Source organism: Panthera uncia, chromosome B4 (genome assembly GCF_023721935.1).
Source record: "Panthera uncia isolate 11264 chromosome B4, Puncia_PCG_1.0, whole genome shotgun sequence".
Lineage (NCBI taxonomy): Eukaryota > Metazoa > Chordata > Mammalia > Carnivora > Felidae > Panthera > Panthera uncia.
The window spans coordinates 115,678,961-115,823,139 of record NC_064809.1 but is presented as its reverse complement, the minus strand read 5'-3'; the positions used below and the strand labels follow the sequence as shown (position 1 = coordinate 115,823,139).

At 39.3% G+C, this 144,179-nt stretch overlaps 2 long non-coding RNA genes across 2 annotated transcripts; both read right to left on the bottom strand.

Annotated features, from left to right (window-relative positions):
- Window positions 1-74,519: 74,519 nt before the first annotated feature.
- On the bottom strand, window positions 74,520-76,141 carry LOC125920448 (uncharacterized). The gene is made up of 3 exons (XR_007457054.1): window positions 76,064-76,141; window positions 75,562-75,724; window positions 74,520-75,462 (listed from the first exon to the last, which is right to left on the bottom strand). It is a non-coding gene; the product is annotated as an uncharacterized LOC125920448 (long non-coding RNA).
- A 7,982-nt stretch (window positions 76,142-84,123) lies between these two features.
- Window positions 84,124-138,359, bottom strand: LOC125919445 (uncharacterized). Its single transcript, XR_007456782.1, has 3 exons — window positions 138,250-138,359; window positions 103,161-103,365; window positions 84,124-84,223 (listed from the first exon to the last, which is right to left on the bottom strand). It is a non-coding gene; the product is annotated as an uncharacterized LOC125919445 (long non-coding RNA).
- Between the last annotated feature and the right edge of the window lie 5,820 nt (window positions 138,360-144,179).

Sequence of the window (144,179 nt, the reverse complement as noted above, 5' to 3'; positions counted from 1 at the left end):
TTATATGCTCTTTTTCCTATAAGCCACGTTAGTTCCTTCTCCTCCCAGCTCCTTAAGTATTCATCTTGAGATTTCCCCTGGTCACCATTCTCATCCATTTGTCTTGGCATGTCTCAATTCTGAACAAGAAGTCCTACCAAAGTCAGACACAGCAGCTCTTCTAGGCCATCCTGCCTGATTCTGATACCTACATCCTGATTCTAGACTCTTCACCTTACCTATATCTACTTGTTTTCTGGGATGTGCTGAACCTGGCCTTGCTTGGTTACTTTGATCTATCATCTATCTATCATCTATCTATCTTTAAATTTTATACATACATACATACATAGCAATAGGATACTTTGTTCTATGCCAAGTTGGCAAACTATGGCCTATAGGCCAAATCTGGCTTATAGACTATTTTTGTAAGTTGCATCTTATTAGATTACAAACATCCTAATCCATTTTTGTGCTGTCTGCAGCTGCTTTTGCACTATAATAAGAAAAGAGGTTTTTTATTTGCAACTCAGACCATATGGCCCACAAAACTTAAAATATTTAATATGTAGACCTTTAAAGAAAAATTTTGCTGACCACTCTACTATTCTAATAGAAACCCCAGATGTGGTATTTTGTTCATATTGCCTCTCTCTCTCTTGACATTCCAGCCATGCCCAATACCATCCGTAGCTCTCCTGGCCTGCCCTATCCTGAGATGACAACCCATTAGTTGGCTATCACTGATGACCATGTAGGAGAGGCCCATTAGCAACATCTGTGTTGACTTTTCTTTCAGGATAATGATTCCAAGAGGAGAAGTATCTTGGTGGGTGTTTTTTCTGTGTTCCTCCAACAGAAATTTTTCTGTAAACTTTGGTTTATCTCTCACTTCCATTTTTCTTTAACTTTCTAATCCACCTCTGCTCAGTCTTATCAGTCTGTTCTCTCTTTATGGAATAGGCCCTCCTGAGGTACCCAACTCAGGATATCTCTCTTGGGCAATAGCCACAACTGTTCTCCCTCTCTCTCTCTCTCTCCACTCTCTTTATCTCTTTCAGTCATCTCCTGGTTTCTGAAAACTCTTTACCTTGGAGAAATTCATATTGGAAAAAGCATTATAGTATCTCAAGTGCCAGTATAGGTGTGAATGATTGAAGGCCAGTTTAATATATTAGCTTTTCTAAGGTAGTTGTGCTATAAGAGAGTTTATTGCTATGAAAAGTAATGGTCCATTTCAAAGAGGATGTCCTTAGTTCAAGAGGGAATCTTCTTAGCACCCTTCAGATTTTATTAAAAAGCAACCACTCATTACTCTATGTGTAATGACCTGCCTATCACCAAGACTTCTACCAAAATCCTCAGTTTGGCCCTTAAATCTGCTAAAATCTGGCCTCTACCTACTCACCAAACTTCATCTCTTACCAACGGTATCTACTCAGTCACTTCTACATCCTTTCCACTTAACAATCCTCTTTTCCTGGCGGGAACAAGCAACCCATTTCTTTCCATGAACCGATGATGCACCTTATCTCCTTCAAGTTGTTCAGAGCTTACTTCTTCCAGATGACATAGACTAGATGTAAGGTTGTTGTGGGTAGGAACTCTTTATTATTCAGCTTTGAATCTTCGTAGGCAAATACAATGCCCAGGAATGAAAATAAATACTCCTCACCAATTGAATGTACTCTTCCATGTCCTTGAACATGCTTGAGCATATCAGTACATTCATCCTCAGCAACCCCTGCTTCACCATCTTCATTCAGTGCTGTTCTTTACAATTCAACATTGGCAATGGAAGAACCACATCTCTTGTACTTATAAGGTGAAATATTTCAGAAGTGCTTTGCATTCATTTTGAACATCTTGGTATTTTCTGAATGAATAGGTTATGTGTAAGTCTCCTCGAATGAGGTTTCCGAGCATTCTGTTTCCTTTTTATTGTACTTCTTTGCCTGATACAATGCTTTAAACACAGTTCATGTTCTTCTAGCCTAAGATCTATCTTAAAATCACAAGTTTGAGATGTTTTAAAGCTGTCTTTTCTATCAAAAAATTACCCATTTCATGCCACTTCTGATGACACCACACACTCTTTGTATAGCATTACTCTTTGTATCTTGTAAGGTTCATCTCAGAACTATGACAACTGCTTCCTAATACCTGTAGTTGCTTCCGGCTTTAATACGGTCTCCACATGGCCACTAGAGCTATCCTGCCAAACTTGAAACACGTTGGAATGCCTTGACACTTCATATCCACTTAACCAAATCTTACCATTTCTTCAAGAATCACCTCATATCTCCATGAAGTCTTCCTAAATTTCCTTATCAAAATTAATGTCCTTTCTCCCTAAAACTCCACAGCACTATATACCTTCATGACAGCAGATCTGAAGTTCTGAAGGAATATACATACGTACATACATACATTCATACATAAGGACCAATAGCCAAATAAGAAAGGCGTCAATCATCAATGGGGACAAAGCATTGTGTGTCAGTTCAGAACTATGGCAATACTTGGTTGGAGCTTATAGATTAGTCCCTGGGCCTATGGAGGGCCTCTCTCAACTAAGTCTCAATAGAACTTCCAAAAAGGCTATAAGGAGAAAGAGTACCAGCAAGATAGTTGGGGTCCTTGTGGCAGGTCTTGGCTCAAAGCCCTCCTCGGGGCGCCTGGGTGGCTCAGTCAGTTGAGCACCTGACTCTTGATTTCAGCTCAGGTCATGATGTCAGAGTCGTAAGACTGAGCCTTCCATCAGGCTTAATGTGGGTTCCATGCTGAGTGTGGAATCTGCTTAAGATTCTCTGTCTCCCTCTCCCTCTGCCCCTCTCCCTCTCTTTCTCTCTCTCTAAAACACAAAAACAAACAAATAAAACTCTCCTCAGCCTAACCCCAAGTCACACAGAGAAATGAGATAGAAGAAAAGGGTCTGAGGTATATGAATAACAATCTAACACAAAACAAACCTACCATCTAGCACATAGGATCTAATCAGCATCCAGTGATCCTACCAATATGATCAGTATTTTCTATCTTAGAGTAGATTAAAGAAGGAGTGGGCACATGACCTTGGAAAGGGGCAGAAACATAACCCTTGCTTTTCTATCTTCCATCTTTTTGTCCTGTTAGCATGTGGAAATTTATAGCCAAAGCCCATTTTCCATGAGAGGCCTGACTGCCTCCTGGGAGAAGGATTACTTGTTGCTCTCACAAGCTGCTAAAAGTGGGAGAAACAGGACATTAATTAAGTTAGCTCTAAGATCACACTATATCCTGGGCAATATTTAACTACCATTCTATTTCCCACCTCAAACTATACTCATTATATATTGGGATAATGTCTTTTAAAGTTTATGAATCTTTCCTTCTCTAATATTTATTGAACTTAATCCCAATTTATACTCAGAAGCCATCCTGAGCTTTGGCATTTAATCAAATTTTCTGGAGGTTACACAATGATCATCACATGACAGCATGGCTCAAGCCACACCTTGTCAGAAGTATACCAATATCTTACATTTGAGTCTCCTCTTACTCAATTTCCTCCAGAAAAATTAAATCCTATTAATAAAAAAAACACCTCTCCTGATTGTCCCAAAGTTATCAGAGTCTCATAGAAAATAATTTCCCCAAACTTTTCTTTCCCCTAGTCGTTTAATCAGAAGCAGCCAGAGATTACTTCGCTCAGATGTTTGTGCCACATTCATATTAGAGTTGTTTATGGGTACGTCTACCTCCCTGATTACACTGGACATCCATAAAGGACCGGGACTATTTTATTTATTTTGGTGTTCCTCAGAGATCTGGCATGGTGCCTTCCATTTGGTGGGCACAAGATACACAGCTGTCAAGGAGATAATGCAGGAGGTTTTCAATTGTTGAGTTGAACTCCCTGGACTTGGTCTAATGCTTTTACCACTCTGGAACTGAAATCAAATTCTTGAGAACTTTGGGAATGAGATGCTTTTCCATCTGTGGTAACTTTTCTTCATCATCCTGCCCCATGTGATCATTGGCTCTAACAGCAATCCAAAAGATCCAGAAGATTCAAGGGATCAAACACAGCACCACAATGATCAGAGCCAGACCCTAACCAAGTGGAATGCCTGAGAGTGGCTAGAAAAAGAGGAAAAGGTGGTGACCAGCCATAAATGAGATTGTTATTGTATGTTTTTATGCTTTGATAGAATAGCAAGGCTTGAGTCATTCCAGAAATGATATCTAATTTGATAGAACTTTCAGCTCTCCGCTATATTCATTATAGATGGCTGTGTAAAAAATTACCCCAAAACTTAGTGGCTTAGGACAACATGTATTATGTCACAGTGTCTGTGACTCAGAAATCCAGGTGCAGCTGAGCTGGGTCCACTGGCTCAGAATGTCTCACAGGCAGGAATCAAAGTGTCAGTCTGAGTTGTAGTCATCTCAAGGCTCTACTGGGGAATGAGCTGCTTCCAACCTCAGTCACATGGTTGTTGGCAAGACTCAGTTCCTTGCTGGTTGTTGGACTGAGGGCTGCTGTTGTTGGCTGGAGGCCACCTTCAGATCCTTGCCACTTGAGTCTCTCCATAGATTAGCTCCCAAGATGGCAGCTGGCTTCATCAGAGCAAACAAGCAGGCAGTACCAGAGAGAGCACAGTGGGACAGAAGTCACCATCTCTTTGTAAATTAATCTTGGAAGCAACATTCTGTCTTTCCTGCCATATACTATTCATTAGAATTGAGTCACTGCACTCAGGGGAGGAGATTACACAAGGGCATGAAAACCAGGAGACAGAAATAATTAGGGGCCATTTCAGAAGCTGCCTACCGTATCCACATCCAAGTATAAATATGTGCCTACAGCATTTAGCCTTCTTCCAGTGTCCTATCCCTTTCTTGCTCTTCTTCTGCTATTCAGGACCAAGATCAAATACCTGGCACTCTTAATACCCATGCCAGAGCCTCTTCTGCTTCCATGGCTACAGTAAGGCTAACATTTCATTCCACCAGCCGAACCATCATGCCAAGGAACTGTCATACATTATTTCCTTTTAGACTTTGGAGAACTTTAAATGTTTAGATGTTTTAGTCTCCAGCTAACAGCATACTCTTTGTTCCCATTGGAGAACAGAGTTACAAATACTGCTAAAATATAGGATTGAATATTAATATCATTTTTCATTAAGTTTTTCTTCACAAGCAAGAGTAGGTAGTAATGGCGTTCTATGAGTATCTTTTTGCATTTTTTGATTACATATATTGTATTGCTTCTTACTCGGGGCAGAAACTCAAAAATCTCCAAATACAGAAATCCGTCTCCACCAAAATGAAGATTTTATTCCAAAGTGTTATCGTATAGAAACGCATGCTTCTGATAGAGGCCTTTGTGTTTGCCTGCTCTCTTCAGCACAATGAAAAATGAAGATTAATTTTACTGCAACCTGAGCCAAAAATAATACTAATGTTCCTTCCATTGCATTGCTTCCCACAGAGCCACGCAATAAAAGCCTCTAGTCCTCACATCCTCTGTGCTATCTCACAACTGACTTTAAGGGACAGTCTGAGCTCATATTAATGCCAGCTTCCAATTCCTAAGCCACCCTAATAATCTTCTTATGATATATTAGTCCTTCAGCCACAGCCCAAAAAGTAGAGAAGTAGAGGGAGGTCAGCTCTGGGGCATAAAAAAATGTCTTGACTCACCTCATGAAAGATTATTTTGAGAGGATAAATAATGATCACAATAAGCCAGTTCACTTCTTCAGAGATCAGTCCCTCTGTTGTCCCAACCTAATCAGTGTAATTTGTATTTAAGGAGATACTGATTTTGCATAATGGTTTTCCCTTGTATTACACACATGTCATTCTCTTTCCTTAACCTGAACAACAATCTTGTCGACTGATCTGCAGAAACTCCTGCTCAGAAGTCTACTCCTGGCATTGAAGTCTCAGGGAGAGAAGACTTCAAGTTGCTGTTCATGGCGTTATTGAATAGATAAATAAACCAAGGAAAAAGCAGAGGGCCAAGAAAGGAAAGGCTGCATTTGTCTGACCTCGTTGGCACTGTTGTGCTGTGGGACTCCACTGCTCAATTAAAATAAGTTTTGTTGGTTTTCCTTTTGGCCGGGGCCTCCTGTGCTCACTGAATGGTAACTCTGGCCCATCCCAGGGACAGGTAGAAGTGAAAAGTCTTTTTATTTCCATAGGCTTAAGCCAAACCCCTCAAAACAAGCTATTCCAGAACTGAGCTGGAGCAGGGCTAATGCCGCGGTTGGCAGCTCATGCGTGGCCCCTCCCTGACGAGCCGGCCGCCGCTCTTATCCACTTCAGCTGTCTTTTAAAAGCCTCCTTCTCACAAAAGACAGAGCTGATCTCAAGGGCCTGGGAAAATAGAAAATTCTCACACTGTGATGGGAAACGCTGTCAAGACCCGAAACTCCATAGTGAAGCATCAGACACCAGCGTGTGCTCACAGATAAAGTGAGGGGATGGGTCTGTGTAGGAGCAACAAGAACAACAAAATTAAAAGGGACCAGGAAGCTGGAATTTAAAACGTGGGAGAAGGAACCAGGACCAATTCACTCTCTGCAGAGAGTGTTCAGCCAATGTTCCAGTCATTTATTAAGTGGGGTATATTCTTTCTTCTCTTCTACTTGGCCTCAAATAGAGTCTTAGGTAGGATGTGTGTCTGATCTCTTAGCCTGACACCCTCGACCTCTTTGCTAGGGGTCAGAAAGTAGATGACATCCTTTACCGGGGAAATTAATACGAAATGTGAAATGTTATAGTTCTTACATCGCTTGTTTAGGTTTTCGGTGTTGGGTTTTCTGGTTTGGGTGGGTGCTTTGTCCTATCAAAGCCATAGCTCTAAGAAAGGGTACCACTCGAAACAGCTGCATCAGGTATTCCTATTCATATTTCCCTCTCGAGACACGGACAGTTTGCATCTATCCAACTGTGTATTTATGTAGTTCTTATCACCAAAGTACTTTGAAACTCAAAGGATAAAGACGATGTATTCTACCCTCACCAGGAGATTAGGATGAGTTGTCCCCGCTGATGGAAAGGCGAGAAACATCATAGGCAATGCCTTGCTTTCGGACAAATGCCCTTTAAATAGATTTCAAATGATATAAAAAGCAGGTTTCAAAAGCATATTAATATACATGACAATGCATCACACAGCAAAGAGAGTGTTTGAGCTTTCAAATGTTCTGGGACTGCATCTTCCAACAGAAATGGTGATTTCATTAGCATTTACAACTAGCCTTCCAGAGATGTTTGCCAAAGGGAGGAAAGTGGTAAAAAAACAAAAAAAAAAAAAAAAAACAAAAAAAAACCACAGCAGCCCTTCCACAGGCCAGCACAAAGGTGCTAATTAGTGATAGTTTTCCTCTACGGGCAGTGGCCCAGGATGCAGGACTCGTGACCATAGACCTATTTCCATTATGCCTAGGAAAACAACAAACACGTTGAATGAAATGAAAATTTTACTTTGTGGAGCTTCCTGTCAACTAATGGCCTCCAAACCTACGAGGAGCTATTCAGCCCAGGATTATGAGAAGCCTTTGTCTACGGAGGAAATTAGCCCCTGCCTGAGTAAGGTGAGCCTGAATTTTCCAGCAGCGAGACTGTTTCAAAACAGAATTGATGAGGTGCAGAGGGAGGCAGGAGCAACAGTTTTGTGATAAAAATAAAAACAAAGTTTTTTTTCTCCTTAAAACGAATCTGTGCTAACTTATCTACTCAAAACTCCTACTTTTCCAAAACAGATTCTTCAGCGAATCAATCAATACCAGCAGGGACCATTTATTCAAAACTCACCATGTGCCATGCTTACTTATCTCATTCCCTTCTCATTGTAACACTATGAGGGAAAGCATTATTATCCCCACTTTTCGGATGGACAAGATAAGAGTCTGTGAGCATGGATCATTTCCCTAAAGTCACACAAGTATATTGTGATAGAGCCAGATGTAAACCAAAGTCTTTGACTTACCCAAATGCAAGTTCTTTATCCATCTGAAAGAAGAATGAAGATAAGACCGTGGGTCCCAGATGTTGCCTAGAGCCCAGGAAGATCGTATTGTTTGAATGAATAAAACCCTATGCAACACTGCTGAGGAATTTAGAAGTAGGTTAATTAAATAACTTATCTCTTCATTCCACCTGATACTGTGAGAGACACAGTCCCAAGGAATCTTCGAAGCAGAACTGTTCATTCGATAATAGCATACTGGACACCTACTGTGTGTCAAATACTGTGCCAATTGCTAAACCTTGGAAAGAGAAGCTTCTTAGCTGGTTTGCTGTCCTCCTTTGGCCTGCAGCAGTGCTTCTGAGAAGGAGGTTGAACGGTAGAATCCATGTTTATAGGTGAAAAGGGAAGAGAGAAATGAACAGACTTGGGAGAAGGAGGAAGAGTTGGGCTTTTGAAGAAGAAAGGAGTGGGGCTGGCTAAACCTTTGAAAAATACAGGTGTGACACTATCCTTTGAATTTTGAAAAGGGCAAATTTAGAAAAGGGCACAAAGCATGTTGTGCACTGGGAATACACTTCTTTCTAAGTGATGATTTAGGATGGAGTAGTAAACCATAGTTCCAGAAGTTTAGATTATGTTCAGAAGGGCAACACTGGAAAGGGTTATTGAGGCAAACCCAATGAGGTTCATTTGAAGCGGCCATCAACTATGAGATCCATGTACTTTTTCAACCCAACTCCAAGGGCCAGCTCAGATACAGATCTCTTGGCCAGTCAGCAACAGTCTGATCCTGAGTGACAAGCCTTGGCTTCATGTTATTAGTTATACTCATAAGGAGAGGTAAGAGAGGATTCACAGATGGGATATTCATCACCATTGGAGATTCCACAGTCAAATTCACTTAAGGGGCAAATCCCCAAGGTTGGTTCAAGTGCGAGGAGCTGGAAGGAGGGATATGGATTGGAGGGTTTTGAAATATGGGAAAGAATATTCAAGAATGGCCTGAAACAAGGCATGGAAGAAGCCCATTTATTTTGGTGACATATGTGGGAAACTGAACAAATGCTTTGGGCCCAGTCTATATGTTTGGGTCCTGACCTACTTGTAGAGCTCCAGACTAAGAAGGGTGGTCTGAATAGAATTTCCAATCATCTTCATGTCTCTTGAAAATCATAAAGCATACCGCTGTACATAATTCACGGAAGCTGTTATTAGTCCTCACTTTTCCAATATCTTGCAAATTCTGGAAATTTCTAAGTCATTCCTCATCACATCATTTCCTCTCTTTTTGCACCTCCATCCCATGCTACAAGGCATGTGTGAATGCACAAATGTGCTCCCGACTGCTCATACTCTTTCCGCTTCCCTCCACTCATAGCTTCTGAGGAGAGCACTTTGATCAAGGCCTATTTTGCTACCATAAACCACCTCCTAGATTAGGTGTTTTCTACTCCACCCTACCTTTCATATTCTACAACATAGAAGCCCAAAGAATCACTCTGGGAATTTTTAGAATAGTGGAAAGAATAAAACTGATTCACAAAACCAGAATTTATTTTGGGGAAAAGAATGGTTAGGCAACAGGCAGGAAACATCCATAAGTTAACAACTTCATCCCTTTATGCGAGATATGCAAGTATGCAAGATAAATCCCAAAAAGGAAAATGCAACATTTGAGACTACCCTTCTAGGTACCACAGACCCCATTGAATTCCTAGACAATGTAACTTATTAACTACTTCCTGTGGAGCCACAGGCACTTCCTGTGGAGCCAACAGAACCAAATGATTTCCACCTACTGGCCCTGTGGTTGTATAAGTGAAATCATGGAGTGCCCAAACCTAGGAGCACCACCATCAGAACAGTCAGCTTTAGCACTTTGGGATGACCAGCACTGACATCCACACACATAGGTCTTCTTCAACTGCTTTAAAATAAAGCCCAGTGCACATGGGTTCCCAGGGATAAGCAGTCCTGGAGTCAACATGGAGGCTTCCTTATGGTTAAATACTTGGTGATGTCATTGCAGAAAAATGTGGTGAATTACCAAGGAACTATGTTCTGTTTTCACAGAGAAATGCTTTCAGTGAAGTGTTCACTTCTCCCTATTGATAATCTATAAGCATATTAAGGGAAATGCAGCTTGCTTTCCTCCCGAATAAAATGGGAAAGAATCAGTGTTCAGAACTGTGATATAACAACATTCCATGCCAACCTCATGACTTCCTCTTATTCTTTAGCAATAACCTAACCAAATAAGATGTACTCATAGTATAGTTTGCCCACAGTTCTATGGGCTCCCCAAAACTTGTGTCTATATAATAAGAGTCTGCTTCTTCACCCACGGTGCCAGAAAGTGGTTGGATAATATCAACCAGGGCATATGTCCTCAAAAACATGGCTCTGTGCTACAGGCATGTCAAAAGGCAGGCATCGAAATTCATTCCCTTTTCTGGCAAATATTTGGTAATGCCTTCTGTAATCTTATGCCCTATTCTTAACACATGAGATGCGATGATGAGCAGATCCCATGCCACTTAGCCTCATCAGACTTAGAGTCCAACTAGGAAGACAACTACTGAGTAATTTTAAGTGCTCTGATTACCATCATGTAAAGGCTAAAGGTCAGGGTATACATAATTAGTCTGAAAGCTTAGGAAGCCTCCTGCTCCCCAAAGGAAGGTCCACATAACTGAATTTAAATGGAGACCATGAAGTGTGGACAAGAGGGCTCTAGGGCAGACAGTCTAGCATGTTGCCCGTCTGTGAGGATTTCACTCCTCTGCAATGCTTCCTTTTGAGCAATGCAGGTTCATCAGCAAGAGGTTGGGGACAAGGGAGTTGGAGTACTCTATCTCGAGGCAACTGGGATGTATATGTCAAATGAAATCTTTGTCAATAACTTTCCCTTTGTACTTTAATTAATGTGTGTCGAGAATTTTTCTCTCTTCTTCTCAGATCTTTGTTCATGTCCAACATTTCTGGGCAGCTTCCAAAATGGGGATAGGCAGACTTCTGACAAAAATAGTTGGCTGTTGTTTTTTTTTTCTTTCCTCTTCCATTAGCCATGGCCTCTTGCCATGTTGAGTCTCACAAATGGACACAAACCAATCAATCACCCTTATAAAAATGTCAAAATTCATCCTTCCCTACTGTGAAATGAATACACTGACCTTAACACAAATGTAGAAATAAATTAAAAAAAAAAATCTATCCCCACAATGGGCCCCAGGCTGCCACACACAGATTTCCACACATTTCAGTTTGACAAGGCTGACATTGCTGAGAAGAATTTCTTGCTTCCCCCTCCCCCCTTTTTTTTTTTAAATCTGGAAGCAGATAAATATGCCCCCAAATTTACTAATAAGAACTTACATAGAGGCTGTGTCTGTCAAGAAGTATAGATAGGAAGAGCCAGTATCTGTCCAGAAGAAGGAAGTGAGAAATGGTGAATCTAACATAGTGAAGGGGAAGGAATGCTCATTTCATATTGTCTTTAAAACCAACAAAACAAAGAATTTTCTCATTCTAGAGACCATCCAGTATTTAACTGCTTCACTCAGTGTCAAACTCCATTTTACTCAGCAAACTCTGGATAAAAGTAGAAGCCTTGAAATTGGCAGATATCAGTTCAAGTCCTGGCTCTGTCATTGGCTACCTCTGTGACCTTCAGCAGGCCACTTAATCTCTTTAACTCTCAATTTCTTCATCTGTAAAACAATCCTACCTTGCACAGTGCTGCAGTGAACAAACATCTTCACCAGCCAGGGCATCCATTCCTACTCTTTTGGTAACAGACCTTTCCTTATTTTTGAAGGAGCATTCTTTCCACCCTCAAGACGTGTGGTTTTAGGGGATATCCCCCACCTCAGGCCCTGGGGAGGGGATATGGGATCTGCACCTGGACTTGCAGAGCACTGAAGCCCTTGGCCATGGGAGCTGTTTCAAGGTCATGCATGTGACACAGACTGGGACAATGAAACTCCTACTAAAAATATTTTAGGGAATTATTGGGTGGAATGATCTCTGGGTGCTAGAGTAACTGAGCTGATAGGAATTATACTGGAAGGTGCTGAAGTCTTGGAGAAAGCCTGCCTAAGCATGAACCTGACAGAGACAATTAGTGAAAGGAGATGGAGAAAGACAGGTTTAAATCCCTGGATCTTTTTGGTTCTATAAGTCAATAATTTTTTTTTTTTTCGAATTGAGCTGTTTGAATTGGATTTCTGAAAATTTTCATTGAAATAAGCCTAATTTGATTTTTGAGAATTAAATAATGTGCATAAGTACCTGCTATATAGTAAGAGCTCAATAAATGGTTTCATACACGGTATTGTATGCACACACATACACATGTGTATGTGCATGTGTGTGTGTTTGTATGTTTTTCTCTGTAGCACCTGAAAGTTGACCAAAGAGATAAGAATCAGAAAAACAGCCAAGACTTCAAGCCATGGCTCTGCTCACAGCTACTGTATCTAGTCACCCCAGGACACTTTCAATTCTGTATTTAGAGAACAGATCACTTTTCTAAACGTCTCACTCACTTCTTTGTACAATTGAACCACCGTGATTTACAATACTGAAATTTAAAAAGTGAGAGAAAGAAAAAAAAAGAGGGAAGGAGGAAGAGAAGGAGGGAGGACAGGAAGGAAGGAGACAGGAAGGAAATACCAGGCATTGTTAAGTTTTTAAAGGAAGTATGATTGTCTTGGGGCTTCTGGTCTCATGACTCTAATTCTTACAGAGTTGTATTCTCCTCAGGATTCCATGGTTACTCTGGACCCAGCACATTCTATTTGTTCTCTATTTCCTCTATAAAAGCCTGTTTTAAGAAAAAAAAAAGTGACCTAAAACCAATTCAGGAGCAAATAACTGGTAATTGCTTGCAGAATTATCCTTTTCATGGGGATTTACATTTTATGTTATTTTGCAAGTTTATTTATTTGTTTTGAGCGAGAGAGTGTTAGCAAGCGAGTCGGAAGGGGCAGAGAGAGAGGGAAAGAGAGAATCCCAAGCAGGCTCCACATGATCAGTGTGGAGTCCGATGAGAGGCTTGACCTCACCAACTGTGAGATCATGACACATGAGATCCTGACCTGACCTAAATCAGGAGTAAGACACTTAGCTGACAGCCACCCAGGCACCTCCATGGGGCTTTGCATTTTAAAGGAGCTTAAACCAAAAACAAAATTAATATCTTCAGGTGTCAAGGAGAAAGGAACTGTGGATTGTGGAGCCCCAACTGTGTGCTAAGCAATTTACAGATCTTATGCAATCCTCATAAACTACATTGTGAATTAGGTGTTCAACCCATTTTACAGATGAGGAAATACACTCAGAGAAGTTCCAATACTTGCCCAAAGCCACATAACTCGAAAGGGATGAATCTGGAATGGAATCTACATTTAACTGCCCCCAAGCCCATGTTTTTGGTTACGATTCTTCCTGGTGAGCCTGGGATGGTGACTGTCACTAAATGAACATCGCAGTCATTCTGGCCATGGAGGTAGGAGACATGATTCCGAGACTATTGAGTCAGCATCAAAATGACTTGGAGGCAGGACAGAGGGCAACAGAGTGACAAAGTGGGTTTTATCGGAGAAGATGAATTTTTAAATCCAATCACAGGAACCACCACAGCACTTTTTTTTATTTTTTAACCTCAGTTAAACTGATTTTCTAAACTGCATACCAGCACCTAATCAGTTTGGTTCCTTTCTTTCCCTCTCCCTTTAATTTTATTTTCGCTTCACGAAACCACAAGTGTGGTTGGCTATGGGGGTGGGGGGGGGATTCTCTGTACTCTGTAGTTTCCTCTCTGCCATTCTCTGCTTTCTCACAGTATAGTCTTAATTTGATCAGCAGTTATGAAAAGGGAACATTAATCCTGGGGAAAGGTACATTGTTCGTGGCCAGACAGTTTCGGTATTGCTTCCTCAGTGAAGTGTTTTGTGCTCGGATCTGAGTTGCGCCCCTTGGGATGCTGTAACTCCTTCATGTGAGAACAGAAAGAGGGACAAAGTTGCTAAGAAGCGGGCAGATGGCACCTGGTACCGGGAAGGCCTGTCAGAGATGGTGGCAAAGTTTGTATTCCAGCCGAGCCCCTGGGCGAGGGGGACCAAGAAAATGCTACTGTACGTGTATGTGGTCATGGGGGCCCTAGTGGGGAGGGATGTACGGAGAAAGATGAAAGAAAGGAGGGCAAGGAAGCATGAGCTCCCCTTACCCACTGTGACAGGCCAGTCTCCCGTGCCTGAGAGTGTAAGCCTAAGGAATTTATTATGATTGTAGCTATCATTTACGTAGCACTTACTAGATCCTAGGTATCTTTCTAAGTGTTTTAGGTGAATGCATCATGTTTATCCTTACAGGAGACATGGAGGTAGGTGTTATTACAACAGATGAGGAAAATGAGGCTCGAGGGTTAAGCAACATGTGCAGGACTTGCCATGCTCTTAATGACCACACTGTACCATCTCCTGAGTGTCTATTATGTACCAGGCCTTGGGCTAAGCTCCAAGGATATAGGCATGAGTAAAAAAAAGGTCAGAGAAGTCTCAGCCTAGTGGAGGAAATAGGAGAATGAGCTAACTGTATAAAGACAGTATATAGCACAGTGCCCAGCCCAGAAAAGACGTGAAGTAGATGTTTATTGAATGACAGAAGGATGGCTGGATGGATGGTGGATGGATGGAGAATATGTAGTATGATAGCTGCATGGACGGAGATCAGCATGGGGTGCTGTGGGAACATAGAAAAGAAGAAACTGGACCCATATAAAATAGGTGATGCTTTAGCTGAGTTTTGAGTCCGGGTAGAAGTTCACCAGATATTGAGCACTACCATGCAACAGTGCTGCTGTATTGGGATTTCACTAACACCTTGCTCCAGCAAAGCAGCTGCGAGCTTTTCCCATTATCTGAGAACCAGAGTCGATAGAACAAAGACAAAGTCCCAGCCTCGAAAGTCTTTATTTGCTCTCCTTCCCAGGGCACTGCTAAGCCATTCTCTGACTCTGGTTTTCTTCTTTCTCCTCAATGTGAGTGGGCTAGCTCCCAGAAGTGACACGTATTGCCTATGAACCAGCTAGCTAGGAGCATTAGCAGTTTAAAAGCAGAATATTAAGTTTCAGGTCACCACAAATAAGTATTTCAAGAATCATGACAACAAGTAACAAAGCAACAACAGCGACATAAAACCTTGCTTATGTTATACAGTACTTTATAATGTACAGTGGTCTTTCAATTGTGCATCATTCAATTATGGATCTTACCCCAGGAGAGACAAAATAAGACATCCTTCTACCATTTGACATGGATGGGATTCATGCTCAGAAGAGATGAGATAAAGTATCTGTTGATCACTTCTATGTGCTGGTTCAATACTGGCTATTGAATATCCTTATCTCATTGAGACTCATGGTAGCCTGGTAAGTAGGTGTTTGTGCTCCCATGTTTCCCACTAAGTAAATTGAGGCTCAAGAAGGTTAAGCAACTTATCTGTGGGCACCGAGGTGGTAAATGGGAAAGCTGGGACTGAAAGCCATTTTTCTCATCCTCAGTGCAGTGCTTTTTGCATTTTAATATTTTGCTTCCTCATTTCTTAAGAGATTCAGAGAGACACGACTAGAGATCAAGCATCCTAACTCCTTAGAGAGTGTTTGCATAGGCAACTACAAATATTAGGCATCTTTTAAGTCATTGATCCACAGGCCGCCCAAACTAAAGTGACTCTGGCTGTAGAACAGTTATGCCTGGGCCAGGGGCAGCTTTTGATAAAACTATGACATATTCAAAATTTCAGTGTTGGTGTTGGTCTCTTTAATTACCTTTCAGGACTTCCATCTTTGTCTCTTGACACTCCCTCATCCCATTTAATATTTTCTTGTTCTCTATTCCTATCCTAGGTGTTTTAAATAATGGTTTTGTTCTTAGGAATCGTGTGTGTGTGTGTGTGTGTGTGTGTGCGCGCGCGTGCGCGCGCGTTGGGTCCACCCAACAGAAGAGGAATTATTAATGAACGTGTTAATTCTTCTTAGAATCATACCACATGTCAAAGTAGCACCAACTGTCACTTGCTAGTTATATCATCAGAATCCACAGCCAATCTGACGTGTCATCCTGAGAGCAGAAGCAACCCTGAATGGTGAGACCCCAATTACAAGTATGCAAGCAACAACTGGACTCTGGCTGCATCTACTAAGCAGAAATGCTGCTCCCCCAAAGCTGGGGAAAATGGAAGCAGAGAGGGAACTCTGGGCTCAGAAATGCCCTGCGGGGTTGGAGTGTCTCTCCCTCTGTCCCTGTAATAAAAATGGTGTCACCCACTCTCAAAGGCAGAGGAAGCTGTGCACCTGCCAATCTAGGGGAAGAAGAAAGAGGAATAAGACAAGGGAGCTATAGTAAATTAGCAGATCTGGTCTGGGCAAGAGAAGGCATGGGAGGGCTAGAGCAGGAGAGAAGCACCATGAAGTGTGTGCTCTTAAAGGGTCTGTGGTTATGGTATGACAGAGTGGAGGGGACCTAGAGAGGGTGAAAGACCAGTTAGGAGCCAGTGCTGCAGTAGCTCAGGTAAAAGATTATTTCAGAGGAGACTGAAATATTAGGAGCCTCAGAGATGATAAGGAGAGGATCTTTACCCCAGATGTAGTCTTAGGGGCAAGACTGAATAATAAGGGCACTCAGCCCCAGAGAAATGAAAGTGAAACCCACCATCCATTGGGAAGACAGGCTCCACAGCACACGTGAGTGACTTCACCAATTGCCTGGGGTTTGCCAGCAGGTCTGTGAAGCAGGAGGGAGGTCTCTGGACCTCAAACCAGTTTTCTTTGCTACCCTGTCCTGACCATGTTAACACCTCTGGTCTCATAAGACAACCTAGGGCATTTTCATTGCCGTGTCTGGTCAAAGATTCTGATTTATGCCCTGTCAGGAAGATCTATTTCCCCAGTAATAGTCAGGTTTCCACTGGTGATTTCCTTCCCCTTGGGACCTGAGATTGCAGCTAGCTTTGCAGCCTCCTGAGGCACATCACCTAAATGTTCCCTTGGAAATTGCTCCCGCAAATATTCTCAATCAAAACCCAATAAAGTGTCTGAGAGCTTGTACTACCCTGAAGGCTGGGAATTGTACACTAAAACCATATTCCAGAATATCAAGCAAAAGACCAATTCCAGCCCCACTCCAGCAATAGAGATCTTGGGAATTACATCTGGGCCTTAATCAACTAAAGACAGACATGGTTGTAGAAGAATATTTCTCTGTAATGTTTAGAAAACACAGCACATGTTAGATACACTCAAACGGTATTGAGAATAAGGGGGTGGTTTGTGAAAAATTATCATTCAGAGAATTTCTTCCTTTACTAGGATGTGGTAAAAATCCCATCTTATACTTTCTACAACAGAACTTCCCCAAAGCAGGGGTTTATAAAAAGCCAACGCCTCCAAAAGCAATGATTTTTTTTTTCACTTTCTAGTGGTGTATTAATTACAGAACAGTCTACACTGCTCCAACAAAGACTATCAAACCATCGCTCAAGCAAAAGAAAGCTTTTTTTCTTTCTTGGGGTATAATAAGCGCGAGCTGGTGGGTGCTCCAGGTATCAGTCAGAGAACAGATTTCTTCTGCTTTGCTGATTTCTCATTCCCTCAGATACCATTGACCAATGTGGCTGAAGCATTCGTTTTGTGTTTCACTTCACGGAAAGGAAGAAAGAAGCGGAGTCAAGCAGACTCCTTCCCGAGGAGGGACCTAGAAGTCGTCCCCGTCACTTCTATTCACACCCTTGTCGGGCAGAACTTAGTTATGTGGCAGTACCTAGTTGCCAGGAAGCTGGGGGATGCGGCTGCTAACTGGACAGCCGAGTGCCCCCACTAAAAGTAAGGGATGTTGGGAAACTTTGGTCGCAGTTCTCTTGAAGTGCTTAATTCCTAAATTTGACCCGGTGAGCCTTTTCCCCGATACTGTGGCCACACTGAATTTGTTGAGATTCTGGGACCATCTGTCTGCTGTCTCCTATCTCTGCACCAGTGTGTGCGGCTCTTGCTCCTGGGAATACACCTGCTTCCCCTCTCAGCCAGCTTTACTCTTGCTCATCCTCCCAAATTGATGTCAGTCGTTCCTTCCTGCCGGAGAACTTCTGTATGCTGTTAGTTCTCTAGTAGAAGTGAGCAGAAGGCGTTTCTTTAAGAGATACCACACTTACCAGTGCAAGAATGTGCAGTATAATATACTGTAATTTCTGCCTCCGTCTCTGGACCAGGAATCTCTCAAGCAAGGACACACTTCACGAAGGAGCCCAATGCAAACCGATTTAATTAGAACCTCTAGGGCCGAGGCCCAGGCATAAGGGTTTTCAAATATTTCCCTGGTTGATCGGATGTGCAGTTAAGAGTTGAAACCACAGAACTTAAAGACAGAAATTTTCTCTCTGGACTATTCATACTTGAAGCAGCAGCCGGCATTCTACTGACATTCAGTAAATGTCTAGTGAACAAGCGAATGAATGAATGAAGAATGACTTTCCACAAATCGGTTAAACTAGACCCCAAACAAGAATTAACAATTCATATCATTTTCTTGAACACAGAATATTAGCACCAGAGGGGACCTTTGTGATGACAGAGATTCATCATGTCTGACGGATGAGGAAACTATAATCCTGAGAGATCTCTTGGTAAGCTCACAGCAGAGACAGGCCTCTGGGCTGCTGGAAGCCAAGTTCTATGGATGTCACACTATAAGACAACTTGGTCTTACGGATCTACCCACAATTTGAAACACACAACAATTCCTCTTGCTTTATTTCTCAAAGCCCAGCAGCTAGGGCTGGGCTCTAGCTACAAGACCCCCCTGAATCGAAATAGAAACATTTACCATTCTCCAGGCTTGTGATCATTTTAGGACAGCTATTCATTGTTTGGAACCTGCTCATTATACCATTTTACTACATAATGAAGACAAATGTCCACAGTTTAGCTACAGATTTGGTTAATGACAAGATGTATAATAATACAAGATAATAGGGCCAGGCCATTGCATTCTAATTAAATATTTTTGTCAGATTCTTTCCCTCATTAATCTTCTTTTATTCGCTATGCTTTATGGCTATTTTGCCTTCCACCTTGAGTATATGTACACATGTAATTTTAAGAACAGAAACAGTCTCCAGGTTTTTATGGGAATTGGGCTTTCTCCTCTCTGCATCTGTTTATGTGCAGACGTGCCATTGAGTTTAGGAGGGAAGACATCACATGTAACCCAGACAAGGCCTCTAATTGGTATGCTAGCCCACGCAAAGCTATCTGATTGCATTCAGTAACTGGCAGGGACAGAAAGCATTTCCAAGGGAAATAATATCTCACTGTGAATCTGGGAATATCTGTGTAAGAACTGAACAGTAAACACCAGGCTTCATTTTAATGTCTCACATTATGCAAAATTTTCAAAAGATGAGGTCTCTGACACTCAAGTCCACCCCCCAGGACAGTGAGGTTACATAAGACTGCTACGGGAGTCAGTGTCAAATTTCCAAGACTTTTAGAGCATGGACATTTCCAGATCATCATTTTCTCTCATAAGCAAAAGTATTTACCTATTAAGAACTGTTGAAGGCTGAGAGATTCCACTGGCTATCTGGCTGCCGGCAACAACCCCTTTTAGGTCGAGCTTTGATGGGGCAGTATTTAGGTTCTAATGGCCCTTAAAAGCTGCAAGGTGCAAATGTGAAACGATGAAATCCAGACCGCAATGGCTATTTGCAGAATGATCCTTGCAAAGCCGCCGAGAGATTTGGCGGTTGATGAGGCATCTCCATCAAAATGTGCTCCCAGAAATGCGTTCTCTGTGATACCTGTTTCATTTAATGGTGATCATTCTCGCCCTCCGCCTCCCTTCCCACAACTAAAGATGATTACTCTGACAGCAAGCTGTGTCTCACCCATCATTTTCTGTCAATTTTCTTGCCTCTGGAAAGGATTCTGTTTGGGTTCTTAGATTAATTCTCTAGGCAAAACACTCGCCTCCTATTCTTGCTATTTCTGTTCAAAATAGGTATCCTGGGAGAGTTAACTGAGCCAACAAAACTTAGGCTATGATTTAAACACAATACACCAATTACAAGTTTTGGGGGGGAGTAGAAAAGGATTCAAGGGTAACTTTCCTACTGAAGCCCATGCTAGACATGGGGCACTGCATGGCTTCAGTGATACTCATCTGGTGGCTGAGCAAGAGAACTGCCGTCGACCTCCCATGCAATAATCTAAATTGATCGCCTATCAGCATCTGAGACACTGGATGTGCATGTCTGATGGACACTTATGCCTAAGAGTAAAAAGAAAATACTAATCACACAGCAGGCACACAACCATTAGCAGGTGGGTTTTATGAACCAATTAGTGGTCAGCCTTCTCTGATGCCCCTGAAGGAGCCCCAGTATACCATTCAAAATATTTCTTAGGACTGAATTCCTGGGACTAGAGGATTTCACATTCTGTTCTTTGTGGCTTTTCTTCCTAACACTGCATGCACTCAACATCTATAAAGATGATGAATCCTCAGTGCCCAAGATTTCATCCCTCTTCAGCTGAGCTGGGGAAACATCTTGACCTATGCAAAGCATATTGAGTGATGAGGGCAGATGTGACATTTAAAGGGACGATGGAGAGGGCCAAAGGCAATGGAGGCAGAATTCAGCCTTATTTGAAAAAGGAGACTGGTTTCATCGCAAAGCCCTCATCTTCTAATCGGTGGAGCTCCTAGGAAGGTGCCCTGCTTTCATTCCCTCTCCCCAAAAGGCAATACATTGCTTGGGAAGACTTAGCTCTGAGAAACTAGGTGGAAAATGTTTGTTGGTGGTGGTGTTAGATCATAGGTTGAGGTCCGGATGTAGACACATTAGTCAAATTTATGAATACATTAAGTGCTTGTTAGGGTACATGCTGTGATGTAGAGGGCTATAAATGAAAATAGAAGAGTATTGGCAGGGGAAAGACTCAGTGTGGATGGTGTATAGAAATGACAATGCTTTACATGCCAAAGTGGGAAGCTGGAGGTATACTGGGCATTAAGAGCCACTTTCAATCTTGTCCCAGTGACCACGGTATTCCTGAATCTGGTCTAGGAGTTTCAGAAGGATGAAATGAGAATGCTATGACCAATGGTGGGACATTTTTCCAAGGGCCAAGAAGTAGGGAGGGCAAAATTTCATCTCAATAGTGTGTTTGATTCCTGAGTGTTCATGAAACGGGAGGAACTCTGATTAAAAAAGAAAAAGGTTATGAGTTCCTCTCCTTCCTCCTTTCATCTCCACACCATTCCCTGGGAAATTACTCTGGTAAAAGGCAATGTTGCTTATTCTTTTATTCCTCTTTTAAATATTCACTCAACAACCATAAAAAGCCTCCGAGAAAACCCTTAATGAAGAAACCTACACCACTTGCATTAACTTAATCTGATCGTAGACCCTTCTTTTCTGCAGAACACCAACAACTAACTACCTGATGATCTGGTGTCCTGCTGAAAAGAATCTGCGGGAAATGCTGGACTAACTCAGAGATGATTTCGCCTGTCCTTATACCACTGCCTGTGAAAATTTCAGTTCTGCCCCACTCTTTCCCATCTTATTAGTTGCTGCCTCATTGCCCTTGTTTGGATTCTCTCCACTTTTTACTCCATTGACTCATTTGACTCCATACTTTACCTTGTGGTCTTAATGCCCTTATTTATGCGGCTCCTTTTATGTTCTCATTATGACTTTATTAACTTTCAAACCTGGGTTTCTTTTTTCATTCCATTTGACCTCTTCTCTAAGTCAGAGACTTTCCTCTCAAGCAAGTTCAAGGGTCCCAGTAAGGCAACTTGGTGTTTAGTTACATAATTACATTTTACTGTCTCTGCCAACCACACTTTATTTTATTTTTTCTCTAAGGACCTTTGTGTCTTTAGAAATATTGCTTTCTTAGTATATCATCTTGTATTCATTGCTTTTTTTAATTGAAGTATAGTTGACATACAGTATGCTTTTTAACACATTTTATCTTTATTTTTTTCGTTCAAAAAATTGCACAGTGACTATTTTTGTCTCCTTCTACATTATATGTCTGCTTTTAAAAAATTTTATAGTACAATGTCACATACTTGTAAATAAGTTATTGTAATAAAGCCCTCAACATATTTGTTTACTTGTGATATTTGATTTAGCTGGTATTATATCAAGAAGTCCTACTCATATTTCTCCAATCCTTTTAAATGAAGCCTAAAATGGCTTCCCATATTTCTTGGTATTCATGTAAATTATTTGATGCCTTATAAATTGTAAAATCTTTATTGTTCTGCCCAAGTGCTCTCAATTAAAAAAAAAAACCCTCAGGGTGTTTTGTTTTCTTTCTGAAGTACACATTACACAACAATATATGCCAGATCACCTCCAGTTTCTGAAGTTCTTAGTAATCACGCAATCTGTCGTAAGGGTCATTCTTTATGAAAGTGTTTTCTTTCCATGTGCAATTGGTATCAGTTTTTTTGCACAACAGTCAGTATACAGCTTTGATAGATTGGCTTTAAGACTTTAAAAAGAAAATAATGTAATAGCTACCATTTATGGAGTATTTGCTATGTATTGCCAAACTCTCCATGCTTTACATATCTCATCTAATTCCTTGCAGTGTGGTCATTTTTATCCCCGCTTGTAGTCAAGAGGCAGAGTTTCATGGAGAAAAAGCAATTTGCCTAAGGTTATATAGCTTCTGAATAGTCAAAATGGGATTTGAACCCAGTTTTACCTGAGTCTGAAGGCTCTTACCTATTAAGCAATACTACTGTATCTTTCACTGAAAACCTCGAGTTTTCCACTAACGTGTGTCAAAACAGCAACCTCAGGATTCTGTTAGTGATGGAATAGTCCCACGTGTGGGGAACAAAGACCCAGAGACTACATACAGCCACCACTATGAGGGAGACACTGGTCTATGAAGAGCAGAGGGAAGAGCTGTCTATGTCCTGTAGTGGGAGCAAATTAGGTTAGATTCCTAAAGCATAGGACCAAAAAACCGTGGGGATGGACTACATGGCAGTGCAAGCTGGTGGTCAAATCACACACACACACACACACACACACACACAGGAAGGGCTGGGTTTATTGGATTACATAAGTGAAAGTCAGTAACAGACTTGGCTCCAAAGATGAATGCAATCTTTCATAGTATGTAAATTGTGTTGTTAAGAATGCCTCTTTCTTTTCATCTCTTGACACAATTCTTCCTAATTTGGCTTCATGCTCAGACAGGTTTATTCTCTTGCAGTAGCAAGGTGGCCACTAGCGGCCATAGGCTTACATTGAACTAGGTTGGCATCCTTAGTGGAAAAGAACTTCTTTTTCCTTACTGACTCAAAAAAATCCCATGATTCACTGGGGGAGTGTGAGTGATGTGTTCTATTAACTAAGCAACTATTCTGGCCAGAGGATGGACTATACTGACTGTTCATACCTAGACCCTGGGTTCACTTCTAGGGCTGGAAGGAAGAAAGGAGTATTAATCCAACCAGTATCACATGAACTGAGAGTAGGGAGCAGATATTTCTGAAAGAAAGTAAAATGGGTTCTGGGTCCTCATGAACAACAAATGCCCACTGCTGTCATAAGACAGCAGAGATCTACAACAGCTGAGAAACATGAGTGCCAAGGTTGACTCAATACCTGAGCTGTGGGACTAGGTTTCTTAGACTCCAAGTGGCTAAGAACAGGATTGGTCATTTAGTTCTACCCGAGTCGTTCATCTCTACTTGGAAAGAACAAAGAATTATAAAGGCAAGGAGCCAGACATTCATTCACTTGTACATTCATTTATCCTGCAAACATATGTCCATTCATTCTACCATTGAACATTGATGTGACAAGCTCAGTGATAGGTGCTGGGGATGTAGATGAGCTCCAGTACTTTCCATAAAGAATTCACAGTTTAGAAGGAGCAAGACAGAAGGGTCAATCAATACCTGCAACACAAGGAGTTAAGTACAATATTCCATTTTCTCCCAAGATAACCTCTTCTGGTAGCAATGCCCTTAGTCTGAAAAGCATTTCTAAAGAGAAGGCAAGCATAGCTCATGTATTAGAAAAACATCATAATCAATCATGTGTCTGCTTTCCTTATTAGGAGTCTATCTGTTCTCTCTGGGATTCTAAGAAGATTCTTCCTTCTTCTTTAGGAATTGTAAATTCAACCGTAGCTAATTTTCCTATAAGTGAAATAGGAACAGGGCACAAATAGCCCCCAAACCACTCCTACTTGAATTTTAACGAATAGCTTGACTTAGATCCAAATATTGGCTTCCTTACTTATTTGATAAGAAGCCAGGGGTAAGGCACCTAACATCTCCGGGCCTCTGTTTGTGCACCTGTAAAATGGGGATGTTGCTAGCACAGAGGACTATTGTGAGAAGTAAATGAGCTATTGTATGTAAAGCTCTTAGTAAAGCGCATGGCTTGGAGTGAGTGTACATTAACTGATAGTAGCTGCAAACATACTTCATACATTATTATTAGTAGTAGTATTAGTCTTAATATTAGTATTAGTATTAAATTATTACTAAACTGCAAATCAGAGAAGGCTCGTGGCTTGCCAAAGTTCCCCCAGCTTGTTAATGGCGGGGTCAGGGCTCAGACCCAGTTTTTCTATTGGATGAAGGATCTTATCCTGACATCACTGGGCTTCACCATCACACAGTCTACAATGCCAATTATGCTTGGCTCAGACTAGTCCTGCAATCATTTATATTCCCTCAGCACACACCTGCTGGGAGGGCAAATATGGCATTGACAAGAATAATCATATTTGACATTTGTAGAATATTTTATACTTTTCAAAGCCCTTTTGCATATGTTATCTCATGTGGGATTAAACATTTGCCATGGGTACTCCATTCATGGATAATCAGAGTTGTAGTTTTGTGCTGGTTATTAGATTTGACTTCAGCTTGCTTCCTGGGAGACCCACAAATCGGTTTACTTAGTGTAAGATGCATTCATCTGCACCAGTTTTCAGGGAACTTAGGTCAGCCAAAATTGAGAGTTTGGTTTGTGTGTCTTAGGGAAAAGTGGGTTTTGCAGGGATTTGCTTTAGAGGTGGGAGGGACGGAGAAGAGAATAGGGAGGTGATGTAGCATTTAAGCCGCTGCCAGTGTCCTGACAGGCACTTCCAGGAGGTAGGGATGCCTCCTCAGCATTCTGAAATCTCAGACTGAGTGAGGTGCATACATGGACCATCTCAGAAGGATGGGTGCCTGGCACAGCACCTACCATCCGTGCTCATTATATGAGGCAACGTATACGAGGCTCTCAGAACTGTACCTATCACTTAACAAAACGGCATTTTGATGAGAAAAGCAAGGGCTTCTGAATCAGACAAACCTTAATGCCAATGCCTATCTGCTACCTACCAGCCAGTTACCTTAGCAAGTCACTTAGCTTCTCTGGTCCTTGATTTCCTTGTGTCTTAAACGGGTGTTGGGGTATTGACCTCATACTATTGTGATGGAACTAAAATGTATTAATGTCACTCCTGCATGTAGGAAGTGCATACAAGTGGCAGCTACTATTAATATTAATTTACAATCAATAGTCATGGTAGCCATGGTAGTAGTAAGTATTTAAGCAGTTCTGAAGGCTGCGTCGGTGCTCTTAAGAGAGCGTGTGTCCCCACTGCTAGGGGAGGCCGTGTTGGAAGCTGCCTTCGGGGAGGATGCTCAGGCTGGGCTCCAAGACCCAATAAAACCTAAGAGGTTTGGAGATGAGTGCAGTTGCCAGGAGAATGGTTCCTGCCCACTAGCACCTGCCATCGCTGAAGGAGGCTCCCTTCGGCAGTCGCACCCTTCATGGCAGCTCCCCAAGGACGGACGTGGTGTCGTGTCTGGGATGTCCCATGCACGGTAGATCCACGGACAAAGAGTAGCTCTCTTGACTTTGATGTCGGGAGCTGCCCCCCATCATCACTGGGAGACTGACCTGGAGCTGGGCCTCTTTGGAATCCCCTGAGAAGCCACTGTGGAAAATCCCAATGTCATTGAGGCCAGGAGTGACCAAATTCCAGATTTGAGTACTATAGGAAATATTGCTCAGGAGCTCCAGCCCACTCCACCCTGCCAAAGACACTCTTGGCCCCTCGAGGCGCACAGTGGTAAGTTTGTGCATGTGTCTCTGCGTGTATGGACTGTGGCCGGCAGGAAGCTGAGCAGAGACATTTAGTATTTTTTGGTTTCAGCGCCCCATTACGAGACCCAAATTCGGATGGGACCTGGGACAGCTAAAGAGATCCTAAATTAGAACCTGACTGCGGCCTGACTAGTGGCCTGAAAAAGGGAACTGTTCCAGTTACAAAGAAACTGAGGGACTTGGATTCTATTTGATGGGAAATAACATTAGCATTCTGTAAAGAGATTTCAGAGAAAACTTAGCTCTGAACTGAATTATCCTGCTTCAAGGGCAGCCAGACTTATTGACCAGCTGAGTTGTATAGAATAACCTTTGCCAGTTTTGAAATAATGAGCCTCCCACAAACTTTACAGAGTGTTCAAAAAAAAAAAATTTAAGTTCATAGGAGACTTCACTTCTTACATCTCCACCTTCTGTGGCGGCTGGGGATTGAGGGAAGAGATTTCAAAGTCAGTCCTTTCTATAAGCTTGGATAAGTTTATTATCTCTCTGAGTCTTGATTTTGCATCAGGGAATTAAATAAGTAAATATATATATAAATACCTATTTCAAAGCGCATATTGTGAACATCAGTGAAAAACTGCAGATAAGGCACTTTGTATAATGTTTGGCAATGATAACCATAACAGTCATAATAATAATATTTCTTAAATGCTTAATATGCCCTACATACTGAGGTTACTGCTTAAACCTCATAACTAGGCATTATTATTTAATAATAATAGTTTAGGCATTATTATTATTATTATTACCCTAATTTGACAGATGAAGACACTGAGACTTTGAGGTCAAGACACTCGCCCATAGTGTCATTGCAAGTGACAGGGCCACATGTTAAACTCAGGCATCCTGATATTAAAAAAAAAACACGCACTTCACTTGGTTATCTTTCTTCGGTATATTAAATAATTCTTCCTCTCAGTATTTCCCGTACACCTATTAAGTGCAAGTCACTGCCAGTGTCCCATCCTGAACCTCCAGTAACAGCTTTTTTCAAATGATAGGTTATTAGTTCAGAGCAAAGCACAGATTCAAGGAGATGTCAAAGAAACATGGCTTGGCTATTGTCTCTGCTGTTTTTAGAACTGACAATGAGAAAGCGGAATCATGAAAGAGGAAGCAGATGAAACCTGATGGAGTAAAAGCCTGGCAAACACAATGCGAAGCAGGTTGTACTACAAGCTCTGTTTGTTTTTTTCTCTCTAATGTAGCGTATTTATATCGTATCCTTGAAGATATTTGGGGGAATAAAAATCAAGTCTAATTCCCCTCTGGGCCCAGCACACTGTCAGGTCTTCAGGGTGCCTGCAGATATTTGCTGTATCAAATTAAACCATGAACGTGCTTGGCATAAGCCAGCTGCAAATGCACTGGGGTAGAGACTTTCAAGAAGCCGGAGAGGGAACTTGGCAGGGATCACCATTTCCCAGATTGGGTACTGTGCTTGGATGATAACAAAATCCACATACAACCCAGAGCCTTCCTCGGTGGGTAGCTATTTCTTTAGGTGAAACGGAGTCCACTGTGGTCCTCAAGGCACATGTTCTGTGTTCTGAGGCAGGCATGCTCAAGGTTCTGGCCAGCAGGGAGGGCTGGTTGAGACAGAGCCCAGGAAACTCCTCAGTGAGACACGGGTTCAGTCGGGAAGCCTGCCTCCTATAGAACCCAGGTTCAAGGACAAACTTCTCCTGTTGCAAGACCTCACATGTGAACTTTGCCTGTCAAGCAGACACCACCTCCTGACTAAACAAAAGGTTAGCAGCAGGGTCACTGTGCCTGAGACTGTGGCCTAGCAGCCTGCGGAACTATGAAGTCAGCCTTGTTTTTTCCTGCCATTCAAAACTGGCCCTGAGCCTGGGTGGCTCAGTGGGTGGTTGAGTGTCCAACTCAATTTCAGCTCAGGTAACGATCTCATGTTCCAAGTTCATGGAATCGAGCCCTGTGTCAGGCTCTGTGCTGAAAGCATGGGGCCTGCTTGGGATTCTCTCTCTCCCTCTCTCTTTACCCCTCCCTCATGCACACACACACTCTCTGTCTCTCTCTCTCTCTCCTCAAAATAAATAAACTTAAAAAAATTAGAATCCAGATGCTTGTCACCAAGAACACTTTTTCATAACACCAAAACATGTCTTTTGAGTTCCTCTCTCTTTTGCTATTTTAAGAAGGAAATCACTCACAACTATGGGAAATTTTCCTACTTTCCTGATACGTGTGACAGAATAACCCATGGCTTTCTGGGCAAACAAACTAGGCCCTGGTAAAAGTTTAGGTAAAAGGAGAGAGGCTTCCCTGCACTTCCCAAGTGGCAAAGCCAAACTTTCCCTCTCTTACTTTGGATCTCCGTTGCCAACTTACTCCACGGTACCTGGGTAGAATGGCAACTGCCATATTGAAATCTGATCAATCAAGGACAGCCTCTTGGGTGTCACAATGTCAAATCTTACAGACAAGCTAGACTACACAAACAGAAATCTCTTATGACTGGAAGGGGGAGAAAGTTATTAGTTTCCAATTAGCAGCAAACAGCAAGAAGCTTATCAACTGTTTATAGTGGTGAACCACTGTCTGGCATTAAAAGCTCATAAAATATTTCAGAACATTCTAGATTAGGCAATGGAAATTGAAGAAAACTAGTCCTTATATAGCCAAGTAACCCAGTACGGAGGTTCCCTTGGGCCAGTATGTGTGGTCAGATCTCTCTCACTATGCTCTCTCTAAGACATTGCTTTGGCAACTGCCGTGTGTCCCCGGCATAAGGAGTTGTGAAGGAGATCTAAGAGACAAAGTGAAAGCCCAGGTTTACTACTACACCTGCCACCCAGAAGGTATAGGACCTTAGAACATTACTTAGGTCATTGAGCCTCACTTGTATCACCTATGAATTGCAAGTTATAACATTTACCAAATAGGGTAATTAAGAGGACTAAATGAGCTAATTTGCGATGGTCTGGTCTATGATGAGCATGCCATAGATTCTACGATGACAATGGTAGAGGTGATGTCCTATACCAGGGAATCACAGGGTTCAAAGCAATGAGAACCCAAGACCCTCTGGTGATGTCTGAAGGCTAGAAGTCAAGGACATTCAGCATTCCAAGGAAGGAAGAAATCATCCATTCTAATCAGGATGTTTTGGGAAAGCATCACGAAAGAGACAACATTCAAAATAGACTTTGTCAGGGGAAGACCCGGAAGACTTGGATTTTCCCTGTCAGGTGGGGGCCTGCCCGCCAGACTGGAAAGCCCGCCAAAAGCAGCACAGGGGAATCTCAAGTTCTGGAGAAGGCAGGGAACACGTGGCGCAGCCTGTCTACAGAGTACAGAGTAGAGGAGTTGGACTGCTCGGAAAAGACATGGCTTTGAGGGCTGCAGGAATGGCTTTCACTAAGAGACACCAGGGAGCCTTAATTACTGGCAGAGCATGGGAATCTGGAAGCCTCACAAGGGTTGATTCCAGCTTGCTGACCGTGATATCCTCAGTGAGAAATACCTAGGAGTTCTGCTTTCTGCAGAAGCTCAGGACTTCAGAAAACAAAGTACATGCATGAAGGAGCAGGAGGCCCAGTTTTAGGACAGCCCCAGCAGCAGGATGGACAGAGCTGGGACACCTCTACAGCGACATCCCTTGCCAACACCTGGGACACGTAGCTTCTGCGTCTTCTCTGCCTAAGGAGCATCAGGGTACGGAGCCCACTTTACCTGGTACACAGATGCCTCGCACAAATGTGCCGTGCATCCCTCTTCCAGGTCCAGAGACCACCGCCCCCTCCCAGCTGCTGAGGTCCATGTCAACCTGCCCTCTGACTTCGCAGTGCCCTGGCAGGTCCTTGGATAGTCAGGCGCTAGGCCTGTTATCAACGCCTCGTGTCCTTCGCTGTCACTGTGTGCTCAGTCACCGGCGTGGGCCGGCCCTTCCCACCCGCCTCCCTGGCGCCCGGCTTCCCTGGGCGCCCAGTGTGCAGGCGCCGACCAAAACTGATCCCCCAGGACTGACTGGCTGACTGGCGAGCCTGCATGCAGTGACGCCCTGCACCTGCTGATCCTTTAACTCCAAAGGATATCTGTGTTGAGGAAGGAATCTCCCGTACTGTGTCCACATGATGAAATTGAAGACACACTGGAATCCTTTTATGGTTATATTTGAGGAAAACTTCATGATTACCCAAGGAGTTGAATGATGTACATTCTGAGTATAGATTTCAAAAGGAAAATAATTAAATGTGTTATTTACTGACCCTCGAAAAAACATGAACTTTGACAGATATGTAGGATTTTACCGTGCAGAGATGAGGGAAAAAGTGTTCCAAGTAGTGAAGTACTGTACAAAGAAAGGCAAGGAGGGGGGAAGTGTCACAATTTGAGAAAAATCGAGTGATCCAGATAGTCCCAAAAGACAGTGTTTTTGGGGGCGCCTGGGTGGCTCAGTCGGTTGAGCGTCCGACTTCGGCTCAGGTCACGATCTCGCGGTCCGTGAGTTCGAGCCCCGCGTCGGGCTCTGGGCTGATGGCTCAGAGCCTGGAGCCTGCTTCCGATTCTGTGTCTCCCTCTCTGCCCCTCCCCCGTTCATGCTGTGTCTCTCTCTGTCTCAAAAATAAATAAATGTAAAAAAAAAAAAAAAAAGACAGTGTTTTTGAATAAAAGACGGTAGCTCTAAAGCTGACAGGGTAGGCCAAATGCAAATTGTGGAGGGGCCTTGAATGTTGGATTGATAAGCTCAAGCACTATTCAGAAGGCAATAAGGAGCTGTTCATCTTGTTTTAACAGAGGACCGATACTATCATAGACATAAATGTTTGGTAATAGAGCCTCATCTTCATCAATTTCCTAGCTAGGCATACCGAAAAGATTTCTTACTTTGGGGTAGAAGCTGGAAGGTGGTGTTTATCGGGTAAGAATGTCAAGGGCTACTGACACCAATAAGATGAGGATTTTATCAATTAATATTTGTAGCATAATAAAGCACCCTAAAAACTCAATGCTTTAAAACAATACCCATTTATTTAGCTCTGTGGCTAGTAATTTGGGCTGGACTTAGCTGTGTCTGGAATCAGCTGCCAGGTCAGCTGGGAACTGGTTTATTATAAGTCAGGGCACTGTGACTCTCCTCGAAGGCTTCTCATCTTCCAGCAAGCTAGTCTGGGCTTGCTCACCTGGGGGAAGCAGGCTTCAGAGGAAACGAGCGGAAGCTTGCACAGCCTCTTGAAGCCCAGGCTTGGGGCTGGCACACCATGACTTCTGCCACATGCCGTCGATCAAAGCAAGTCACGGGACCAGCTCACATTTAAGACATGAGGAAAGAGACCCTCTTCTTGGCAAAAGGAGCTGCAAAGTCACACTGCCAAGCAGTCTGGATAAAGTGAGAAACCTAATTTGTGGCCATTTTTGCCAACTACAAGACTGTTGCGATGTAGCCAATATAACTACATCCCGTAGACTTACACCCCTTCCAGATTGCATATTCAAGCAAATAACATTGAATCCCAACAGACCTTTCCATAATAGCAGGATATGGTACTGAATATGGAAAAGCCCCACAAATATGGGGCATTCAGAAATCCTAATGTGAGTCTGTTGCAATAGGTTCTAAAGAATAGTAGTAGTAAAGGGCTTATGGCCCACTGACCATTTGTAACCAAATGTGTTTGTGACTTCTCACTCAGTACAAAAAAGCAAAATTTAATGGGCTATGAGGGAAGAATTGATCCATGAAGCAATTTGATAGCAATTGCCAACAGCTTACTGAGAATTAAAGTAATAACAGAAAACTGTCTGAAAGGGTTCAAGAGAATAACCTCCAACACTGACAGTGAGATCATTTAGCAAAGGAATAAAGAGAGAGCCGGCATGACAGTGCTGAGATGGAAACTTTTAAAGGAGATTTCAGGGTGTCTTGATTCCCATCCTTTTTCTTTCTATATCTTCTTTTATTTTTTGAATGCATGGGGCAAATCAGACACTTCATCACCAAACTCAGCATGCAATTAAGAGGGCAGACAGGATCAGCCATAATTTTGTTAAATAAATTGCTTCTCAATGATATGTGCAACCCCTCTGAGGTTTGGAAGTGAAGTCTGCTTTTAGCATATCCATTTCTTTTTTCTCACAGGCATATGCACATTGAGAATGGTATTATCAGACTAGTCATGAGTGCCAAGTGCCAAACATTGATTTCCATTTTGGGAAGGGAGTGAGAGGCAGCATTCAGTCAATGAGTTGGTGGTCTTTATCCAGTTCCTAGCATCCTGGTGCCCATAGCCCCACTGTGCCATGACAATGGGACCCTTTGTTGACAGTCTTGGCATGAGCGCTGAGGATTAACTGGGCACGGTGCCTCAATGACTCTCAGCTGTGGCTCTGCTCAGTTCAGAACACAACTAAGGTACAGGGGACAGCCTGAGAAGGCTTCATTTGTCACTGCTTATGGGCTCACCACTGCTGGGGACAATCTGTTGTTTGAAAGTTGTACACTGGGTCTTTTATTTCATGCATAAGCTACACATGGCTCTTCTCCCTTATGATGAAGGCAGCTAGCTCCATTATTTTCTTGCCAAGAGGTATTTCCAGTCCAGAACATATACAGGAACACATTTTATTGGGTGACCCACAGCCAAAAAGTTAGTTTCTTTATGCCTTGGCTTTCATTGTAAAGTGTGCAGGATGGAAACAAAACAAGTTTTTGGAGGATGACAGCAAAAGCGTAAATAATCACAGAGTAAAATTTAGTAAATCTAGGAATGTTCTTGGCTGGGTTCATCTTAAGATATCAGACTCATTAAAAATAGGCTTCAAAGAGACTTTAAAAGGTGGAGCATCTGTGTGTGGGGGGGAGGTGGGGGAGCTGTGTTTTCATTGTTTGTTTGTCTTGCCTGCCTAACATGTCTCTCTTCTTTGTTACTAAAAAAAACTCCAGTGTAATTTTGTGAATCACTTACCAGCAGCACTCATCATACTCAGACCCTTAATGTAGGTGAGGCTGACACTATCCCCCTGGCTCCAAGGTTGAGCATATGACTCAAGAATGATGTTAGACTATTCAAACTTCTTACTCTCAGTAACTGGTTCATGGGTAAGCCCTTGACTCAAACCAAGATAATCAGAGTCAATTTTAGAATTTTGCTAGGACTCTTGGGAAAAGGTCATTATCATTTCGCTGAGGCTATTAAAAAAAGGTAGGATTAAATATGAAACTGCTGCATGGGCAACATGATCAACAAAAAAGAAAGCAGAGGGAAGGGATGGGGGAAAATAGATCCCAGGGGACATTTTGAACCTCTGGATCCAGCCATGCCTAAAGCTAGTTCAATTCCTTGACTTCTTAATTGTGTAAATCAATAAATTCTCCCCTCATTTAAATGAGTTGGAGATGCATCCCTGCCATTTGAAACTGAAAAGCTCCCTGCAATTCCTAAGTTTCTTTATTTTGTCATCATATTTGGGGCAAAGAGAAGATAGAAGCCACAGGAGGTGATATGGTTTCTTGTAAGTTTCCAGGTATAGACCAGCCACACATTAAGCAGATTATTCTTGTAGGAGATAACGTCTTTTTAACGGTCAGACAATTTTTCTTCTGATATAAGTTAAGTTCATTTCCTCTCAGAAAGCCATAGAGAAATTCCATGTCCTTCTCTCCCACCCCAAACTGTCATATAGGGGAAGATAAAACTTAAGTTACCTCTCTAATATCTCCATTAAGGACTACTACTTTCTTGGGTCATTTTTGTTCCTCTTGGCTCTACAGACATAGGTACTGTCTTTGTCAGTTTTTTGGAGTAGAGTGACGGTGATCTGACCCAATAACTTCCTTTTTTAAGCCCCTGCCACTGGGAAACAAGGCACCTTATTTTTAAGCATCAAAATTACTTGCCCTAGTCCCATTGTGCTTTCTTGCACCCAGACTCTGAACATTTGGTTCCACTAGCAGAAAGTATGTTCCTTATCCCAGATTTGCCTTAAAGTAGGCAGGGTCCTGGGCAAATACCCAAGGATTTCTGTCTACATAAACAATACAAACCAGCATCATGCCAGAAGCTCATTGGATCCTGAAAGGAATATCACACTGGTCAGCAAGAGAGATTTGCTTCCCAGGCCTCCCTCGTGCAATCGGGTGGCAGCTCTGAGGCCCAGGGTGACCTCACAGGCCTAAGGCCCAGAACTCCCAGGGGCATCTGAGCATGTCAGCTATTGGTTTGGACAGCACCCTTGAAGCAGAGAAATGGGTACATGGGAAATTTTGAGCAAGGTATTTCTAGTGGGAATCACACAGATCATAGAGGGAAGCTTGGCGCTTCAAAGTATGGGGATAAAATTTTTCCTCATTATATCTTCAATGCCCAGCATAAAGCCTGGGATAGATAGAAGATGCAGAGTAAAAATTTATGAATGAAACTACATACTTTTTTAAATAAAGGTCTAAGTTTGCTAGAAGTATACATTCTAATTTCCTCTGCCTCATTCTCACTTAATATGACCTAGAATAATGGTAGCTTTTTCACAATAGCAAATATGGCTGATACCAAGTTTGTGGCCAGTCGCAATCCTTAATAAACTTATGACTAACAAAACAGTTCAAGTTTTTGAACGTTTGTCTTCAGGGCAGAAAAAAATGTCCAGATTTCAAAAATATTAAGATGCTAGTTACTTTATTTTCAATTACATGCGAAGGATATGTTTTTGTCTCAGCTGTTTTGCAGTATTACGTATATGCTGTCGAATGGATCTAGGTTATTTTTTCATAATAATTCCAATGCAGTAGGCCTTGTACGAATCACACCAATTTCTCAAGGCATAAGTGTTTCTTACAAATACACCTTCCAGAAAAAAATTTAAAGATGGCGAGTGTATGTGGTGTATGATTATTCTACTGTACTTTCTCTCTTGAGCTTCATTAAAATCAACAAAAACAACAACAAAGTAATAGCTTTCTATGGGTGTGCATACCCATGAACCACAACAATCAAGACCATAAACAGACCCATCACCTTTAATGTTTCCTTGTGGTCCTGTGTCATCCTCTCCTCCCATCCCTCCCCCACATCTAATTTCCAAGCATATATTGATTTGCTTTCTATCACTCTATATTAGGTTATGATTTCTAGAATTCTAGGTTATAACTGGAATCATGCAATATGTAGTCATTTGGGTCTGGCTTCTTTCACTCCACATAATTATTTTGAGAGTCATGTAATTTATTGTGTGTATCCGTAGTTTGTTCCTTATTATTACTCCATGTTTGGATATGCTACAATTAGCATATCTATTCACCTATTAATGGACTTTCAGATTGTTTCCAAATCCTGATGTTACCAAAAAAACTGCTATAAACATTTGAACATAAATTTGAATTTCAACATATGACTTCATCTCCCTCAGCTTAGGTCATAGGAGTTAAAGAGCTGAATCATATGGTAGGTGTATGTTCATCTTTTTAAGAAACTTTTGAAAAACTCCTTAAACTGTTTCTCAAAATGGTTACATTATTTTAGATTTCCATCAACACTGTAGAAGAATTCCAGTTGGTCCACATCCTTGCTAACATTTGGTAGGGTTAGTCCTTCGAATTTTAGCCATTGCAATGGGTACGCGGTGGTATCACACTGTGTTTTTACTTTGCATTTCCCTAACGACTACTTATGTTGAACATATTTTCAGGTAGTTATTTCTCATCCATATACCTTCCTAGGTGAAGTATCTGTTCAAGTCTTTGGCCCATTTTTAAATTGAGTCGTTGAGCTGCTTATCATTGAGTTTTGAATATTCTTTATGTATTCTGGATACAAACCTTCCATCAGGTATGTAACTTGCAAATATATTTTCCTAGTCAGTGGTTTGTCTTTCCAAGCTTTTATGAATGCCTTATGAAAAGAAGTTCTCGATTTTGATGTTATTTTACTTATCAGTTTTTCTCTTTTTTGGAAAATGTTTTTAGTGTCATATCTAAGAAAACTTTGTCTAACACAAGGTCATGAAGATTTGCTTCTATATTTTACTCTAGGAGTTTTATAATCTTTGTTTTTAATTTAGGTCTATAATTTATTTTGAGTTAGTTTTTACATTTGGTGTGAAGAATGGATTGAAGTTCAAATTTTATATATGTATATCTAACTTTTCCAGAATCATTTGTTGAAAAGATTATTCTTTCTCCACTGAATTATCTTTAGCTCTTCTTTTCATACATCTGTTTCTTTTTCTGGACTCTCTAATCTGTTCAAATTATATACTTCAATATATTTATGCCAATACCACATTGTCTTGATTTCTTGATTTCTATAGATTTGTAATAATTTTGAAATAAGGAAATAAAGCTCTCAATAATTTTATTCTACTTTTCAAACTTGTTTTAGCATCTCTTTTCAAACTTGTTTAGCTTTTTCATTTTCATACGTATTTTAGAATTAACTTACCAATTTTTAGGCTATAGAAAGGCCTGCTGAGATTTTTATTAGTATTGTGCCAAATCTATAGTACAACTTGGGAAGAATTGTCAACATGTTAATTTTCCCAATCTATGAATACAGTATATTTCTCAATTTATGTAGGTATTTTTTACTTTCTCTTAACAATATGTCTAGTTTTTATTGCATAGGCCTTGTGTATCTTTTTAACACTTTTTCCCTAAGTATTTCAGGTTTTTGACATTATGAAAACAGTATATTTTAAAATTTTTAATTTCTTATTGTAAATATTATATGAGGATACAACTGATTTGGTGTATTGATCTCATATCCTGTAACTTGTTATACTTACTTATTAGTTTTAGTAGCTTTTTTTTTGCAGATTACACAGGATTATAGGATTTTGTAGAATGATCATATTGTCTGAAAATAAAGGATATTTTAGTCTTTATTTCCAAACTGGAAGTATTTTATCTCTTTGCTTGCACTGGTTAAACCTCAAGTACAATGTGGAATAGACGTGGCAAGAATAGGGGTGCCTGGTTGGCTCAGTGAGTAGAGCATGTGACCCTGGATCTCGGGGTTGTGAGTTTGAGCCCCACATTGGGTGCAGAGATTACTTAAAAATAAAATCTTAAAAAAAAGAGAGAGAGAAGTGTGAGAACAGACATCCTTGTCTTCTTTCTGATCTTAAGGGGAAAGCATGTGGTCTTTCACTGTAAAGTCTGGTGTTGGCTATAGATTTTTATTAGATGCTCTTTACCAGATTGAACAAGTTTCTTTCTAGTCCTACTTTGCTGGTTTGACATTTGTACTAGAAATGGACTTGGGATTTTATGTAATGCTTTTCCTGTATCGATTGATATGACTTGAATTTTTGGCTATTAAAAATTAATATACTACATAATTTAGTACATTAATAATATTAAAAAATATTTTAATGTTTTTTTATTATTTTGAGAGAGAGGCAAAGCGTGAGCAGGGGAGGGGCAGAGAGCAAGGAAGACACAGAATCTGAAGCAGGCTCCAGGCTCTGAGCTCTCAGCACAGGGCCTGATGTGGGGCTCGAACCCATGAACCGTGAGATCATGACCTGAGCCAAAGTTAGCTGCTTAACCAACTGAGTCACCCAGGCAGCCCAGTAAATTAATAATGCTAATAAGTTGTACTTATTAATTGTTGTTTGTTAAACCAATCTTGCATTCCTGGAATGTACCCCGTTGTTTGGAATTGTTAAGAATTTTTGTATCTGTCTTCATCAGTGATGTTGGCCTTTGGTTTTCTTTTCTTATAATGTGTCTGGTTGGGTGTCAAAGTAATGGTAAAAATCTCATAAAAATCTCATAAAATGGATTTGGAAATACACTCTTCTCATCAATTTCTGGAAGAGTTAATGTAGTATTAGTATTATTTATTCCTTAAATGTTTGGTAGAAATCACTAGTTAAACCCTCTAGACTTGGAATTTTCTTCATGATAAGTTTTTTTTTTTCCTTCCAATTCAATTGCTTTGAATTGAGTAGGGCTCCTGAGGTGACCTATTGTTTTAAAGTCTACTTTCAAATGATATACCACCTCATATGTATTACAGAAGCTTTACTATAGTATACTTGCATTTCCCCACTGCTAGTCTTTGTGTTATTGCTATCAATATTCTCTCTCTACATATATGGTAAACCCCATAATAGCCAGTTATTTTTGTGTTAAGTAGTCAATTAATTTTTGATTTAAATAACAAAGAGAGAGTCTGTTTACTTTCTTTTTTAAAAAAATTGTTTTTAAGTTTATTTATTTTTGAGAGAGATACAGACAGTGCAAGTGGGGGAGCGACAGAGAGAGAGAGAGAGAGAGAGACAGAGAATCTCAAGCAGACTCTGCCCTGTAAGCATGGAGCCTGATGTGGGGATTGACTCATGAAACTGTGAGATCATGACCTGAGCTGAAACCAAGAGCCAGCTGCCTAACTGGCTGAGCCACCCAGGCTCCCCTGAGTCTGTTTACTTTCTTTAAGTGTTTTTTCTGTGTGCTTAGTTTTGAGTAGTTTCTATTGCTTTGTTTTCAAGTTCTCTCACTTTTTCTTCTGCAGTGCCTAGTATGCCATTAATTATATTCAGTGTATTTTTCATCTCAGATAATGCAGTTTTCATTTCTAGAATGTTGATTTGGGTCTTTTAAAAATGCCTTTCATACTTCTATATAACATAGTAAATCACTCCTCTATCTTCTTGAATAAATAGAATACTGTTAGCTGTTGTAATGTTCTTTTTCTTAATTCTATTATCTGTGTCATTTCTGGGTGTGTTTCAGTCAATTGATTTTTTTTCCCAGCCTGAAGTGAGAGAATAATATACTCCAAAAAATATGATACCAATGGAAATAACCATATCTAGGAAACAGAAAAAAATCAAAAGAAGAAAGCAAAAGAGAGAGGAGAAAAGAGAGAGGAAAGGAAGGAAGGAAGGAAGGAAGGGAAAAAATAAAGAAAGGATATTTTAATAATTTTCAGAGAAAGTTGAAAAGATGTTTTATCAATAATAAAAATACAGGATAATGTGATAAGCTTCTACTTTTCCTCCCTAAATCCATTCTGTCCTTCTTCCTGATGCCATCCACCTCAGAGTTGTACTTTGCATCTTCCCTTACAACTGGTTGTGATATGTGATGAAGTTCTAGTCCACTTAATGCAAGAGGAAGTCATGTGTGCAGCCATGTCCTATAGTTTCTTTTTTCCCTGTCTATGTGGATGTGGCCATGACCCAGCTTTGACTGACCATGCAGATAAGAACAACACCCTAAAAGATGGCACAGTGCCAAGATGGCAGTTCCTGAATGTCTTCAGGTGGCACAGTCACATCATTCACCTCACATCAGTTACATGAGAATGAAATCAAGCTCTGTGTTATTCAAGTCACTATATTTGGGGGCCTATTATGACAGCAACTTGGATTTTCATCAATAGCTTACATAATATGAAAAAGTAACAGACCACCAAAAAAATGCCCCCAAAATAAAATATTAGAAGAACAGTTAAAAATATGTCCTGGTACAAAAAATGAGGATGGTAATATAAGAGAACAGATAATAGCTACAAAGTACAAAATCCAGAAGGCCCAACATTTGACTACTAAATGTTCCAGAGAAAGGATGAAAACAAATGTGCAGAGAAGGAAATTGGTAAAGAAATAATATATTGACTCCACTTACATAAAAAACAAAAATGGACAAAATGAATCTTCCTGTTAGGCATCAGGATAGTGGTTATATTGGCAGCAGTGTTGGAAGAGCACATGAGAAAGTCTTCTGGGATGATGGAGTCATTCCATTTTTCTTCGTTTTGGTGCTAGTTACAAGGATATTTGCAGTTTGTGAAAAAGTAGTAAGTGTACATTTTTACCTAAGTAGATTATACATAAATAAAAATTTTAAAATAAAGATAATTAATAATATGGAAAAAAATTCCCAGCACTGAAGGGAGATAAAGCTTTACTTTAAAGGAATTTTTCAGGTGTCAAACACTGTATAATTTTTAAAATTTCCTAACACCAAAGATAGACATCTCAAAAGTTCCCAAAGAGAAAAAAACAAGGATAGTTTACAAAATAAGAAGCAGGTAATTATCAAACATCTCACCATCAGTAATCAATGCTAGAAAATAATAAAATAAAGCCTTCAAAATTCTTAGAGAAAATTATTTTGATTGTAGAGTTCTATAAATAATCAAATTAATATAATGCAAGCAAAGTCAAGTTATTTTCAGAAGTGTGGGACTCTGAAAGTTTATCTCTTTATTTCAAAGTTGTTATTTAAGGATACCTCCAGCAAAATAGAGGTTAAGAACAAGAAAATTAAGACATAAGATATAAGATATGGGCGAACGAAACCAAGAAAACAATGATAAAAATGATTGGGATGATCACTGAAAAACTGTAAAAAAAAAAAATTTTTGACTAACTACAGAACAAAAAGTGACTGTGGTCCACTGTGGTCCAATGAGCATTCTTTAGGAAGAAGGGAATGGATTCCAAAAAGGAGTTGCAGTGATTCAGAGCTGAACTATATCAATAACATTTTTCTCTCAAGGCAAGAGACAATAAAAATCCTAGAAAACAAACAAGAACATTGTGTCCCAAATAAAGTACTGAGTGTGGAGTCCCACAACCCTGGGATCCTGACCTGAGACAAAATCAAGAATCTAATGCTCAACCAACTGAGCCACCCAGGTGCTCCTGGAAACATTCTATTTTTGAGTGGCAGAAAAAAAATGGAAAGAAAGAGTTGGAACCCAAGGACACATTGACTCTGAAGTGAGACATATTTATATGATCATAATAATGTAAATGGTTTTACATGCTTTCAACATTTAGGTAAAGAAATACGAATTTCATTATAATCAGAGGACAAAATACAAATGCTATCAGCTTTGATAATATGAAAGCAAAACACTTTTGTACCTTCCATCTGAAAAAAATTGGAGAAGGGGAAAGGAACGAGAAGTGACAAACAGGTAATATATCTTTATTTAAAATTTTTACAGCTGTGAGATATTTTTAAAATTGTGCTAAGAGATACATAGGTTTTTCTACAGTGACTGGATGATCAGAAATTAGAACTGAGACAAAGTATATTAGTTTTCTTTTTATTAATCAAATACGTGACTTCCAATAAGTTATGAATGAAAATTTGTTAGATGATGGTCATTCAACACAATATTCAGAGGAAACTTTTGAAAACTCAGAGATCTATATTTTCATATATAGCCATGTCTGGCATAAGGAAACCCCAAAATAATTTTAAGAGAATTAATAACTTCTCTCTTTTCATTCTCTTATTTCCATCTATGGTTGCTTTTTTTGACAGAGCCGGCACCAATACTGTTAAATGTTTACTTAGATTTTTGGATTCATCTTTATGAATTTATATTATAAAAAATATTATATATTTATAAAATATGAATTTATATTATAAATATATATAAAAATATATTTAAAAATATAAAATATGAATTTATATTATAAAAAATATTATATATTTATAAAAAAATAAAATAAAATAAAAAGCCCTGGGGCACTCAGTTGGTTAAGCTTCTAACTCTTGATTTTGGCTCAGGTCATGACCTTACAATGCTGACAGCATGAAGCCTGTTTGGGATTCTCTCTCTCCCTCATTCTCTGCCCCTCCTCTGCTCTCTATCTCTGTCTCTCTTTCAAAATAAGTAACTAAGCATTAAAAAAAAAATCCTTTATTATGGAATCAAACAGAAATCTTCTCAATTAAAATAAATGGAAATCTCTAAAGAATGGTTACCATAAAAATAAAAGCATCAGTTATGAGATGGTTAATTCTCTGATTTGAATTGGGAATTCCTCTTGAGAAAAAAATAATCAGTGAAATAAGATGGTGCCTCCTATGTTTTTCTTCAGTCTGATCACTGAGTTCAAGTCACACACTGTCGTACTTCCGGGCAGGTAGACATTCAGTGTTTACCTGGTTCTTCCTTCCAGACAAATCCATTTCCCTTGACATCAGGTTTGCTCCTCCTATCATTTGTGAGTAGGAGCTCTGATTATCTAATAATAAATCCTAGTTTGGTTTCCCCATGTTTACCAAATATCCCAAAGCTGGTTGTTAATTTAGCTTTTACAATTTAATTCTTCTCAAACCTCGGAGAATGCTCTATAAACAATCCACAGAACATTTCTGAAAATATTACAACAATATTCTCTACATAACATTGTATCTTTTGGAGGACACTTCCATCTTCATATATGACAAGAGCTATTTTTTTCAGACTCTCATCATTGACCCCCTTTTTCCCATATAATGGGCTATTATCAACCTGATTCTGAAGGATAAATTCTGCTAAGAGACAGACATTTCTTTGAAATGACATCTTTAAAAATGTAAAGTAAGAGAGCAACTGGTTTGAAATAATTAAGGAGTTAGGTTTTCTTCACAATGACAATGTTATCAGTGACAGAATTAGACGACTATTACTTCTTTGCCTTCAATTAGATACTGAACTATTTTAGCCAGAACCCCAGGGATTCTTTCTCTATTGGCCGGGTTGGGGTTGGGAAAACTGGTGTAGAGTCTCTTGCTATGTAAATTCTTTGTATTTTATGGCTATTACTTTGGATAATATTCATTAATCGAAGACAGTAGAGTTAAGTGGACATTTGTGTGCTCCTGTCTTTTCCCCATTTGGATCCCATGGTCCAGCCTCTGGCCGGCTTCTACAGTTGCCATTTTTCAGGGATTTGTTTGTGGCGTGGCCAATTTACCTCAGGGCACGTGTGGCCAACATTGAGGGAAATAAATGACAGGCATGTCATAGCCTGTCAGCTGCTGCAATTAAGTCATGTTAACTGCCACAACTGCAGAAAAGGGTGGTTCAGGATCCTAAAATGTTAGGGGTGCGTGGGACCATCCGATGCCGTCATTTTATACGTGAGAAAATTGAGTGCAGAGATTAACAGGTTTGTTCAAGGTCACACAGGTACTTTATCAGGGCTTTGCGGTGTTGCGATTTCTTTATCCTCCACCTGCTCACTTCACTCAGCTGCTAGAATGATCCCTGCCAACCCAGTTTCGTTACATTACTCCCCTGCTCACAAACCTTTTGTAGCTCCCTACTGTTTCTAATGTCAGAGCTGTGAGGGGACAGCAGCTGGCTGAAGCCCAGTGCTCTATCAGTGACCAGGCGCCTGCAATGAGAAACAAATGGCCAGCTCTAGCAGCAGCGGTAAAAGGCACATGGCAGAGAAGCAGAAAATTTGGGTTTAATTCCCAAATTGTGTAGTTACATCGCTATAACAACCCATCTCCACTTTGGAATGAGCCCCTCCAATAACCTGGACCTGGATTTTCTCATCTGCAAAATGAGCAAATCAGGCCAGATAGATGCCAAGGGCCCCCTCCAACTTGAAGATCCCATCCACATGGCTTCCTTCAAAGCTTCAAAGTTGAGACTTAACATGCACACATGTCCTCTCCTCTGAGCACTTTCGGGTCTTCCCTTGCTTCTAGACACAGAATGAAGTGGTTATATTTTTCAAATCAGAACCTTGTAATTTTCCATTTGTGAAGGACAGAAGGTGTACAGGAATGATTCAAATGCAACATTATCTGCTTCTGAATGAACTTGTCTCCCACAACCCTTGTCTGCTCTAGCTTGTACCAACTTAACTTTCCCGTTTGGTTTCTCCCAGTTTCTTCTCCATTTGACAATCTCCCTCCTCCTCATAGACTGGGGCATTACTGCTTCCATCTTGAGATTTCGCTCTCCAGTTTTTTCTTCTTCTTTCATCTTCTTACTGTGTCTCTCATTTTTCCTTCAGTTTTCCAATTCTGGTGACGAACATCACCTGCGTCCCCATCGAAGACAGAGGTTATTTTGCATTCTGGGAAAGTAGTCAATCAGAAGAGTTTTCTTCCAAGTTTAACCAAATCTAGATTGTTGTGAAGCCGAAGAGGGACTCTTGAAGGAAGAGAGAGAAAGGTAATTTCTCCCCACGGTGGAGAAATAAGATTACTGGCAGGAAATGACCCTGGCTTCTCTCTAATTTAACAGAATCCTTAAACCAAACTGGCTTATTCAACCAGAGGGAATGACCGGTGTAACTTTGCAGCAAAATATCCGACCGAAATATTCTGCAAACTTGTAGGAAATCCTATTTCTCTGGTTCCTTATGAGTCGGTGCCTAACAAAGGAAGGAAAAAAATCAGTCTTGCTCCATATTAAGAAAAGTTATCAACCGAAACTTCAGGCAGGTCCGAAGGCTCTCAACTCTGTGTAGATTATCAATCGCTGGAAGGCTACAGCTTCCTGTTCTCCAAGCCTCTTCTGCTTCCTTTTGACCCCTAGCAAGTAGCTTTTCTCTTCAGTGAGATGAAAAAGAAAAGGGGGTGGAGGAACGGAATACAAAGGCATAGAGGGGGAAAAAATGCCAACAGAGTGGGAGATAATGGAAGGTGGCAAAAAAAATGAAGGACTTTCAAAAAGGGAGATATTATTCTACTGGGTTTACAAAAGGTTTTTTCAACGTCTGCGTGCTGCAAACACAGGACAGGTTGCATGCCAGTCAGGGCAATTCCCAAGGCCCTGCTTTCATTGAATGCAATTTCTTTTCCCCGGGCCCTGTATTTGCAGTGGCACTGGTTATGGTTTAGGGTATTTCATCCATTTGTGACCTTTCTTTCCTGACACCGTGCTTACAGGCAAGTGTTCATGCCAGTTAACCTTCTCTGTTTTCCCCGGCTGACCTTATGAATTTCCAACAGGAAAAATACAAAATCGCCAATTTGTTTTTTCATTACCCAGAGGATAAACACAAAGTGGGGAAGCCTTTTATCTTGCTGCACCGGCAAACCTCCTCATTACTCAGCATCGAACAAACATTTGCTAAGAGTTAATAAATCCAGCGTGTGGCTTTCTTTGTGCAGGGAATGGCCTACCATCCAAGGCAATCTCTCATTAAGGAAAAAGAAATAGAACATACTCATATTTTATTCATGGCCTCAGAATCCCAGGGAAAAAAAATCCAAAAATTTATAGACACGGAGAAATCCAAAACAAAAAGACTCACACATTCTTATTTCAAACGATACCTTCTGACTCTCAGCCCCTCTGAGGAGACGCTGCTGATCCACGTACATGATGGTCCCAACGCCATTGCCATTCCAGCCTGCCAGTGTGAGTGCTACAATTGAGTCCAGTGACTTTTACCACATCCTACAGTTAAAAGGGGCCAGGGTTTATGAAAGCATAGCCCCGAAGAAGTCCAATGGGTAATACGTTTTATAGTCGTCAATCATGAAGATCCTCTCAAGACTATTTAGACTTCCTTTTCCAGCTTTCCTCTGCAGAGGTGTCCAGGCGGAATCTACACTAAAGGCATCAGCATGGCCATTGCAGCAAATTTTAATTTACCGATGATTCCTATTCCTGCTAGCTTAGAAAGGCTCTGGTGATTTATTGGACTTGAGCAGAACTCTCATCCATTATAGTTTGTCTTAACTTAATCAAAGGTATCTTCTCCCTTCGGAGCGGCTAACCTACAAACTCCGCGGTCACCATGATAAATGTGCCCGCTTGACTTCTTTTTCTGATTACTGTGAATGAAGCATCACAAACAACTTGATACATTCTGTTAATGCTGTTGTGGCTTCAGTGCAGAGATGGCTGCACTTGTGTTATGTAGAACCGGCTATGTGGGGAGCTGCAAGATGATTGCGCTAGGGTTTTGATTGAGCCATGTAATTAATGATTGGGAGAACACAATTCACAGGGATTTCTCAGTTGTTTAAAAGATCAAGAAAACAAAGCAGTTCCTTCTTTGCTAAGGGAGACCTTCCCATCCCTATGCATTCCCCCGCCCTCTACCAAACACACACACACACACACACACACACACACCACATACTAAGAAAACCACACTTTCTGCAGAAAGCATGACTGATTTAGAACAGTCTTTAATCTAAGTGTTGCCTAATCTTGGTGGCTGACGCAAAGAGATCAAGGATTGTATCTGAACAAATAGAACCTGAGGAAATAGCAGATAGATGTTAAATGTTTGTGTAAGTAATAAATTAGAGTCAAAACAGAATCATGGAATAACCAGGCATTTTTCTGTATGACAGAAGCATCTCGTTTTTGCTTTTTAAGTAACTGTTGGCAAGTGTTCAGGATTTCTCTCTAGACTTTGCCTGCCACGTCCTCTTGGCAGACAATAGTTAGAAACCGATGATCATGAACTTAAAATGTTATTCTTTGATGAATTCACCTAAATTCTCTTCTTCAGGGATGCTGAGGCCTTCTGAGGAAGTGACTGTTATATTCATCTTTGCAGCCCCAGCAATTAAGCCAGTGCTTGATCTGCTCCGGGTATTCATAAAATGCAAATGTTAAACTGAATTGTTCACGTTTAGGATGAGAATCCTATTAATTTTTGCAGCCTAGTATATATGAACATAATTTCAAGGATAACTACAAGCTGATAAAGCCTCCCATTGACCACCTGGCTTTTAAATCACAACCTTGTTAAAGAGGAAACTCTTCTGAATCCCAGTGACCGATAGCCGCCCCCAGGCCCATCGACCTATAGCATTCGAGAGGGTCAAGAAAGGCAATGTATATTCCTCTACTATTGTTTGTGGTAAACATATTTCATTCTGTTAAATACATCAGAGTAGAAGGTCTCTGCAGTACAGGATTAAGATGAGAGCCTGCAAAAAGAATAGAGCGCTTTGAATGACAACTTCAGAGTTTAGATCAGGGCTCGGACATAGGACCCAGGTAAATCTGCCTAGAGCTGGATTTTGTACAACACAAGAGCTAAGAATGGTTTTGATATTTTAAAAGGAATTTTAGGGACAGCTGGGTAGCTCAGTCAGTTAAGTGTACAACTTCTGCTCAGGTCATGATCTTGAGGTTCTTGAGTTCAAGCCCTGTGTCGGGCTCTGTGCTGATAGCTCAGAGCTTGGAGCTTACTTCGGATTCGGTGTCTCCCTCTCTTTCTGCCCTTTCCCTGCTCGCGCTCTCTCTCTCTCTCAAAGGTAAACAGTAAAAAAATTAATAAAAATTTAAAAAAATATATAAATAAAAAGAATTTTAAAAAATAGTAAGAATATGCAACAGAGATTGCATGCTGTCCTCAAAGCCTAAAATATTTACAGAATATTTAAAATATTTACAGGGGCGCCTGGGTGGTTCAGTTAGTTAAGCGTCCAACTCTTAATTTCAGCTCAGGTCATAATCTCACAGTTCATGAGTTCGAACCCCACATTGGGCTCAACACTGACAGTGCAGAACCTGCTTGGGATTCTCTCCCTTTCTCTCTGCCCCTCCCACACACTTTCTGTATCAAAATAAATAAATAAACTTTAAAAGTATTTGCAGAAAATGTTTCCTGATCCCCTGATTTAGATGCCATTAGCCAATATTTGAGAATTTTGGAGTAAGAGCAGTACGATCTAGGTTGATTTTTAAGTATGTTGATCAGACAACAATGTGGACAAAGAACTGTAGCAATAGAGGTAGTATAAAATGGTAATTAATGAAAAGAAGTGAGAAAATACATGCACTACTTTCTCTGGCAGGGTACAACTTCCTTACAGGTAAGGAATACATTTACAGATTCTTGAATTTGGGGGGAACCATGATGTCACGTAATTTTATTGTTTCCCAAGTAGTTATTTAATTCACTCTAATTCTTGGAGGAGAATTTATCAGGACATGGAATTTTAGGTTGTCAGTGTCAAGATGTTATGGAGGCAATCTGTATTTCTGTCTCGTTCCATATCATATTTCCTGTCTGTCTCTCATGTTGTGCAGCGATTTCACTAGGATCTACAGAGGAGTAGATTTATTTCTATTTTCTGCAATTGCTTTCTAATCAGTGTTTCGTTAGTCTGCGCATTTACGTGTTCTTTAATTAAGAAACATTGTCAGCTGTTATTTGTTTGAAATTAACTTCTCACCTCTCTCACTCTGCAAAACTCTTCTGAGAGATATTATTGGAATTTATCATTCTGGCTTTCACATCTTTAAATGCTCTTTCAAAACTTCTACATCTTCATCTCTCTACTTTGCATGCTGGATGATTTCTCCAAATCCATCTTCTAGTTCATCGATTCTCTTTTCGGCATTTAATTTATGCTTTTGCCTGTCCATTTAGTTTTTCATTATAGAAACCCTGTTTGGTTCTGTTTCAAATCTTCTTCTGATCATATTTCATAAGGTCCTATTTTTCCATTATTGATTCTGTTCCTTCTTTTATCTCTTCAAATATTTTAAGCATGTTTATTTTATTGTCTCCGAGTGTTCTTTTCTGTTTGTAGTGGTCTCCTGGTGCTCTCTGTGGGGAAGGTTATAAGGTTTAATGAGAAAAATTATGAGTGGGAAGAACACGCCGTGCAGCCCGCAACCGACTTGACATTCATGGAGTAGATCGTGATCAAAACAAAGAGATGGGAGACTCGAAAGACAAGTTGAGACGTAATTTAAAAAGAATATTTCCTGAAGTTTAAAAATACTGGAGCTTAAAATGTAGGTAACGGGAGCCATGGAATGTTAAGCAGGGAGGTGATCTGGTAAGAAGAGTGTTTTGAGAATCAGTGAATATCAGAATTTTAAGAAACTTTGGCACTCTTTTCTGCTAACACAAATACTTGGATTACAGGGAGGGGAGAAAGAATTTTTGAAATAAGCTACTTTTCTCAAAAGCAAACAGTTAACAGAAAGCACTGTAAAGAAGAAAGATAATAAAAAGTGGAGCAGGCAAAAGGGTTTGGAAGACCCCAAATGGCCAACACAGTATTGATGGAGAAGAACAAAGTTGGACAACTGACACTACCCAACTTTAAGAGTTACTGTAAAGCCATAGTAATCAAGACAGTGTGGCGTTGGTGACAGAATAGACAAATAGATCGATGCAATGGAATAGAGTGCCCAGAAATGAACTTCCATAAATTTATTCAACTGGTATTTGACAAAGGAACAAAAGCAATGCAATGAAGCAAAAACAGTCCTTGACAAATGATGCTGGGACAGGTGGATATTCACGTGCGAAAAAGTGAATCCAGACCTTACACCCTTCACAAAAATGGACTCAAAGTGGATCCTGGACCTAAAGGTAAAAGGCAAAACTATAAAACTTCTAGAAGACAGTGTAGGAGAAAACCTAGATGACCTTGGGTGCGGTGCTGCCTTGTTAGATACAACACCAAAGACATCATCCATGAGTGAAGTCATTGATAAGCCAAACTTCATAAAATTAAAACCTTTTACTCTGTGAAGGGCAGTGTCAGGGGAATGAGAATACAAGCCACAGACTCGTAGAAAATACTTGCGAAAGATACATCTGATATATAACTGTTATCCAAAATATACAAAGAGCTTTTTAAAACTCAACACTAACAAAGAACCCTATTTAAAAATGGTCCAAAAACCCGACAGACACCTCACCAAAGCTGTACAGATAGAAAATAAGTATATGAAAAGATGCTCTCCATTATATGTTACTAGAGAAATGTAAATTAAAATAATATACCACCGCATACATATTAGGATGGCCAAAATCTGGAATATCGATAGCACCAACTGCTGAAGAGAATGTGGGGCAAAAGGAGCTCTTACACATTGCTGGTGGCAATGAAACATGGCGCAGCCACTTTGGAAGACAGTTTGGTGGCCTCTGACCAAACTAAACATACGCTTGCCATATGATCCAGCAATCATGTTCCTTGGTATTTAACCAAAGGAATTGAAAACTTATGTCCACAAAAGATTCTGCACAGGGATGTGTACAGCAGCTTCATTCATAACTGCCAAACCTGGAAGCAACCAAGATATCCTTCAGTAGGCGAAAGAATAAACTGTGGTGAATCCAGACAATGGCATATTATTCAGAGCTGAAATGAAATGAGCTATCAAGTCACAAAAAGACACGAAGGGACTTCAAATGTATATTACCAAGTGAAAGAACTCAATCTGAAAAGTCTAGATATTGTATAAGTCCAACCAAATGATGTTTTGGAAAAGGCAAAAGTATGGAGACAATAAAATTATCAGTTTGCTAGGTGAGAGAGGATAGGAGAGATGAATAGGCAAAGCACAGAGGATTATAAGGCAGTGAAAATATTCTGTATGACGTTATAATGATGGAAACATGTCATTATACATTTGCCCAAACCCACAGAATATATGATACCAAGAGTGAACCTTTGGGTAAACTATAGACTTCGGGTGATTATGATGTGTCAATTAGAGTTTGTTCTTTGTAAAAAAAAAAAAAAAAAAAAAAAGTACCACTTTGCTGAACGGTGTTGGTAATGGGAAAGACTTTACATATATAAGAGCAAGGATTTTGTGGTAAATATCTGTACAGTCACCTCAATTTTGTTGTAAACCTAACCCTGCTTTTAAAAAAATTAAGTCTTAAAAAAAAGATGGATTAGAAAACTGTAGTAACTCCAGTGAGAAATGAAGAGATCCTATATTAAGTTAGTACTGTTGGGAATAGCCAGAAAACTGTAAAAGAATGATCTACATGGCTCCTGAATGAACATGTGTAGATGTCTGGAACAGTGCATAATGGAAAAGTAATTCCAGAGTGAAAGCTGAGACAATTATGGGCCCATTGACTACTGTAGACAGAAAAATGTTATGAAATGTTAAGATTTTCAAACAGAATGATAGCAGAAGGGAGAAAAGCGTCTTGGCATCTGAGAGGCATTCAACACATGTTTACATTATTTTATTAATTATTATTATGTAACTTACTGCATGGGGCGAAGTTCTGGTTATTGGAAAGAAGTTGGGTTTTGCAGGAACGTATAGGATATTGAGTATATCACATCCTTTTTATGTCCTAGATTCCTTATCTTCCCACTCCTTATCTTCCCACACGTTAGAGAGCTTTTTGGATCTCATATGACAAAGTGATAAAGCACTTTGTAAATACAAAGTATTATTATTCAAATGAGACAGTATTTTTCCTGGCCATAGGATTGCAAGCAGAGTTAAATATCATAGTCTTTCAGGCATGCATTTTGGAGTAAGAAGCAGAGTTCAAGGTCCAGCTTAACCCCTATGAGCTCTGTGACATTGGACAGTTTCTTTTCTTTTTTTTTTTCCTGAACCTAAGTTTCTTAATCTATAAAACACGTATTATTAAAGTACTTATGGGGCTGTAGGATAGATGATATTGGGATAATAGGTATAAACCATGTGACTGGGCATGCTGTTGAGTTGGTACTCATTGTTAACCATTATCACTGCCCTGATATTAAAGAACATGGGGGCGCCTGGGTGGCTCAGTCGGTCGGGCGGCCGACTTTGGCCCAGGTCATGATCTCGCGGTCCATGAGTTCGAGCCCCGCATCAGGCTCTGTGCTGACAGCTCAGAGCCTGGAGCCTGTTTCAGATTCTGTGTCTCCCTCTCTCTGACCCTCCCCCGTTCATGCTTTGTCTCTCTCTGTCTCAAAAATAAATAAACGTTAAAAAAAATATTTAAAGAACATGGATGCATCATATACTGTAATTACCTTCTTAAAGTTATGTACCACTTGTGGCTCATGAAGGCAAAATTCGGCCTGAATGCTAAGAACTAGAATATATGGAGGCTTTCTGGTTAAAGTTGCAGGATAATTCGATTAAGGAAGAAAATGAACATAAATATATGTCTTAGCCTATCAGACACATATGAAGTGGTAAAAAAAAGTACATTACTATTCACTCAACTTTTGTAGTTGGAAGTGAAAGAGTTACATAGGGAGTGCCATTTTTTTTCTCTTCTATAATTTGGCACTGAGAACATATTTTTCTTCTCTTAAAAAATGCATTTTCAGAAGATGCAGAATCAAGGAATCAGTTTCTACCTATTCTACATGTAATACTCAATATGTGTATCTCAACCATTGAAAGTTATGAAATGTAAGCACATAGGCATAAAATATTAAAATAAATCAAACTGCAAACAGCACAGTTGGGTAGAGATTTCAGGAGTTAACTGTGGCTTAAAAGCAGGGAAACTATTAATTTCTAATAGTCCATATTAACCTGGCAATTGCATATACCTAGCAGGTGTTACCCAGGAAGCTGTGTTTCCTTAGAATTAATGACATGCCATAATTGTAGCCATTTTTCTAAGTCTCTAGAGTATCTGTAATTAAGAAATTTAACTGTACTTAAAATGATATAAAGTGTCATTAGTCCCATGCTAAATCATTTCAGATTACTGATTTATTTGCCAGTAAAATTATCCAAGTAATTTCCTCAACCTGACTAATGTAAAGTTTCACACATGAGCACTTCTACTGGAAAAAGCTTGGGTTTCTTTTCTTTTCTTTCTTTCTTTCTTTCTTTCTTTCTTTCTTTCTTTTCCAGGAAAAAAGTTTACTTTGAAGCTCTACAAAATTGCTTTGTTGTTCTCTTCTCTGAGGCAGTTTCCTCGCTGAGTGGGTTGGATGACACCAGTGACTGCCATTTAATTGGGAAAAATTAAAGAAAAAAAAGGAAAAGCAGTTTTTCTTAATGTAATCAATAGAAAAATTCCTTCAAATAAAATCATAATTGAAAAACTGGGATAGCTCTGGCTAAAGGAGGAAATCTAAAGAGCCCCGTGGGTTTCTTGCCCACCTGTACCTAGCCCCATCACTCTTCCAAACCTCCAGAATGCCCTGGACTAAATAACTTTTAGATCCTTTCTAGTTCCATTATTTTACATCTATATAAGGCTTCCATTTCAAGTGTCTGGTCCATTGGCAGTATTTTCATTCTCTACATCCTCCTTCTAAAGTAAAAGTTCAATGAAGGGAGGTAGTTTTCCTTCTTTCCATTCTTTCTTCTTTCTTTCTTTCTTTCTTTCTTTCTTTCTTTCTTCTTTCTTTTTTGAAGGGAGGTACTTCTGATTAATGTGTGAAAGGGAAGTAGGATGCAGGTTTCTCAAGTTAAGTATATGATCCAGTCCTTTGTCTTAAAACAAATTGGAGGTGAATAAAATACTTAGAATTACCACATTCTTTTTATGCCAGCAGTTTCTGGTGTGGTAAGCTGTTCAACACAAAATAATTATTCGTCTTCACTTATATTCTCTCAATGCATTTAATTTTCTAACTGTGGCCGTCCTAAGAAGGTACTTAAGTTGACAGGGGTAACCTGATAACCAATCTCGCATTGTGCACAGATTTATGCCAGCTTCTGCTAGTAGAGTAAGAGAGACAGTGTTTTGATTCATTTAGGCCAGGAACTGATACAAGATATATGAAATGGAATTGTCTATGGTTGGTTTGAATCCAGGACCCTTAAATTTGTATTATCATAGCTCACTGCTCCTTGACAATAAGACATTAAATAGTTCTATGTGGATTTTCCACATTTTACCCTTCCAAAGGATTTTTGTTCCTTTTGTCACTTTTATCTGGAATCCTTTTCCTTTTGCCTAAAACTCTTCCTTTAGTATTTCTTCTTTGTTTGTGAATCTGTTCTCTTCATTTTTGTGTGAAAATGTCATTTTGCCTACATTTAAATGGATATCTTCATTGAAGTATAGAATGCTAGATGGGCATGGTTTTGTGTTTTGTTTTTTGTTTTCTTTTTTCAGGTCTTTAAAGATGCTTCATTGTTGTCCTGTTTCCATGATTTACAGCTAGAAGGCAGTTTAAGTCTTACTGTGGCTCCCTCAAAGGTAATGACACTTTTCCGTGCTCTGTTTTAAAGATCTTTTGTCTTTTAGTTTTCGGTAGTGTGCCCGGGCATATTTTACTTGCATTTATCTTCCCTAGAATGTGTAGAGTTTCTTGAATCTAGTTTGAGGACTTTCATCAGTTCTGAAAATTCTTATGTCTTGAATGATTATTTATATTCGTATGCTTTGTAAGATTGTTCCTGCCCCATTCTCTCTCCTCTCCTGGTACTTCAATTGCATGAATGATAGACCTGTTCACTGTGCTCATATCTTACAGAGACTTTTCTATTTTTCCACTCTTTTTTCCCTGCACTTCAATACAGACATTTTCTAATGACCCAATCTTCCAGTTTACTAATCTTCTCATCAGCTGTTTCTAATCTATAACCAAATCCATCTACTGAATTTTAAAATTCTCTGTTCTCAAATTTCCATTTATCTCTATTTTTCTAGTACCAGTTTTGTGCTGAAATTCTCTTTTCATTAAGTTTTAAAAATATATTAATCATAGTTAATACATTTCGATCATCTATGGTTCTCTTTCTTAATTTTTTCTCTTGTCTTTTAGTCATTTGTGCTTATATTCTGATATGCCTGCTAATTTTTGGAAGGAGACATGATATATGAAAAATTATAGAGATAATTTGAGGCTCTGTATGATGTCATCTTCCTCCAGAGCTACACTGTCTAATATGATAGCAACTAAGTACAAGTGGTTATTTAAATTTAAATTAATTAAAATTTTTAACAATTGAAAATGATTTCCTCGGTCATATCAGTCACATTGCAAATGCTCAAGAGTCCCATGTGACTAGTGGCTACCTCATTATACAGAACAGATATAACACATTTCCATCACCGCACAAAGTTCTCTTGGACAGCGCTGCTCCAGAGAATTTATTTTTGCTTCTGGAAGACAGTTACTCTAGTGTGTGATTGAGGGGAGTAGAAGCTGGGTTTTACTCTCTGGGAAGGTTGGTCTATTTCTGGTTGCTCTTGCTTAAGATAAAGCCCATCAGCGGTCCCAAATGAAATCCTGACTTATTTGCCAGCCCTGCCCCCTCTAATTTTTGTCTCAACAGCTCCATTATACTGTCCATGGGTCTGGTAAGCTTCTTAGATTCCTTGGCTATCACTTCCTGCTTGTTCTCCCAGCTTCTATTTCTGGGACCATTTATGAATAGGCAAATTCCTTAAGTAGACAAAAACAGACAACTAGTATCAAATATTGAGTTTACCTCAATGTATTTCCTTTCTGCATCTTGGCTTCTCAAATACTTTTAGTCTTAGTATATCTCAAATATCTTCAAATAGATTTTTTAAATCCAGTTTTTCTAGTTATTTTAGCAGGAGTTTGGTTTGACACAAGCTCAACCATCATAGCCAGAAGCAAAATCATCTTTCTCTATCTCTCTATCTGCTCTCTACCTGCTGTCAGGCATTCATCTTCCTGCTGAAATATGGAAATATTAAAATATTGAAATATTCCTGTCCGAGTCACTAATGACCTCTCTGTTATCAAATTCAAGGGTCAATTCTCAGTTCTCATCTCACATGGCCTCATGGCAGCATTTGAACTCCAAATGTATATATTAAAACTTTGTACTTGACTTTTCCATTAAAAATTTAATAGTCATCTCAAATTTAATATGTCTGGTTATAAACTTTTGATATCCCCATTCTGTTTCTTCCTCAATCTTCCCTCACCTCAGTAAATGACAGCTTTATACAGAATTCTAATTGCACTGGCAAAACACTTTGCAGTCATTTCTAACTCTTCTCCGATGGCTTTCCATTTCACTCAGAATACCACCCACCCTCTTACCATGGCCTACAGGCTATAAATGATCTGCCTTCTACGTTCTGACTTCATCTCCTGGCACCCTTTTATTCCCCTCACTCTAGCCCAGTGATGCTGGTCTCCTTGCTCTTCCTTGAGAACTCAAAGAAGCTTCCCTCACCACGGCCTCACACCTGCTATTTCCTCAGTTTGGATATGCTTTGCCCAAATATGTACAAGGTTTTTGCTGAAACATCACTCTTCACAAAGGCTTTATCTGATTGTTCCATAAAAATTGTACCCTTCCATCACTCTCTATCCTTTTACCTTGTATTGGTTTTCTTCTTTGCTCTTATCACCACTCAATAAATCCTATATTTGTTTTCTGTCTTCTTTGCTAGAATATAAGCTCTATCAGAACAGAGATGTTATCTGTTTTGTTACTGTTCCATACTCAGTGCCAGCCACATAACTACAGAAATAATGCATCCTTACTTTATAGGCTGGGATGGAAGAAACATACAGGTGAAACAATCTGACCCAAGGCACACAGCTAGTTAGTAGTAGAGCTAGGATTGAACCTGGCAGCTTGACTCCAGAGTCTATACTCTTACTACTACACTGGACTCTCCCTAACGGATGGGGTTTTAGTTAACAGCCTGGGCCATGAGTATCCACAATACTTCTTTTGCTTCCAGGATTTGGGCCTAAAGCCAAAAGAGAAAATACAGTGGCATCATCTGGCATGTCTCAAATCCTCCCAGAGTCCTGCTTGTTTTCTAAAAAGATGAAGGTTGAAGAAAAATAATCCTCCTGTCTTTTGGGAAAAAGGATGAGGCCCCTTTATAACCACCAATACTTCCAATGTCAAGCCAAAATAAGCAAAAATATTCAAGGGAAGAGGAGGAAGAAAGAAATGAGGGAGAGGGAGAAGGGAGAAAAGAGAGAGAGAGAGAGGTCAATGCATCCTCATGCAGGTTCAGGTTTTACTTCTTTTCACATCATACAAAAATCATACCACAACTTAACCCTATAATTGATTAAATGTTCTTTTTATTGATTCCAATTAAATCTAAGAAGAGGTAGAAGGAGTAAAGGGAATAGGCTCTCTCTAGAAACCAAAACACACATGCCCTCTTAATAGTTACCATTGGTAGGATGGAGAGAAGAAAGCCCAAAGAAGATCAATCCCTGGCTGGAGAACTGAGTAACCATGTGTTGAGAGAATACTCTCTGTCAGAAAGACTCAGGAACAAGCAGAAGAAAGATGAGTCCAGGGAGGCTAATAAAACCTGCCTGCTGATGGTTAAACTACGAATGGTATAGCAGAAGCCCAGAAACCTATGAGTAAGGGAGTTTAACAGAGGCTAACAGTCTGCTCAGGTTGTGTGTTTAAGACAGGGGTTTAAATAAGCTCTTACAGAAATGATGTAAAGTCTAGTTAGAAAGGAAAAAAAGGCATGTGATTTGAGTTTACATGTGCTTGGATTTCTAACTGTTTAAAAAAGGCCCAAGGAATTTACTACCTCTTGAGGCCACCTATTCTATGTATGGACAATTGTCTAAGTATTAGATAATTTATTTACATGTGAAGCTAAACTCTGCCTCTGTATAACATTCCTGACTAATGCTGCTTTTGCTTTTCAGAGCCACACTGGTGCTCATTTCCCCAGATATCAGTTCCTTAGGTATTTAAAGACAGCTTTCATATTGCCCTACAGAACTCTTCTGTTATGTTGTCCCCTCTCTTCTTTGGTTTCACCCCTTGCTCTTGGTTAACTCCAAGCCCACATTCCAATCATTGCCAGCTAGATGTCTCGATCAGGAAGTCATCTCAAACTCAACATGACTAAAATTGAACAAAATCATTTCTGTACCCCCTTGACAGACTCTTTCCTTGGGCTTTCCCATCTGCCAAGGAGTCATCTTTGACTCTAATCCCAAATGAAATCAATCACCATGTCTTTGTGAATATTACCTATTAATTCTTTTCTTTCTATTTCCCCTGCATTGGCTGGAATCCATGCCATAATTAGCTCTCCCTTGGACTTCTAATTGGCCTTCTCACCTCCAACTGGCCTTTCTTCCAATTCATCTAACACATTCCAGCTAAATTAATATTCTTATTCAAAATAAGTTCTTTCTCATAACCATGAAATAAAATTAAAATACCTTAACCCAGTATTGAGGTAATTCCCAATGTGGTCTGACTCTATAAGATTTGTCTTATATCAGATTGTTATATCAGCAATAACTACGAAAAAAATAATAGTTAAAAAATATTTACTACTTCTGAATCCCTTCCATGTCTTATATAAATCGTGCTTTCTAGAACTGTGCTGTCCAACATGGTAGCCACCAGGTACATATTGCTATTGAGCTCTTGAAATGAGTCTGAATTAAGATTTGCATTAAGTTAAAATATGCACTGGGATTTTGAATATTTGGTATGCAAAAGAACGAATTCTATCTCATTAATTTTATATTGATTACATGTTGGAATGATAATATTTGCATTATTACATTAAATAAAATATATTATTAACATTATTTTTACCTGAATCTTTAAAATTTTTATAACGTAGATCTTGGGAAATTTAAAATTATATGTATGGCTTGAATTTGAGGCTCACATTATATATCTATTGAATAGTTCTGCTGTAGTATGACAAATATATACGCATATGGACAAAAGAAGGGAGAAAACTATACAAAATAAAAGAATTATGGGGTACAGGGTGGGGTTTTTGTTTATTTTTTTTTTCAAAATAGGCTTCACCATTTAAAAATTTTATAATAAAAAAGTATGATTCTTAATTAAGCTTAATAATTATCATATCATGCTCTCAAAATACCTCTTTCTACATAAAGTTTTCTTTAGGAATCTCAACCAGAAGTGATTTCTTCTCATGAGATTTCTTATGTCTGTGGTCTGGAACCTGCTGCACATAGAACCACCCAAAAAATACCAGATGCAAAATAGGTTAATTAAATCAAAGTTTCTAGGGAAGGGTCTGGCATCAGTATTTTATAAAAGCCACATTGAGGACCACTGACTTATAGCAACATATCATACATGTGGCACTTAGTAGGTGCTCTCTTTCAGTACAATAATTTGTCTACTTGTTATTTTATCTCCTTCACTGGCCTTATGGTGTAGATCTTTGCATTATCCATGCTATAAGGCTTTACACATTATAGATCTTTACTGTTATTAAATAGCTACTGAAAAGTTGAAAGGATTTCCATGAGAGGAATCATTGCATTTACATGTAATGAGTTCTGTGTGTCAATTACTGAGTCAGATACTTTAATACCTCATTTATTCCTCACCATGATCCTTTGATGTGGATACTAGTAGTTATCCCCATTTTAATAATGAGAAAATGGGTCCACTAATCAGTGACAGACTCTGGATTTAAACACATACTGAATTAGTTGCAGAGTACTAATGGATAACCACTATTATCCTGGAAAAACAGCAGACATTATTACTCTCTATATTGGGCATTACCACAAAGCAGTCTGACCAGATGGGTAAGAGATTGATAAAACAAGATAGGAGAAAAAGTTGCTTCCTTGTAATTAGAGTTTGGTGGTGGCTGAGTAAAGAAGAAAGTTTAGCTTGGACTAAATGTAGGAGCACACTAAGGCATAATCAGGGAGTATCGGGGTGGTATCATTTGCACGCCACTCACCTGAGGACTAAAGCAATTCATACTGATTTTCCCAGAGGCAGGCTTCTCAAACTTTACTATGTACCCAGATTTCCTGGGGCTCTTATTACAACATAGATTATGATTCAGTAAATGTGTGTGTTGTGAGGGGTGTGGGGGCACTGAGATTCTGTATTTCTTTTTTTTTTAATTTTTTAATGTTTTATTTATTTTTGAGAGAGACAGAGAGTGGGGGAGGGGCAGAGAGACAGAGAGACACAGAGCAAGGTCCAGGCTCTGAGCTGTCAGCACAGAGCCCAACCTGGGGCTGGAACCCACGAACCACGAGATCATGACCTGAGCCGAAGTAGGACGCTTAACTGACTGGGCCACCCAGGTGCCTCTGAGACTCTGTGTTTCTAACAAGCTCCCAGGTCATGCCAATGCTATTGGTCCTCAGACTACATGAACAGAAAGGCTTGACTCCACAACCTGTCTGCACAGAACTTACACTCTGAGATTTCCTCACATTAGTGTAAAAATATTTGAAACGCTAACCAACTAAACCTTATGTTGGGCTGAATTCAATTCATCAAGTATTCATTAAAGATCCCGTATGTGCCAGGCACAATGCAAGGTCCTAGCATACAGTGAATTGGTGCCTGACACATAGTAGACACTATGAAACTTTTTGAGTTCGTGAATGTCTGAGTAATGATTCATAAGACACAGTCCCTGCTCAAAAGGTGCTCGCAGTCTGGTAAGGAAAAGAGTTAAGTAAAGAAACAATTACAGCACAGTCTGCTATGTATTATAAAAGAGATAAGTCCAGGGAGGAGGGTAGCACGAGGACATAAAAGGCCACCTAACAGAAGACTCCTGTGGTGGAAAAGGCCACAGTCACAAACCTCTTGCACAAAGAGGAAAGTTTCCAGCTAGGGAATGCTACAGATCCCTTCTGCTTAAAATTTCCAGAATCCAGGCGTGTGTCCAGCTATTTTTAATTAGCACTACCAATAGGAAGCATGTGTTATCTCACGGAATGTCATGCCATCCATGCAGGAGCCCAAGAAAGCCTAAACATTGTCCTCCACTCCATTCCTCCTTCCCTACCTGTGTTCAATGGTTGCAGACTCCTGCCTAATATTGCTTCTACGCAGCTTTCTAATCTGTCCCCTGTTGTTGCCTTCTCCTTTGCCACCATATACTTCAGGTCTTGATAAATTCTCTCCTGGATTATTGCTTCAGCCTCCTAATGAGTTTCCCTGCCACCATCTTATCTTTTCCTTCCACCCTTGCTCTAGAGACATCTTCTGGAGAAGCAAAGCTGATCATAGTTCTCGCTGTCTCTAAATCTCAAGTGGCTCCCGATTGCATACAGAGATAACACAGAGTTCCATATCTGACACACCCATCATGTCTCTACATGAGTCACTTCTAAGCTACCTCTTTTATAGTCTGTGCTTGGGACGTACTGAGTTGGAATTGACTGCTGATCTAGAATCTTGTCATGGTGGATGATGCTTCCGCACTTAACATATGTGGCTGCTTCATTCTAAATGCTGTACATTTCCCCTGCACCCCTCTTCACTAGGCTTCCTCCTACTTATCCTTCAAATCTCAGCTGACATGTTTCTTTCTTGACAAGTCTTCCCTGCTTGCCAAGACTGGGAAGGGGATGGTTAAATCCTCCAATATAGCAGTTATTATACTACATGGTAATTGCTTTCCCCACTTGAGTATGAGTATCTTGTGCTAAAGAGAATTCGGTGTCTTTTCAGTGTCTATTTCTAACACTAGTGCATCTCCTATAGCTTAGTAGAGACTCAGTGAATGCTTGTTCGGGATAGTCTTTCTAGGCCATCAGCCCCATAACAAATAAGCTCTCTCCTGGAGAAGAAGGCATGATAATCTAATTAGAGAGGCTACCTTAGGGAAACTTGCCCAAGTCAGAAGTTGGATGTAAGTTGCAAACGAAGGTCTGTGGTTATCCCAGTGAATGAGGGACAATAATGCAATATTTATGTAACCAGTACTAACTGAATAGACTAGAACAAATGAACTTGGAACAAAAAAGCCCTTCTCTGGCCAGTCTAGTCAATGTAAACACTGTCCAAACCATCATTTAACTGGCCACCTGGAAATACCTAGCTTCCCACAGGATTCATTGGCAGCCAAAACTGAAGAAATTTTCCATCACCAGTGTTTTTTTTAACTCCCCTGTACAATGACAAGAATAAAAAAGTCTGAATGTGATATGAAGTTCATATCTCATTATGCATTACATTTTAATTACAGAGAATGCTAAGTTAATGATGTGAAATTGTTGTGTAGGAACTGTTACTATTATCAGTAAAACTACAACACTGAAATAGAATTATAGAAAAGGAAATATCACACCATTGTTTCTAAAGAATTTGCATTAGGCTCAGAGAGAGCAAATAATGAGGAATGAAAGGAGTCTTTGTTATTCAGCAATTTCTATGATCTGCCAAAATGTCAAATAATCCATTTAATCAATCAGAAAATTAAAGAATGTGGCAAACCTCAAGGTGGTTTGAGATTACAGCTGTGCAAAGTATTTCAACTATAGCATGAATCTATGTCACAATAGCAATTACTTAATGACTCATTTTTCTATAACTTTGTTGATGTAAAAATGCATTTTAGGTTTCCAATTCATTGCAGCTGCGATCCTATTTGAATCTTGTATACTTGATTTGAGGATGTTTACACAAATTCTTTCAACTTCTGCTTTAATGAACCTCACTTTTATAGGAAAATCACATCTATTAAAAAGGAACTCTTGCTACGTTTTAGCCAAAAATTGAATTATAATCTTCAAGTCTTTCCTGGAATGTGGTAAGATCAAGCTTTGGAGAGGATCTGAGGGTTTTGAAAAGAAACATGAAATGGTTTGATAGGCCAGGATGTGGAAATCATTCATTCAATTATTCAACAAATGCTAAGTTCCTTCTGTGTGATAGGCCCTCTGGTAAGTACTGGGGAAAACAGGGGCAAGACCAGAAACAGTCCTTTCTATCATGGAACCTAAATTATCTTTGGGAATAAGAGCATTTAATTAATGCACCTAATAAATAATTACAAGCTGAATCAAATCGTCTTAAAAAAAGAAACACACTTTGTTGGGAACATGTAACAGATGAAACTGATCTAGACTGGGAAGCTAGGGGGTGTGGGTGGCACACAGGAGGAGGAGAATCTGAAGGTGGCATAGAAGTCCCTCCCTAGAAACAGGGAGGTGGAGTAGCGAGCTTGAAGAAACTTCCAGATGGAAACAGGCATGAGTATAAAGAGGTGGGAAAGTACTAACACGTTTGAAAGACCAATGGATACTAAAATGAACACTGTGCACAGGGCAATGGGGAGAGAGAGGTGGGAGAGGAAGACAGGGTCCAGATCCCACAGTACCTTAGAAGGTATGGTGATGACTTTGGCCTTTATTCTAACAGCAAGTAGCAAACCCTTAAAAGGTTTTCAGAAGGAGACGAAGCTGACATGTCAGACTTGAATTTGAAGGACTATGGGTTGGCTGCCCTGAGGCTGGAGACCCAGAGAGAGTGCAGAATAGATTGGAAATGCCAAGCTGCAGGCTGCTGTAGTTATTCTGCATATTGACCTTGAGTAATGGCAGTGGGACAAAAACAAGTGGATGGATTCAAGAAATACATATGAGAGATAACTTGAAATTAGATAAAAAATGGGAAAAGAACTGAATCAAGGAGTATTCCTTGATTTCTACTTTGTGCAATGGATACAATTTGCTGAGATAGGAATTTAGAGGAGTCCCAGGTTTGCAGCAGAAGATAATTAATTGTTTTGAACATATTGCCAGTGGTGTACCTTTGTAACATCCTAGTGGGGATATCTAGAAGGTAGTTACATATATGAATTGGAACTCAGAAAAGAGATCGGGGAAGAAGTTATTGAAGCCACAAGCTTGAAAAGACTTACCTAAGGCAGGGAGGAGGAAAGACCCAAGCCCAAATTTTGAGTAATTTCATATTAAGTGTCTAGGCAGAGATGGAAAAGTCAGCAAAGCAAATTGAACCATAACCAGAGACATCTAAGGAAAAACAGGAAATTGTTGTGTCATCACATCAATAGAAGAGAATATACATTTTCAAAAGGCACTGATCAACAGGGTAGATTGCTATGGAGAAGTCAGTAAAATGAGAACTGAAATAGTTCCTCAGATTCAGCTACATAGAAGCTATTGGTGGCCTTAACAAGAGCTGTTTATGGCTATGAGTCATGGGGTATAAGCAAATTGGAGTAAACCGGGAGTAAGTAGGAGGTAACACAAAGGAAACAGTGATTGTAATCATAGTAACATTAGCATCCACTTGTATAACATTTACTATGTATGTTTCAGGCTCTATTTTAAGTCATAACTCATTTAGCCCTTACAACAACCCTCCAAGAAATACCCTGTGGTTTTACTCTTCCTCTATAGAGAGGTTCAATACCTTGTCTGAGGTCATGCACAATAACACCTCTCTGAAAAAGTTTTGTGCATAGAGAGGAGAGATTTATTTAGGAAAGTAGCTGGATGGGAAGCCCTTGATTTGCTTATGCAGTGATAGGAAAATGTATTTTTATCCTCCAGAGAAGTGGAGACATGGCCCCTGTTTATATCCACCATGAGAAATGGAGTTGCATCTCGTAATCATGGTTCCAGAGGTGCTGAATCCCTGTTCAGCTGGCCAAAGAGGGTCCGAAAGGGATATGCATTGTGTAAACATCTATCTTTAGCCTAAGAATTCCTTTTAATTTGTATGTGTATGTGAGAGTAAAAGGAATGACTTTGACTCTTTAGGTAAGATGTGGCAATCGAAGGATAGGAGAGTATCAGGTTTGTGCACTCTAGTTTTATGATATTCAGGAACTTGTGGCCTCCCACCTCTGAAACCAGGATTAAATGTCACTTCTCTCGGAGGCCTTCTCTGATTCCCCCAAGGAAACTTCCATGTATCCATTGAGTCATGGTCACCCCCTTTCATGACGCTCATCCTACTGTGACCACCTGTTCAGTCCGTGTCTTCCCCCCATGCCATTAGGCCCCACTGAGGACTGTGACTGCCTTGTTCTTGGCACTATCCCCAGCCCCTGACACAGGGCTCAGCGTGTGAACCAGTGAATGAACTTAAAATCTCCACATTAAGTTTCAAGTGAAATTATATTTTTGCCATTTTGTGTCAGTTTCCAACCTAACAACCCTGGAGATGCTACGTTTCCAAAGTGGTAGTTTACCAAAATATTTCTGCTTATGAAGAGCTTGAGCTGGGCTTCAAAGCAACCTGAAATGGGAAGGATGAATTCCTCAGGTGAGGAATTTCAGCTTCAGGAGAGGAAGTGAACGTCTCATGGTCATGCATCTAGCCAGGGGCAGCATTGGGCACTCTGACTGTAATTCTACCGTCACGTTCACCAGCCATCATTGGACGATGTGCTCTGTATTCTAGTATCGAAAGCTTGTGTGGATTGCAAAAGGATGGCTCAGTCACTTTGAAATACCTACTCCTTCATTCTCCTTTATTCTAGATGCCATCTGCCCTAGGATACAGACCTCCCACAACTGCAGTATTTACACAAGGAAGTGGGTATGGTCTAGAAAGTGTCCCCACAGGGGCTCAGTAATCCTTGATACTTTGTTTCCCTCATGGGAAGCAGGAAGCTTGCCACTCAGGTACTCAGAGGATATTTTGTCTTGATAGGACCATCCCTGCTTTTTTCTAGCATCATTCTGAACTTTAGCAAGAATTATGGGGAAATGCTGGCAACAATGAACAGAAAGAAACAGCTGTGGGGGCAGTGATTGGGAGTCCCAAGTCCTCCCTTTCCTGAGCAGGTTAGCCATTACAGGAAACAAGGAAAGGTGTGTGTGTGTGTGTGTGTGTGCACGCGCGTGTGTAGGGGTGGTGTGGTGGTGGTGTTGGGCACTCCCTCTGATCTCAAACCTCTGAAGAGAAGTAGGAAAGACTCATATTGTATCACTGTATACAAAGCACTGAAGGTAGATTTGGAGCTGAGAGACAATATCTTAATAACTGGCACACCTACTATGAGTCATGCCCTGGGTCTGAGGACGGACATTGGGGGTATAACGAGAATCTTGTGAAAAGCAGCCTAGTGACTCACAATTTCTCACTCAGTTCCCAAACCTGGAAAAAAATGAGGATAAAATCCTCCTGGTAAGGTTGTTGAGAGGATGAACCAAGATGAAGTATGTAAAAGATATGGTCTGAGACAGGTTGTTAGTGGATTATTGTTTTCTTAGCTCCTCTGCACCTTGTCGGGGGAGAGAGTATGGAAATGAAATGAGAAGGGAAGAGGCCATGAATGTCTTAAGAGAAGGTTATTTCTAGATGTGAGAGGGTATAGCTTCTGACAGATGTTGGGGGTCCAGCTGGCTTTAAGGATCTGGATTTGATAAAAATGAGGAAAGTATTTACTGAAATTATTTTCTATAATCTAGGAATATGGATCAAGAAATACATATTTAAAATAAAAAAAATTGCAAAACCATATGTATTATGTGTGTATAGTCTGGTTTCTTTCAGCCGAGCCTACTCTCTGCCCTTTAATCTAAAATAAATTTGTTCTCCTGAACAATGGGAGGGGATTCACCCACATGTATACATCTACACCATGCAACTATGATGAACAACTATTAAATTCATTCATTCTAGTTCCCTTGAGAGGTCTCCTGTCAATTGAGTTATTTATTTCACCTGGGCTCTTACATTTTCTATAGAGCCATTAATGCCTATCAGTAAATAATAGTGTATTCTCCATAAATAGTTTGGAATTTCAGACTTCTTGAATTTAGAGTAGGCACCAGGATAAGACATATATTTGTATACTAATGCTTTTTATGAGGACACAGTGTCCTATTTAAGTTGTCAATTGATTCATCCCTCAAGATGTGTCTGGAATTAAAGAGGGCTCTGTTAATTGTTCTTGTTTACCATGGATGTTAGCCACGGTTTGATCTTTAGCTATGGTATTCTCATAACAATTCAATTCATGAATAAAGTATGAACACCTTGTCTGAAAGGAGATCTTATGAAGGCATATACACATGAGAAAAAAAAATGTATAGGGCCAGTTTTGAGGATCTCAAAGGAAAGGCAACGTATACTTCCAAATTTTTCATTAGTGTACATTTTTCTACAAAGAAATGGGGGATTACGTGTGTTTGTCTGTGTAGATAGATGTCTCCAGAGCTTTTTATAAATGTATATGCTGATTTGAATAGTCATTCCCACGAAGTCTCTAAGTGACAGTTTTGTGTCAGTTCCAGAGAAGCACAAGGTCTTATTTTATGGTAAACAGACCAGCAATCTAATTGTTTTACCTGTATTCAAAGAAATGCAATGAATGCTGCTGGTTTCTTGGTTGCCTTGTAATTTTATGAAATTCAGAAAGAAGATAAATGTGAAGGAGCCAGATTGTGCAAGAGAGACTAAAATAAAAGATTCTAGAACAAGTTAACACAGCCAAGTAGAACAGGTAGTTCAACTTAAAAGTTATATCCTACACATCGTAAATATAGCTAATCTCTCAACATCAAGAGCTACTCTTGTGGACATTCTGACATTCATTTTAATAAGGAACAGGTAGCTCTGATGGTTAAGAGTTAGCATGGAGTACTCTGATGCCTATTAGTCGACTCATGGTTTTTAAATATTTTCAGGTGCTGACTCGAGAGCAGTCCTGGGTCCCTCACTCATAGCCTTGCTTACAGCCACTGGAATGATCTTGGGACTTCATTTCCTCATATGCAGAATAGGGGAATTGAAAAGGATGATTTTTTTACTTCTCTTTCTAAAATAATTTATTTCAGGGGCACCTGGGCGGCTTGGTCAGTTAAGTGTCCAACTCCTGATTTCTGCTCAGGTCATGATTTTAGGGTCATGAGATCAAGCCCCATGGCAGGGTCCATGCTGACAGTGCAAAGACTGCTTAGAAGTCTCTCTCTCCCTTTTTCTCTGCCCCTCCCTCTCTCTCTTTCAAAATAAATAAATACAATTTAAAATAATTTATTTCATCCTAGAAATCCAGAACCAAAATTGAAAAAGTAAATATAGTACAATTTGAGACTCTCAGGAAGAATAAGGCAAAAGACCCAAGGGAGCAAGGGAATATGTCTAACCTGATAGAAATGGCATAATAGTGATTTTTAAGAAGTCCAACAAAAATTTTCTGACATCTACGTTCTGCCAGGAGTGTGGACTGGCACAGCATGCCTGGAAAGGAATTTGGTAATGTATGTGATGAACAATAAAAATGTCCATAAACTTCTGATACTGTCATTCCATGATTAGGAATTTATCCTAGGGCACCTGGGTGGCTCAGTCGGTTGAAAATTGACTCGATTTTGGCTCAGGTCCTAGGGTCATGGGATTGAGCCCCATGTCGGGCTCCATGGTGAATGTGGAGCCTGCTTAAGATTCTCTCTTTCTCTCTCTCCACCTCTCTCTCCTGCTTGTGCTCTCTCTCTCTCTCTCTCAAAACAAACAAAAAAATTATTCTAACCAAGAACTGGCATAAAAGTCAAGGGCAGAGATGCACATAACATTATTATAAGGGGGGAAACTGGAAAAACAAAGCTACACATCTTATGAGAATACAATGCTTAAAGCATGGTTAATTCAGATGGTGAGAAATAGAAGTGATTCTTTGTTATTATGATACATAATGCCTGTCTCTTAACACATAGATGCCTGGGGATGCCAGATAAGTCTTACCTCACTCAAACATTTGAGTGTCTACTATGCGCAGATACAATTCTAGGCTTTGGGGATAAGGCAGTCAACAAGAGACACAAATCGATCCCCTGGCCTCTTGGAGCTTCTGTTCTAGTGAGGAAAGATGATCAATCACTATTTTAAAAGCAGGGAAATATGTTGTATATCAGATGATGAAAAGTGCCTTCTGTGGAGAAAGATGGATAAGAGTAGAATGGTCAGTGTCTGGAGGAGGAGGGAACTTATTTTATAGAGGACGGTCCTTGCAGGTCTCACTGATAAGGAGACTTTAAAGCAGAGACCTGAGGCGGTGAGAAGTGAGATATGTAAATATCCAAGAGTGTTCTGAATAAAGGGAACAGCAATTCCAAAGGCTCTGAAGTAGGAGCACATTTGGTACATTCATGAAATGCCACAAGTCAGTGGGGCTAGACTGGATGAATGACGGACAGGTGATGAGGTTGGAGAGGGGGAGGGAATACAGGCATGTGGGGCCCTGTGGTTGATTGCAGGCCTTGAATTTAATTAAGCAAGCCATTAAGTCATCAGTGTATTTTGAGCCTTTATTTTGTAACCTAATTTGGGGTGATGAATAAGTTGCTTATATATTCTCTACTCCAACATACTCCCAGAATATTTGCGTATCTCTTTCATGTGTTTAATGTTTCTTGGTTAGAAACGTGGCTAATGTTATTAACTTAAACCAAGTAATTTATTTTATATTCTTGACAAGGACTGATGGTGGAAAGAAAGGTAAGGAGGCCTAGCATCAGTGGCCTGAATCTCTGGATCATATGTCTTGGTGCCTGCTTTATGAAAGGCTGTGTGGGGAGAGCCATTCAGTAAAATCATGAGAGATCCTCTTAGACCCCATTCCACTCCACCCTTTTACCATCCTTGCTTCAAACCCAAGGACAGTCTAATCTAGGAGAACAGGGTCTGGGGCATCCCTTTCTGGAGATCTGATTCCGAGAATGGGTTTGGAAATGGGACACCTGAAGGCCATGACCAAGAGGGTCATGTTATGTGGTGCTCGCTGAATTCTGGGCTCTGCTCTCCTGTGCAGACACCACTGTGATCAAGAGCTGCTGGGTGGACCTCCCCCTTAGTCATGCCTTGCACATAGATGGGGGTGACTCTGGTGACAAAGGCAGGTGAGCGAGTGTGTGGGCCAGGGCCAGCCCGAGCCCATCCCCACTCTGGCAAAAACACCTCAGAAGACATGCCTACTTGGTGAGGTTCGAATTGTGACTAGAAAGATTGGGCTTTGCTATTTGAACCACAGATTCAGAGTACCAGGGAGCATCGGAAAAATGAGAGCATCATTCTGAGCTCTCTATCTCACCTTCTAAGGAGGCCTCACAATTCCAATAATTGCAACATTTTGTGATTCGAATGTGTAAGATGATCTGGTTTGTCTTAAACTGCCCAAACCCAGATCCCACGAATGGTATCTTCTGTTGATTAGGGTGATGTTGGTGAAGGCTCTGACCAGGTGGAACTTCAGATGAGAACATGGAGGGAGAGGAAAGGAGAAGGACTGTTTGTCCCCTAATCACAATCTCACTCTTTGCTGGTGCTCCTGTCTCCTGCTTATCCATGACCACTGGCAAGACAGAGATGGGCTCGTTCACTTGCTGAGTGAGTGCAGCAACATCCTGTTCCACTGGCCAACACATTTATATGCACTTTACACAGGCATCACTGTGAGATTTATTGCCAACCAATAACCCTGAAAAGGCCCATGTCTAGTGGCAGACTCAATATCCAGAGCTGTTGGGGGAGGCTGAGTCCTTCTCGAAGGCTACTACTACTGCCCAAGTGGCCTCGAGGTTCCATCAAGTGCCAGAGTTTAAATACAACCATACAAGGAAAGGAGGGGAGAAACTGAGGCAATACATGTCCACCCTTGAAATCATGGGCATGCTGGCAACTTAGACTTATGGCAACTTAGACTACCCCACATGGATAATAGCTAATTGCAGCCCACGGAGACTCTGCAGTAATTAACTAATCTAAGCAAGTGGGTCCATTAAAATCCACTATCTGCTTTTAATGGTACTTGTGAAGATATTTAGAAGTAAATATGTTCTCCAGGATAGAATACTTTGTACGTTGGAAATTTTTCCAAGAACCACTCACTTGAGCTTTTCATAAATTCCTGGATAAATTAATGTTTAAATCCCTGACTCTTGCCTATGGAAATCTGGCTGATGTTTTAAATCCTAACATGGATCTTACCCTGAATCTAGGGAACTTTCCTGCTCTGGATCCCTATGGTAATTCTGTTCATTACATTTTGTTCATTACATTTTATCTTGAATGACTTAGGAATATTTACTCTGCTACAGAATTAAACTCTCCTTCTTGCAGTTCACCCTTAACTATGTATGTGTGTTTACTCTATTTCCCTAACCATACAATATATTTCTTAGGGTGATGTGACCGTCTATTTCTTTATTTCCTTCCATCTTTCTCCTTCCCTCTTTCCGCATTCATTTATTCACAAATATTTGAATACCTACCTAATGTCCTTAAGCATCAGAGACATTACTAAGTTCTGGATAGATATATAGAGGTAAGCATGGGGTTTAAAGAACAAATTTTGGCGCACCTGAGTGGCTCAGCCAGTTAAGCATCTAACTCTTGGTTTAGGCTCAGGTCATGATCTTACGGTTCATGGGTTTGAGCACCGTGTCAGGCTCTGTGTTGACAGTGGGGAACCTGCTTGGGATTCTCTCTTTCCCTCCCTCTCTGCCCTTCCCCTCCCCTGCTTGCATCCTCAATCTCTCTCTCTCTCAAAAATAAATAAACTTAAGAGAATAAAGAAATATTCGGTCATAATAAAATAATTCTAGATACACATATGGTGTCACTGATTTGCACTATATTCTATTTTTTACAGCATGTAATACACTTACATCATTCTACAACTTTTTTTTTTTTTTTAAGTCTTGGCATTTGTGTACTTGTGAAGTCCTTTTCTTTATTCACAAGTATTCTACAGACTTTCATGATAAAGTCAAATGATAACTTCTACACGTTTAAAAGTTAAACCAGCACCAAAGTTACAACTAAACTGACAAATTTCCCCAAGTCCATTGATATGCAAATGCAGGGAGAATAAGGTTCTCTCTGCCTTGCCCTGGGCAGTTTCCAAGGAAAAGGCAGCATTTATCTTACTGGGGCAGCCCAGACATTTTCAGAGCACAAGCTAAAATCCCATTGTGTGGAGGAAATGGAGAGGCAAAAGATAACACAAATAATCTTTATTAGAATTCTCATCGAAAAAAATACAGAAAACCAGTAAAAAAGAGTATAGGTCAATAGTCAATATTAAAACAGATCAAGGAAAAATGTATGTACAGAAAAAAAGAAAAGTGAAATAGGTCAATCATCAACATTAACATAGTTCATTTAGAAAAAAATGAAACTATGAACCCAACCAAGGCATTTAAGCCACATATGGAAAGGAGGTGCAACTTGATATTCTAGAAGAACTCTTTGCTCTCTCAAAGGTTCTGTTTTTGGACCAATGTCCAAAGGGAGGGGTGGGGAGGGGAGGGCAGGGAAAGGGGAGCGGGGGAGAGTGGGAAGAAAGGGAAGAAAATAGAAAAACAAATCTCATGGGCTTTTTTTGTTGTTGTTGTTCGGACACGCTCAATAATTTGCCAGGTCCTGTATACATTTCTTCATTTAATCCTTACAACAACCTTGCCAGCTGTGTTACTTCTCCCAATCTTAAAGACAAAGAGTGAAAAGACTTGCCCCAGGGCTCCAAGTGGCAGAGAGGAGAACCTGACTCCACCCTGAAGCCCTCCTCCTTCTCCCACAGTGGGTGTTTCCCTACCGGAGCTACACATGTACATGGAACTGGCCTGGTGGATTTATGGATCTGAGGAGGCGTTGATCTAGCCCATGCAATGTACACCTTTTTGGAGCTTGGGAGTAGAGCAATCTGGACCACATTTCCAAGAGGTCAAGTCTGACTTGACAATTCCTTCTTTGTGTCAGAATAAAGACTGCCACAGGAGAAAGAAGCCATGGGAGGACTGATCACTGCCTACCAGACTGGTGGGCTATTAACAGTTCTCCTAGAACGCATTGGATAATAGGACACGGAGAAAAATGTATGATAAACAGAAATGTGCAAACCCGAATGTGCATGTAAATCGATGATTACAAAGATGAATCAACTCTTGTAACCTAGATTCCTTAGCTGTCAAAAACCTAAGGATAAAGAAACTCAAAGAGACACCAAACATGTAGCAGAGCTATGCACTAAGTCATTTCTCCATCATGTTCACAGCTGCACAGGCTACCGTTTTCTATACTGATGGCCCCTTCTTAGTTGATGATTTTTCACAATGTATTTCATGGCTTCCATCCCTACATGAGACTTTATTACTATCACATAGGAATAAAAAGCCATAAAGCACTAGAGTGAATTTATCTTGGTCGGATGCAAAACTTATTTTCTTCACATGACTTCACAACCATTTCAAAGCTAACCAATCATTTCATGCTACATTAAGGAACATTTTAAACTACACATAAGTGACGGGAAGCACACTTAAATTGTGACATCACAAATTAACAAGAGTTTATCCTTCAACGACATTCTTAGCTACAAGGACCAGGAAACAAGACCAGAGACACTCAGCGACACTCAGCCATTGAATTCACCAAAAACAAAGGACACTGGGAAGAATTCCTGGAGAAAAGCTCATTACTTTGACATCGGACTTGGAAACACATGAGGAAAGACAGAAGACAGACAAATCACTGATACGAACTGAAACCAGGGGATTTATTTTAAGCCGCTTGCTTCACCTTCTTCCCCAGGAAGCTCTCTTCCATGCCCACTGCCAGCTTTCAGACTTTTCATTCTGGGGCAGGTGGAGAGGGGGAAACTTAGCACCTGCTCACACTAAGTCAGCATTAAGCCTTCTACACCTAAATAACAAAACAGAAAGAAAAAAAAAGAGAAAAAAACCCTACAACATACTAAGAGACCACAAGTGCTAACTGCCCATCTACAGACCTTCATGGAGGCTGACACCATCCCCCCACCCACATCTATAGAAGCCAGGGTCTATGCCAGAAACAATCCGGTGCACTAAATCTCCCAGGGATCTAAATACCTCAGGCCCAGAGCCCAAGAACGTTCTTTATGCTGCATTAAAGTGACATTGCTCTCAGAGTTATTAATATATTGATAAGTGACCACACTGAAACCCAATTCTCTGTGACCACTGATAAGTCAATGCCATAAGTTCGCATGGATTTTCCGGCCTTCCAAAAATAAACTCAGAATGCCTATTTACCAACTCCTAAAAGACTGTCCCAGACTAATAAGAACTTCCCTCTGCTTTTTAAAAAAATATCGTATGATTCAAATTCAAATAAAAGAAACAAGAACTTGAGTTCCTCATTAGGAGTAAGGTCTAGGCAAGTTATTTCCACCTGGAGGTTACTGTAATGAAATCTTGGTTTGTGTGAATCACAGGGAGGAGACTGGAAATAGTTAAATGATAGGAAGTGCATACATAAATTCAATTATCATGCATGAAACATGCAAATGATTTAAGCACTGCATCTGAAACTCTGCTTTATATTCATTAATCTCAGGTTGCACTTTTGAAGGAGAAAGACATGCTAATTGGGTCCAGATTAATGCACTCCCAAACCTCTCCAATTTGTTTTTAGGTGAGGGTTAAATGATATGTATTAAAATAAACACAGCTGCTCATCTGCCTCCACCTTCCACCTCTCCCACTCCACCTCTACCTCTGCCCCCAGCTGCCTCCCCTCCCCTACCTCACCCACCCAGCTGCTTCCCCTCCCCCACCACACCTCTCTTCCTGTAGGAAAGGGATTACAAAGCCCTAGCATCTTCTTTTTGAAAAGACATGGAAGAACGAGCCTGTCTCTTGGCCTTTTCTATACTTGTCCTTTCTCTACAAGCCACCAAATTCCAGAAAGAGCATCAATGGAACATCAAATCCTGATGACGCCTAACTGTGGCATCCAAAATGTGCACAGATGGGCAAGCGGCCCAGCGTTTCCATGGACAGTGGGTTCTTTCTACAAGCTTGGGCCTGAGTCTCTGGTAGGTACTGAAGGGTAGTTTCAGACTGTCCCGGCATATGCTTGCTTGAAGCCAGAGCTGCTGCAGGTTGACATGGCGATCCTGTGACTCGGTTACGTGGGGAACTAGAGAACTGAGAGAAAGCTTGGGGTTTGGGGCTGCTGTTCTCCAATATGGCTAACTCGGCTAGCAGAAACTGGCATAAAACAGAGGGCACTCAAAGGTCTTTGGAAAGGATCCCTCGCTTTCCCTTTTCCTCCTCCCTGGCAAAATTATCCTCAAAAGAAGAACATTATTTACATGTTTACTTATTTGTTTGTTTATTTATTTTTCTTTTTTGGAAACATAAGTGGGACACAAAGAAATAACATGTTTTGGGGAAAATTTTATCTTGTGAATAATGATGCTTTTATAGTAAAATATTCTTTTTTTTTTTTTTTTTTTTTTTGGTTTCTTGGACCTGGTCTTTAGAAAAATAAAACAAAAGAAGAGGAACTATGGCCTACTGGGAACAGATTCGGGCACAGAGGCCGGATGGAAGGGTCCTCTCTGCAGGAGCAGCCACCATGGAGTTAAACCAGGCACGGGGGGAGAAAAAAAAAGAAGCCTTCAAACTAATTTCACACTGAAAGTGATGTTTAATTTGAATCATGCTCTTCCCAAAGGGAAAAGGTTCGTCTCATCACTGGGCTCATATCCTCCTCCCCCTTCTCCTTTCATATGAATTGAAAATTCAGATTGACCATTAATCATGATGTGACACATTCTTTTTTTCCTGGTCCAAAAATCAAATGAAAGCCTCAGACCACATCTGAGCAGGCATTGGCTGGCCAAACCTCCCAACCTATGGCACAACGGAGAGAAGACAAGAACAAGGGCACGTACACACACAGAGACAGAAATTACTGGACATCCACTCGCAAGCGAGACACACACACATACAGCGGTTAACAGTTGTTGGCTCCGGAGCGCCTCTCCGCCTAAATTGATTTTTGCATATCTGCACATGTAAAATTAGTCATAGTAAATAACAACAAGGACGAGACTGATATTAAATCTGTCAACATCCTGACGAATGCTCTGAGCACTCTTTAGTGAGGAAAGACACTGAGGATAGTCAACGCTCCTAAAAGAGAAAATGATTATACGCTAACCAAACCCTAAGTACAAGCTAAAGATATTCACTTCATGAAGCCATTCCTCAACTAGCCCCTTGGCACTTGCTGGAATTATTCGCAGCACGAGCTCTACTTTCTCATTTTCTGCTGACTCCATGTGGGTAATTTCTTTCTCATGATTAAAAGTGAGCTTGGCAGATCCTTCAAAGCGTGGCTCTAGGTGTGGTGGGGCTCCCGTGCGTCCTTTGTCTAAGGCACGTTGCTAATAATTCATCAGTGGATGGGCAGGCCAGGGGAACAGTCACGCACCTAAAATGATTTTTTTTAAAGGCAAACTTTATAGATATCTTTACATAAACATATTTTTACATCGAAACGTGCAGCTGACGGATGAAATGAACTGTTTACCTTGGAAAAGAATAGGCAGGCTTTTCTCTCCCAAATAATCACTCCGGCCTTTCTGAATGTCATCCAAAAGCGATTCTGCTTCCTTCGACTTATCCAGCATCTGAGGCAGTGAGATAACCCTCCTAGCACTGGCCTCCTTCCCCGGCCCTTCATTATTAGCCTCCTGGTGGGTGAGATAGAATACAGTGAATGTAATAACCGTACTTCACACAACAGGCTCGCTCTCTCTTTTAAATTGAAAATCCCCTTATTACAAAACAAGGGGTGTTCTTTTTCTCCTACCTTTAAGTAGGACTGCCACATTCATTGCTTTTTACAAAAACGCAGCTGCTTTTTAAGCTACAGATAAATAGAATCTGCTAGGCGGTAATTCGACTCAGTCTGAATGCATTATTTTCTAAGACACTTTGGCGAGGGGCTTTTTATTATAAACTGGAAGGAACAAGGAAAGTCCTTTTCTCTTCTAATTATGAATGTGTTTTGTTCCCTACTATTAACCTACAAGGTCAGATTGATCTTCTTCATCTTCGTCTTCCTCTTCTTTTTCGGCAGTCAGTTCAATAAATCAACATTTTTTTTTTTTCTGGAAAATTAGAGGGCTGATGATTAAGTCTTCATGAACTCCAATGACAAAAATAAAAATAGCACAAGGGATAAGCAAATGCAAATGCTGGAAGCACAAATAAAGACAATGAAGGGGCCCTCTGATGTCCAAGGTGATGAATCCTGTTTTGACACTAAGTTAACATAAAGGGGATTTACTTGTTAATTTCACTGTAATTAATGTAATTTTAAGAAAATTGAGCTTTCAAAGCATTTGTGTAAAGCTGATCTTAACATATTCATTCACTTAAAAAGGAAGAAGATATAATAAAAGGGTAACGTTTTCACATAGTGTGCCCAAACCTCTCGTGTTTCTTGTTTACTTGTCCATTACGTGGGGTACTTGGTAATTTTATCAGTCATCCCTCACCCCTGGAAGCAACCCGATGAAGAATTAAACAGAAGAGGAAACATCGTGATAAAGCGTATTCAATTTGAATTTCTGCCGACATTGCTTTAACTCCAAAGATAAACACTGAGAAAAATGGTGTCTTCTTAATAATATCAAAAGCCAGTCTAGAAACTCCATTAGCCCAGGTGTTGGTTTAATTTTGATCCCCATGTTGATATTTCTGACTATACTATTACAGTAGACCATGGTGGCTATGCTCTATGTCTATATGGATATACTGTCTAGCCAAAGGGAGGAAATCCCACGGGGTATCCGTGGGGTTCCAATTAAGGAAAAATAAATACTGCCGCAACCCCAACAATAAGTGGAGATCGCCAGTATATCACAGAGGCACAGGCAGGTGCCCGCTACTAAATCTATAGATTTAAAGCTGATGCCATCATTTCCCTTCCCTCAGCAGTAATGGAAAGCAAAGTGTGGGAGATGAACTGTGTGTGGCAGAGAGTTTCGGAACAATTTATCCTTGTTTAGATTATTTTGATTTATTTAGATTTATTTCCAATAAGGATGATAGTGGGAATCGAAGGAGACCTGTGCAAACATAAAGATTTTCCTGGAAGAACTCTGGGCTGGGATCACATGCATATTCAAGAGACCTCAGAGAAAGAGAGAGAGAGAGAGAGAGCTTGAAATCATCTTTCCATCTAAAGCCATGCTGCTTTTCCTGTGGGGTTCTGTTTGAAATTTCAAAGGGGGCTATTTATTGCAAGTGAGATGCAGTCTGAATTTCCAGAACACCCACTCTAGGAAGAGATATATTTGCAGTGAACGGTGGTGACTGAGCTTTTGAGATTCTACCAGCCTGGTGAAGATTTGAGTCCTTTCTGTCTTCTGATATGCCTGGGAACAAAGGAGGCCCCATCAGGTGGCCAGCCTCAGTTTCAGGGACTACTCGATGCTGTGGCAACAGAAGCAGCCCAGTTTACCTGGAATAAATAACCAAGCTCCTTCCCCAAGAAACAAATTGGAGCGTATTAGTTATCACTGTAAGAGTGAAATTGAATCCTCGGGCATCGACATCTCCATCGAGCCAAGGCCACAATAACAAGCCTGCTTCGGCAATCATACATGTTTATTTTTGTAATATTGATATGTGAGGCAAATAGAAGAAGAAAAGAGACCTTAATTGAAGGAGTTCAATCCTGATTTAGAAACATAATATTTGGAGAAACAGGTTTTGCTGGGCTACTCACAAAAATACCTTTGCGTCTCTGCCTCCCTCAATCCATTCTTTCACCCCGATAAATCATTAACTCGGACGAACGAACGGCAGATTAGGCGGGACAGCCTGTAATCGCCATCTTCTGCCGTCTGTAGTACTCTTTTAAGGTAATAAAAATTACCTTATGTGAAAATGATAGAAGCCACTAGAGGCAGAACTCGGCGCCCTTTATCAAACTTTCAAAACAAGTAAGTAGCTGAACAGCAAGCACGAAAAGAAGAATGCGCTGTCGCAGGAGGCACAGTGGGATGGCGTTTCAGCAGCTGGGTCTCCTTTGATTCTCTCTTTGAGAAAAGAAAAAGGAGGAGAAGCCCTGCAAGAGGAGGAAGGAGGTGACAGAGGAGTGGGAAAGAGGAAGAGGAAAGGTCAAAGCCCACTGGGTACGAGTTATTTCCTTCCTTTCCGTGTAAAAACAACTCTCTTCACACAATGGCCCTGCCGCTCAGAAACAAACTCCGTTTCAACGGTCTCACGCCTCACTTTGCCCCCCCGTAAACCGAGTAGTTAGCCCGTCTTCCCGGGGGGCCTCGGAAGAGCAAGGGTGGTTTTGAGCGATGCAGGCCACACCCAGGAAATAGCAGTTACCCGATAAGGAAGGACTAGTAATTAGTCTCCACCGCACTGCTAATCAGGCCTCTCATCCCCCTTACCCTCTCCACCTGGCAATTCCCCCTTCGTTCCCCAATCGCGCTCCAACTCTAAGACTACCCAGCAAAACAAAACAAGCCATGGCAAATGGAGCCCCGCACTGCCTCATGCCTTTGTCCCACCACATTCAAGTCACTTTACACTTGCAGTGGAAGGGCTGGACACCGATTTTGTTCTACCTCCAGGTCCCGACGGTAGGAAAGATCTTAGAAACGGGTAACAGGAGGTGCCCACTGTACAATAATCTGAGCCCGCAGGCCGAGCCCCCTCTCTGTTCTGGGAGGGTTCCTGGGCAGAGCAAAGTCTGCAATCCACTGAGACCCTGAGGTCCCCAGGCAGAGCTGAGAAGCCACTTGGTTTTGGAGCTGCTTGGTGTCTTCCAATGCCACACTCAAGTTCGTGTGCACACCTTGGGCACCTCACACGCGCTTGCACGTGTGCACACAGGCATATGCGCACCTACATGAACCACGGTCAGGAGCACCACACAGTTCCATTCAAGCGACTGTCACCCTGGGAAGCCCTCACTCTGCCCCGGCTGGTGGTAAAAACACTGCCCTGCACGGCAAACAGTGGGTAAGTCTGACTTTGCAAAACTGCCCGAATACCTCGTCTTTACTGAACAAAATACCAGCTACCCACACCCAGGCTGTAAAGGGATAACATGAGGACTGTTGTCCCTTTCCAGGTCAACATCTAGTAGCAAGATGGATTGAGTTTCATATGACGAAATAGCAACTTCAAAAAACACCCATTCTTAAACATACTTTGTATCTTTTCTTTCAACTGTCACCAACTCCATTATTTTTGTTTTGTCAAATGAAAAAAAAAAAAGGCTATATTATGAAGATGAGCTTTTGCATAAGTCTACTCACTTTCTTTTAAGAAAAAAAAAAAAAACACATTGCTGCACGTGAGTGAAAAAAACCAGCCTGTTCTTCATCCTCTTCCCTCTAAACTTATTTTTTTTTAAACTTTTTTTCTGAATAGAGTTGTTTGAAATGATCTCATTTCTATAAAGCCAATTATCTTATGATGATCAAACTTGACAATTAGTGTACAAGCAAACACAGACTCTTAGAAGGGCAACTTCAAAAAGATTTCTTCCTCCTGGTGGCTATTTGCCCATGAACAGAGAGAGGCTCCAGAAAGAGGCTCCAAGCCCCACTGACCACAGGAACTTCAGCCAAGATTCTAATCACCGCTGCAGAAGGCAGGGCGCAGGCGATGGGTGGGAACAACAGTGTGTGTTGAATTTGGAGGAACAAGGAAACGCTGGTAGCTCCCCAGAATCACAGCACGGAGATGCTCTAAATATGAAAAGTAAGACAAGATTTCTGAACTCCTTGTCAAGGCTTCCTGACATCCAACACTTTTGTGAGGTCAAGAAACGTGTCCCCAGCTTCTGTTCTCTGTTTTCCTTCAGGGAACATGGTGACGAAGGGGGCGGCCCAGCTGCCTTTTAGCGCGTCACACTTGGATGACTCCTGTCCTTGCTGGGGGCGGGTGCAGGTTGCTGGTGAAGAGTATGCCCATTGCGTTTGGACTCGCAGAAAAAAAAAATCAAAATTTAACACAAAAGAAATTCGCATAGGTTTGCCCCTTTAATATTCTACAGAGTGCCTGTGATATAGTTAAGTTGGAAAAGTTTCACACAATGAAGATTACTGAGGAATAAATCACGTAGGTAAAAACTGTGGTGTAGGACAGGGATGAAATCTACAAGCTAATTACATTCAACAAGGGCTTCCGAAAAGACAACATGCCCACTAACCTTCCCATGCCAATATTTTGTTTTTCAAGGGGCAGTAAGTGCAGAAGTTTGTCACGGTTGTAGATTCCACAGTGTGATCCTTTAGCAAAACCTGAGAAGGGGGAGAAAAGATTAGATGCATGGATTTCCGTGCTGAATGGATGCCAGAGCCAAGATGCAAAGAATAGATAAGTTAGAGATGTGGAGGAACTAAATTTGAAGCCAGCCAGTAAAACGGATTGAACCTTATTACCTCTAGTCACTGAGAAATTCCCGAGACAGTTGGATGCAATTTGAAAAGGTCAGAAAAATATTTCCTGCACAGCATTACTGCTTCATGGTTTAAGGGTGTACATTTGTGAGATGCCAGCTCTAATCATTTTTATTGACTTTGCTTTCCAGAGACAGACAGACAGTCTGGGAGGCAAGACCAATAGATAAGAGAAAGGCAATCTTACAAATGAAAATCTCTTATTTTGTTCTCTCACTTGTGACTGTGAACAATCCCAAATCTTGCCCATTTGAGGACAAATTACACGAACTTCACAGAAGAATGACAGAATGAAAAGAAAATCTAGGGAAATATTGCTGTAACTTTAGAGAGCCTGTCTCTTTTAATTGCTATTTATTTAGCCTCTACTATATGCTGAGTAAAGGTAAAGGATGCTGCACTCGAATCCAAGTGTGAATACTTAAAATGAAACACCACAAAATATACCAAGGTATGGACATTAATTTATTGTCAGCATTTCCTTTGAGGGATGGCTTCATGAAGAAGGAAATCCACAGGAAATGGTAAAAAGTAAATGGAACATACAAATATAGACTCAATGAAGGCTCTGCTGGGCTTCGAACCATTCCAAATACAAAGAAACAAAGATTTGTCTTTTTACTTTAAATGTGACTTGTGTGCAATAAGAACCTTTGTTAGCAAATACATTTGCAGGTTGGTTGGTTGGTTGGTTTGTTTTGGCATGCAATTAGAAGTCAAAACTGACTTTTTGATATGGAATGGCATGATCCACTCTAACCCTTCAAAGGCTTAATTAACATCTGACTTTTCTGTCTGTGAGGGGCGTGTGTTTTTGAGGCAAACGCAAGACTCTTTACTCTTCTCTTGTTTAGCAGTGAGGCTGAAACTTTTTAATGGCCTACAGACCCAACCGCAGGCTTTCTTACGATGTTCCGGCTCCACAAAGATGGCCTGGCAGCTCACTAGGGCTTTTCCATCAGCAAGATGGCTTTTCTTATAGAAAGCCTTCGTCCTGATCCATGCCATGCCTCACAACCTTCAGAAGTTTCAAATTGTATCCTGTAATCAACAACCACCGCTACCAGCAACGGAAAAAGCCACTCACAAAATGGCTTTTCATACTCTCAGGTTCCCCAAAGACAAGTGAAAAGGCCAGTTTTATTAGCTGGACATTTGAATTCTTGGCCAGGAGGATAAAAATATCTATCTTCCAAGTGACTTGTTTTCCTATATTACCTGAATGTCTGGCATTGGTTAGATACAAGCAGTACCGTTTGCTTGGATTTAAAATTATTTTTACCTTGTGCAACATGGTAGATTTAACCACAAAAAGTGTTTACGGACACTTTGTGATGGTACAGAGGCTTCCAGTGAATCACCCTTAAAACTCGAGGTTTCCACATCTTCATTTCATAGCAAAAACACTATCTCACGTGTGTATCTCCTGACCCCCACTACCTAAGTTCTCTATGAGGAAAAATTCTGGACATTTCACCCAAACATTAATGTCATTAATAATAAGAAGAACAATCCTAAAAGTAGTATAACTAGTAAAAATAATAATGATAAAAGAAGTAGTGACCATTAGCTGAGCATTTACTAGGTGTGGGCACCACACACTCAATCTGCACAGCTAACTTAAATTTTTTTCCCCTTCCATATTACCCACGAGGAGCATGAGGCTCAAGGAGATCAAGAAACTCATCTGGGTCAGAAAACTAGAAGGTATTGATGTGGAACTCAACTCCAGGCTTATGTGATGCCAGTCCCTATTATTCGAAGCCTTGTGCTTTGAAGCATGCCCCATGAGCATTACACGACCCAGGAATGCGACTCCTCGCAGGTCACACAGCATTTCTGGGGCGTTGTTGAACCAAGTTTCATTGCTAATACAGACTGAGTCATGCCCACCAAGTATTTGCTGACAGTCCACAAAATGCAGCCACCTTCCAGAGCTACAGGCTAACAGTTGTTGATAGATAGATCTCTTTCCTGTCCTTATGGAATTTAGTACATGAAGGGAATAAGATACTCAGAGCAGCCTCCTTAATCACATTGCATGGTTCACCTCCACCTAATAAATTTTGGAGCCTAAATGCACACAAATTGCTTTTCTATTTGAGTTGTCTTTGAATTATGCTCAGAGAAGAGCGAGAAGAGAAAGTTTCTCCTTAGCTGGGGCTGCACTGAGGTCGAATCTTTCTTTGCACACAATCTTAGAAGGGGAGATGTATGGCTATTTTGTTATAGTCACGGGCAAATAAGTGGCATGAGAAGAAGAGAATGAGGGGTCGCATAGGCTTATTAGCACATCAACTACGGCAGGTCTTTTATCTCATTAGAATGTACCGAACATAGCCAGGTTTCAACAAACTGTTGTTGTACCTTTAACTGACGATCATTTTTTCTAACCAGTTCACCAAATGTATCCCCAGCCCTGGTTCTCCCTGTTCACAGAGACGTGATGACTGTACATGGTGAAATGCTGGTTGCAGTCCTAGCACACGCTGCCCAGGTACCTGTCTACACCTGTCTTTAGTCGGGGCGCTCTGAGCACCCCCCTGTCTGGAGGAGAGCCGCGTTTGCTTGTCCGGCACCCTTGCAGAAGGAGACCTTTCTTCCCACCCTCAAAGGAAACTCTCCTCCTGACACAGCTGTCTTGGAGCTCAAGAGGCATTCACATGAGCCGAGAGGTGAAAGAGCATCAGCTGAGGTGCCAGAATGAAGTCATTGTGGAGGCCTCCAAGTGAAAGCATTTAGAAAATAGAAATGAAATTAGGCGCAGCAACCGAGAGGTGGAGAGAAGAGCAGGTGAAGAGGGGGCTGGGGCACAAAATGAACTTAAGTCTGGAGTATGAAGCCCCCCCAGTGCTTGATTCTTTGGTTTCCTTAAGTGCTGAGCAGGACAGAGCACAATGCAGAGGTTGGGGAAACGGGGGGGGGGGGGTGCCTTTTCCTTGTGCCTCTGACAGTGCTTGTGGACAAGAGGGGTCTAATTCTTAACCAAGGGAGACATGTAAACTACCCTCCAAAGTGATCTAAGTTTTAGTATCTCATGTTGAGAAATCATTTCTTTAGGCCTTGCTTATCTTCCAAAGAAGATGCCTGAAAAAATATTTTTAAGACAGGTTAATTGGCTAATTTCCTATGTGTTTTTTTTTTTTACAAAACTGCAACCTACTTTCAAAACAAAGTACAACAAAATACAGAAACAAAACACTGTAAAGAAAAAGCTGGAAGAAAACATCAAACTAGCTAATTATATGAAATTCCTCTTTTACCGGATTCTTTCTTTAAGCAGAAACTCAGCTTCAGGCATTAATATTATTAGAATGAACTTTCCAGCAATGATGCTAAGAAGTGATGACACACAATTAAAATATGGTATTTATAGCAGTAAAGCAGTTACACCTCAGATGCCAAGAGAATGAAAACAGCTTTTCCCTTTCTCGTCCCTGGATCAAACATAGTCGTTTAGCAATTTCTAAAAAAACCATTATTAGATTTTTATTTTAATTATTCTTCCAACACTTCAGTGTCACAATGTTAAATGCTTTGTGTACCTGGCTGTCCTTCTCGAGAGGATTTTGGTGGCATGCAAACCCAAATGTTATCCCAGTCCATTTTCTTTGAATTATAGGAACCTCCAGAGTATATTCTTTCCTACAGTGGGAGATAGCGTGGCTTAAATTTTTCTGAATAATTTTCAAAATCAAATTTGGAAGTTTTCATGAGAGATGATCCTCCCCGGTGGGTGATATGAAGCATAACCTAAGGGGAAAACATGAAAATAATTAGCATAAGATATATTAGCATATAGATGCCTTTGAAATAATAAACAGCAGAAAACCAAAATGGTTATCCTCAAAAGAAAGTTATGAGAAAATGTGAAATTAATATACACTTCTTGCATGACAACCTCAGCCTGAAAGCCAAACAGAATATTCTCTCATTCAGTGAAGGATGTGATGATCAGGGAGATGGAGAAATTACCCCCAAACCAATTCTCCTGTGCTGTTTGGTTCATTGTCACGACATCACTATTCTCTATTTACCTTTACCCCATGCTACCCTTTCCCTTTTAGGCAGGAAAAAAAAAAAAAAAAGAAAAGAAAAAGAAAAGAAAAGAGAAGAAAAGAAGTGTCTTCCTTTTACTTCCTCTAAGAGAAACCACCAAGCAGACAGATCCAATATTCTTTCTCTTGTTTTTTCCCCTCCTTTGGCTACCCTTCTATCTTTCCCTAGATGGCATAAGAAATGCCAGGACTGGTAATTCAATTATCAAGAGGACCCAAGGAGCTTTGTGAAAAGGGGGTCAGGACTTTGCGTTTGTTAACCATGGACCAAAACCACCACTGATTATTTTTATTTATTTATTTATTTTTTGAGAGAGTGGGGGAGGGGTGGGAGGGGGGGTTGGGGGAAGAGAGAGAATCTTAAGTAGGCTCCCCACCCAGCTCAATTTCACAACCGTGAGATCATGACCTGAGCCGAAATCAAGAGTTTAACAGACTGAGCCACCAGGTGACCTGATTAAATTTCAAGTTGGTACAGCCTCTCAAGGTGGTAAGCTTGCACGTTTGGTGTCAGTTGCTTTGAAAGCAACTCTCACTTAAAAATCCGATCTGAGTAACCTTGGAAAAGTTCCTTAAACACAACTAGCTTCATATTTCTCTTTCTAAAAATAGTGATAGTGTTATCTATTTTTCTAGATAGTTGTGACAAGTAGAGGTTAATAATAAATACCTGGAATACAGCAGAGACTCAGTAAAGGTAGCCCTATTCCCTCCTCGATGGCTTTAGTGATTTCTGGGATTTGGTAAGCCTACTTCCCCACCCCCCCTTTGCACATATGCAGATGAATGTATGGTCTAAAGAGATTTATTAAGGAGAGATGCCACAAAATATGATGTTTTGTTCTGGATCTACGGGATCCAACCACACCTTAAAGTATCTGATCCGGGTGAATTCCCTGAAGAAGCCCCTTTCTGGACTGTCATAACACAGTCAATGTCCCTACATCTGCACCCCCATCTATATTATTTCAGTTCTTATAGTATTTAGTTATTTTTGAAGGCTTCAGTACAGCATTTAGGACACTAAGAAAGGGTCCTTTGCCAATCATACCATTCGATTTTCTCGATTTGTTTTCAACTTTGAACTTTTGATTGAAGCTAATTACTTAAACATTGTGTGGGTTGGTCTCTTGGTATTTAAAAGGGGAAGGACTCATTCTTTACAAAATATGGAATTCTGTAGAGATTTGAAACTCCAAACTTGGTTTAAGTCACTTCATTCTCTTTCTGTGGAACACAGATCTTGAACTTACCCTTTATTTTCTAATACCAGCTTCTATGTCAACAGCTACATGTCCAGCAAAAAAATACCACTCGATTTCTTGAATGTTTATATTTCCTCATCAATATCTAATGCACTACTGACACATAGTAATGAGATTGGGATGGAGAAAAACCCTCATGTAAGTTTTTTTTGACAAATATGCTACCTGGTTGAGTTTGTGATAAGCATGTTGCCGAGATCATTTAGCTGCTTTGTGAGAGCACAGATTGTCCTAGACTGTTCTTCTGTTTAGACTTATCTCACTGACCATACATCTTGAGGCAGACATCATTTGCAGGACATTCCTGCTGAATGTCCTTTAATCTTTATCTTTTTTTTTCTCCTCTCAGGCCTACTAGGGACTTAGTTTATTGCCCTTTTAGGGCCAGTTTAAAAAAGAAAATGTTTAGAAAGACAAAGCCCGGTAAATAAACCAAAAGCTAGTTTCTTTTGGCTTTTGGGATTTGAAAATGTTTTGACTGCCTGCACGCTTTCTGGGAATGGCTCCTCTGGCTATGAAGGAAAAGGGCCTGTTTTACAAATCGAATAAATACATATGTATACACAAGGTATTCTCAAGGCTCTACCAGTCACAGGATGGTAAGGTAAAACATGTTCTCTTCTGCAATTTGAAAAGGATTTGAGACTCTACCAATTTGTTCCCAAAGGATATTCTGACTTCTTACAGGACCTTATTTTAATGCTAATGATGTGCAGATGTGTTTGTTCTATGTTGTTTTCAGAGTTTAAAACCTTTCCAGGTGAGTAGCAGGGAATGGGCAGGCCTGTCTTCCTTCCAGCAAACTCTGTACCCTTTTTCTGTTTTGTCGACCCACCCAAATCATTCCCCCCAGAGTTTCTGCTTTCAGAACTTAGAGTTCTGTTAGGGCTTGATAAAATAAAAATAAACCTTCCAAATCAGCCCTTCGTTGGTTATTTTTAAAATTCGGTTGGTAAGCTTTTCTTCATTTGTTTCATATGTGGTCAAAATATTTTCTCTTCATTTCCACCACAGCAAAATAGTCAAAATCTCCAAAATTTACTTTGACGCTAACATTTCCTCAATTAAAAACATAGATGTGAAACATTAAATCTCCCACCAACCCTCAAGTATGTTCTTCGAATATTCTCAATGACTAGGAAAACAAGTCAAAAATAGCACTGTTCGTCTACCCCAGATATAAGCCCTTCGAGGATGAAGACAGCACCCACATTTGGGGTATATCGTGGAAACACAGCAATAATTAGTGGATAATAATAATAATAATGGCTGAGGCATTATCTCCTTTAGCTCTATTTAATCATCTGCCTCCATTACCTGTCTTACCTGGCAGTGACTAAGCACTCACACTGCACCCACAGACAGTCCTTCCTGTTATCTGGAATGTTTTGTCAACTGCTGAACTGTTGTTTCAATAGGAAACTGGCATATTCCCATTTCTCATCCCATCCAATGACACAAATAATTTGTAAACATCCATGCCTCATTTATCTCTCGCTGTAAAGCTGTTAGACATATTTATGTGGAGTCCTGGTAACATTGCAGTATTAGACACATTAATGAACAGACTTGCTCATCCCTAGAATTTTTTCTTCATCGAAATCCATGACCCAAGCTCCTGAGATGGCCTTAAGCAGGTAAATGGAAAAATAAACTGTGGCACATCCAGATAATGGAATATTATTCAGTGCTAAAAAGAAATGAGCTACCAACCCACGAAAAGACATGGAGGGACCTCAAATGCATATTATTAAATGAAAAAAGCCAATCTGAAAGGCTACATACTGTTTGATTCCAACTATATGATGCTTTGGAAAAGGCAAAACTATGGACATGGAAAGAAAATCAGTGTTTGCCAAAGGTAGGGTGAGGAAAGAGGTGAAGAGGCAGAGCACAGAGGATTTATAGGGTGACAAAACACTCTGTATGATATTACAATGATGGATAGATGTCATTATGCTGTTTGTACAAACCCACAGAATGTACACCACCAAGAGTGAACCCTAAGGTAAGCTATGGATTTGGGTCATTATGATGTGTCAATGTAGGTTCATCCTTGGTTAAAAAAAGAAAACAAGTACCTTTCTAGCAAGTGATGATAACGGGGGAGGCTGTGCATGTGTGGAGCTGGGGGTATATGGGAAGTCTCTGTACCTTCCTTTCAATATTGTTGTAAACCTACAGCTGCTCTAAAAATGTTAAGTCTTTAAAAAAAATGCCATAACCCGTCATACTTCTGGCCTTGTCACATTACAGTCCTGATAAGAAAGCAGATGTTCTTAACTCTATACCCTGATTACCTGCTTGCTTTTCTGTCTGCTGCAAGAGCTTTGGGGGCAGCTGGAAACCAAGGTCTCAGAACCCTTTCCACAGTCACCAACTAGAGACATACAAGAGAGAATGTCTACATTCCTTAAGGTCAGGCTCAATCACTGATTAGTTCAAAAATATTATTTCCAAAATTTGTTCTCTGAAGGTGAGATATGCCTGCAGGTGTTATTAAAAATTGTCTGCAGTACAATTTTTGCACAGATCTCCCATTCATCATTGTGATATGCAATCTGAGAATCAGACTCTGAATCTTAGATCTGTCCTACACTAGCAACGTGATTTGTTTCCTCTGTACTTGCAATGTCAACCACAGAGGGTTGTGGGAAGAAGAAAACACAAAGGGAAGTACCTTATAAAGTGTAAAGTACTCTGTAAATATTGTTAAGTGTTTTTTGGAGAAATGGTTATAATGGTGATGATGATAATGATGATGATGATGATTGTTACATGAGGACCAGTTGATTTCATAATGTATGAAATGGAAGGTATAAGGAAGCATTCTAGAGAGAGTATGGAGATAAAGTCCTGGAGTGTAATTTAAGAGAAACCTATGATTTTGTTTATCTGACCCTGAACGGAAAAAATCATGAGTTCATCCCAAAGTCCTTGTTTAAAATGGATTTCTCCAAGTTTCTTCCAATGTATTTGAGTATGTTTACAGGTAATGGTTGCCATTATTGGGGTTTGTTACCATGTCCTTAATTTGCTAAATATTTTGCATGAATTATCTCATTCAGTCAGTAGGGGCAAGGAATTGATATTCTACCAAATTAGGTAATATCACGAATGTATAACATATAAATGCATATTATATAAAAGGAATCAATAGAGTTATGTAAGCCCCAAATAAGGCTATTTCATTTTTGAGTGGGATTTCATGGAACTGATAAATTTAAGAGAAGGAATGTAGGAAGACTGACTTGGGTATCTGGACTGACTGAAAGAAGTATCGGAAAAATGAACTGGTAAAATAATGTGGCCGTGTGGATGGACAATAGGAAAGGTTTCAGGGAAATGCATAGGTCATGAACAAAATTCCCAATTCTTATGAGGATATGGTCCCTCTTCCTATGGAACACTATTCCCCCACTACACAAATTATCCCTAAAAACTGCCATTCTTCTGAAGATTTATTAGTCATTGAATGCTATACACTGTCCACTTCCTGATGACCTATGTGTCTGGAGGTGATTTCACCAATTTGTAGGGGATTTACAATTCTATTTGTCTTCTCCGTTTCTTCTGGCACTCACCGGGGACAAAGCATACACCACCATGGGAGGTCTGTGCTGAGGTACAGAAACCAATCTTTAATCTTAATTTAACCACCCCCAATTGGGCAGACACATTTGTTGCTGAAAGTTCTTTAATATATTTGGAATTCAGATCTAAATTTGAATATTCGATCCCCATTTGTGTCAGTAAGAATGAAACTTGAGTAACCATGAGTAAGCCAAGGTAGAATCCCCAGTACCAATTTTTCCGTTTAGCTTGACAATATGCTTTGGGATTGTTAACACAATATCCTAACTGGCATAGAAACCCAGAGTATTTATTTACAGCATTTATCATCATTTTTTTTCCCCTTCCACACAAGAGCCAAGTAGGTGGGCAAATCAATGGAGAGAGTAATATAAAATGAGAGAAGTGACTGCCTTTACACATTTCTACTTCTTAGAGTACAAGGGGAATACTTGCACGAAATAGCGTATTTAAGAACAGCACGGAACTAATAGATCATAGTTGCGGGATGATTTTTGCTAAATGAAAGGATGCATAAATTCCTGAGATAACTTATTTTCAAACCCTAAAAGTAGCCTTTGACAACACACGGGGTGTAGAAGAGCAGGCCCAAGGGTTTGAATCTTGGCTCTGGCATGTCAGAGTATTTGTGCTTCAGATTCCCCATCCATAAGCTAGGGAGACAAACAGCCTCCACACAAAAGGTCTGTGAGCACTTGGACCAGTACCTAGCACGTAGCAAGTGACAGGCACGATCATGCCCATCATCACCATTGCTCACGATTACATGTTCGTCATTTCAGAGACAAAAGAAAACCTCCACGTTCTGCTGGCTTTTAGCACAAGGGGAGATTAAATACCATTTCATTATCTCAGCAATAGCCAATTTATTCATTATCATATGTAGAGTGCTTACTATGTGGCAAGCTAGTGCTTGTATTAGACAAAGCAGAAGAATTTCCTCTCCTTGAATCGGGGGGAGGGTAGGCAGTAAAGAAATTAAGAATATAATGTCTGGACTGATGAGTACTCTGGAGAAAACTAAAGTGAGGTAGAGAAATGCAACAGGACATTTAACTCTGTCCCCACGTTCACTGTGTTTGACAAAACAGCTCACTGCGGACCCTGCTTTTCCTCTGAAAGGAATTCTCAAGCTGACATTCTAGGTAACTGCCTCACTGAAATCTCAACCATTTGGCTGCAACAAAAATAATCCAGCATATGAACGCATCCAGATAGACATATGTACGCTGGTTTTCTAAAATGTAATGTGTATGTAATTTCCCGAATGGCTGGTTGTCACATCCATCTGGTCTTATTTCCATAGCACTTGAATGCACCACGAGGATATAAACCCTAAAAGCTAGAAAACAGAATTTAAATACCCAAACACATACGAGGTGTGTTTTCAAAAGCAGCAGACAAGCGAGCACTGTGGTGACTTCATTAACTTCTCAGCCACAGTTGAGAGTAGCTGAGACTAAGCATAAAGGCCACAGAACATAAAAGACATTCCACCGGCAGACCTCATTAAGTGGGCTTAAGACAAGCTTGACGAGCTAATGACAAAAATCTAATTTGGAATTTCTGGACATAAGAACCCAGAAAGAGTCCACATACACCGAAACTCTACCATGCCTGCAGTCTGAAAAGGCAACAACCCAGCATCAATTAGGTCCATGTAGTTCATTGATCAAAGCCCAGGGATGGACGCTGTCCTATTCAACCACACTGAATAGGAAATCGTGTTCTATGTGGTTGTAGGTTTGGGCTCTGGTCCTATTTAAACCACACAGATGTTGTAGGTTCTCAAATTAACAGTGGTCTCCAGGGAGATGCTCATCAGGCTGTATGTACTGAACAACGGCATGGCTGGAATCTAGACACCACACGGTTCAGAAAACAGTTTTGCTATTGTTTTCCTTTTCTCTAAAAGACCTTTCCTATTTCTAAATTCTGTCAGCACCTATGGAGTCTGACCATGTTAGACTGTACTTACTTAAATGCCATGTAGAAATCTCCAGTTGCCCTAGGTGTGTGGATTTCCACTCCAACTACTTTTACATCCCTTGAGCGGAGAAGCACTCACTTTCATGAAATGATAGCACCTGTGTGTGCCCCTCACGGTGGGAAGCACCTTATAATGATTGTTAAACCCATATTGATCTTATTATGATCAACTCAATTGTATAGACAAGCAAGCTGGAGATTCAAATAATTTGCCCCACCTCTAATTAGTGGAGAACCAATGATCTACACCCAGGTCATCTAATTTCACAGACCATATTTGCATTCCACTACCAATGCAAGGAGGAACTAATATTTGTTGAATGAATAAATGTAACACTTAATATCCTTAAAATTAAAGGAGGCAGAATCTGCCACTTAAACTATATCCTGTTGTAATAGTAGGTATATAATAATGCGGTAGTTATTCAAGGTGAAGTTGTGTCTTATACTCTCTATATTCCTACGGTACCTTTTGCAATACCTCACAAATACAAAGTGTTTATAAGATATTTGTGGAATCAGTGAAATAATGTAACCCAACATAACACATAATAAATGACTGAAATGATTTTCCTTGGGTCACCTTCTGTTTCCTATTACCGGCTCCTTATATGAAGGAAGAATAGGTTTTTCTAACATCTGGCTCCCGGTGCTAATTTCTTAAGAAATCCTTAGACACACACCCATGTTTCGACCTCTGGGCTTTTGGCCAGGCCTAAGGGAGACCCAAATTCCTGGTCCCAGCTTTTCAAAATATGGCTCACCTCATTTCCATATAAACCCTAGCAGTAACAGTGGAAATAATAATCTTTAACTGTCGTGAACAATGCAATGAGTCAGAATTTCTTAATACATCTTTATCGAGGAGAAACAAATTCCACACCACCTGTCAAAACCTGGATAATGTCCTGGATTTCACAATATACTCATCCCTGGGCCCTATACTTAAATGTAGTAATATTTCATAGGACGTTGCTCTGTTAATATTGCATGGAGAAAACAGCATTACTAGCTTCTTTTTTCCAAACAGTCCACAAAAAGTCTCTGAACGTTTTCTCCTATCTTCATTTCTTCCCTGACCCTCACTGTAGTAAGAGACACTGGGTAGGTCCCTTCACATCTCCGCATATCTCATTCATAAAGAAGAATGAAATGTCACTTGTCCTATCTCAGTACTGTGAAGATTATACATGATAATGTGTACAGAATAATTTTTGAGCATGAAATGCTACAGAGCTGTAAGAAATTATTAGAAAAGAAGGAAGGTATATTCATGTACAACATACCTTGAAAAGCCAGATGTTTAATTTCATTCTTTCTATGTAAATGATATGTGCATGTGTATGAACACATACGCATACGTATACACCTGGGACAAAATGCGCTTTTATATATACTGGTGGGAAATTTGAACCACTATACTGCCTAAGACTTTAAGAGTTAATGAATGCCACATTAAGAAAATTTCTCTATCTCTGTTGGTTTTTGATGCAGAGCTACTGTATTTTATAAAATAATTGTATCTATTATTTATAGAGTCAACTTGATGATTGGCATTGAGTTAAGGTGTTTATATACATCATGTGGTTTATTCATCGTAATACCACTTTAAGTAGGTATTATTATCTCTCTGTTGCATATGGGTAAACTAAGGCCCAAAAGAATTAAGTGCCTCAAAGTCACACTGCTAAAGTGACAGAGGCCAAATCTACATTCACGTCTCCCTATTTACAAAGCGTTGCTTACCAAGTCAAATCCTATTCATCTGAAATTTGCATTAATTCAAGTGTAGCATATGTTATACCTCTCAAAGAGCAAATTCAAATGAATTCTGTCCTTGTAACATGTTAGGGCTCCTTTGACCAAATATAAACTGATAAAAAATATGCAACTTTTTCAAAATATATCTTTAAAAGTTTTTCATGTATCTTCAGAGGGTTTATTACCTCTGGGTCAGGTAATATATAGTATCTTACAATCTCACAATCTTATAACTTATGGAGAGTTATAAAAGGGGTTAATGGCCATGACTTTTACTCATCGGCACCCACAGTTCACTCAAGGTGTACCCTGAGTGCTCCTACTGTGTGCATACCATTTTTCATGTGATAGAAATATGTGAAGGTACAGGGGAAGGCTTAACAAAGAAGCCAAAGATATCCCTCAGGGAGTCTACAGTCTACCCTTTTGAAAAGAAACCAGCATACATGAAGCCGTCAAAGAGTCAAATTAGTCTTTGAATACATTAGCAATACTTAGAAGTAATAAAACTAAATCAAAATTTCTTCAAAGGATTAAGTCTCTCAGCCTTTAACTCAGTCTGACCTGCTTCCCCCACATGCCAATTAGAGTTCAAAGAAAAGATTCATACACTTCATTTACAGATCTATTGAACCTTGGGCACAAGTGATAAATCCTTAATAAGTCAGAAAGATAGCTGTATTTATTCTTAAAATTAACTAATTTGCACACCAAGGTTAAGTGATTTGCCTAAAGACAATTCATTGGAATGTCTGATAAAACTCCGTAACTCTAGTTTACCTTTCACATCACTGACCTGTTTTCCTATTTTAAGGTTACTGTGTAGAAAGGCTAACATTTGCCAACAAAGATGATAGAAAAGATTCTGACACAAGACAAGTTCACATCTACACATAGAGACAAAAAACCCACAACTTTTGGGTTGTGGATATCTAGGAAATCTCTAGGAAATCTCATGGCGAGCAAAGAGTGCCCCAAACATCACTTGGAATAGAAGAGATGGCTGAACTTGGGAGGGAGGATTTTTCTTCTTTTATCTATGCTCTGAAAGAAGACTTATATTTATTTAGCAGTTGCTTTAGTGAACACAGCAGCACAAAAGTAAACGCACCCGACAATCAAACGGGTGGGTGGACTATAATGTCTACATTCATCTCTTCATTTAGGCGATTTTATGAATGAATGTACACACACGTGCATACACACACATTTTGGTTCTTTAACAGTGAACTCCCGAGACTACGCACAGAACATGGGGATACCTTTAACTACTACCTTTAGCTACTGGGAAATACAATACTCCCAAGTTCTCAAAAAATAGAGACATTTAAAAAAATAAAGGAATTTTGCACTAAGCATTTTTGAAAAGACGAACGCTAGAATGACAAAGGCAAGACAATGCTGAAGGTGATTTCTCAAAGCACACTGTTAAATTACCATAATGATTATACACATTTTATTTTAAAAATACTGGGATTATGGGACGCCTGGGTGGCGCAGTCGGTTAAGCGTCCGACTTCAGCCAGGTCACGATCTCGCGGTCCGTGAGTTCGAGCCCCGCGTCAGGCTCTGGGCTGATGGCTCGGAGCCTGGAGCCTGTTTCCGATTCTGTGTCTCCCTCTCTCTCTGCCCCTCCCCCGTTCATGCTCTGTCTCTCTCTGTCCCAAAAAAATAAATAAAAAACGTTGAAAAAAAAAATTTAAAAAAAAAAAAAAATAAAAAAAAAATAAAAATACTGGGATTAGCTTCATTGATTACACAGCAAATAGCAATCATGCTACCATTGGTATTGATACAGAAAATGGAAGACTACCGGCCCAAGCAGGACTAGTCCCCTTTTCCACCGTGATTTAAGCTATTTCAAGCACTTCCTGGTTTCCTGGGCCTTTTAATAGTACTTTAACATTTCTGGGGCCAAAAAGTAATGAGAGCAGAGTCATTTCCACAAATTCCTTATTTTTAGTATAGATTCCATTGTAATTTTGCTGGATCTAAACCTATCTTAGAGAACCCAAGTGACACAAAACTTTGGGAGTAGAAATTAGCATAATTGAAATAATTCAATTTTTGGTAATTATAACTCTCACTTACACCTAAATTAAATATGCCAAACTATAATTATGTTCAAATTTGCATCATGAAAATTATCCCCATTTTGCTCATGGCATCTTAAAATATCTAATAAGGGATCTTAAACTCTTAAGTCTGAGTCAAGAGGCCTTACTTTCACAGCCTTTGGGAAGAGGAGACTTATTATGTATTAAGCACAGTTATTCAGCCTCTTGGGAAAGGGAGGATGGGTCCATTATTCTTCACAATATGATGTGTAGGATTTGTACTCTAATCTTTGGGTACCTCTAAGTTACGTTGCCATTAAGGAGCGCTGAGTGCCACAGCAGACAGTGAAAGATTAATGCTTTCTTTGGAGAGAAACCTTAAGCAAAGCAGGTCATGCTTTAGGACACAGGTAATGGGAATCAAAGACACAGTAAAAGCTATAATACTTTAAAACTGGGCACCTGAAAAGAAGTGCCGCTTTGCTATCCATTTTTAAATGATTGAAGATGAGACAACAGGAAGGCAATGAGAACTTACCTTTTAGCACTGCAACCTGCTCATTGCTTCTTAAGAATCATATGATCAAGTTATTATTAGCAGTGGTTATTTGGGATGCAAAAAGAAAACACCCCCTAAAATGCTACTCACTGTAAGCTGTCTGTTTAACTAACATTCCTACTATTGGATTTCATTAAATTAATCAGTTGATGTGATTAAATTTGCAAGGTGGTTTATTTATCTTCATCTTTGGGACAGTAGGTGGATGTAATCTGGAAATACATTGGTCAAGAAATAGATGAGTCTGGATGAGCAGGGCTGGCACACTACCAAAGCACATGATGAGTTTCTTAACAAAAAAACATATGAATATATCTCCAGTTGAGTCAAATATTCACATTAATACTGGAATAAGGCGGAAGAACCCTGGCTGACATCCCATCTGTTCTTATGAATTAAATTTAGAAATCATATGTAATATAGACATTTCTGTCTGAATATCATAAAACCCTGACACATCCAGGCTTTCATTAGAAAGCTCCAAGATGTGACTTGAATAACAATCTGTCTTAGCTAATTAGTATTTTCAGTTTAGCATATTCACTTCCAGACATATTGCTGTTTGCACATGGTAATTTAGGTAAACAGATACCATCCACAGCTGCATCAATTAACACTGCTAATCAAAACTGAATTCAGGTAATTAGGCACATTTATGCAAAAAAATGTGTAATTTTGGAGAAAAGCTAGATTCTTCAGTAATACGTCAATAAGTAAAAAATCTCCTTTTGCTTATAAAGATGAAGAATGAGGGGAGAGAAATCATCACTAATATATACATCATGCAGACAGAGTAAAAATTCCTAAATTAAATCTCAAACTTTAATTGGCCTGTATTTTCAGAAATTGGATCATATTTTTCATAACTGTTTCTCTCCATGTTTCCACATAGTGAAGCTGATTCACATCCACCTAAGGGTTTAATCATCATCAAGCAGGACTCAAATGGTTAATGAATTGTCAAGTATTTATGTACTTAGAAGAGATGTTGGTCAAACTTGCTCTTCCGTCTTGCTTAGCATCTCTTAGGGAGGATGCTCTCAGTAGGTCTTGTTTTCTTACACACTTTCATGTTCTCTGCTGCGAAGGACTTGGGCTGCAGTGAGAATCACAATAGCAATTTCTCATTTTCTTGTGAATGCTCTTATGCCACGGAGTCTACACAATCCCCTCTAGCTGCCTTTCATTCATTCCCCAAATGAATATTGCGAATCATTTTTCTGTCTTCCTGTAAACATAAACCAATCTGATAACTTTGATTAGATTTTCTAGTCTGTTCAGAAAAACTAGTTCAGCTGTTGGTAAGTTATCAGTAACCAATTCAGGGTGGGAGGGAATTGGCAGGCTTAGACTTAGAGCTAAAAGTAAAGGGAAAATTGGGTCATTTTCAAAAGGATTCTATAGTAGATATGGAATCTATCTATCATCTATCTGTCTGTCTACTATCTATCTATCTATCTATCTACCTACCTACCTTTCTATCTACCTATCTCAATTTCGCCTTCTCTTTTCTAACTTTGAACCTTAGATTTATTTCTTGATGCAGACACCAGGACCTTATAATAAAGTACTGAGTTCAGTGTCCCTAGCTTTATTTTAATGGTAATAGTCGCAATCTAGTTTAACAAACATTTCCTCAGTACCTACTGTGCTTCAGGCAGGCTTCGAGGCCCTGTGGGCGGATACAGAGATGGCTTTAGACCTACCACACTCCTCTGAGCCAAACTCTGAGAGTTCACAGACCAAAAGAATCATCTTTTAAAAAGGGGACCAAATCTCCAGCTGAAAATAATACCTCTCCATTCCAAACTTTTAGAACCTCCTATGCTAATTTTGCAAAGGTTTACTTTTTGTTTAACCCGTGATAATTTTTTGTTCTCATAATAAATCAGGAAACGAGAACTAAGATGGGTTTTGCAAGTAGTGTGATGTCTTTCTCTCATATTTCAGTAACCTCACACAACTTGTATTTTATATATATATATAATATACATATATATATATTTATATTTATATTTATAGAAGTATGTATATATATTTACATACATACATATATATTTACATACATACATATATGTATATATTTATCAAAAAGATTTTTTCCACATACTTCCTTAAGCTCATTTGGCATAAACGACTGGACAATTCCCTATGGAACAGAAATCTGACAGACTCTGTGCTCATATCTGGTTTCAAGAGCAGGGATTATAAAACATGGAGGCACATTTATCATTGGTTGTCTTCCACCAATGAAAGTGTATGAGGTGAGAAGCGGTACCTCTGACTTCGACTCTGTTAACAGAATTATTTACAAACTTCAAGTGAAAGATATGTAAATACAAACATTTTAAAGACAATTTTTTTTAAAGCCTAACGGCTGACTTTAAATGAACTAAATGATTAATATTTGGGGAGGATAATTTTTAGTCTCCACAAAATGAACTAAATGAAGTTTATTGCATGAATGTGCCCGTGAATAATCTATGTCATTCTAAAGCACCTCTTCTCTTACTTCCTTAGGAGTGAAGCAGGGGAGAATAAATTCTTTCCCCGTAGTCCCTGCAACTTAGCAAATCCTTTTGTCTGAGGAAAGAGTTTAAATTCATCTAAAACTCCCACGATCATAGTCCCCAAGTTTGTAGCAAAGTGGAATGCGATGGATATGGCAACACCAGCTGTGGCGAAGAAGGCCTTGAAGTATGGCGCCAGCTTTCAACCTAGGCAAATCCTTCTCCACCCCCAGCCTTGGTTACTGGTCCATAAAACATGGCTCACGGACCCACCTCACTGGGTTGGAGGGAATGCCTGGCACGTAGGGGGTGCTCGAATAATGCTTGCTGAAACCCAATACAGAGTAGTCCGTGATGGCCCCAGAAATACTAATGCTAGAGGCATTCTAGTCAGAGTTATTTTATCAAGCAGCTCTCCATGTTCCAGAGTCATATGGAGAGGTGGTGTCAATACAAATAGCATGGAATGCATCACCAGGCCATGTGCCACCACACTACATTTGGTAGTCTTCCAATTCGCCTGAACACGAATGTTACAAAACTTTCACAATTAGCCGGAAAGTCAGCATCGGAGCGCTTACTGTTTCTAGAGCATCTCTATTATTTTGTCACACAAATCACCAGAAAAAAATCACCTGACCAACATTAGCCGAATTATTTTATGCTAGAAGTACTCTCTGTTAGGGAGAATAACATCTTGATAACTTTATACGTGACTCCTTCGTGGTGGACTGTTAGTGATTTTAAAACCCTTGAAAATCCTCGCATTTGCCACTTGTCACGTCTCTTTAGCCCGGCACCATTAAAAATGCTCCCAGTAGGTCTACTGTAAATTTTTGTGGAATTGAATGAAATTGTTGACTCGTCAACAGTACAATATACAATGAGTAAAATGACACCACTGGTCACTCTCTGAACGGTCCCTTTTTTAAACAGAAGGACTCCCCCCCCCCAAGAAAATATCAAACGGATTAATTTTGCTTGTTAATGGTAAAGAATGTTATTTTACAGCCACAAGAGAAAATGTCAGGTCTGGGATTAGGTGGATTGGAGGGGAACAGACTGCTAGAAACAAAGGCAACAAAGAAATAAAAATGCCTTCTAAATACACTGAAGCAAAACAAATGACTGGATTTGGGATTTAACAAAATATAATCTTATTTGCCTCTGCTCTTTCAGCACGTCTTTTCCTTGCACTACGACAATATGTATCTCGCCTTCTCGAGCCATGATTTTCTTTTATGGGAGAGATTGATGGTAATGGATGGCAATGCAGGGATGTTATCAGTAGTTTGGCATATTCGGTTTTTATGTTTAGAGAACGTCGTTCTTACAACACATTTTAATGCCCCCAATTATTTTCATTCAGTTCTGGTAAGAGGTAAAACAAGAAGAATCAAATTAGAGGAGATTATTGAATTATAGCTGAAGAATTAATAGTGCTTATTTTAGAGATTTCGTTTAGCAGTTTATTTTTTTTAGTGAAAATTATCTCTAATAAGAAAGCCAGTATTATCATGGAACAATTAGATTTTTTTTTTTTTTAAAGTTTGACAATTGAATGTACCAAAGCCAAAGCTGATAATCTACACTTTATCAGGCAAGGTACAGAACAACATATTTGTTTACAATTTATGGTTGAATACTAGCCCCAAGATTAAGAATTAGGAAATTATCTTTATAACAAACAGATCTTAGCTAAACATATTATTAATCTATGCTGCAAGGTATTAGCCAGCTCTTTGGAGGATGCCAGAGTCACTTTGCTAGCTGAATTATCTGTCACTCTATCACAGGTTTTTCATCTTTGACTTTCTTCATAGGTCTGGAATAGAAGCCTATCTTTCAGGAAAAAATGTTAAAAGAGTACATGAAAAGCTTGTGCAAAAATAAACCATAGCACCTCAGGCTTCTTAATTTTTACACTATAATACTTGGGACTTTTCTACCTTGACACATTCAGAGTGAATGCTTTGATGAAAAGAGAGTAGTAAATTACATATAGAATGAAGAGAACCTGTATTATCATTTTAATAGTCCACAGACACATAAAAGGAAGATGTGTTCACTGTGTGGCGGGACTTAAAACTTAAAATATTCACCGACTGAGTAATAAAAAAATTTAACATGATATGAAAAATGGAAACAGTTTTTTTTTGAAGTGATTATGCATATGCAACTTTTCACACACGTGTCTGAAAAACTTAACAAAGAAAAATAAAACCAAACCATTTACGGGACTTTGTAAATAACTAGAGTTTGCCCCTCCTATAACATTTTTTAACAATAAAGACGCTGAAAGTATTTATAGACTCAGAGATCACAGGCAATAAAATTCTAGACACTGGGAACAATCAACTTTTACAAACAGCTTCATAAGCCACTGTACCGACAAAGCCCCCATTTTCAGGAGACATCATACAGATTCAACACGGATATAATACGCAGTTTAGGTGATTGCCAGCAGATTAGAATAAAGATGTCACTGTTATTTACTCCTAACCTTTGCAGGATATTCCTAGATTGGTTTTCTATTGAGAGCACGCATTTTCAGTGTGTGGTGATTGCCTTCAGGCTCCCTGCTTTTTCTGAGTGGTGGTTTTCGTGTTTGGATGGGGGAGCGATGCCTGGGACTCTGCCCACGTGCTCCCAATTATCTATACATTATTCCATACTCTCTGCCACTGGGATGCTCTCACCAGAGATCCTTCCAAAGCGGCATCCCATCCAGACGTGCACCAATGAACATTAGAATAGGACGGTTTATTATTATTATTATTATTATTATTATTTGAATGACATACGACCTGCTCAATGTTTGCATTTAAATTGGCCAGAATTCAGCTCTGGCTTTTAATTTCAGAAGGGTTAATCACCCTAACAAAGGTCAATCAAACTTTAATCTTCAATAAAATTGCCACGGCCCCAATCACCTGCAGGACATTTATTATATTCCTATTTCCACGAGAAAGAACGCACTGCTTTCATTACGCATCGCTAATCTTCTAACTCTTTACATTAGCACATTTTACCAAAAATATTAATTCCTTTGAAACTCTGTCAAGAGTTCATTTCTACACATCTCAGGAGATAATCCTGTTTAAAAGAACGGTGCATCAGCTGTGAACTACTTTCCTGGCCTCTTCTAATCCTCATAGACCTTCGCTACTCCAACTGAGTTCTTACAATAGTAAATCTCAATTACACAAAATATTATGGGGGTTTAGGTTAAAACAACATTATATTATTTTAGGAACTTAATCCTCCCTGTTGTCTGTGATTATGCCATTCATCTACTTGCTCCTATCCATACTGTTTACTGCATTCAAAAGTTATTGATTTGGAAGAAGCCAATGTTAACCATATTTGAATAGCAACAGAAGGACTTAAATTCATTAATTCACTCACTCGATAAATATATATTGAGTGCCTAGTGCGTACCAGATTCCAGGAGGGGAGAGATGAAAAGCCGAAGAAAAAAAGAAGAGTCTCTCTCATGAGAATAACATTCTCTTTTGAAAATGACGTCCAAAATACAATAAAACAGTATCTTAAACCTCCACTTTCAGCTTTTCTTGTCATCATTAAATTTTAGTGAAGATTGGAAATGTGTTAAGTCAAATTTTAACCAAAATTTCAACAAACAGGTTTTTCTATTATTTGAACACTGAACGGCTTTAGAATTCACAGTCCCGTAAATGGCTTATTTTTTAAATTTAAGAATATGAAACTTGATTGCCACATTTTAAAATAAATACGTTCAGAGTAGTTAGTCTCCCATGACTAGGAATAAAGCCATGAGAAAGTTTAACTGGGTTTATTAAAAATATGCATGCTGTGCACTAATTTGTTTCGAAAATGTTATTTCATTATGTTTAAAAACTTCTATCAACACACACAACGAATGGCGTTGGTAAAACACACACACACACACACACACACACAAATTCTTGCTTTATTTTTGCCATGATATAGTGGTCTGGATGAACACAGAGGGAAAGTAAAAGACCTCAGTGTAAGTCCCAATTATACTGGAAATTGATCACCTTGGTATATAGTGGTGGTGTGACAGCATAAATAACCCAAACATCACCTTCTGCGTATTTTTTGAGATACCTTCCTCTCTCTTTGTACTCAGAGGAAGCACACAGGCATGTACACAGAGGCACATGTGCTCCTCCCCATCAATATTCAAGTTCATTAATTAGGAATACGTGCTGGCTATAATTTGGGAAACTCCCCAGAGCCTGAATATTCAATCAGGCAAAGCAAATGACAGTGAAAAGAAAATACAGGTATAACAGTCAATGGCCAGACTGGCATTGAGGAATAGCACATCATTTTAAGAAATACTGGTCTTTCTAAATGTAAAAAGCCCCAATTACTTTGACAAAAGTCAAGAGCTCAGCCTTCCTTCCCCTTGCTTTGAGCATTTCTTGCAACTGAAATAGAACCTCTTCATATTCTATAACTATGCTTGCTTTTTTTCACTCCTATAACTAGGTTGACACAACAGAATAAAGCAGAGCAATGGCTTTTATTGTCGGGCAAAATAAATCCAATACTACACGATATAAATGTTCAACTGATATTTGTTAACAAATGGTTATTCTGAAAACTGATAAAGATTAGACACAAAAACAGGCAAAACATTGCTTTATACTCCATTCTCTGTATCAAAAGCCATTTCATTATATTTCTGAATTTCCAGATCTGGGAAAAAAATAACCCCAAAGCTTTCAGAGAACATGCCGTCAATGCTCAAGATGCATATGGATTTTTTTATGAATCATTTTGGTCACAAAACAAAGAAGAGCCCACAAGCCATCAAATGCAAATCTCAGTAAGAAAGCCCAGGTGTAGAATTATGGAAAACGAAACCAAAAACAAAACATACCTTTGGCTGAACAAGTGCACGATTTCTCATCTTGCCCATACAGCTTTGCCATTCCACCTTGAGCAAAAGTCAACTCCGTGTCCCTTGTGATCTTTGTGACAATGCCATCATATCACTGGCAAATTTTTCGATTAAACTTTGCAGATGTGGTAGCAACTTTGTTAATTATGATATTAGCCAGCTGGCGGGTACAATCAGTCAACCGCTGTAAGAAAGCCAGACAAAGAGACATCTAATCATTGCAACCAGAGCAGATAAATTTTGTTCCCTTCTCATACGTGTCACAGATTCTATCCTTTCTGACCCTCTCCTCAGCCATCGACTGTCAAATTTAGATTCTGCGAGCTCCCGGCTTCCCTTTATCCCTGCCTTAGATCTGAAACTCTTGGTTATCAGGAAGACACGCGTCACCAGCTGTCTCGGAGCAGGAAAGCAATCAGGTGAATACTACTTATTATCTTGCATTGCTTTCTGAGGAGTGACAAGATTGATTTGGGACCCAGAATACATTCAGATCTCAGACATGTAGTTCTTAGGGTTTTGAGTTCAAACAGTAGGGTATGTGCAAAGTTGCAACAGAGAGTACTTTAATCCCAATGTTAAGGATATGGGATATTAGAAATTTAAGGAGAATTAAAAAAATCTATCAGAGTTCCTTTTTCAGATGCCTTTGTATTTCCTTTTCCACCTCTGTGCTACCTTGGTAATGTCTACGGACAGACTGTTACCCCGCGGAGCCAGCTTCACAGCGAAGTGGCCTTAAGTCAACCCATTGGAAACAGTATTCTGACATTATGAAATTGTCTCCATCTATCCCCTTTTCGTCAAGAAGAGTACTCTATAAATTCCCATTCCTGGAACTTTTCCTCACATAAAAGTTGAAATCAAATTTATACACAAAAAGGTGAGAAACTAATTTGGGCATCACAGTTAAGAATAACTTATGCAACTTGAGACTGAGAGACAGACATTTTAACATTCTATTCAAAAATTTTCCTTCAAAAATATCAGTCTACTGAAATCATATAGAAGTGTGTATCTATGGATCCATCAGTTGATAGGTAGATATACACACACATGCATTAAGGAATTTACTGAAATTTAAATGTATATTGGTAGCACACATAATAACATTCCTACAAAATGACGTTACAATATTCTTTAAAGTGCAACATCCAGTTGACCAGTAAAAAGTTTGATCTGCATGGTGAGCCATTAAATCAATGTAATATTTATTAAATGATTATTTTTCCCCATTGAAATGTTTAAACATCAGTGAAGTAAAAACAGTTTGCACTGCAGACTTTAAAAAACAGTTACGGGGCACCTGGGCTGCTCGGTCACTTAGCTGTCCGACTTCAGCTCAGGTCATGGTCTCACGGGTTCGTGAGTTTGAGCCCTGCTTCAGACAATCTTAGACTCTCTCTCTGACCCTCCCCACTTCTCAAAAAGAAACAATAAAAAAAAGAGTACTATACAATACAACAATAAAATTATATTCATCAACAGACTAGTAGGTCTTTCTGGGATGGAAGAATTTGGTGAAAAATTAAAATGCAATTTTGAGTTGCATTTTAAATAGGAATTTTATACATTTGGTCCCCTAAAGGGACCAAAATGGTTCTCCACCTGTGAAAACTGCAGTTTAGTGTGCGGTATTAAAAATAATGTACGGATGTATCCTAAATTTACATTTTACTTTCACATGCGGATGTTCCAGTAACAGAAAGTCCAAAGTGCCTGCACTTGGTTTATTTAGCACAGAGTGCTGAAAATATAAATGTATCTGGGTGCAATCTAAGATATGTGCCACAGGGCTAAGGTGATGTAGGGATCCCCCAAACTATGAGAAAGATCGGTTCATTCTAGGAAGATAAATCCTACCAGGACACAGATGAGAGAGGAAAATTGGGCTTCAGGAATTCTCAGAAATTATATCTATGTAAATATCTTTCTGAAAGGAAAATATTTTTTGTCCTTCATGTCTGGGGCTGCAGTTAAGAAATATGGCAGAGTCCATGGAAGCAAAAGAACAAAGGAGTCGGAAATATTAGAGGATGAGGGTGTGTTGCAGCACAATCTCGAGAACAACAACAACAACAACACAATCTTAGACATGACTTTCGTAATGCTCCATTAGGAAACGAGCTGGGCTTTCACCTTCCCCATCACAGACTCAGTGACCACCATGGGGCCTGACACATGGTAGTTTCTCAAGAAATACATGTCGATAAAGAATGAATACTTTTGTGGCACACACCATCCTCCTCAAAGCCCAATTTACACATTTTAACAAGTGATGCAAAAAAATCATTCTTTAGGCCTTATGTTACTATATATCAATCGTCATATATACATTCAAAATCGTATCTTTAAAATACCAAAAAAAACAGTCCATACCTACAGAGTTCAAGATACAATTTTTCTTAAGATTCCAAAATAAGTGTTTCAATAGTGCTCACTATCTGCTCCTGTGAAAATAATCCCAACTCAAAGTTAAAATGAGTCAAAAGCTTTTTTGCTTTTTGACTGAAAATAAGACCTTTTCTTTCGAAATCCAAGAGGATAAAATATACTACTTACACAGAGTTTTTCATCTATAAAAGAAAATGAAAACAATCTAACATTCCCAAAGAGGGAGATTATTAAATCAATTAGGGCAATTACTTGTATGCAGTTATTATGTGAAAATGAAGATGACCAAGAAAACCATCTTCTTACGACTATAGTGAATGAAAAGAGCAAAACAGAGAATTGCACATATACTGATGACTGAGTACATTTGGACAAAGATTGGAAGGAGAAATACCCAAAAAGAAAATATGCGCTCCGCGGGGTTAAAGCGTGTTTTCTTCTTACACAGAAGCTTGTTTTAACACCACTAGAATTGTTAATCTCAAAAAGTATGAACAAAAGGCCCCATCTGTAAAATGGGAACAACAAGAATAATACCCTCCTGAAAGAGCTTTGGTATTAAATCAGATAATGGGAATAAAACCTTCTGCATCTTTCCTCACCTGCAGTAAACACTTGTTAACATATCTTAGTTATTGTCTTTACTATAACCACCATATAAATAATCCTGACACATCTATCTATACCGCATCTTTTATTTTTTTCTATGAAATATCACCAAAAAGTCACTGAATTAAATGATGCAATCTGGGGCACCTGGGTGGCTCAGTCAGTGAAGTGTTCAACTTCGACTCATGTCATGACTCACAGTTCATGGGTTCAAGCCCCACACTGGGCTCTGTGCTGACAGCTCAGAGCCTGGAGCCAGCTTCGGATTCTGTGTCTCCCTCTCTGTCTCTCTCTCTGCCCCTCCCCCATGTGCTCATGCTTGCGCTCTCTCTCTCTCTCTCTCTCAAAAATAAATGAACATTAGGGGCATCAGTTGGTTAAGTATCCGACTTCAGCTCAGGTGATGATCTCACAGTTTGTGAGTTAGAGCCCCATGTTGGGCTTTGTGCTGACAGCTCAGAGACTGGAGTCTGCTTCAAATTCTGTGTCTCCCTCTGTCTTTGCCCTTCCCCTGCTTGCACTCTGTCTCTCTCTCCCTCAAAATAAATAAACATTAAAAAAATTTTAATATAAAAAATGAACATTAAAAAAATAAATAAATGATGCAATCTGAAACAAGGAAAACTCACCAGGAACAGAAATATAGCCTAGATGATAAAACTGGTTTATAAAATAATTTACAAAATAATGACAACATGTTGATTCAATAATTCTATACGTTACTCAATTCTCACCATGACTGTAGTCACCACCTGTCACCATACACATGAACATAACATTGTATGTCAAATATACATCAATAAAAAACTGATGGCAATAATAATAATGAACAAAGAAATGTGATCAGTTGCAAATTATATTTTGCATAAGACCTCTAAGACCTTTATTATTTTTAGAAGACCAAGAGGTCTTATAAAGACGGCTCTGGTTTCAACTTCTGACATGCCAGTAAAGAAGCAGGACTGCTGGAAAAACTGAAGTGGAAATAGGAGAAACTGACCTGGAGGAATTGACACACCTCCTAGAACCTCAGTGCTCTTCCTTTCATTTTTCCAACGTGGTACCTGCTGATTTCTGTTCCCCAAGGGCACAAATTCCAACTTAGAGCAGAATCAGAGAGCTGCTCTCTCCCTGGGGCACGCCAGTGCCATACCTCCCAATGGGTTATTATACAAATGCATTGCATAGGTATGGACTTCTGCACAGATGGAAACAGTCAGTGAGAACAAGGCAATCTAGCCTTGGAAACACTGTCCATGGAGAAGCATGTAGAAGTGGCCACTGTGGATCCACACAGACCACTAAATCCTATTCTGCTACGGGATGCTTTTATTCGTGTCCCATAAACTATCTTCCACTGGCCCTTGAAACTGCCCATCTTAATTCCTCTGATCACCTGAATATGTTTAAATTAAATCTCATACATATATTTATTTCATTTCTGCCTTCTGACCCACTGGATGTAGAATCAAATGCCTAATGCCCCTTCTCTGTTGTGCCATGGTCTCAGGCATCAGACAGCCTGCTTCCATTCCATTCCTGGCTCCCCACTTACTGGCTCTGGGACTTTGGGCAAGTTATGAAATCTCATCAACACTCTTAAAAAAATAACACCACCTTGTAGTGCTATTGTGAAGATTAAATTATACATATCAGTTGCTTAGCACACAGTAGGTATTCAAAAATGCTCTGTCATTACTGAAGTCACAGTGAAATCATTGGGAAACAACACAGCTCAGTAAGGGGAGCAAGAGATCCACAATCAACCTCCTTGGGTGAATTTACATCCTGGTTTTCTTCCTTCGGTGATTACTAACAACAATGAAAACAGTAAGAATATTAATAACTTCCTCATGGAGTTATCAGAGTTAAATGACTACTATAAAGTACTTACCACATAGTAAATAATGTAATGTAAATATTATTATTATCCTGCCTATCGTGCCAATTGGTTATTTCTTCCCCTTTGCTTAACTGTTGTAAAAATAAATCATAACTTAGAATGTTTAGACCTGAGGACACATACATTCATATGTGCTTGAAAATATGTACACAAGGGTCCTCAATGCAGCACTATTTCCAGTAGCAAAAGGCTGAGAAAGATCTAAAAAATCACCAAAGATAACTGGTTAAATAAGGTTATATCCATGCTGTGGAGGGCAAAGCAGAAATTATTTCTATGACACATCTTAAGGGAAGGAAGAATTGCACAGAACAGTGTATTGCACGTTATCATTTTGTTTAATAAAGATTTGCACATAATATTTGTATATTTAGAGAATCTCTGAAAAAATACACAAGAAATAGCGAACAGTGATTTCAGTAAGGAATGTGGGGCTTGAGGGACAGGAATGGAAAAGCTCTCTTCACAGTACGGATCTTCCTCGATCTAGGATGGAGTTACGTCTTGACAAACCCATCGCCAATTGAAAATACCGTAAGTCAAAAATGCCTTTAATACACTTCATCTACCAAACATCATAGCTTAGCCTCGCCTACCTTAACTGTGCTCAGAACACTCACACTAGCCTACTGTTGGGTAAAATCACCCAACGCAAAGTTTATTTTATAATAAAGTGTTGAATATCTCATGTAATTTCCTGAATGCTGTACAGGAAGTGAAAAACGGAAAGGCTGTATCGATAGAGAAGAGTTAAGGGTTGTGAGTGTGTCGGCTGTGCACCCTCAGTGGCTGCCTGGGAGCTGCTGGCCAGCATCATGAGAGGGGATTTTACCTTATTTCATTAGCCCAGGAGAAGATAAAAATTCAGAATTCAAAATACTGTTTTTTAACATCAAAGAATTGTAAGCTAAACCACTGTAAGTCAGGGACTGTCTATATATTCTTTGCTACTGTATGAGTTTGTGTTATACATATGTAGCTCTCTTTTAAAAACATTAACAAATTTAACAACTTAAAAAAAGTCATTATCCCTACTTGAATGGGCAGTCTGTTTTAGTTTCTTTATAAAAAAGAGACACCCTTCATTTCCCACGCTAGTAGGCACAATTCACCAGCTTACGTCTGCCCAGTTGATCTGCAGGACACAGAGTGCTGGTTTTTCGGGGGTGTGTGTGTGTGTGTGTGTGTGTGTTTTAAGATTTTACTTTTAAGTAATCTCTATACTCAATGTGGGGCTCAAACTTAGAACCCTGAGATCAAGAGCTGCACACTCCAGTGACTGACAGCCAGGTTCCCCCATAGTGTTGTTTGCACCATAGCATGACCTTTCCCTTCCAACTCTCCTTTCCATGCTATTTTCAATAGCATTTGTTGTAGGAGGGGATTTTCCCCACCCAATAACTGCCAAAATGTTAATATTCTTGCAGCCTCTCCATTCTCAAAGGATGTCTTCCTTATCAAGGATTTAATTCAGCACATGAGAGACTAACTGCATTCCTACATTCTGGATGATTCTAGAATCATTTCAAGTCAGGAGTGGTCTTCATGTTACAAATGGACAAATGTTGGTCGTCAGACAGGCAGTTCACTCTCAAGACTAGGTTCCCTAGGTTGCCAGCAGAATGCTCAGAGCTAAGGGTTTCCAATGGGTCACAAGATGCAACATTACATATTCCTGGTATATAATAAATTCTACACTGATAACTTGAAAGTTTGGTATGGGCTTCAAATTTAAGACCGTTCTTGTCTTTTCAAATATGCAGATTTGAGGATTCATTGATAATTATAAATGTTATCTAAACAAACATCAATTGATACCTTCATAGGAATCTTTCACGTGTCACCTTTTCTCCTTATATGGAACAAATAGTCTTTCCTACTTTCGAAAGGTGCAACTACCAATCACAGATGTTAGCCATCAGAATGCTTGGCTTTGCAATGGGGTGATAGGCAACCGGTGGCCTCTCCTGCCTGTCTGTAAAGCAGCATTGAACTCACAGTGGAAAGATGATGGCTAAACAGGTTAGTTGATACAGTAGACTCAATGGCCAGCACTTGGGAACCCTAATAACAGGTGCTTTCATCAGCAGCAACCTCATTGTCATCATCACTAATTTTAAACACCATTAGATGGCCAATTGCTGCACTAGGATATGAAAAACTGCTGGTTCTCTCCACTTGTGAATTTTTCTTTTCCAGAGTAAATCTTATCCATGAAATGAATACAGGTCCATACAGCGACTGGTAATACTCCTATGTCAGCACTTTTCAGACTTTCATGATCATGACAACCGCTTAGGGATCTTGTTAAAATGTAGATTTTGATTCAGTAGATCTGGGCGGAGCCTATCATGCCACATTTCTGACAGGGTCTGGAGGGACCCTGCTGCTGCTGGCCGCTAGGTACCAGGCTTATGCACACCCTGAACTTTACACAGGGTAAGAACGACATGCTTGGTAATAAACGCAATGAATATTAAACTATATACTTATGTGTGCAACCAAGTAATGTTTCTTTCTTCTTTCTCTCAAGCTTATCTCTATGCATTTACTCAGTCTTCAAACAAAATGCAGGTACACAATAAAAGTACAACTAGTTTCCTCTCTATGCTGACTATAGGTGGATACAAGGCAAGAGGAAAAAAATCAATGCTATCATTCATAAAGGAAGGGGCGCATTTACCAAAAAAAAATCTTTTAAGTGAAAAGGCAAAGATTTTCACCTTGAGATATTTAAAAGAGTGAGTGATAACTGTTATTTCCTTTCTTACCATAACCCAAGTCAATGTTTACATTCATTCTATTTGACCCAACAACAAAATAAGGTATTAACAAAATCTTTTTTCTGTGATCTGTGTTGCTTCTCTTGTGTAACTAAATATTTACATCTGTTTCTTAAAACAACTACTTAAGGTAAACAGTTTAATCAGTAAGAATACTGTACCCTCATAAGCTGATATGGCCTAACTCTTAACAATTCTGGAAATATTTGCTAAGCTTTCATTATCATTTCTATTGCCATGAGCTAGTTCCCTTGATATGCTTGAGGATAATGGGTGAAAAAAATAACAGAATTTGAATATGGTAAAGTAATACTTTAAATTTCTAAAACCCAGCATCCAGGCAAAAGCTAACTATGGGTTATATGATCCAACTCAATTTTGTTTTTGTTTTTTCAGGCTTTTGTTGTTGTTGTTGTCGTTTTCCAAAGTGAGATCCATGGTAAGAAAATATTTACAACAGACCTAAGTACCACACACACTCAAGAATATTTTTGGCGAAAAAAAATGTGTTCATGAAACAATATTTATAACATACAGTGTACTCTGATAATTCTATTCTTTCTCTTACTTTATTTTATTATTATTCGTTTTCAATGCTGGCTATGACCTACTAAGGTGATTTCATAGACCACTCATGGGTCATTCAAACTTCCAAGTTTGAAAATGCAGAAACCTTGAGAAACGTCTGAGAGCTGAGGCAGCTTCTCTAGTGGTTTATGGTTGCAAGAGATGTCCAGGAACTGTGGCCATGCTGCAACATTCATAGACCAACGGCCTGGTCAGAGAGACCGTACAGGGGCATTTTAGTGGCAGTTAACCACATCTCCACCAATACATTCAGTATAAATGCTTTCTCCCCTCCTTTCTTTGGAGGATAATGTAAGAAAATCGCCTCTGACAATTAGGTAGAATAATGGAGTTTCAGTGACTTATCCAATTACTATTAGGAAGTAATGAGGAAGCAAGTGAAGAATGACTATGGACCAGCACTGATGAATACAAGGAAACGTGCAGGTAGCAATTTAGCATCTTTTAAATAAACTTGAATATAGCTAGCTGCATTGACCTGGGAGTCACATCGGTGATCCAAGTAGACAGTATTCTAAAATAAATTGGAACTTTTAAGTACCGGTCAATCACAAAAAGTGCAGAGAAAATGAGATTTTGGTTTGTGTTTGTCCATTTCATGAGGGAAAAGCCAACCTGTACCTTTCAGAATTTCCAACAGCACAGAATCATTACAGACGGAGAGGGCAGGCATTCTAGTTTCCATTTTATAGAAGGAACACAGGAATCAGGTGTGTGAGATAAGAAACTCAAGTAAACGAAGTCATGGATCCTAAATGAAGTATGTTGAAGCCACACGTCCATGCCTGGCTACTTGCTCGATCTTTTCTTTCCCACTGAAACACGAGCAAGCAAACAAAGACAAAGCACACCCCAGTTGGTAGCAAGAGAGACAAACAGGCTAGAGGGGAGTATTGCTATCTTTAGTGGGTTTCAAGAGTTGCTCTGCATGAAGAAAGATGGGGTAACCTTTTATATTTCCTCCTGCACAGTTATTCTCAGATTCCATATGGGGAGTACAAAAATAGTGAAGAAAATCTCCCTAGTTCAGAGTTGGGTACCATGCAGAGGCTTAAGTGATACTTTTGAGTGGAAAAGAATTAGCTGAATATTTTTAAAACAGCAATATTTAAGTGATAATCAGAGATCATATTCCTTATATATTTTATCTTTCAATGTTTCTAAGGCAGATGTGTATTCTGACAATTCACTGATAGTTATTGGTCTATTTAAAGTATATATGTTGGGATAAAGATACGTTGAACAGACTAGCAGGGCATATCGCAATATTACTCCTCTCAGAGAAAGACCTTTTCATAACTCTCTCAAGGGCCTCTGGCTCTTAGTAAACATCAGTTTTTTTGCTCTCAGCTGAAATTATTCTGACAGCTTTGACATTACATTATCATTACAAGATCGGGGTATACTTAAAGATAAATGAGGATTCATGGAGAATTAAAAACAGAAAGAATTAATGCCTGTTTCCATAATTTGAGGTTAGAATATCAAAGGTTACTCAGATAAAAATTTGATACTTCTTGTTCACTTAATCACCTTTATACAGGTAAGCAAATGATTCATGTTGTTCCATCAACAGCCCTCCACCTTCCTCCTCACACAAAAACACGTACGTCTCATTTCAAAGATGTGCTTAAAAGAAATGATGACATTTTAACATCCTGGAAAGATTTCTTAATGTGGATTAGTTCTAATTCCAACTGATTTTCTCTGTAACTCAGCCTCAGTCACTCTCATTAAAAAAAAAAAAAAAAAAAAAAAAAAAAAAAGGAAAAGGAAAAGAAAAAGAGAAAGAAAAAGAAATATTCCCAGCAAGATCTTTCAGTTACATGGTAGATTTTTCTAAGTAGATTGTATGCCTCTCGCTCTTATATGATCTATTAATAAGATATTATGTTACTGTACAATTTACTAAATTGCAAAGATCAGTCATTCTTACTTTCTACGCAAATCTAATCCTACAAAGCACATGCCCGTTCATACACACGTGGTTAAACACTCTCAAGTGTGGTGGTCCTTTACAGAGTCACATAATTAAATCGTTTGGGGGACTTTTTCAAGAAAGTTTATTATGGCCCCCCCCCAAAAAAAAAGATTCAAAATGAAAAGTGAAATTTGTACCTGTGTTTTAAATGGCAATTTTTATTTGTTTATTTGTATAATTATCCATTTATTTTAAGAGCACCAGTGAAGATGGGAGTTTGGAAGAGGATGCATTAAGAGGAGATGAAACAGATGGAAAACACAGTTAAGATCAAAGAGCCCCATCAATTCATTCGGAGAGTCAGAATCCAGCTGAGCCTTGGAGCCCTGTCTGCATAATAAGAAAGGTTGCCTAAAACATAAGGATTAAACAGATGAGCTGTCTCCTGCAGAGGCGTGGGAGGGAAGCCCCACTGAGACACTTGTAAAGACACTTTGGAAGAGCACACCTGCTCCTCCAGTCAAACATACAGGAGACCAGCCTGACCAAAGATGTTCCACTAATGTACTAGTTTTAAGAAAAAGGAATGTATGTCCTAAGAATGTCTTTTTTTTTTATTTGTCAAGGTATTTTCAGTCCAGGAAAAATGACAAATTAATAAGTCGCCTCCATTTTTCCAAGGTGACTTAGCAAGTGCTTACTTTTCAAAATGGAGAAAAAACAGAATGCATGTTTTCCTAGGTCATGAAACTGTGTTAGGGAGAAGCCTACCTTGTGATCAATTTTTTTTCCAATAAATGGTGCTTTTCTTGAGACAATCTTGAGTAACACTGGTAAATATATGCTAATTCTATTTTCCATTCTCAGGAAATTATCATTTTTAGTAGTATATCCCAATTTTTATGAACACCGTGCCAGGTTATACTCAGAGCTATGCTAAATTACACAATTCAGTTCCATATAGCAAGAATACAGCACAGAAATCAAATGCACTTAAGGCTCTGGGCCCGTGACAAATGGTACATTTATTCTAATGACTTCTCCACAATGTTATGTTGTAGCTACTGATAAGAAATTATTCTGAACATAAATACAATTTTCTTTTAAGAAAGCTAAGCTAAGCACGCTGGGCCTTTAGACCCTACTGGGAAAAGATCGTATGGAGTTATAACATTAGACTTCAAATAAAATTTAAAAACTTTACCTTTGGTATGGATTAACTTTCTCAAGCACAACATGTAGGGTGATTTAAACACGCAATTAATAGACACAAATATATGGTAAGCATCGGCTTTTGTTTAATTCACCAAAACAAGCAATCCAATTTGCAGTGAGAGCAACAGAGTCTCTCAGGAGTAGAACAAGCTGCAAAATGTCAAGAAGTGGCTTTGTGGGGTTGAAGTGCAGTCTTTGACCTGCTCCCTGGTAGTCTAATTACATTGTCACTCACTCAACCAACCAACCAACCAACCAACCAACATTTTTACAGTGTTGATTACTTGTAAGGCACTGTGAGAGATACAGAGAATTACACACGAACGGTACGTAACAATACCAAACTGAAAGTGTCAAATGTGTGATGTGGGTAAATGCTGTAGAAGCGAAAAACACTGTGGGATGAAGAGCTCAAAGTCTTCATTTAAGAGATGGGATCTCAGGACATGAGGTATGAGGTGAAGAGGAGGGAACTGGTTCTCCGGGGGAAAGTACAGAGATAGAAGGGCCTACACTCCACTTGGAGAGAGAAGACTCACCGTTGCACTTAACTAGCAGATATAGAACCTTATGTGCAAGCTTGAAAAGGAAAGAAAGGTAATTTTGAGGAGTCTTTACTAGCACACAAACTGCTTTCCCCTCAGTCTTTCTCTAGATGTCATCTGCAGAATCATTTGGCTTTCCTATTAAAAACTCACAATCCAGACATTGTGAATCAGAATCTTTGGTGATGAGAACGGAGAAACTGGATTTTTGAACAAATTCACAAGTGTGGATGTTATTTTTCATCTCTTAGAGGTAACGGGAAACCTTTAAAGTATTCAGGAAGAAGTGAACTGAAGGATAGGTTAGAAGGACTTTGGGAAGGGTGGATTGGGAGACAAAAAAAAAAAACTCTGGGCAGGAAGTCCAAATCAGAAGTTCTCGTTTTAATCTAGGTATGTGGTAAGAATAAACATCCAAATAAACATCCATATTTCCATTTCTCTCAAAAGCAGAAGCCCTTAATCCCAAATCTCATCAAAATTTCCTACATGTTAATATTCCAATATGTTTATTTTCAGTTTTTATTTTGGGAGAGAGAGTGAGAAAAAGACAGAGAATGAGCAAGGGGAGGAGGGGCAGAGAGAGAGAGAGGAAGAGAGAATCCCAAACAGGCTCAATTCTGCCAGCACGGAGCCTGATGCAGGGCTCCACCTCAGAAAACCTGAGATCATGACCTGAGCCGAAATCAAGAGTTAGACACTCAACCGAAAGAGTCACCCTGGCATCACAATTATTCCAATATGTTTTTAAGAATGACTTTGAAGTCCAACTCATTTCAGTAAGACATTACTGTCACCTTAAAAAAACTTTTTAGGAGCTCCTGAGTGGGTCAGTCGGTTGAGCTTCTGACTCTTGATTTCGGCTCAGGTCATGATCCCAGGGTTGTGGGGTCAAGCCCCATGTGGGGTCCTGTGCTGGACGTGAAGTCTGCTTAAGATTCTCTCTCTCTCTCTCTCTCTCTCTCTCTCACTTTCTCTCTGACTCTCAAATTAAAAATTATATATATTTTAAAAGTACACTAATCTACTTCTAATAACTACTTTAGTGCCCATTTTCAGAAGTTCTCATTCAAATCTGACTCTTCAGATAAATAAATATTTGTTTCATTAATCCTTAGAGTAGTTATCAAAATCATCCATAAATACTATCATAGGGACCAAAAATTAAGACAATAAATAATATTCAGTGCTAGTGAAGGTACTGAGAGGATTATTAATAACTATTTTTGAGGGTTTAAATTTATACACCTATTCAAGGAGCAATTGGTAATGTCTAACAAAAGTTTAAATGTCCAACAAAAAAAGTACTTCTGAAAGTCTAGCTTAGAAAAGTATCTCCAGAAGTGTACAAGGATAGATAGTACGTGCACACACACATACACACATGCTTATATAATCATTATTTTACAGAAAAAGGATGGAAATAATTTACAAGAACATCAGGAAGGGAATAGGTATATGAAGGTACATATACATTACAGAAAATGGTGTAGTTACAGCCACAAATTCTGAAAATCTTTGTGTTGTTGAATGATGTTCAAGATAAATAATTTAAAAACCAAATTATAGAAAAGTATGTATTGAATAATCAAATTTTTTATTAATTTTTTTAATGTTTATTATTTTTGAGAGGGAGAGAGAGACAGAGACAGAGAGACAGCAAGCAGGGAAGGGGCAGAAAGAGGGAGACACAGAATCCAGAGCAGGCTCCAGATCTGAGCTCTCAGCACAGAGCCCGATGCAGGGCTCGAACTCAGAGACTGCGAGATCATGACCTGAGCCGAAGTCGGACGCTCAACCGACTGGGCCACTTTGAATAATCAAATTTTTAATGAAAAATGCAATGTGTGTTAATAAGTGCATTTATGCATGTTTGTTTATAGAAAAAGCTCATTAACAATAGTAGGATTGAAAAATAGTAAAAGAAGGGTTTTCACTCTTTAATTTACACATCTGTATCATTTTTCTTTAACAACAAGCAAAAGTTCTTCTGTAACTTAAAAAAAATTAATATTTATCTTTGAAGTAGCTACAAAAATTTACGCAGTATTTGCAAAATCTATTAAGTACTTGCTAAGGATTGTAAATAACTTCTGAAAATAAGTGTCACTTTTGAAGATGGTGTAGAGAGGAAACTGGCTTCCTTTCATTTTGATTAATTAACTCTCAAAATTTAATGGACTTACAGCCTTTAAAAACCATTCAGAAACGTTAACGATTTAAGTATTGACTTCTACTTTACAAAAGCCTTTCTATTTTAATTAATCTATCAATCTTTCCATCTGATGGGGGAAAACTTTATATTCACATCTTTAAAGACCAGAGTCTGATATAAGCAGATCTGCATAATATCAGAGCTTAGAGGCTAAATTGGGTAATTACGCTACTTGATTATTCATTAGATACATTTCATAAACCCACCTTCACTGATTTAGCACTATTAGATACTTGGTTTCCACAAAATATCATAACTTATAGTATATGGAGATGCTGAATATGAACACTTATTTTATATTTAAGTTTAATAGCAATCTGTTTTCAAAACGCTTCCAAAAGATGCTGTTTAAATCACTAACTTCATACTGTGTACAAGGTGGGTTTTCCCTACACCAACATGGTGATTTTTAAAAATTAACATAAAGCTAATTTATGTATTTTTAAAAGTCAAAAAATGTCTTTTAATTCTTAAACATTACAGAAAAATTTTAAACATCATGGAAAAAAAACCCCATAACTTCATTATAAAATTCTCTATAGTTGAATAGAGTTATGTCTTTCCCAGATCTCATTTGGCTTTAGTGGAATTCTAGCTCCATTCCAATTCTAAGAAATATGAAAGGAAAAATAAAATATGAAACAGTTGTGGAGTAAATTAAATCTCATTTTCATATATTTCATAGCACCGACACAAGGCACGTATCCTTTGCTGACTGTATACAGTCAGCTGTATACTTTGTCACAGTGAAAGGAACAACTTTATCAAGCCTATTCAGATAGGAAATAAGGAGAAAACTACTTACTGCAGAGTTTTCTAGAGTTTGATGGCAATTAGCAAGTCCTACAGCTATTATTTTATTTAAAGTACCTTTTTTTAAGTCCTGTTTTACAAACTGTGAGAATACATAAGTAAACATTAAGTTCTTGAACAAAGTATCCTTTCCATAAATGTAAAATTAGAAAGTTCAGTAAGATAAACAATATAAATGTTCTCTCTAGATGTATGATCAAAGTTATGCTCAGGTTGATAGAGAACATCTAGGAAAGACCAACAATAATTTACCAACAAGGAGCTTATAGAAGAGACAAAACATCCACCTGTGAAACAATTAGAAAATATTTTACAAATGTTTGAGTGTCACTACGTGTGGTACAATCATAGAATAAAAAAGTGAGCTACAAAAACATCCATAATTCCTCTGGTATTTCTCGAATCCTCAGGTATGGTCATTTTTCCTCTTAAGTATGGCAAACATAAAAGCACATATTTTAGAATATGCATTTATTTTCAGCTACACCAGTGCTAGCTGTCCCCCCCCCCTTTCCCAAACTCACCCCAGGTGAGTTTGATCACCTTGTAGCCATGTAAGAATTCCACAAATTAGAGGTAAAAACAGTAAACTTCCATGGCATGTATCAGTAGCTTAACAACATTGTTTACTAGGACGATTTTTATTTCTTTCTGCTATCAGAAAATCTTGCTATCAGAAAATCATTTAACAAATGAGCTCCACTATGTGCTGCATACTATGTTTGATATAATGCTGGATGATGGGAATAGAAGATGAACAAACGGATAAAGGTCCCTAAACAGATATGAATTGGTTTTCCTGGTTTAAAGGTTTTCTTTTTTTTCTTTTCAGAGAAAGTAATTCCATAATCATCTCTAGCAATGTTTTCCAGGTCCATCATAGCTTTTTTCAACACCTTAAAATACTTAGCCTTTGTTTCTCATTTCTATTTGCTCTAAAAAACACACTAGGTACCCTTTACATGTGCAAGGCTTATGATATGTGTACGTGGTTTTTTGTTTGTTTGTTTCTAAAATACTTTTTAGGTCACAAGGCAAAAGCTACTGACAAGCAAGGCAGAACAATACAAACGTGTTAACATTCGTTCTAGTTTTGGCCTAACTGTAAAAAGCTTTGAACGCAAAGGAAATTGGTTCAATGTTAAATTTAGGCTACACAAATCATATCAGAAACAGAAACTTCTCCTGACAGACTTCTTAACATTTCCAGTTTAGCCGACATTGATCGAGATTTACTTTTGTCCTGATTTAATTGAAAATGGTCTTCGATATGAATACTATCCCACAACATATCCATGTGTGCCTGGGGTTAATGTCATAGCTTTAAACTGGAAAATAATTACTATGAACTTTTCTAAAGGTTTCACAAAACCAGTACCTCCAAAGTACTGAAATTATCTTAATTCTTCACAGTGATTGTGCAGCTAAAGAACTTTTGGCTTTTTCTCAAAATACTTCTACTTCATCAGCAACAGATGAATTTATGAACATTATTAATTCAAATGATTTTTTTTATTTTTGTAAGCTCCAAGGTTGTCTCACTAAGATCAGCTCTCTCTCTGCGTTCTATAAAATGTAATCAATCTCTATTATGGTCATGAAAATGGTATTTGTCACTTTGCTGAGAAAAAAAAAAAAATCAATATATCTTCCAAGGCTGAACAGGCATTTAATGCAATGAATTGAAGACTATTAGAGAAATTTGGCTTGCCAGGAGTTTAGGACGAGATAATAGAAATCCAGAAAATTCACAGAAAGTTGGCCAATGAAATATATACATAGGCCATAGAAATTAATATTTGGGCAGTAGAATAACCTGTCATCTCCAATCCTGATAAGAAAATGGATTTAGATGGGAAATCTCCAAGGGGACACCATTTTAAAAAACAAAAGTGAAATCCATATACCAAGAAAACATTTCTTGAATGTGGCTGATAAGTTCATTCTCATTTCCTTATAAAATGTGCCAGATAGAGGAATGCTTTTAGAGTTGCATGAATGTAAAAAACCTTCAAGGTCAGAAACCTCTAAGGATATCGCCACTGGAAATATTTTGGCTCCGAGCTTTTCGGGGCTGTAATCTGTTGCCGTGGTTAACTACAGGGCACAATGGTGTTGTAGAGTTGGAGACTCCAAAGCACATCTTGCCAGTCTCCCTCTCAGAGAGGACCTCTCATCCTGTTCTTCCAGCTTCCTGTTACCTTCAGCAGAAAGGAAGCTTGCCCCTTGACAACGTCCTGTCTGTAGAATAACTCTCTTCTAAATAGAGAGTTCTCTGTCTTGAGCTGAAATCTACTTTTGAAAAAACTGCTACTCTTTGGTTCTAGTCCTATATTTGGAACAACATAAAGTCAGTCTGTCGCCCTTCCTTTGCATCAGCCTTTTATTTTATGTTTTTTTTTTTTAATTTTTTTTTCAACGTTTTTTATTTGTTTTTGGGACAGAGAGAGACAGAGCATGAACAGGGGAGGGGCAGAGAGAGAGGGAGACACAGAATCGGAAACAGGCTCCAGGCTCCGAGCCATCAGCCCAGAGCCCGACGCGGGGCTCGAACTCACGGACCGCGAGATCGTGACCTGGCTGAAGTCGGACGCTTAACCGACTGCGCCACCCAGGTGCCCCTGCATCAGCCTTTTAGATGCTTGAGGTCAACTATCATTTCCTCTGGCCCTTTTCTTTTCTAGTTCCTTCACCCATTTCTCCTACTACGCTATTCGCTGTGCACATGGTTTCAGAAAATTCACAGTGAATGCAGAAAATTCTTCCCAAGGTAGTCCAATTTCTCAATATGCCTTTTAATGTGTACCACCAAAAATAAACATAAGAAAACAAGTATGTTCAAGAAGCATTAAATCCATCAGAGACCTGATTTACCGTAGTTGGAAACTACAACATAAAAGCGGATTCCTCCTTTCTTTCTCAAGTACCTTCACTGGATTTGTTTTTGGTTGAGTTTATGATTGATCAGAGCAGAAGCACCATGGAGGCAGGAATTCTTGACTCTCTTGTTCACTGCTCCATCTTCAGCACTGAGCACACCTATGCACTCAATAAATACTTGGTGAATAAATGTAGGGCTAAAACGGTCATTTAAAGCGGCTAGATCGTTGCTTCTCTGCACTGTTAGCAAGCCACGTCACTTCTATTCTATACTCATGGAACTGATTTTAAAAATCCAAACATAGGGTTTTGTATCTGCTAAATATTGTCTTGGATTAGATCAAGCCTTTGCAAGAGCTAAAACTATATCCAAATGCATATGCATGAACAAAATGTTACTGTAAACAATGGGCTTTATTATAGCCTATGAGCTTAGTCATTATCATACCCTATAGTTTTCAAGTGCGAAGTAAACACCTCTCTATATGTTAACTAACTTCATTTTATTCCTGTTGTAAACAGTTACTTCATTACTCTTCAAATGATAGTTATCATTTCCTACCTGAGACACCTTGGCTCATACCATAAGTAAATTCCAGGATCAAGATTCAAATTCAGGTATCTCAAAACCAAGTCCTATGTGTTCTTCACCATTCCATGCTCCCCGTTTTATAAAATTGAAAGATGACGTGAAAGGGAAAATAATGGTAAGGAATTTCTAAAGAGAGACACTTTATCTTCCTGATCAAGAGAAGTATCACTTTTCCAAAGAGTTTATTACAAATTTCTAGTAGAAAATCATTTTTCCTTAAGATATTTCCCTTCTTTGCTCTACAGTCTGTAAGATTAGAGATTAAAATACTAAAAGAAATTTTTAACTTTGAAATTTACATCAAAGTTTGAATTTTCACTCCTATTACTGAAAAAACTGGTAGAGGTAGAAAACAGTAAAACACTTCAGGAGAGGAGAAACAAGATCCCAGTCACGGACTCGTGTGAAGAAACTATGTTTCCACAATGGCAAGTGAACTACTAAATGCAATTTCAAAAAATTGTGCATGAAAAAAAATTCAGCGCTTCTCCTTCTTTGATGAAAATAAGCCAAAGGAGACTAGTGGTAAACTGAATTTTTTTTAAAAAAAATGTTGGCCATTTGGTGGGTGTCACATAGAGTAAACATGCATGACAAATGTTTGTATCACCAGTTTTTCAGGAGTAACTCCCTATGTGATAAAAGATCAAGGCAATTTTGACCAAGGAATTCAAGCAACTGCCAATTTTACAGAAATATTCCCCTCAAACAGGCTAACTAACATTCTACTGAGGCAAACTGGATAATCACTTGTTTGAATAATGGCATTATGACCATACAATGTACCAACCTTTTTAACTATCTTGAAAATTCAATTTCTTATTAAATAAAAGCACAGGATGCTTCATCTTTATTTGCAACAAATCTGTGGATGCTCAATTCATTTCATGACTTGCTCAATTACAAAGTAAATAAGCGACTCGCAGAAATTACTTATTAGATGACAACAATGAAAACCAAAGATCTTATTTTCTTTATGGGCTTAAACTGCCCCTCTCTGGTTTTCATGAATAGGATTTTTCACTGCCAACTATTGTTGGTACTTTCAGTAAATGTTCCTCATAGAAGTTTAACTGTAACTTTCACCAAAATAACAAAGTTGCTTTATTTCTGAGGTCACCAAACAAAGCAAGTTGATTAAAATTATTATTTTTTTGTATTTAACGTGGAAGATCTTGACATCTTGAGAGATAGTTATACTAAGTCTTCTTTAGTATAAACTAAATATGTTTCCTCAATTGTAAGTCTCAGAGTACAAATGTGCTCAGGTTAACTGATCTAACTACGCTAAGTAACTTCCTCAACAAATCTTTGACCCTCTATGTGTCAAACACTATGCTACATCATGGGAAATTGAAGAATTAAGGCACAATCCTTTTCTTCAGGTAGGTACAGTCTAGTGGATAAGACATAAATATGAGCATAAAATTTCAACACAGTGGGATAAAAATAGCATCACAGAGAATTAAGTTCACAGATGTCACCCAGAAATGTGACTATCACACAGCAGGCACTCAACAGATATTTGTTGACTAGATGAACAATTGAATGAATCCCGATTGCACTAGAAACAAACACGGGAGGCACCTACATCAAGCTAGGACACTTGTGCTGCAGACTAGAGTGACAGATAAGGAGATGTTTGACTTTACTTGTATTCGTTTCCAGGATATTCTGACCCCATTCACTATGGGGGCAGGAAGGAGAAAGGGAAAGGGAGCCAGAGAAGATAGAGCCATCTTAACTGTCGATCGAAGACAATTTTATTATAAGATGATTTCTCCTGAATGGCAGGCTCTCAACCTGAACCTTGCAGGAAAGCACAGTCATTTTCATACTGATTACACCGAAGCCCTAAGTTACAAAGTGATGTATTTGGATTTAAGTGGTTGAGAGCAGAACGGGGCCAGCAAGTTCAGCATATAGTTCACTATGTCACATCCCAGAGAACATATTAATGAAAAAGCTTTTTATACTTGAAGGCCGACTTCAACAAATTTTTGTGACAGTGAATTAAAGATTTGACTTTAAGACACCAACAGAATAGAGTAGGTCTAGTATTGGTTGTATACCTGCAACAGTCTTTACAAATAAATTTATAATTACGCCTTCTCAAAGGTCTATCTTTATTCTCTCCTACTAACTAGAATGTGAGTGAGAATTCAAGCAATTACAAAGAAAGCTTTGAGACAAAGTAATAATGGTCTCCTGGATAAGATCCTATTCAAACGATGAACTTTCTAAGAACTCATTTTTCTACAAAAACTTAAAAAAAAATTAAGCCAATGAGTCGAGGTGTCCTCCACTAAAGCCATCTTCCACAATGATAAATCTAGTGAAGAAGACAAGCTGATTCCTGTCTAAATATGTGTCTTCTTTTAAAGCTGACTTAGAATACATTAAGTCTTTCCACCTAAACCTCCAAGATAGCAGTAAAAAATAAAAGCAATGTTGTAAGTCTTGATTATTTAGTCTCTGCCAGCCTACATCCCTGCACCATCAATTTCAGACTTTTATATTTTGCCCCGCTGTCCTTCTGTCATATCCCTGGATTGATTTCTAACTCTGGGTAGTTTAATTAATAGATGTTCTCTATTCCTGCTCCAAAGCTATTCGCTGGTGCTGTAAAAGCTTACACTAACGGGCAGATTGATGCCATTACAAAGGGATGCCTTCGGAAACTCCTACGCTTACACCAACACGTCTCCCTGCCCTAGTTCTCAAGAGAGATGTTAAAAACCTTTACTACTCTTCTCTTGTCCACCTTCAGTTGACTACCTTGCTTCCTACATCCTAAAGGATAAAAGAGCCCGTGAGGTGGCAAGATCTTCATTGTACCAGCTGACAAGCATCCTTAGCTTCTTTCATCCCCTCTTGGAGGAGAAAGGTATACCTTTTTCTTTAAATTTTTTTTAACATTTATTTATTTTTGAGACAGAGAGAGACAGAGCATGAACGGGGGACGGTCAGAGAGAGGGAGACACAGAATCCGAAACAGGCTCCAGGCTCTGAGCTGTCAGCACAGAGCCCGATGCGGGGCTCGAACTCACGGACCGCGAGATCATGACCTGAGCCACCCAGGCGCCCAGGTATGCCTTTTTCTTTCCAAGGTCTCTCCTCCAGGTGGATTAACTTCTTCCACTTCCCCCAGGAGGTGTTCCATTAGGTAATCTGCTTGGCTTCTGTTTCTCTCTTTAATTATCGGTATCTTTCCCTTCAAGTGTGCTCAATTCTCTTGCTTTTTCAGAAACCTCCTTTGAGCCTACCACTCCTTGTCGGTAGCATTCTATTCCCCTCTTTTCTTTCAACACCAAATGTGTAGAAAATGTAGACTGCCTACTATTACTCTTAACTTCCTCAGTCACATTTATTTTTCCATCTAGTATAATATGGCTTACATTCCCACTAATTCAATCTTTCTGAGATGACCATAAACTTTCTTATTTCCAACCAAAGGTTGGATGCTTCATCTTTATACTGCTCGGTAGCTTAGTGAAATTTGGCACCAGTAAGACTCCCTTCTGTTCAAAATCCATGTTTTTCTTTTATGCCTTGGTTCCCACGGCATCACTCTTCCCTAAAGTTCCCTTGCTTCTTTCTGTCTCCTTTGGTAGACTCTGTCATCCTATTCATCCTTTAAATGTGCAGTAGTTTGCCAAGTTTCCATGGGGGCACTCTTCAATGCTTTAAACTCATTCTCCCAGATTAGAGGTGGAAGAGAAAGGTGTTCTACTGTTACATAAATTCTACCTCCTCTGTTCAACCAACATTCACCTGCCTCAAAAGGTATAAATAATAATGAAATAATCACAATTCTTTTTGAGTTCCATGACCTCTGGAGATCGCTACTAGCATTTCTTTTAAGTATTTCAAGCTTAATATTTCTCTCTCTCCCTGTCTCTGGCAAATTACCCCCCTTTTAATACTAATCATAATGGCATTATCATCCATTTCAGTCATCTGAACCAGAACATTTGGTACCGTCCCTAACTCTTCCCTCTCTCTGTTCCATCACATTTCTTGGTCACTAACATTTATCAAACTCAGAAATGTTTATTGAATCTAGCTTCTTTTCTTCATTCTCATCACCATGCATAAAATCAGCTCCTTATTATTTGGAGGGATAGAAAATTATAACATCTTTCTTATCTTTCCCTTCTTGTTTCTCCTTACAGGCAATATGTATATTTTTTCCATGATTGGCATATTTAGCTATCTCAAAAAAAAAAAACAGTAATAAAAACAGGGTATTTCAAATCATTAGCCCATTTGGAAAACAAAAATGCAATCATGTAGCTTGGTTGGCCATTTTCTGCAAGATTAAAAATTCAGATTCCTTTCCTTTGCATTCAAAGCTCATCACCATCTGGCCTCATCACATTTTTCTAAGTCACTGTTTACCTCTCTTCCTTCATAGGTTCGTATACCCAAAGCCTCACCGTATTGATTTTCTCACTGTAATTGTGGGGAAACTTTGTGGGTATTATTTTCTCTGCCTAGAATGATTTCCCCCATGTCTTCATTCTGCATCCTTTAATAATCAGCTTCAATGTCATCCTTTTAGGTAAAACCTGTCCCAGTTACCCCAGTGGGTAACTGAAACTAAATCTTCACTAATTTTTTGTGTGGCAATTTATCCATTTTCCTGTCACTCTGACTTGACAGTGAAGTCTTTTAGGACAGAGAATTTATTTCACTCCTCTCTGTATCTCCAGAACATAGCACAGTGCCTGGGATATAGGAAGCAGTGAGTACCTATAAAATTGAAATCAGGGAAAGTAACTCACTACTGTTTTCATTTCAATATGTCTATTGTGTTAAATACATAGGCTACTTTCACAAATTAGGTAAAGAGGTCATAAAGGAAGTAGATTTTTAAGTCATTTTATAAAGCTATATTAATGAGATAAATTTGGACAGTTGACAAGAGAGCTTGATAACTAACACATTCTTGTCTATTATATAAAATCTTGGGTGGTCGTGCATGTTTATATTTTTCAGTCTATCTATCTGACATATATTAAGAATATAATGTATCATAGGGGCGCCTGGGTAGCTCAGTTGGTTAAGCATCCGACTTTTGATTTCGGCTCGGGTCATGGTCTCACGGTTCATGAGTTTAAGCCCAGCACCAGGCTCTGTGCTGACAGCGCAAAGCCTGCTTGGGATCCTCTCTCTCCCTCTCTCTCTGCCCCTCCCTAGCTTGTGTGCACTTTCTCTCTCTCTCAAAATAAATACATAAAAAGAGAATATAATGTACCATTACATGAACTTACAATAGCTTAATGGCTACTTTTATTAAGATAAATGGTTTTCAATAAGAAAATGACTTCATACATATAGAAGTCACTAAATATTTTACATGATCCATAGCTTCCTATTTTAAATGTATTGTGTATTTATCCTCTTGGCGATGTATCAGAAAATAAACTACTTTTCAGATACTTAGATCTGACCATATTTTCTTTCCATCCTATTGGACAGTTATCAAACTTTGATTTTTTTTTTTTTTTTTTTTTTGCAATAAGAATTATTTAAGTAGAAGTTTTCCTAAAGTTGTTTTAAACACTCCGTCGTGGCAGTGGTTTTAAAACTTACATCCACCTCTGAAATTTCTCTTTGGATTATATTGAGAGCTCTAGAAGAATAAAAATAAAAGTGATTTTAGTAAAACAGAAGCCACCTGTGAATTATCCACTCCCTTGTGAACGTGCAACCACAACTACATACGCCTTGTCGGTTAATGGAAAAGAATGAGAGAGTTAGTAATGCATGGTGTTGGCACCACATGTATTTATGGTTTTCATGAAAGAGACCATTTGCAATTCACAGTAAAAAGCCTGATGTATTTATTACTGCCAAAGACAAGTGTTGCTCTCAGTTAGTTTTCACTGTAAACCTTTTCAGTCTTTGTTGTCATATCCAAGCATCTGCTGCACCACAGTAGAAGAAATCTGAACACAGTCCTATGCAGCTGTCAAGTTCTGTGTAAATTTTTGTCAAAACCCAAGTTCTTTGCAAGCGGTCGTTCATTTGAGATTTGTGTTCCTCGCCGATTACCTAGGTATTCTTAACTCCAAACTGTTTCTATGCTCACTTGTGATCCCAGAGCATAATAATAGGAGTTAAGTATTACTATTTTTCTAATTGACTACCTGAAGGGAAACCATCACGTTGATTTTGCCTCTGACACCTCTGAATAATTTGCACATACATGACAACCAAATTTCACCCATTTCAAGTATAGATCCTAGAAAGAAATGAGAACCTCGCATTTTCTAAGTAAAATCTTTCATAGGCCATCAACAGCAAAGTGAAATAATAGTGAACACACCATGAAAATAAAAATGAGAGGCTCTCAAACAGGGGTGACAAGGTTTCCAGGAAGGTAATCCTTCTTCTATTATTTCCTTTACCACTTCCTTCTCCAATCATAGAGAACAAGTCTAAGAGTCATTTTCCATGTTTCCAAAGGGTAGAACTCAGTACAGCAATAAGTGAAAGGAAATCACTCATTTTCCTCATTCTCATATCCTGGATATAAAACAAATTGAAGTCTGAAACCATACGTATTAGGATGAAAATAAATAGAAAAATAAATATAAGTGACCCATTTTAGCACATGTAATTTTTTTCTAAGAACATTTTTCTTCATGTTTCTAAAAAAGGCATACAATACTCAGAGTCCTCCTTTATTGGCAACGCAAAAGCCAAAGACAAAAGCTGAGGTTTTATGATATCACACCCATTACACATGTAGGCTATTGGGCTAATAATACTTTTAGGCTGATATTTTAATATTATGATGAAAATGCTAAGATAAAATAGGAAGTGTATTTTAGGAAACGTACTCATTAAAGTTTGGATTAAACCTAGCCATTAAAGTGTGTGTGTCTTTGCATTCTTAATCAGGTGTTTACATCTTCTTTCAGTTGGCTTGAGATTTAATAAAGTTTAATAAGACAGAGCCATAATAATAAACGATTAACAAGATCCACATTTCTTGCTCAGCTTAAGAAAATTCCTGTAAGCCCTTGAAAAACAACTATAAGCTCTGCAATTGTCTATTTGTGGTTTTAAAGAACTCTGAGAGTGGACAGCCAATAAAATGGGTTCAGAAGGCTCAATTTGCATGGAAAAAGGCACGTAGCTGGCTTTCAGTAAGCTGTAGACAAGAGAGAATAGAACAGAAAGAAGAGATTAGGTGGGATGAGTGAAGAAAACAAAGCAAGAGAAAGTAGGCTGAGATCAAATCTGTGTGTGTGATGGGAGGTACCACTTGAAGAGCAAGGGAGTGACATATTTAATACAGAAGTCAGCAAGTAGGGCTCCGAGGACTGCAATGACTTTTATAGAAGGGAAAGAAGGTGAAGGAGTAAGCAAAGTGTCTTAGCAGCCCAGTGACAAGAAACACAAAGACCATCATGCACCTCCTGAAATAGTCTACCCTCGTATAACTGTCTTTATGCACCAAAGAATGTGGCTCACTTATATGACATTGATATTAATTTCAAATGATTAGGGATATATTTACTCTCCATTATTCATCTGAACCTGACATCACAGTCCACAGGTCAGAATTCACAGCTCTTTGGGGTGTGTGCGGAGAGGGACATCGTTTCACATTGACCCAAGGTATCAGCGTTGAATACTTGAACTAGTCACCAACTAGGTTCACATAAACATTTGAATTTCTAGGTTTAAAATTAGAAGGTCTTTAAAAATTTAGAGGTTAAAATTAGAAGATGTGGCATCGCTAGATCTATATTCTTAGATAACAACACATTACTCTGATTTTCGGACAGGGCATGCCTTCTCCACTTTGCCACTGTCCCCACTATTCTGTATCATTACTCTGCTTGAGCCCCCTTCAATATTAATGTGACCTGCCTGGCTCATTTGAGTTCACAATCTTGGATCTAGATCTTCCAAATGGATTTATATTTTGAGAGAATTTTCCCAAATGGTTTCCCCAGCCATGTAAATTACTAATAAAGAAAACCTATCTTCATATACAGACTATCACTTACAAGACCTTTCATAATACAATCCACACAGTCACCCAAGAACTAGGCAAGGTATATATTTCCACCATTTTACAGATGAAAGAAAGGAAACTGTAACAGATCAAGAGAGACATCTAAGCTGACCCCTGGTAAGTGTCTGACTTGGCACCAGTTCTCAGGGCTTTCGTCCCCTGGTAATTGGTCTTCCCACTCCTGTGAGCTCCCAGTGCTAGACCCCAAATTCTTATATCCTGGGCTTTAGCCAACAGGTCTACCATATTATGACATCCAGGCCTATCACTCACATCTGCCCAACATTTTCCCCCACTCTATCTTATTCCTGGACTCCAAACTCTGCCCAATATTAGCCTCTATTTACTCCTGGCTAGCTTCAATAGATCCTGCAGTTCCCAACTGAAACCTCACTTGGCTATATCTCTCCTTGTTAGTTATGCCCATTGTGCCTCTACTTACCCTGTTGTCACATGCTTAACACCACATGAATATCGGTTTCCCTGTCTGAGCCATAAGTGCTACAGAATGGGGAATAAGTGTTTCTCATTTACTGCAGTGTCTCCATCCATAGAATAACAGTACTGGCATGTGAAGGGATGATGTCAAGGTTTTGGTTTTGGTTTTAAAAACAGTGTTTTAATTGTGTCAGTCTACCTTAAATGAATAGCGACTGACATTTATTGAGTACTTACTATCAACTTTTTCGGATGTTCAGATGTCTTAATTCATATCAGAGTTGTAGGATTCAGGATGGGGACACAGTGTATGTTTGTTCACAAATAAGATACTGGGATTTATTCTTGCCACTTTCTTGTTGTACACGGGGATATGCTACCTTCATCCTTTAGCTGACATTGACCATAGTCGTGGCACTCTTTGCCAATGACCCTTAAATTCTATGTGGCCCCATCCAATGTCTAGTTCATAGCCAAGCTTTGTCAGGCAGCCAATGTAACTCACTTGGGCAATTTTTCCTGCTCTTCAACATTATCTTTTTTATTTGTTGGCCATGTCTAGTTTGCCAATTAGCAGTGCATGGTTATAGTTTTTATTCTTTAAAGTGTTTATTTATTGGGGCACCTGGGTGGCTCAGCCAGTTGAGTGTCTAATTCTTAATTTCAGCTCTGGTCATGATCTTGTGAGATCAAGGCCCACATTGGGCTCTGCACTGAGCATGGAGCTTGTTTGGGGTTCTCTCTCTCTCTTTCTCTCTCTCTCTCTGCCCCTCCTCAGCTCATGCTTGCTCTCTCTCAAAATAAATAGACATTTTTAAAAAAGTGTTTATTTATTGTACCATTCTTTTTCTCTGGAATTATTTTTTTTTAAGTATTTTAAAACATTTTCTTTTTTTTTTTTTTTTAACGTTTATTTATTTTTGAGACAGAGAGAGACAGAGCATGAACAGGGGAGGGGCAGAGAGAGAGGGAGACACAGAATCTGAAATAGGCTCCGGGCTCTGAGCGGTCAGCACAGAGCCCGACGTGGGGCTCGAACTCACGGACCGTGAGATCATGACCTGAGCCGAAGTCGGACGCTTAACCGACCGAGCCACCCAGGCGCCCCTTAAAACATTTTCTAATCTCCTTACAGATTGCTTACTTACTTTCATTTTCTAAAACAAAAGCCCTTATTTTGTCAAGGCTCCCATAGCTAATATTGAGTAAGCATAAGCTTACTTTTTCTTTTTCTTAATCAAAAGCTATCTTAGGTATGCCTTGTCTCCTAGATCCTTGAGGCAAGGCTGAAGTCCTATTTTATATTTAGGAGCCCATTAACTACTGATGAATTTTATCATGGGGGAAGAAGGAAATAAAAATCATCACAGATGCTGAGTTTTTGAAACTAGAAGGAAACTCCTGACAGTCAGTATGGCAAAGACAGTAGGGAGATGTTGGAAAGCATAAATAAAATTTTGCTTTTAACCACTCTGACTTTTAGCTACGGTCCACACACAAGAAATGTGATGTGGAGAAGCAGAGAAACAATATGAAATAATCCATTAAGACACTAATTCCACTGGGAGACCAAATACGAGTCCCAATCAATGAAAAGAGTTCAAAGAAATCACATTGTATAAAAATACTGTTGTAAGTATTTACCATTACTAAACTTTTTAAAGTAGGCTCCATGCCCAAAGTGGGGCTTGAACTCATGACCCTGAGATCAAGAGTCACGTGCTCCACCAAGTGAGCCGTCAGGCACCCCACCATTACTAACTTTTAAACTCTTATTTACTTTTCCGGCTCTAGGCTGTATGTCACCTATTCTGTGGAGCATTTTCTGATTCCACTGCCTGAGTTTGTCACTTCTACATTCACAGGCCAATCAGTCCCTTCATTCATTATGGCCAGTGCTGCAATGTCCTAAATCTACCTCTGTATCCTGTGCCTCCCCACCAGGCTGGAAACTGTTTGAAGGTGGAACCAAGTTGCCACAATTGTTTCTTCACCATCTAGCTATCTCTCACAAGACCTGGCACTTAGTGGGTAGTCCATAAATGAATGATTAGTATATAAATGATTATATTATATTTCAATAATGGATTAGATACCAAAGCAGGGCATTGCTTAAGAACAAGAATGGAGCTCCATCTGAATTTCAGGGGACTAAGGTCGCCAATGTAATGGTCAGCAAAGGGCCCACTATAAGTGCAAACAAGAATCCCTGTATTCTGTCACCGTTTTTACCTCCATGGAATGCAGAGAAAGTTCTACATTAACATAACACTGGTGACACAGTGATTGCTGCAAACAGATCCTCTAACCTAGCGTCTCTTCCTTGAAGTTAAAACCCAATTAAGATTAACCATACCAACACTTCTGCCTGTAGATGCTGCATTCCTAACAGCAGGGATTCGCCTGGAGGGCTGGGCCAGGAATCAGGCGAAACAGTTTTGTCTTGAAATCTGAGATATGATGTTGCTAAATAAAAATCAAAAATAGAGACTCTGACATTTTCTGTTTATTAAGCCTTTTTTCTCTCATCTTTACGGCAGACACTTCTACAGATGGATATGGAGATAGGCACCTGCTACGGATCCTGTTCTCCCTTGGGAAATATGCATTTGCTATTTTTCATGGCCATTCTATTTGAAAATCTGCTTTCAGGAATGCTGAAAAGTGGAATCCACTAAGCTAACTTGCTCTGCCCAGCACAGCACTAGTCACCGTGGGGGCTAACCAGTTTGCTTTGCTGCTTTGTGTTATCATGTTCCTTTTAATTTCTTTAACCTACTTGGATGCAGCGTGAGAGAATATTATTAATCAACACCACCATGAGCCCGCCCTCTGGAGAGAGAATGATATACCAGTGACACAGTGGTATCTCCATTATATCAAGTAAGCTAATTTACAGTGCTCTATGTTTTCTTGGTTCTGTAGGTTCTGAGATGATAGGCCTTCCAACAATAGACATATCTCATACAAAATTAATTTAGTTTGTGAAGGTCTATTGTTAAGACATGCTTTTGAACTTTGATGAGATAAAAAACACAAAAAATAGGGGCCAAAAAAAAATTAAAATGGCTTTTAATTTTATTTTCAACCTGGGTAATTTCATGTTTGTTGAATCTAATAATAAATAATTGAGTTTGTGTTTTGTACGTCTTTTTTAATTTTATTTTTCCAGTAGTGCATTTTTATTATATTTTACAAAAGTATCAATCCACAACAGATTACAAATTAAGAGGGGGGGTAAAAAAAAAAGGGGGTCCTTTTTGAAAATTAAAGCACTCAGAATGGCAGTGTGGCATAGTGTGCAAGGTGAGGCTGACCTGGATGGGATTCCACCTACAGTGGTGGGGACGTTACTGAACCCCTATGTGACCCAACTGCCTCATGTACAAAATGCACCTAATCCTGCCTCTATCTCAGGATCCTTGGGAAAATCCAGAAAACAATGGTTTGGTGTCAGAGAGATTTCAGTCTCCTCAACTGTAAAATGGACCTAATAGCAATGTCCCTAAATTGTTGTAAGGATTAGATAATTGGGTAAGATTTGTACCTCGGTGCCTATTTGGTATCTACAAAAATCCAGAGTTAATTGTTATTATCGAACGTATTTGCACATAGTAGCTACTCAATAAATATTAGCTTTTATTTATTATTTTCTCACTTGTGTAGAGGATCCTGAAAATGTTAAGCTTCGTGGCTTTAGTTCAAACTTCTGAGTGACGTGGGGCATCATAGCTTGACCATGCCACATATTCTATAGAACGATCTGGATCCTTTGAGAAGCTGTTTGTGGACCTAGCCCATCCGTGTGGGCCCTTCTTTACCAGTGGACATGTCTCTTCTAAGATTTTCACTGAGAACGTTCTCCCCTGGACCATCCTGATTCAGTGATAAAAAAAAAAAATTACTAAACATAATGTGTTTCTTCATGTCCTCTATTAAAAAAAATTGCTTGAGGAGGTAGTTCTGATGGATAAAGGGAAGACCCAAAAAGTTCTACGCTACTTTTGAGTTTAGTGAACACTTTGATTTGATTCTTACAACCCAATGGCAAATCCTTTTATTACCACTTCACTGACAAGCTGAGGCTGAGAATTAAATGGTTTTCCAAGCATATTTTGGGGGTGAAGGCACACCTTAACTTGAACCCAGCCCTTCAAACTCTCAAATATAGGCATGAAAAATACCGGTGAAGTACTGTTATATATAGAGAGAGAATATTTTAGGAGAACATCTCAGCATAATAGTTTGACATGCAAACAACTTTAGATCACGAACACGGGCCTTTGTGAGAGAAATACAATGGGCAACCAAGAATAAATATATGGATGGGGTGTGTACAGAAAAAAAATGTACATATCCAAAAATAAAGGAGAGTATTAGGAAAAAAAATGTTCAAAGGGCTATAGCTTGTGGTCTAAAGCATAACTAGATTCAAAACCCAGAGTCACAATTGTGACAAAAAAAAAAAAAAAAAAAATGGAAAAGCTGACAGATATTCCTAAATGGCCCCAGGCTTGGAGAGGCAGCCTTTGAGGATGTCAGACAACCCCCAGGAGAGCCCCCGCAGGCACCTTCCACAGCAGAACTAACCTCACCTCTTGGCCTAGTTAACCATTCCTACTCTGGGGAGATCTCCAGAAGGACCAGGAGAAATCACACTGGCGAATACATTTCTCCAGCTGCTGCTGGATGACTGCGATCTCATCAGCTTAGTATTTGATCTTTGATAAGAGGTCCGTGACCTTTACAAGGGCAACACCTCAAATGTTCTCCGTCATCTAGACCTTTGTGTGGATAAATCTCAGGTCCTTGCTTGGAAGGAGGTTTTACCAGTAATGGCAAGAAGAGAGGCAGAGTACTGGGCCTTCAAAGGGGGTAAAGACAGAATGCACCTTCACAACAAAAAGCTGACAGTTCTGAAGGCCTTTTCACAATGCTGGCTAAGACCATCATTCTTTGACGAATGCAGCATATAGGAAAGTTGTGTATTTGGGGGTATGTGTGTGTCTGCATAGACATGAAATAAGTAATGGCAACACTAAAGATCATTACTAACGTTTATTGACCTCCTACCATATGCCAAGCACCGTGCTTTACGCTCATTATTCCCTGTAATCTTTACAGCAACCCAATGGAGGTGAGTACGATTACTTTCCTCATTTTATAGCTGAAAAGCAGGGTTAGAAACCGCTTATACAGCTACTAAGCAGTACAGCAGGAATTCAAATCAGTCAATCCAGTTCCTGTGTAACCATTACATTTATGCACTACACGTAAGCTGCAATATTTTCATGATATGACACAGACACGTGCACACACACACACACACCAATCATTCTAGACCCTGCAGCAGAGAGGTCAGACCTCCCCCATCCACTGATTTTTTTTAATCTCTTCACTTTACACATGTCAAGTAGACAAAAATTAGACAAAGAAGTAAAAAAAAAAAAGCAGGAGTTTATCTTCAGAAAAGATGGGAAACAAAGAGGGAAAGAGGGAAAATGGAAGGGTGTCAGTCTTTAGGTGTGGAGCATGTGTCAAAGTAGAAATGGGAAATGAAGACCTTTCTGTGTCCCCGAAAAACCGAAAGTAAGAAGGGAACCTTCTAGAGCTTGAAGGAATTGCTTTAACTTCAACAAAAATGTACAGATTTGATGGGGCTTTCTGCGAAATTCTGACAATGATCGTCTAAGATCCCTGGGTAGAAAAATGTGCCCAGTATCAAGGAGTTACAGTAATTTACAATTCACAGATCTGTTACCAGTCCACCTATTTCACATCTCTGTGTGTCTCTATTCTGTGCTTTTCAGCCTCAAATAGGAGTGTCTGGGATATGTGACGGTGTTGGAGAAGGGGGGGTAAAATAGTACCTGGCATATAGCAGAAGCTCAATAAATGTTCTTCGAGTGACTCATGAAAGGGAAAACACAGCACACTCATCTAAAATATCAGATTCACTCAACAGTAAGCAAATTAAAACTTTCTTTTAAGTAAAACAATCATGACATATAATGAAACAGAATGTAAAATGTCAGTGAATTTCTAAGCTAAAGCCCAAAGCTTCAAATTAAAAAACAGACCTGCCTTTGTACCTGTTTAGGGTAACACCCATCCCCCAGACCCTTAGAGGAGTCCTTGTGGTCACCTTTCCACCAGTTTTATTACTTGGCTAAAAAACGTGTACAAGAAGTACATGCATGTGACTACGTGTGTGCACGTATTCAACCTGGATCACGGCCATTGCCTTTCAGATTTAAAAATGAATCCATTTAAAGGAACTGTTCCATTTAAAGGAACTTTATGTCATGTTAGAGAGAAATGGTACATCATTCCTTTCAGCTTATTAAGATAGTATAGTGGGCCCCTGAGAACCATAGTAGCTGAAGGGTAACTGCCTCCTCCCCTCACTCACCATGACCATTATGCTTTGATTCACATTTCATGCAATTATTTGAACGATAAACAAAAGGAGGACATTTTATTCTCCAGCATTTTTCACTTAACAAATTGGAAAAGAAATATACACACAAAAATTATCCCCTACCCTTGTGCCCCTTGCCCCCAACCATGACCATCCTGGGAAAGAGTCGTGAAACCAGAAAGCACTAAGTGAACAATGTGAGACGTCATGATGTTGGGCCTCCAGAAGGCCATATAGTGCAGTGGAGTTTAGCCGGGTCAAGCACCTGAAAGGATATGACCATATCCACGGCATTACCGCTTCAGTCAAGCAAAGTACATGGTAACTTTGAAATATTTTGAACTTATTGATCCTGAACTCTCTTTTAGAAAGTAAGTGGGTATCTGAAATTCCTCATGGACCCCCAAGGGACATTTATAAATAGAAAATCTTTGCCAAGTTGAAGTCAAATTGGCTGAAGAATTTGTCTAACTGCTCAAGTAGAAGGGACTTCACATTCTTGAAAAGATTCCACGGATAGTCATGGTATGGGCATCCATGGCCTGTCATCTATCTTTCTTCCTTTCTTTCTTTCTTTCTTTCTTTCTTTCTTTCTTTCTTTCACCAAAAGTTCAAAGACAAAGTTATTGCATTTTTCCACTGCACCTTCTATTAACTTTTGATCCCGTTTGGTGAGAAATGGCCATACGATGGTCATAGAACATAAAACAAACTAGGGATCTACTCCGTGGTAAGATGGTGTGTGTAAAGGCTCTGACTCCAGTGAAAGAGGCTCTGTTAAATTTATTTCAATATATGGCATGTGGGCACCAGGTGGGGAATATGTTGATTCATTCATAAAATGAGCCATAGCATTATTGCAGTAATCTAACACATCTCAGAACTTTAGTCTTCCCGCCTTAACTGTATGTTACGTTCATCCCTCCTAGACAATTCAGTATAGTGCTCATAAGCTTCCTTAAAATGCAAACTGATATTATTCATCCCAATTTTGTCACTCGCAAGGAAATCCCCTCCAGTGACACAACTCTACAGTCTGCTGCTGCTCAGACAGAAGGCTGACGCCTCTCCTCACTCTGTCGGCTCCCTAAGCTCTCATTTGGGAGAACTTGAGAAAAAGGCACCCCGCATGGCAGAGAGACGGGTCAAAAGGTCAAGGATCAATACAGTGATGTGCTTTAGCATATTTGCTTGATTAAGTGAGCTTCATAAAACATTTAAGGAGGTGTATACTTACCACTTACGAAACAGTAATCAAATTAACAAAACATAGTGAAATAAATGCTCACGTTCTTCTTCTAATAGAAGAAAACAACAACATGTAAAATGTACTGTTTGAGGAACTTCCCGTATACCTATGTTTTATGGGAATTTTCACCCTGCATATGTAGCTTCCTCTAACCCAGGAGTTACTATTAAAACTATTTGGAATTCTTCCATTGCTTTGTATTTAGACAGTGGTAGGGAGCAGCCCAATAACATGCTGGGTGAAGGTGGACACCCATTTGGGTTGACAAAATCCACCACAGTTATCCTGGAAAGTGAAATTTCTGCCTCCTATAATCAGGAGTTGCTGGGCATTTGATCAAATACTCCAGACACTTGGTCCCCAACCTTCTTTTCGTCTCTCTCCCCCAACTGGCAAACAAGACAATTTAGATCAGAAGAACCCACAGAAACAAAGTGTGTACTTTAATACAGAAATGCTTTTACCTGCCTTGCCTGCTGTGAACGAAATGGGCTGGGCTTTCAAAACGTTAGTCAGCTTAACGCCCAGTTGGTGGCACTGGGAAAATGTGGCTGCGCAGTCTTATTGCTGTTTCGGTTCTTTAACTGCCAACTGGAATACAATAGAAGAGTCGAAGGGAAACAAAAGAGAGATGGATCCAGAAAGAACCCGAAGAATGACAACAAAATAAGCAAAGAAAATGATAATGAGTTAGAGACATTGTGCTCGCCAAAGTTAGCATCCCAGACTATTTTCACATTGAAGATAATTATGTTTCCATTAATTGCCACTTTTCCCCTGAAAAATTCATGATATTTTACCAACTACAAATTATCTAGTGGAAATTCATCGTTGCAACATTTTAAGAGAAGTCATACAATGTGCTTAACCTAAAGAGAGAAGGGCTACAATCATGTTGCTCAGATATGGGTAAGATATATTTTACACATAGAAGGGGATTTTGGTATAGCCATAATGGGTACTGATGTTGAAAACACTAATATTTTTGAACTACAAAGAGAGCACCTGGCCACTCTGATGGATTACAGGATAGGTATCAAAAAAAGAGGACTAGATATTTGAGTATCCTCATATTGTATCCACAGGCACCTGGAACTTTCCATATGCCCAGCTCCTCCATCATCTCTCCATTGTCTTTTGTACTTTTTTTTCTTCTCAGGCGGATGCTGAAGTATGGCAATAGCAAACAGGAGGCTGGCACTTACCACAAAATCTTCATTTCCCATTTTAGCTTTAGATTACTTCCAAGTATGCCACTGTTTTTGGTTTGTTCACATTTAAAAATTCACACATCAAAAGTGAAACCTCACCAAAGGTCAGTAAAATAGTATGCCTTTGCCCCCCATCAGAACTATAATATACACAATTTATTTTTATTGAAGTATGTTGTGTGATATACTGAGTTACAATTTTCCAAGCTGAAAAGGATAGAAAAACAGTAACGATAATGTAATTTACACATAAATAAAATACATTAAATAGCCTGGCTTTTAATGCCTGAAATTGGTCGCAGTTTAGATAGTGTATATTAAGCTTTATATTACAGATTTCTGTGTCAAATTGACAAATGCAAACTTTCTTGGGGCTGGGATAATGATAAATAAAATCAAATGTAATCTCATTTTATGGGACATGATAAAACCTTACCTCATCAGATGGGACATCCAGATTATCGCATTTTCCCTGTTATTTTATTAATAATGCAGCAGCAGGCCTTTTAACAGATAGTTCTTCTTATAGAACATTGTCTTTCTGGGTAGTCAGAGTCAGAGTATTAACCAGGTGATCCAAAGTTAGAATACGAATTACACACCAATTTTTGTTGTTGTTTCAGCCAGCCTGCAAGTTCAGGAAAAGGATAAAGAATTAAGAATTTTCCACTGGACAGCAGAAAGAAAAGCTTAATATTAATATAACTCTATGCATTACTATGAACTCACCAGCATTTTATATTTTAACTTTCTTATGATCAGTTCTTGATCCCACAAAGTATTAAAACTTAAATTGTATCTATGCCCAGACACAGCAAAGTGGTAATTTGGCCATTTTTTACTTTAGGACATGAATTATCTTTCTTGATCATCTACTCTGCTCAAATTCATTATAAAAATGACCAATTTGCCACCCCACTTCACATGTGGAAGACAATACTACAGAATGTGGGTCCCAGGATAGGGCAACCACATGCTACCTGGGGACAGATGTGCATGATAGAGCGTGTATGAGTAACTTAAATTTTCCAATTATTCTTCAGCGTATAAAACAATTGCTATACTCTCAATTATGAGTTCCACAAACACACACTGGGAAGCACGAGCCATTAGCATATGTCATTTTCCACTGGCAGAAGCCAACTCACAATAAATCTCTTACCTTGTAGAGAGATGGAACAGCACAGGGCTCATAATAGGATGAGTGATGCATGAAATGTTCTTCAGCTCACTTCCCCTGGGATTTATCCTTCCAAACCTAGGAACACCGTCTGCCTGCAAGGATGGAATGCTAAGCAATGCAGGAAAACAACCAATGCGTTATGTTGAGCTTTTCAACTTTTCAAAATCTAGGAGAAACTGTAAAACAAATAAACGAGTAAGCAAGTACGTGTCTAAAAATCATGGCACATATTTTTAAGTGTGATTGTATAAATAATATGCTTTTTCTTAGAAGGTGAAGGACTATTGCAGTCTTGGTTATAGGTTTAAGAGCGAGACTGTTTTATGTTGTACAGGAAATCACTGGATCTTAATTATAGACAAAATGTTGGTCAAATAGTCGTTTTTTTTTTTTTTTTTCAAAAGCACGCAAAGGAATAAAGAAAAAAGTAAATCTAAGAAAAATATACGAGAAAAATTTTATATGCTCACATTCAATTTCCTCATTTAATTAAAAAAGAACTGTCACAAAGTTTTTTAAAGGCACATAGTTTCAAATCAGACTTGTTTCCAGTCTAAATTTAGCCTCCGTTCCTGTGTCATATTTCTTCAGGCATGAGAAGGAAAATCAATGCCCCTACTCACCTTTGGAAGAATTTCACTGCCAAGTCTCCATGGTTCTATGGGATCCAATAATCCGTGGCTCAATATTGATTTTTCTATGACACCTGTAGAAACAGCCTCTCCTTCCTTTCTAACAAAATATAGCAACAAAAATCGTGTAGTCTCTGAATGAATTAAACAGAGCTATTAAGCACAACTTCATCCTGCAAGGAAATGTGGTTTATATTTTCTAAACAATGTTACATCTTCTTGACATTTCTGAGACATTTAACAACTTTTTAAAGATAATGAGAACACGTATTTCTAAAGATAATGTGAACATAATTTTTCTTAGGTCTCTTGTGGCTAACTCCTATATTACAAATAGCATTTATTTTTCCCAGCAAATAGACAAGTGGTAAAAAACAAACTGAAAAACTTCAGTTCTCAGTTTTAAAATATCTCCAAAATCAAAACCCTTTTTGAAGATGAAAAACCACCTCTTTAAAATCTAAAGTTTTGATAAAATAGAGGACAACCCTTTTGAGCAGCAAGTAGAGTATATCACATCCTAGGAGAGAGAGTAGGTTAAACTTGGGGTGTATTTCGTGGCATTAAAAGGGTCTGGGGAACAGCCAAGAGCCACCATCCATCCTGTTTTCCTTGAAAAACATAAATGCAAAAACCAAACCAAAACAAAACAAAATCGGAGAAGTCACGGTTCTAGCATTCTTCACACACCTGATTTAAACCTCAAAGGTATGTGTTTCCCCCTGGGCAGACCTCCTTGGGCATGTCTGAATATATTCCCCGCAGCCATTGTGCACGCTGACTATAGCTGGCAACCCACTCGTCACTCTCTCCATCAGCCTGAGAATCTGCAAAATAAAAATGCAGTGTTAAAAAAAAATCCCTTTTACATTTGCTTTTCCCAGTAAAATCCCAGAGAAGAAAACACAAAGCAGGTTGTTTCTCACAATATATGTGACATCTTGGTTAAAAGTGACATGGCCATGTTGCACCCTGACAGGTTTAGTGTTAAGATCTGACAGATATAAGCCTGCAAGAACAACCCTCCTGCCACATATATTTAAGCTCATGTTAAACCCTTGATTTGATAGTCCCTTGATTAGCTTGAGCAACAGTGAGTGCTCCTGCCTTTCAAGTTCATTATAAATTATGCGATTCCTCACATTACTGTCAATTTAAGTTCCTGTTTTACTAAAATGCAGGCATTTAAACACTCATCAAACCTGTGCACATGTTTGAGTTAAAGAATTAGATCAATCCAAACTCCAGCTCAAGGGAGAAGTTCCATTGTTTATCAGGCCATGTCTACACTGGCTGAGCAAAGCGCTCTGTTCAGAAGGAGAAGCGCCTTTGGCAGCTAGAGTCTACATAGCTGACCCATGGATGCTCCGGTGGAGCTTCTTCACCTGATTACACAAGTGCAGTGAAATCACTAAGCATCCGATGAAAATGACCCATGATGACAAAAAAGCATGGCGTGATTGTTGTGCTAATTTATTTACATGGTACTCATTTAGAATATGATTCAAGGAGCCTATTAAAAAAATAAGAATGCTTATATTTCTTAGGCATGATGAATATGGGCATTGAAATAGTTGATGACTCAACATTTGATTGGACCCAACTTGAACTCTTCCCAAACAAGACAGTGGTGGCATGATTTTAAAATGTAACCTTTTTTCCTAAAAGGTCTAGGTTAAGCTTTCACTTCTGATTTTCTATTTATGGGGAAAAACCTTCAGACTTCAAGTAATTAAAAACTTGATTTAGATCTCCCAGAAAAATGGGCCAAAACAGTAACTCATATTTTGCAGGAAATATTTTAGAGACTTCCAACCTGCACCACACCAAGATTTAGCAACCACTGTGGGTACGTTCTATTCTGGGGATAGTTCAATGCCCTCGTATCATCTTGAATGTTGAGATCTTTTCACCAATTTTTAAAATAAAAAGAAGTTTAGCAGAAATGTTCAACCAGCAGCTATGAAATTATAGGTTTCCCCCTCCATCTACCCAAACACACTCCACCCTGTGAAATAATAGATGCAACATTAATCACCTTTGGAATTTTGCCAGGCTTCCCCCATGGATGAACTAGCAGAGTTGGACCAAATTGCCTTGAAGGAATAAAGCCTCTCTTACCTCCATGGAAGGCTTTGTCACGGACCATCCATTCCAACTCTTTGAAGAAAGCAGGAGGGAAGATTTAAATGTGCGGAAGTCTATCCAGACTATAATCTATGAGCTACACTTTATTTCTATCAATATCACCTCAAAATACATTTGCTACGTCAAACTCTAAACCCTGGTTGGTTTCCCTAATCCCTTGGATTTTGCAGGCAGCATTATCACCCATTTTTGCCACTCCCATTTTCAAGATAATGGCCAGTCTGTCTCAGTTTGATAATCGTTCAATTTATATGCTAAATCCCCTTTTGCTGGGAGCAAAATTCCACCTTCGGACTGAGTCATGGCAACAGGTTAGTTGATTGACCTTACAAATTAACACTCAAATTCTAAAACTAAAATAAATCTAGGTGATCTAAAAATTACTTTATTTAGCAAAGTGCATCTAAGATGAATCAAATCTACTGTGTCCTTTTCCTATATGAAAGCCCTAAGAATGTCTAAATATAAAACCACTGTCTGTATCTTGGTCGCACACTGAGTACCTCATAAGGACATATAAAGCAAACATCCTTCTGGTACTTAGTATATGCTGGGCACCGTTCTACATGCCTTATATACATGATCTCGTTGAATCCCCATGACTACCCTATAAGGCAAGTACTGTTATCATTCTTTTACAGATAAGAACACAGAGTCAAAGAGGCAAGGAGAGACTTGCCCTGGATCACATGGTTAGAAAGTGGTGGGGCTAGGATTTGAATCCAGAAAGTCTGGCTCCAGAGTCTATGCTTTTACTTGGCTGCTCTTCTCCTTGCCCAGCCATGCTAGCCAAACTGATGTCATTATGGACAGGGATTTATATCAAACGGTGATTCCTTTAAATTGGTACTTTTTTTCCTATATGCGTGGAATTAATTTGCCTGCAACTAAAAGCTTCGCTCTATGAACTGCTCTGGCCCCTTGGCTCATTTTCTGCTTCTTCTTCACAGGCATTTTGTTCCATATTGAGCCATTATCTCCTTCTTTCAGAATAAGTTAGATGTAGTCAGAAGCAAAATCAGTTCTCACTGATCATCATTTCAGGATACGCTTTACTCCTTAATTTGTTTTTTAATGTTTATTTATTTGTTTTGAGAGAGAGAGAGAGCATAAGCAGGAGAGAGACAGAGAGAGGGAGAGAGAGGATCCCAAGCAGGGTCCACACTGACAGCACAGAGACCGACCCGGGGCTCGATCTCACAAATTGTGACATCAGGACC